This window comes from Kickxella alabastrina (genome assembly GCF_025024165.1).
Source record: "Kickxella alabastrina strain RSA 675 chromosome Unknown BX661scaffold_29, whole genome shotgun sequence".
NCBI lineage: Eukaryota > Fungi > Kickxellomycota > Kickxellomycetes > Kickxellales > Kickxellaceae > Kickxella > Kickxella alabastrina.
In genome coordinates, this window is record NW_026251500.1 from 1 (window position 1) to 130,608 (window position 130,608).

Below are 130,608 nucleotides of genomic sequence, written 5' to 3' on the forward strand. Positions count from 1 at the left end.
TACAACAATAGTCATTAGTTCAGCTATCTTTTCTTAGTTAAGATATATATATTCTATTCAAGACATTAATCAATTGTTTAACACACATGGCTTACCAGCACCATACTCCAATAGTGCGCCTAGGCGCTGGTGCCAGAGACAAAAATCGCCAAAACATGCCACAAGCTCTCTAGCTGCATGACCTTCGCCAGCACAGCCAGTGCCACAGTTGCATCCTGCAATGTGCACAGACACCAGAGCGAGCGCAGAATCAGTTGGTCGGTGTATGCATACTTGGTTGTCACCAGCCTGCAACACGGCCAATGCACCAACCCAGGATTTGCTGTCAGATGTGCCTTGCCAAGGCTTCACGACACAAACTCATGCAGAAACCCAATGCCCCATGGGGGCATGCCCTGGTCATCCTTGCAGACACACGCGGGGATGACATCGACAGTGCCCAGCTCCAGCAGCTGCACCATCTGTGGATTTGCCATCTCCATTGCATTTTCTTCTGCTGCTGCCAGCCGATATGCTGTGAGAAAAGTACACAGCCGCACGAGACTCTCCACCGGCATGCGCAAAATCTCAAGCTCAGGCACTGACTGGCGTGCGACACTGAGCAATGCAGACAGAAATACCAGGTCGATTATCCGCCGGTGGTACTCGGTACGCAGCGCAAACTGCTTTACCATGGCTGCACATACCAACACAATCACAGAGTCTGACTGCTGCCTCTGCTTGCTGCTGCCTCAAGCTGAGCTGTTGGCTGACTGCATAAGTGTTTCGCTGAGCACCTCAAGCAGCCTGCCGCCAGCTTCCTGCTGCATGTGCCGTCAGCCCAAACTACCTTGCCATCCCACTGCAGTGTCATTAGCAGCACATGCAGCAACACAACTGTCCTCAACCAGTCCCCCCTCTGCTGCTGAATTGCCCTGATCCTGCACAACTATCAGCTGCAGCACCTCTCACCGCATAGCCGTATCGAGCAGCAGCTCAGACACAGTATCCAGCAGCTTAAAGTTTTCTGAATTCAGCGCCAATTATCCCAAGGAATTAACCATTTCGGGCATCTGAATGTCCAATTCTGCCTCATTGTCCGCACTCCCTTTTGGGATTATTGGTCCTGGAATATCAGGCGTGTCGCTGTTGCTGTCTTTGGCTGTGTGCAGCAGAAATCTAACTCATACTGTGATTGGTCTAAAAGATGCGAAAGTACCCGGTATGTGCCGAGTGCTGCTCCGACGCCAATTGCAAAGTGGTACCAGCTATCGTCTATGCTAGCAAAAGAATATTGAAAGGGTGTAAAAAAGAACAGTAATTTGTTAATTACGAAATGTGAATTGGAAAGGAAAGGAAAGGAAAAATAAAGAAAGAATAACGTTAAATTGAAATCATTTGGCAAAATAGCAAAAATCGAAAATTATGGATGAAATCAACCATGTTCAAGTAAAATTGGCCAATGTGCGAGTTTAAAAGTATGTTGTTTACAGTTAAAGTGATCGGCGAAAGGTGATCGGTGGGTTGGTGAATCTGTAAATAAAAGAGGGACAGACAAGAGTTTTAATCTCTATTAAACGTGAAGAAAAAATGAATAAAATGTAAATATTTTATCTTTTGCAGTTAATTTTTTGGGTCGTAAAAAGATTTATTAAAAACAAAAAAACCTAAAGTGCTAGCTTCTTGAATGACCCAGCATTGATCTCGTCCTCAGCTGGTCGCTTAAGCTGGCCATTATCCTCTCCGAGGAGCTCAATCGCCTTGGGGTGCATATACTCGGGAGCAGCGTCCCAGTTAATCTGTCGAACAAATGTGCTGTCTGACCAGAGCCGATGGCTTATAACCTTGTTTCCTGGTTCAAACAGGAACCGGCGCATTGCACAAATGAGATTTTTGAGCCTAGCGCTAACACCATCAACACTGAACCCTTTCAGCAAGACAGCATCCTCTTGGATCAAACCCCACCTTGTGATGGCGAGGGATGGAGAGTCCAGGAATTTGAAGCCCTGAACGTCATCCCTCTTAGTGCCGGCTGAGCGCACTGCATCCATAACGACATAGAAAACACTCTCCATGTCATCAAGGATTCCCCGGATGGGGCTGCTGCTGAGCATGGGAATACCCATGAAAAGCGGCGTCCCTGTAAATGGGTCCTTGGCCACCTCCACTTGTCCCACTGTTGTTGCATTGAACCCCCACTGTTCGGCAACCTCAATATGTTTAAGTTGAGTTGGGTCAGTGTCCCTGGCAGCATCCTCAGCAGTGCCCCAGCCAATGACCTTGGCACAGCCCCAGTCAATGACATACACCTTGTCGTTTTTGACGCACACATTCCCTGCCGAGATATCCCTGTGCAGGACACCAGTGTCATTTGCCTGGGCAAGACACAGGGTCAGCTGCTTGACAAAGCCAGGAACCAGCTCAGCCTTCTGATTGTCAGTCTTGGCTTTCAAGTACTCGGCCATTGACTGGCCGCAGTACTCCATGAGCACAAACTCCAGCCGGTATCCATTGAGGTTGCTGATGAGCAGGCCCTTCGAAAAGATCTCAGGAATACCTTCGACTGGTCTCTTGTTGAGGATGGCGTATGCGGCACCCTCGGGCAAACGATTGACTGGGGTCCAGGAAAGCTTCAGCACAGCATCACGACCTTTGCAAGTCCCCCTGAATAAATGGACATGGCGCCCAACCATGTATGAATAATGCGCTATTGTCTCCTCGATACAAAACAGAGCAGTGCCATCCTTGACATCCTTGACATCATTGACATCCTGGAAAACCGAGTATAAGACTTCGAGCTTCGAATCGCCCTTTCTTTCTACATTGACTTTCTGCGAAAAAAAGAAAGAGTCGGATTCCTCCGAGACATCACAGAAATGCCCGAAAATGTCCGACTCAAGCGTCAGCAGAAACCAGAACTGCATGAGGCATGACTGAATTTCTTCAGCTATTTCAGGTGACCAACTATCCGTATTAAAGCATAGCTGGCCAAGCTCGATGATGTACAGTTTGTCACGATAATATGCGTGAAGCGTCAGGATGTGCCCATGGAGGTAAAAGACAGGTGCAAACGTGCGGGTTGCCTGCTTATCATTGAGCACATGGCCGTAATCTGCGAGCTGGCCGCGAGTATCCTCTGGTGCTTCGTCGGGATGGACGTCTATCTTGGCCTCGAGTATAGCATGAACGGCATAAATGTCACGTGTCTTGTATTTGTGGTAAAACGCGATGTCTGGCTTGTGCGGAGTACCTCGTATAGCATCACTCTGATGGTCCATCGTTATAAGCCTCCAGTCTGGGATTGGGGTTCTACCTGGCGTAATACGTCCATTTGCGACACCAACCGCAGCCTTCATTCCAAAAATAAGCTCTCTTAGATAACCGACCAAAAGAGCTTCAGATTTCAAGTCCTTTAGCTCATCTGTGCTATTGCGGAAAATATCGACATGTTCGCCTTTGGCCTTCGTGATCCCGGTGACCTTTTTAGACCTAACCACTGGCGACCCCCTGGCTATGTCGAGGAAAAGATCAGGCCAATCCTTGATGAACCGTTCATACCGCTCCTTTACACCCAGAGATTCAACAAAGGCATTGAACAGATAGTTTTGTTTTATGTTGCCGCCGAGGCATTTCAGCAGCCGCTGACGGCGCTTATCGCGTACTTCGGAGGGTTCCGATTCCCCGGGTGGCAGTTCCTCCTTTTTTTGATTTTTCGAGGGCGTTTGGATAGTGCCCCCTGTCTTGCTGTTCTAATAAAAAATAAAACAAAATGTTTTAAATTAGCGTCCGAATTAGTTTTATATGGACGCAGAATAAACAACAACAAACAATTCATCAATATCATAACAATCCGTTTATATTAAAGTACTTACGCCTATTTGATTCGGCGGAGTCTTATTCGGAGGAGCTAGCTCAGACATCATTGAGAGAGAGTGAGAGAGAGAGAGAGAGAGAGAGAGAGAGAGAGAGTGAGTGTGTGTGTGTGTGTGTGTGTGTGATAAGCACTAAGGTATGGTAAAAGTAATAAAAAGTGAAGAAAAAACAAATTGAACGAAATGGTGCGAATTGGAAAAAAGCAAATATTAAAAGTAAAAGCAAAGGTGGAAAGTTGCAAAGGTGAAAATTTGTTGCGATGGATTGCGCCAAAAACAAAAAACAATTTTTTTAATATAAACAAAAAACCTTGAGCTTTTCATGCTTGCATTTGGTTGGCTGAAATATGGAAACAAGAAATAATTATATTTACGGATTAATTTCCAATCGACATTGTTCTTTTTCCTTGCGCATTGATTTTGAGCTTATATTGTTTCTTTTGGGAGCATGGTGGCCCTGCCATTCACTGCTGTAAAAATATACTTCCCTGACGTGTACATTGAACCAGAGATGCGTTTATGCTCCATCGCCTGGCTGTCGGACCAATTGAGACACAGAGCCACATGTTTCATGCGTCCACGACGGGAGCATAAAATTCTGAACACAAGAGAGCTTTCACTTGGATCTTTAAGACTCATTCATGAGATCACTTGGCTGAAATGGTTAACAAACTCCAGGTGTATCTGGCACCGATAGATGGCATATTGGAGAAACTCGAGATACATGTGGACCCCCATTACCAGGGCAAGAAGCTGGACCTGGGTATGAGTCGTAGTTGGCAAGAGCTGACAGAGTACAGGTGCTGGTCAAGAAAATTCAAGGGAATCACGCAAAAACAAGCAATGGTGTTTGTAAATGAGATTGTACATAATCAGCAGGGCTGGTACAAGAGACGGTGCGAGCTTGCACGTCTAATGGGAAATGAGGCTATCCATGGCGCCTAAGAAATGCCGATTGCTGATAATAACTCCAATCTCGACAAACATCCTGAATACCAAATTCATGACAAGACGAATATGATGGCCTGCCAAAGTGGCCGCAGACGATAGCAATGAGGACGGCAGATATGCACACTAGCTATATGGCCATGATTGATGCTTTAGTTGACAGATCGAGTGCTTGGGTTTAATTTTACTAACACCTCGGCAGAAACTTCCACCGCCAGAAAATTAGACACAGGCCTGGGTAACCAGAGGCATGTAGCCAGGTTCTAAAATGGGGCCATGATGGATAAGGTGGCGCTGTTGGGCACAGATTTCCTTAATAGGCAATGCCCATCAGTTACCCTTTTCTTTGTGAGTAGAAAGACTCACAGCTATAAAAAGGGCAAAACAACAATATTTACGAGTTCTCTTCTCTTTACCTAGTTCTGATTGAATATATATTTAGTATACTTATGAAATACACCCATTAACAGGTCACACCTAACTGTGAAAACCTCTCTACGCTTTTTACCCATATACTGAGTGGATATGCCTCCACTTTGCCATCAAAACAGGGGATGTACCCTGCGAGCTTGGCAAATCCAGAGTACATTGAAGGCATGAGTTGAGCTTGTGCAGCTGCAGCAGATAGGAGGCCAGTAGCAACTGGGAGTTCAGAGGTTAACATGGTGCAGATACAGAACAAAATATAAGGAATGAATAATATAGTAGAATAAAATATAATAAAATAACTTCCAAAGTAGGCTGAGGCCACTTGCAAAGAGAAAACGCAGGAAGTAGAAAATATTAGCAAAAAGTATGCCAAAAAATGTGTGTGGAGGTGCTACCAAGTGTTATGTTAAAAATATATGTATTAAACAAAATGAACTAAAAGAAAGCTAAGGGATGAACAGCCTCCACTGTTCATATTCATTAGTATTTATATGTGCGTATGAATTCCCACATATCCAAGTAGGAAATTAACTAGCAATTGATTCATTAATCAATTGCTAGAGACAAGCCGCAATTTCTTGTATCACATAATGAGCCTTAGGTATATAGTTGTCTGTTTGCATACTTTAAAACATAATAATGTTAAAATGGTTGAAAAGTATTCCTTTTAAAAATTCTTGTCCATTCTACAAAAGACTTGGCAAAGAATTTTATGATAATGAATTGTTGGAAAGAACAAAAGTGAAGAGAATAAATTAAACGAAAAACAACTATGTTGTCTGGACAATTCTTTTTTTTCATTACTTTTATTCTCTCTATTATATTTGTGCACACCATTTATTTTTTCAAACATTTATATTTATATCATTATGCCACTTAATCCGTTAATAATTACCCGAGTTTTTTCTTTTGCAATTCTATTGTTAACAGCTGGAAGCATCACATTGTTTTTTCTCTATGAGGACTACTACGGTCAGAAGCTGGTCAACAAACACAACCTGCAGTATGTTGTGCGAATGATAGCCATGTGTGCCAACATTGTCAATATGGGCCTGGCTATGCGCAAGCCACAAAAAGACCAAAACAGGCGTCTGCGCAGCTGTGGACTGCGCATGCTGGTTACTGCCATGGTATCATGCATGGTGCTCCTGGATCCAATGATGAGCGTAGTGTTGGATGCAGCAGAGCTGTTGGCCGAGCATGCCAGAGGCACATTCATAACGACTATGATTGGAACTCTGGTATATATTATGGTCTACTCATACTCTTACATAGTGTGGAGTGGCAAGTATTATGCAATGGCGCCAAAGAAGGCTGAGGAGGTGCCACTGCAAGTCTTGTAAAACAAGCAACGAAGCATTGGAGTGGGCATAAAAGCAAACAGGAGCTAAATTGATTGGGCAAGTCACTAATTCCTTGATCACCGATATAATGCACTATGATGACGACGACAACAAGGGCAATGAAGACAGTCAGACATACATTAAAAAATCAAATGTAGTATATATAGCAGACGGCTAGCATAGTGATTGAATCCAGACCAAGCAGCACAAAGCCATTTTTATTCTTTTTATTCTTTTTATTCTTTTTATTCTTTTTATTCTTTTTATAAATCCCATTTGATGCTGAAGCCACAACTGTCAACCCGTTAATGTCGATGCAGCTCTCCATTCTCGAAATCGTGCAAGCGTGTAATTGCATTGCCAGCGTTGAATCGCTGCTCCAGTCTGAGGACTACTACCGTTTTGAAATCGGCGGCAAACTTGTTGGCCTCGTCAGCGCCGACGACATTGCAACCCTACAAATTGCCTGCTCAGAGTCCGAGCTGCCGGTATTTGAATTTGATACTCGGGCGAAAGCACTCACATTTAGCCAGTGGTGCGGCGACCGCCAAAGTCGTTCGGACGCGGTGGCCGTGCTGCTTTCCCAAATGCGCACAACCGGTGCCTGGGCATCGCTGGCAAAGTGGCGTAACGAGCTCTACCCAGTCTACGGTGATTCTGACGACAGCGAGGGCATAGCGGTGATGATTGAGCGCGCGGCGTCATACAATTTTGGGATCCGCACCTTTGGCGTGCATATTAATGGAATCACCAAGAGCGAGTCGGGGGAAGTGAAGATGTGGGTGGCTCGGCGAGCCATGACCAAACAGACTTGGCCTGGGTACTTGGACCAGATTGTGGCTGGCGGGATTGGCAATGGCATGGGTGTGTGGGAGTCGGTCATCAAGGAGTGCGCCGAGGAGGGTGGAATTCCTGAGAATATTGCACAAACTGCCACACAAGGGGGCATGATCCAGTACTTTACGCGGTCGGAGCTGGGGCTGCAGCCCGAGACTGAGTTTGTGTTTGATTTGGTATTGCCCGAAGGCTTTGTGCCGCATCCCACAGACGGCGAGGTCGACGAGTTTTACCTGTGGACTCTCGATGAGGTTGTCGAGAAGCTTTGCTTGGATCTGTTCAAACCCAACTGCGCTGTCTGCATTGTTGACTTTTTGATTCGCCACGGGCGACTGACGCCGGAGAACGAACCCGACTACATTGAGATAGTCGAGAACATACACTGCCCGCTGCCGTTTCCGGCGCCCAAGTACCCGCTGAAGAGATGATTGTGGTTGTTTGCAAAAGCCTGCTGGCAGCAAGTTGCATCTAGATTTGTTAACCATTTAAATAAATAATCAACCTCGGCGAATTAAGACGGGGCGCTTATTACTCTCCACATTCTCGCGATAGGCAAGTAATGGCGGAGACTAAAATCTTTTTAAAAAATAAAACCAGTTTCTCCAGGTGCGCAGTACCAGCATTTTTATACACCTGGGCTGCAGCTTGTGGTCTGCGCTGTTATCTTTTCAGACAGGCAGAATTGTGCAAACAGAATAGCAGCATTGCGACCATTCGACATGTTAATTTTTTTTGCGCTTCTGAGGCTCGAGAAAGCAGCCTCCACTTATGTACAAAAATCACCCGTAATATAAAAGTTAAGCTATAACCTGCAATTTTAAATGGCTGACTCCGCAGAAGCAACCTTGAAATAATATAGAATAAATAAATCTACACATTATTGGCAAGGAAACAGTGTGGAGACAAAAAAAGAGAATAATGCGGAGATGCGGATGGAATGTGTTTTCACATAAAATTCAAACTAAAATTTTACTTCTCGTTTCAGTTACATTCTCCAAATAAGAAATTAAAAATATGAGCGCAGGAAGTGTCCATATGAAGAAAACGTATGGAATTCGACATTCCTTGCCTCCCCCTTCAGCTTTCAGCAGCACTACCATTTTATCACTCGCATTGAGCGCAGCAGTCATGCAAAAGGAATAATAACCTAAAGATCAATTTCGCCTTCGTTGGCCATTCCAATATTTATTTTCTATTATTTGTTTGTTGCAAAGTTTATTTGTATTCATCTATTCTCATATACTAAAAATCATTAATTACAATAAAAAATAAGACAATGACTGATTTACTTCTGCCGTCAACCGCAGACAATCCAAGCAATGCCGACGCAATTATTTTCGACGGCGGCACCAGTCTCGGCCCGCGGCTTGAGTTCAGCATCAATCTGGACATGATCAAGGAGCGCCAGGCGACAACAGAAGCACTTACTTTGGGTCAGACCGGTTCAGGTAACTCGATGTCGCCGACGCGAGAATTGCAGCAGCGATCGCAGCTGCCCCGGCGCCGAACGCTGCGTCATCTGATCAGCACACACGTACGCAAAGCCAGCGACAATAGTGCAGCGGCCACCTCCTCTGCCCGCCACCTCGACGGCGACCGCAAGCCAAATATTTTAGCTGGCAAAACTGCAGCAGCCTACAAAGCGGACAGCCAGCATCACCAGGACGACACTTATGTGGATCGTGCGCTACCCAGTTTTCAACTGCCAATGTGGAATCTGCCGTCGCCAATTGATTCGTTTGGCCCTGATCTCGACTGGTCGGCTGTCAGCGCGACCGCTGATGCCAGCGTGTTGCCCGTCATGCATCGTGTGGATAAACCGGACACCATTGAGGAGAACACGGTCGAAATTACAGACATCCCTGTGAGTAATGAAGTCGCACTTGATGAGATTTCACCCGAGATCAAGGACCCTGCTATCGAGAAAGCAGCAGAGTTTATGTCAACACCTGCACTCGCATCGTCGCCGCGACAGCAGCCTGCCTCTGCTATTAAATATGTTCCCACGCACATTGTCGATTGCGAGATCCAGCAGCAGACGGCGCCACAAGGTCTGCGGCGGCTGAAATCGCTAAAGTCGCTGATCAAAAAGCGCAACCCGTCGTCGGACATTCCCAATCAATCAGCAGGTGATGCAAAGGGCCCCTTTGGTACGCAGGAGTACCGTCCTGTCACCCGAAAGCCAATCAGCCGCAGGTGGTCTATCGGACACCAGTTTTATTCCGGCTTAGAGCCCAGCACTGGAAATGCCCCGGCCAACGCTTCGACTGTTAGCGTGGCCACCCCAGCCGCCGAGAATCCAGTTGGTAAACCACCCCGCCGTGGCCGCAGCTTAATGTTCAAGCCGCTGGTGAATGTTGTGGCAGTCGGCGCGCTCATCGATACAATAGGCAAGACCAAGCCTGCAGCAGGCGGAAGCAGTATTAACAACAGCGACAATTCAAAGACTACCCCTGAAGCTCGTCCAGACGGTAGCAATGCTTTGCCGGCGCATCAAGGCCCACATCGGCGCATTTTGGGGAGCCTGCGCCGCGCGGCTGCCAATACAGGAAACGCGTCAAACGCAAAAGCGCGTACGTCGAGCAAACAAGGATACCGGCCAATTATTAAACCGGAAGCCATTGAAGACTGTGTAGACGTTGATGAAGGCGAGCACGCGCAGCCAAAATCGCATGGAATTTACCCCATTGAGTACACGCAGCTTAACGACAATATCGGCGACAAGAACAGCGGCACAGCAGTTAAGCGCTCCGATGCCTTGCGACACGTCAAGCGCCGTGCTGGTACTCTGAATCTCGGCCAGCGCAATCCTATTCGGGTGGACAAACTGAAGCATGCACCATCGGCCGACAAGGCACCCGGAACAACAGCTAAAATGGCACCAACCGCGTCATCACTTACTGTCGACTACATGTCAGCGTCAACAGCGGTGCCTGGATACGTGCCCATTGCTGTGTCTCTGCGCAGCTCGCGCTCGCGCCAGTTTATGCTCAACACGCCGCTGGGCGAGTTTGAAGTGCAGCGAACACTGGGGCAAGGCAGCTACGGGAAAGTTAAGCTAATGCGGTCCGCGCTGACCCATGAGCAGTTTGCGGTCAAGATTATTAAGCGGTACCCGGCACACAAGCACCGGCGCGGTCACCATGAGTACCGCAAGGCAAAAACTTTGGACCGCCGCGTAGTGCGTGAGGCCAACTTGGCAGCAATCCTCGGGCAGTTGCACCCACATATTGTCCCGCTGCATGATTTTCGCGTCACCGACACGCACTTTTACCTGTTCTACGCCTATGTTAACGGGGTCACCTTGGCCGAACGCGTTGGGTGCTCTGGTCTTGGCGAAGCTGAGGCGCGCGCAGTGTTCAAGCCAGTCGTAGAGACAATCGCGTTTTGCCACCAGTACTCTGTCATTCACCGCGACATCAAGCTGGAAAACGTACTGATAGACTATGCCGACGAGACTGAAAACGCTTGGCCGCTGCTGCGCTCACGCAATAACAGCAGCCAGGCCCTCTCAAGCCAGCGGTCTCTGGTTCCTGGAAGCACGCACATGGCCGAGACTGCTGCCGGTGGCAATGGCGATCACAACGCAACCTCAGGTGAGCGCAGCGGTAGCCGTTGCCGCTTGAACAGCTCCAAGCCTGCCGAGACATGCGACCAGGCGCAGGATTACCGCACGGCATCGGTATTTGACGGACGCGTTAAGATTATCGATTTTGGGCTGGCCAATTTTTTTGACGGCACCTCTCTAATGGAGACATTCTGCGGCAGCCTTCCATACACCGCCCCTGAGATTTTGCGCGGCGACGCCTACGTCGGACCCGAAATCGACGTGTGGTCGCTGGGTGTCCTACTTTACGTCATGCTCACGGGCCAGTTTCCATTTGAGGACCCGGCGCAGGCCAAGAACTTTGACAAAATTATGGCCGGCGACTTTTCGCTCAAGCCGAGCATGAGCCGTGAACTTCAGGACCTTCTTCTGCGCATGCTCGAGCCCAATGCCAAGCGCCGCATTACAATGAAAGCCATATTGCACCATCCATGGCTGCAGACTGACCGTGTGCCTGTGCCTGGTACGTGCTGTGCGCATCACCAATTCCCAATTGTTGATGCCATACATGACCGCCGCACATTGCTTCTGCCGGGCCCAGCAGTTAGCCCGCTGGTTGCGCGCGAGGTCGCCACGTGCTTGGACCGCAGTCTCGATGACGTGACGCACATTCTTGAGGCCGCCATGGCTAGTGGCCGCCCGCAGTCAAACGGCCAAGTTGCTGTGTCCGCATCTGCATCCGCATCTGCCTTTGCCTTTGCCTTTGCCTCTGCATCTGCACCTGGATCTGGATCTGGATCTGCCACTGCTACCGGCTTAGCGCAAGTGCAGCAGTGGCCCAGCGCTCTGCAAGACTTCTACGCAAGCAGCAGCATGGTGCAGGTGCCCAACTCGCCCGTGGTGTCGGTTTACGCATTGGTGCTGCAGCAAATTGGCATGCGGCGGTACTACCTTGAGCTGCCTGCCACGGACGAATGCACAATGAAAGGAATGAGCAGCAGCAGCACAAACAACAAAATCACAGGCAGAGCGTCAACGATGTCTAGCTCCTCGCAGCTTACTGGCGGCGGCGGCGGTCTTAGAGACCTGGTAGCTGATGCCTACAGTGTGTCGGTCGATCCTCTGCTATTGGCCTCAGAGAAGCCGCGCACGCTTGTCAACCGCCTGACATCGCAGATTGAGCATCTTGTTTCGATGACCAGCAACCTCATGGGCTCAGGAAACACGCCGCTGCCAGTGCAGTCACAGCCGCTGCCATCAGCCATCAAGATCAAGTCAGCACGCGCGCTAATGGCCCACGAAATCACCCAGTCTGTCATTGCGCCTCCAATGTACGTGCAGGCACTAAGCGCCGGCAAGTCAATGCCCTCGCTGCAGTCTGATGCGCGCGATCAAAAATCCATTTTTGGCGGATCGCTCAAGCGCATGCGCAGCCGCCATCGGAATTCCATCCAGGACGATCATCTGCGCATCCGCTGCATCGGCGCTTTAGAGCACTCGGACTCGCGCATTATGCTGCCTAACGAGCTGGCCGCCGATTCGGCTGAGCACGTGCTTGGGCTGCTGTCGACGCTGCTCAAGCTGCATGAAATTGTGCACACTTTTGTCGAAACCCGCCGTATGCCTGTGCGCCACGCTTTTGACTCGAGCACATTTTCTCTGAAGACTATGGCTGCCATGATGGCATCGGCGTACCCGCCCCAGCAGCAGCTGCAGCAGAATCAACAACAGCAGCAGCAACAGCCGTTAACTCCTAAATTGCAGGCCCCAAAGCGACTGCAGCAGTGGAAGAGACACAATGTGGACGTAAATAACGCGAGTGGGGATCTTGACACGTCTGGCGGTGCGCACAATGCTCCGGACGCGCTGCACCCGAGCTCAGAAATGGCGGACGGGCTGCAAGTATATGAAAGTTCTACACGGCGTCCATTTGGAAACGGGGGCAACGGCAGCGGTGGCGGTGGCGGCGGCGGGCAGTTCAAGTCGTTGCTGCACAGCATCTTTTCAAAGTCAGAGTATCAGTCCGCACTTCCAAACAACAACAACAACAGCAGCAACAACGACAACAAGAACAAGAACAGTAATGCTGTTATTTTGCCTCGCCCACATCGCCGGCTGACGCAGCTGTCCAGCCAGCTGCGCGAAAAAGTGCACAGACGGTCGACAGCTAAGCAGGAACCTCAGCCGTCTCTCTCTGCGGCTGGAGCTCACAAGCGCAGTATGCTTGCTGCCAGCATTGTTCACCCGCCGCATATCCAGCAGCAGCAGCAGCAGCAGTCTGCGGCACCGCAGCCCATAGAGGAGACCGCTTTGCCGCCTAAATTATTTAGTGACATGGAACCACCCGAGGTTATCACCACGATTCCAGTCAAGCATGCGACTGCTATCATCTTTGCTCAGTACTCACCATCGCTGAATCGCTGGCGCGAGACCGAAGTTGTCGAATATTATAGCTGCTCGGTGCGCATTGAGCTTGTTCGTGTCATGTCATCTAATTTGCGGCAGCAGCGGTATCGGTATGCCTTATTAGTCGAGCGTATGACTGGGCATAAGGGCAAGTTTGTCCTTTTTAATATTTTCCTGCAGCGTATGGTTGCCGCTCTGCCGACCATGGCGCCCGAGTCGTTCAATCCGCGGCCAGCAACCGACCCAATGGTCACAGTACTCTAAGTTTTAATTTTAAGTTACTTTCATACTGCATCTACAAGTACAAATCAACGGATTAAGTTTGAGTATCACTTAATAAACTAATATTATTTGTCATAATATTTTTGCTACTCTGCTTCGCTCAGTGTGTTTCAAAAAAACGAACCAGGTATTTCATGTCCCAACAATATCAACAATTGTTATTAATATATGGCGGCCAGCAGCCGTGAGCGCGCGCCCGATGCTGCCATATGGGCGGCATAGCTCCAGGTCAAATGAATGGCACCACGCCCATACCCAGTGTGTGAATACCACTGCTCATACATTGTGTGGTCGCGCGAGGTGTGCAAATACACGCGCGCCATATACAAATCTCCGGCATTCAGCAGGTAGCGCACCAAATCGTGGAATTCAGTCATATCATTGCCAATATTATCGCCTGGCTTCAAACCAAGCAGCTTTCTGGATAGCCCGTTGGTTTTTCTGTGCCTGCTGCTGGTCCATTTAATCAAATCAAGCAGCTCATTGGTGACAAGCAGCTGTCCGGCTCGTGCATATGTTGTGGCCAGACGATAATGGTACTCGGCCATGGCCGACGTGATCAGTGACCAAGGGTTGCCCTTCGACACGCCCACGCCATTGTACACGTCCTCGGGGTATCTGCCAGCAGCAACGCCAATAGCAACAGTGGCGCCGTTGATATCTGTGGTGAGAGCTTGGTTAATACTGTACATTGGCCCAAACGCGCGCAGCAAGCGGAGTACAGTCGCTATCATCTGCTGCGACTCCACAGTAAACACTCCGTCAGCCAGCCCGGCATGAAGCGATGCCAGCAATACCTGCGAGTCTAGATTGCTGCGCTTGCTTGCCAGGCCTCCGGACCACGGGACCGTAGTCAGCACATGACTACGGTGCTTGTCCCAGAACTGTGGCAGCTTGAAACCAATCATCTCCGCCTGCTGTTCATACCAAATAGCAGCGCCCTCATCGTTTAAAAGTCTAGCCAGCTGCGCGCCCTCGATCAGAGCTCGGCGCTGAGCCATCAGAGTATAGAAATGCATGCCGCGAGTCTCCTCCCAAATATCACAGTGCTGGTTCTGCGCCCACACTTTGGCCACAAATTCCAAGTCGGTCTTAATTGGTGATCTCTTGTACATTCGCTTATCATACAGGTGCGCGACATCGCGACCGTGACTGATCAAGTACCAAGCATAGCGCACCAGCGTATACGCTCTAATCGCCGGCCCATCGGTCTGCCCATTACACCAGTTGCGCGTAAACTGCGTACCGTTCATATGGAATTTTGCCTCGGCCAGTCCATACTTCAACCCGGGAATGCTCTGTAAATGTCGAGTGAACGCGACATAATCATTCAATGTATTTATCAGCGTGTCAGCGTACGTTGGGTCAAGGCTGTGGTTGTGGTCGTGGTCGATCCACGAGATAATTTCGTTCATGACAAGCGCCGAGTCGCGCGTCCATGAGTAGTAGTAGTCGGGGTTTGAGCGCGACGGCGATGCACAAACTGCGCCGGCCATAGCTGAAGTATCATGAGCAAATGGTGCAATGTTGGCGAGGATGCACTGTTTGGAGAATTCGTCGTGTTGCTGGATCCAGCTGGCCAGCTCACTGCTGGCGTTATCGCCAATGATGAAGCTGCTATTGTTAAGTTTATTTTTGTGATGGAGATGGTAGGGTAATATGGGTTGCTGATATCCGCTGCGTGCATTGATAAACTGCAGCGCTTGGACAAATGGTGCTAGTGACCTTGTGGCAGCCAAGTATGTACCCAATACTATGGACAGAAAGTGCATATTGAAATAATATTAAAAATGTGTGTATACTGAAATACAAAGGATAATATGCCGGAAAAAATTGTAGATATGAAAGCTATCTCATAATGGAACTACCAAACTGCACCAAATAAATGTAAACACCAACTATTACAATTACAAAAACAACAAAATAAAATACTTGAGAATGGTGCAATCAAAATGCGTGAGAGCAAAAAAAAAAGTCACATGAAGCTGCACACATGCATGCGATTACATGCGTGATTTGCTTCAGCGCGATTGGTGACTAGCAAGCGCCTGCGCATAGCGACGACGCACAGCGTGGTACTCATCCATCAGAAGCATACGCTGCGAGTTGACCAGCACCGCCGACCGGGTCTGCGCGTAATTTGGCGCCGCATTGTGGCAATGACAATGGCATCCGTAGGATTCGTCGGATCCAAACGCAGCAACGCAGTCTTCTGGCGGGGCGCCTGGTGTAAATAATTGAAGCTCAGCCAGTTGCTGCAGGATTCTGGGCGCACCAGGAAGAGGCTGATACTGATTCTGGTTCTGGTTCTGGTGTTGGTGCTGCTGCTGCTGGCAGTAATAGTCGGGCGCAAATGCAGAAGAGACAAAGGGGCTGGTCCAGTTGCTTGAGCCACTAAAACCATTGTTCGTATTATTGTATGCCATTGCCGCCGCCGCCGCCGTCGTCGATGTTGTCGCGTTAGAGACGCCACCGAATATCGAGGGCTGTTGATACTGATAGTGCTGGTGCTGCTTGCTCGAGACAGTCAGCAGCTGGACGATCTCATGGAGATCAGCTGCTGAGATTCCCATTGTGCCACTCAGCAGACCACCCGACGCAGTAGATGCAGACGCAGCTGCTGATGCTGCAGATACAGATGCAGGCGTGGCCATCAACACGGATGAGCGCTGGCCAGGTCCGCTGCCAGTGCCTACAGATCCATAGTTATTATCGCCAAAGCCGACCGATCCGGCTGGTGCTGCTGCTGCCGCCGCCGCTGCCGCCATTGCGGCTCCTGTTGACTGTCTGCTGCCTCCAGACGCTGGCGTCGAGGACTGAGGAGAATACTGGCTCTGCGTGTGGTAGTGGTAATGATAGTGGTAGTGGTTCTGCTGCGGCTGCAGCTGCTGGTGTTGATGCTGATGCTGATGCTGATGATTTTGGTGATATCCAAAATCTGAATCAAGCGGCACTGCTGCTGGTGCTGCCGACGAGCCAGTGACAGCAGAGGTGGGTCGGGTGCGCATATGCTGGTTATAACCGTGCTGATGCTGCTGAGGCATCATCACGCCAAATCCAGACGCTGCCAGCGACGGAAGCATAGCTACGGTGCTCAATCGATTGCGCAAAATGGCAAACGCCGAGCTCTGCGGAAGCATCATCAGCAGCCCATACAACGAGCGCACAAGCATCGGATGCTGCGCGGGATCCAACAACTGCAGTCTAAGGAAGGTAAAAACCGGCGACTCAATGAGCTGTACCAGCTTATCGAGCTGCACCAAAAAGCTGACCGTCAAGTCCTGCGCCAGCTGGCCAAAGGCATTGATCAGCTCGGCGCCAATCTCGTAGTGCTGCGACAAAAGGCAGAGTGTCAAGCAGGCTGCTGGGTTGTGGCTCCACGTGCGGAACAGCGCGACAAAAAGCCCGTGGCTGTGCTGGTTGTCCTCGATGTCCTGCTGAATCCGCTGGATGGCTGAAGAAAGAACGTGTCGGGCGCGCCGATTCTTTTGCGCAGCCTCCATTTGTTGTCTTTGCTGCTGCTGCTGCTGCTGGCTGCGCTGGCTGCGCTGGGTGGGCAGCTGGCGTGATCCCCTGTCGGCTCGCAAGCGCTGCTTGTCTCCATCGCTAGCACTGCTGCGAATCGCACCACGCAGTGCCGGCTGAGCTGATGCTGATGCTGATGCTGAAGCGCTGTTGCTGATGTTGCTGCTGCCGCTGGTGCCCCGTGGTTGCGTGCTGGCAACACCTGACGGAAGGTTGGCGCTCCCAGAACCAGTACCGACTGATGACCGGCCTGGCTTGGCAGCATCCTTGAACGCAGTCGCTGTGGTCGCTGTGGTTGCTGTGGGCGCTGTGGGCGCTGTCGCCGCTGTAATTGCTGGTATCAGGCCGCCAGCAAAGCTCGCGCCACGCCTGCGCACGCCACTCGCACCAGCAACGCTGCTGGACGCAGGGCGGCCCCTCGCTGTGCTAGACGCAGGCGCACTCTGGGTTGGCATTTCGCAGGACATCGGGCGCGAATCCGGGGCGCTCAGCGCGTCGCGCACCGACTGCAGCTTTGGCGCGCGCACATATGCTGCCAAGGTGACGCTGTAGCGGCGCAAAATCAGCCTTAGCTTCTCGGTTTCGGGCGCCGTGACGAGGATCCAGCTGAGATGCTGCACCATGACGCTGATGAATTCCAGATCAATGTGGGACTCTGCCGATTCAATATCGTTGGCAATGGCTTCCGGCGACGCGGGCTCGACAAATTCGTAGTCAGAGTCGCTATAGTCGCTAAGCGAGCAGACGCTGTTTCTCCCGCCGTACTGGTGGCCGTCATTTGGTCTGGCGGCGCCCTCGTCAATGGTGCTGAGCTGCGGCTGGCGGTCGGCGCGGGAAACGCCGGTTACTGCATTGGCCACGGATTCCCCTAATCCTTCGACGTCGCCATTGTCATCGGCGCCGGCACCAATATCCTCGTTCAGTATGCCGTATCCTCTTTCGCTGGTCGCGTCGTCGGCAGCCGCATCAATGGCGGCCGTGGCTGTCGTAGGCATATCATGTTTGTCGAGGGTGGGTGGCTCTTGCAAATCGATGCTGAACCGGGGCAGCACCAGCAAGCGGGCAAACAAGCAGAATACGAGCTGCGGGTCCAGCACCACGCACAACTGCCTAACCATCAGCGCGGCCCTAGTCTCCAGCAGCACGCGGTCCGTGGCAAACATCTGTAGCAGACTGCCAAGGAACCGCGACAAATACGGCATCGAGTGAGGATCCACGTTGTAAGTGGTGCTAGTAATGGGAAGATTCAAAGGCGACAACTGCTGCTCCTGTTGCTGCTGCAGGGAATAGAGCGATATCTGGGCAAACAGCTCAAGATCCAGCTTGACCACCTGCTCGCTGCTGTCGCTGAGCATCTTAAGCAGCACAGGAAAGCTCATATCCTCGGGCGTCAAAATGCGCCACGGCGCCTTACGGTGCAGCAGCAGGAGCCACTGCATGCCGGCAACCTTGGTCGGCTCATGCACGTTCTTTGCAAACAGCTCCATGACTGCCGTAGCAGCCTCGTCATAGTTGAACGGCTCATCGATAACCGACACTGTCTGCGCCTGCCCAGCCCTGGTCGCCATTCCCGGCAGCCCACACTCACAGTCGCTGCTGCTGCTATTGCTGCTGCTGTTGCCGTCGTCGTTATCACTCTCGCCCTCGCTGGCACTGGCCAGAGCGTTTGGCAGCACCTCAGCTGTCTGCACTCCAACAGCGGGCGAGTCGGCCAGAGTGTTGAGCTGCAAAGGCGTGTCTGCAGCGCCATTCCCATGCACTGGCGGTGGCGGTGGCGGCGGCGGCGGCGGCGGCGGCGACTGAGGCCGTGACAGCACAGCTGTTGCTGAATGCACGGCCGTCGGCGTAGGCGGCTGCTGATAGCTCTGCTGATGGTGGTTCTGCTGCTGCTGCTGCTTCGGCAGGCCTGCTGGTGTGCGCAATTGCATGTCAGCGGGCTGCAGCGCCGGCGTCGTGGCCGCAGATGGAGCCGCTGTAGAGGCCTGCAGCAGCGATCCCGCACGAGAGCGCACTGCCAGCAATGGGCCAACGCTGGCTGACACAACCGAGTACGTCGACAGGCTGGGCGATTGCGGCCGCGTCGAGCTGCCGACCGCCGCTGTGGCAGTCGATGTCACGGGCGGCAGAGGCATGGGCCGACCCGCCTGTCGCTTCGGGCCGCTGCCGCTGTCGCTGTCCCATTGGCTGGGCTCCTTCCACAGCGCCTGTGCCTGTGTCTGCGCGTGGGTGCGAATGGTAGCCTGCGCCCGCGCCCGAGCCTGGGTCTGGCGCTGCACGGGATCGGGGCCGTCGCTGACCAGCTCGTACAGCTGCAGATTGACGTCCTCGGCGGTGCGCCTGTGGGCCGCCATCGGGTGCGACACCGATGGCAGTACGGCGTTGACCAGGCGCGGCACAAACTGCACGATGACGCGCGGGCACAGCCACGTGAACTGCAGGATCCACCCCAGCGCCATGCCCTGGATCTCCTGGTCGTTTGACTCGAGGTGCGGAATCAGAATGCCGACGCACCGCGCAAACTCGATGACCACCGCCGCGCCCGCCACCAGCGCGCCGCCAGCGCGCTCGGCGCGGATCTTCTTGCGCCGCGCCGCCATGCGCAGCTCCTCGCCGACGCCGTGCCCGCCCGCCGCCAGCAGCGCCGACGTCATCAGCGGCGCGCCGCCCAGGCTGCTGCCGCTGCGCACGTGCAGCCGGCTGCCGCCACGTGACTGCGGCCGGCTGGCCGCGTGGCTGTGGAAGAACGGCGCCAGCGCAGACGGCGGCTGCGCGGCCCCGCGCGGCCCGGCCGAGCTGCTGCCTGCCGCCGATGGCGCGCGCGACGGACGGCGCGACGCCGTGCGCGGGTGGAAGCCGGCCGGCTGATCGGCGGCAAAGCGGCCCTCGACGTGCACGTCGCTCTGCATGGTGCTGGACCGCACGCGCGCGCGGCTCAGCGGCTGCTCGCCCCACCGCAGCGAGCCGTCGTCGTCGTCGCCGTCGTCGGCGCCGTCGCCGTCGCCCGCCTGGCTGCTGTCGGCGGCGGCGCCCTGCAGCTCGACGCACTCGCGGATCTCGCTCAGCAGCTCGCCCAGGAGGCTCTGCGTGCGGCTGCGCACGTCGTCGCTCGGGTCGCTGAGGAAGCGCAGCAGCCCGTCGAGGAACTCGGGCAGGTGTACAATCAGGTCCAGCCCCGGCACCGAGTCCAGCACGCGCACCCACTCGATCAGGTACAGCCGCGTTGACGGCTTGTACGTGTGCATGCGCTCCGCCAGCAGCGGCATGAACTTGTCCAGCGAGAACGCCAGCCGCGCCCCCCCCTTGCGCTGGGCAGCGTTGCTCGTGCTGCTCAGGCTGCTGCCGGTGCGCGCGTGGCCGCGCCCGAGGCCGAGGCCGTGGCCCACTGCCTTTGCGTCCTCGATGCGGTCGCGAGGCCCGGCCACGCCCGCAGCGCCGTCGAGCGCATCGCCGCCGCCGCCGCCGCCGCCGTCGCTGCACCCGTCCTCGTACCAGTCCACGCACGTGGCCGCCTGCTCTGCGACAATGTCCTTGATCAGCCGATCCAGGTAATCTGCGCCGTCTTTCACGGTCTTGACCGAATCGGCCGTTACGCGCGCCAGCCCATCAAAGATGTCGTTGAACCACCTCAGGATGTGGCCCCTGCTGACCTTGGCCACGTTGTACAGCGACTCGCAGGCAAAGTACCGCACTTTGCTCTCTCCGTCCGACAGCGCTGACACCATCGGCGGCACCATGTGAGGCAGGAACGGCCGGATGTTGATGTGTGTTAAAGCCACTGCCGTTGCCGCCAACGCGACAAGCCCGCCGATGCGCGACGCCTCCTTTTCCGACGTGGCGTAGTCTGTGGATAGCTCAGCGATCAGCGCGTATATCTTCTGCTCGTCGTCCTGGTCCAGCGCATCGAGCACCAGCCGCTCGATCTTCTGCGTGGCCACACGCTGTTTGTCGTACAGTTTGTCTGCCAGCGCCTTGGCCAGCGCTGCGGGAATCACCGAGGGCCTGTCGGGCATTGTTTTTATGCTTTTGTGGAATTTAGGTGTCGAATTAATACAGGCCAAGTCTTTATGAATGCGTAGTTGAAATGGAAGAGTTTAATTGAATTGAACCTCGATAAAGAAGCAGTGCGCAAATCAAACAATTACAAATGTTCAAAGTGTAGTCTGCACATGAATGAAAATTAGATATTATTTTGGAACGGATTAAATAAAAGAGATTAGAAAACACCGAACGCGTACCAAACAACACCGCACCACACCACCCCTTGTGGAAGTGTAGTGCGCAGTGTACACATATACACACATATATACATGCATGCATCCTCACGTATATGTTATGCGCGCTTGAGTCAAATTGCCTGGGATTTGATCAACTAATCACATGCCTTTTGGTCTGCCAACCCCAACCCCGAACAATAACAAGTTTGGGTTGTCGACGCAATAATCACGCCGTTGTTGAAGTTGGGTTGTTGCTGCGTGCTTTTTGATATGCGCACCTTCCACAAAACACAGCCAATGCGTTGATGGAAAATCCAAAAGGAAATATATGAATCGCCAGCGCTTAGCGCCACACAACCAGTTGCTCATTCACTCATATGCATTCGGAATTGTTTGCTTAAGATATGTGCATTATCCAGCGGGTCTGATCCAACATACAATCAACCAATACATTATATAGGTAGGTAGGTAAGTAGGTAGGAACAAGCCACGAGCCGCTCACTCCATAAAACAAAAACACATACACAAACACAATTCTGCGACCCATCCTGGATATACAAATATGAATCAATGGCAAGGTAAATGAAAGAAGCAATGAGGCTTAGCACCATTATGCATCCATTCGAGACAAAACAGAATAATACAATAGAAGACAGGACGAGACGAGACAACAGTGATACAATAAAAACTAGACATTACCGCTGTTGTTGTACATTTGTCTTTTGTACTTGTATCTGTATTCGTAGGTAATCATATTGTATTTTTTATTTCCACTAATATCTTAACTTTTCTATATGACCATTCAGATATTTGCTGATGGTGTTGACACTTAAATTCCGGTTTTTCTTTGCAATTGTTTGCATAAAAACCAAATCAACCTTACAATTCCCAGCGCCATGATATCGTCTTCCGCCATTACTTATATTTTGCTTCATACAGTCCCTCACCATTGCCTTGTGCTATTCTAACCAGTGAATTAAAATACTTTAGTACATTTCCCATTTACTTTATCACCTTTAATAGCCTATTTTGTTACTCTAATGCTGATGATTTTCCATTACATTTCATCGTCGCCTCCATACACACACGCACACCTTCTCTCTGCAATCATTCAAAATTATTATTTTATTATCAACCAAATATCCAACAGCATCTAAAAAACATAAACCCCGGCAGTATGTCTCACCCGATCTTTTTCTCAACTACCACCCACTCACCAAGAGCCCCCCTAACAGCAAGCTTGAGCATAAGCAACCTGTCATCCGCACCAGCAGCGTCCACCCAGCCACTTTCCCTTACACTGACCCGCAGCCAATACGCAACCGAATGCGGCGGCGTTCTCATTGACCCCGGCACAAATGAGGTCTGCCTGCTCTTCTACCCAGACACCTCTGAATGGCGCCTGCCCATGGGCCGGCCCAATACAATGGCCACAGAAAACTGCACAAGCAATTACGCGATATACACGCCACCGGAGCAGTCCGTCGCTGGCTGCGAGCCACTGCCACATGCAGCGCAGAGGCTGATATCAGCTATCACCGGGTACAGGTGCTCTCACCTGCACCCTACCGTCTTGGCACATGCGGCTATCCCTTGTGCCTATATGGGCCCGCAGATGGTTGAGCCACTAACTTTGCAGATTGAGCAGCGCATCCAGGCTATTCATGTTTGCCCATCTATGAGTATGAGCTCTCGCGTGCTGTCGGGTCGTCAGAGTTTTACAGCAATTCCCGGGCGAGTGTCTGGTTCAGCTGCCATTCCAAACTTGGTTGAATCAGCGGCCAGCTCTGATGGATTTCACGGCCGCTGCATTATTTCGCCACTGCCGCCGCAGCCACTGCGTCTGCAGGCGAGCGAATTTACTGAAAATACAACCATTCCGGTGGAAGACACTCCAATGGCCTCCGCCAAAGTAAATTTAGATTCCGGACACTATTTGCGCCAAGGCTCCTGCCAGTACGTCATGTCGTACTACTACATGGCCTGGATAACCCAAAGTCGTTTTGAGCCAAAGCAATCTGCACTGCCCGTGGGCCTCGCGATCGACATGCCCAATGGTAACTTAGATTCAACCAACACAAGTCTGTCGAGCATAGTCCACAACCAGTGCGAGGTTGCATGGTTCAAGATAGACACCGCCGCCCAGATGCTTTCACATAACTCGGACAGAATTGCGCTGCAGGAGGCTATCCACCGGATTTCTCGCTTTGGTGATCCCAAGCTGCCGTTCTCGTACTCAGCTGCCGTAATTCTTGCCAACACTGTGCAGCAACAGCAGCAGCTGCTCCTAGGCCCAAAATCACGCAAAAACAGTACACCAAAGTCTGCCGGCTTCTGCCCTCACTGCAATGCAACTGCAAGAAGTCCGACGACAATGCCTGTTGTGGCGCTGCCTCTAAAATTTCCATTGCCAGCACCAGTGCCAGTGCCAACAAGCTTGATAAAACCAGCTCAACCAGGTATTACCAGTCCGATTGACTCTGAGTCTGTGTCACTTGCATCATCATCTTCATCATTGTTGTCGTCAGCTGAATTATCATTGTCGGAAAATGCCACCAACATAAATAATGCCATTGGAATCCCCACAGCACGCAACATAGATATTATTCGCAGAGCAACATTATCACTGGGCAGGCGCGGCGGCATGCTTGTAAAGGCCGTAAAACGTGGTAAATCGACAATATTGAAGCCTGGCAGCGATACTGAGGTCATTTTATTGCCCGGCGTTGCTGCAACTACACTAACACCTCAGAGCGGCAAATCCAAGGGCAAGTCTAGTGTTCCGCGCTTTTTCTCTATTTTTAACAAATATCTCGGCTCTAGCGCCTGAAAAATATTAAAAATTATATTTGAATATTTAAATGAATAATACAAATCCATATTTAATAGTGGCGACATGTGGCATAAATTCCAGATTTTGCCATTTGTGCAGCACCAACTGCCATTTGTTGTAATTTAGTTTTTTTTCACAAAAAAAGTATTTGACTGGACATTTATTATAAAAAGGGAGTAGTTGTAGCACTCTACTTACTTTTTTCTTTTAAAATTTCTTTTGGACTACTCCTTTTAACGCCATTTTGATTATTTTGCAATAATTTTATTTTTTGTTAAAAATTCTTTTTATAAATAATCCTTTTCAAAATTCTAATGATAATACATTTGCATGACAGACAACTAATAATTCCTTTAAACCTATGTACTTGTACAATGTGCAATTTAAATATAATTGTTTTGTGAGCTGCGGCACACTGCCGCAAGTAAGTATTTAAACTAAACATTTTCCAGTTTTTTTTCTGTTTCCTTTCCAAGATTAAATATATATATTTTTTCTGTTTATTGAATCATCTTATTTATATCTCTTAATTTATATTATTTACAGCCTTTTTTAACCAGTTTTTAAATAAAAACATGTCTGACTACGAAGAAAAAGCCCTTCTCAAGGAGTTCGAAGAGCTTGAAAGCAAACTAAAACTAAAGCTTTCCCAGCCAATCCTGAGGGAAACCAAGTTGACCTATGCAATCCGCTTAGCCCTAATAAAAGGCCACCTTTACCACCAGTGCAAATTTACCGACAAAAACCCCGAGGTGCAAATTTTAAAACAATACATGCGGGAGTACGAGGCCAAAATAAAACATATTGAAAAGGCAAAAAACACATGGCAGAGTGTCGTTGATCTTTACAATATGAAGAGTGCAGAGCTTTGCTATAACTATAAGCGCGGCAAGGTTGAAGATAAGGAAGTGGTTACGGACGCGGAGGATGATTTGACGCGGATGTGGGACTGGCTTGAAAAACATAATACTGACTGGCAAACGGCTAAAACAGAGTATGACGAGGTCAGGGAAAAGCTCAAGACGCTTATTGATGAGTACAGAGATGCATATGAGCTTGCCAGAACAGATTATTTGGAGTGTTATAGTTGATTAAATCACCAATATGTGCACTCTTTTAGCGTGTCATACAAAAAACTCCAAAAGTATATTTATTATTTTCCAATCTTTAAATTTTCATTTGAATAATAATTTCAACATCAAATGTATTTATCAATTTTTTTATCTTTTCTTATTAAAGGAGAAAACTATATATGCAATTACATGGCAGCTATCATTTGTAATTTTCTTATATAAAAAAAGTAAGCTCTAGTTATTCAATTTTGGTGTTCTTAATATATATTACTTTCTCCTTATGAGTGATTGGTTATATGTTGCATTTTAACAAATAAAAAGGAATGATATAAACTATGGAGCAGTAACGCATTAAATAATTTTTAATTTGACTATCCATACACGGGCTCATATTATAAACAGCTGCAACACCTTACTTTCAAATTGGGCTTACTGTTTGCCTTTGCTGATGATTTACTTTTTTCAAGTCTTACTTTTCTCGACTAGTGAGATGAGTATGGTCGAGTATTTTTGTTTTTCTTGCTACAAAAACCTCTTTATAAAAATAATTATTAAGTTTACATCCTATACTAATTGTCAGAATAGATGAATCTAATAAATTATTATTAAATCAAAAATAAGGGAAACATCCTATTGAGCCTTCCATATTGCCATTTTATAGGCAGCTACAATGCCTAAATACTATCCCAGCCGCTACTGCATTAATGCCTGCTTGGCATTGACACAGCTTGCAAAGCTCTTGGCTCAGCTCAGCTTATATGGTGAGAACGGCCTCAAATCTGTTTTCATAATTTTATTTTTATACATTGTAGTTCTTTTCACGATATATTCCTTTTTCAGATTTTCTTTTTAAACTTTTTTCTGCAGTTTTTTTGCTTGATTGGAGCTGTCTTTTCATGTATCACACAAAATATATAAACCGCCGGCTTATGCCTTACGGCTTTAGATTGTTTAATTTAAACTTTATTATTTCTTTATTTTTTAAAACCGAATATTTTCATTTTCATTTTAAAAGTGTATCCTATCACTTCATTTTCTAATTACTCTAACTTTCTCTAACAGCCATAACTTATTTTTCAAGCAACCATAGCCAACTACAATAAGCAAGTCTTACTCAAGAAGCTAAATGAACTTAATATAAAGCTAAAGGCAAAGACAGAACAGCTGCTCTTGAGGGATACAAAAATAATCCATGCAATACGCTCAGCTTTAGTAAAGGGCCACCTCTACTACTAGTGCAAATTTACCAAGGAGAATCCTGAAATGTATATTTTAAAATAGTTCTTGCAAAATCGCAAAGTCATAATAAAGCGCCTCGAAAAAGCAAAAAATATCTAGAAGAGTGTCGTCTATATATACAATATGAAGAGTGCAGAGCTTTGCTATAACTATAAGCGCGGCAAGGTTGAAGATAAGGAAGTAGTTACGGGCGCGAAGGATGATTTTACCCGGATGTGGGACATGTATGACAAGTTTTCTGGCAAGTATAAAAATTCCAGGGATGAGTAGGATGAGCTAAGGGAAAACCTCAAAACGCTTATTGATAAGTGCAGAGATGTGTATCAAAGCGCCAGAACAGAGTATTTGGATTGTTATAGTTAGGTAGTAAACTGGAACTGGCTTTGTAAACTGCATGTATATGCTTGCTTAAAGTTGCTCAACATTTAAATTATTCATTTATAGTTGCCAAAAACACATATCAAAATGTGTGCCTTTCTTTTACGTATTACAAACACAATTAAAAGTACCTTATTTGATATACATACATACATATATTTATTTACATTTGTTGGAATATTAACTTTACTATCAAAACCATTTTTATTCCCATTCTCCAAAAATGTATAGCTATATTAAAAAGGCATTGCTTTGAACAGTGTTTCACTCTCGCGCAGAAGCAGCAACATTTGCGCCAGCATTGCTGTCATTGTGGTGCTGATTGTTACCAACAGTCAATAATGCGGATGGATCAGACTTGCCAACATTTTCCATACCCTGTCCTTTATGTTCGTGGCCATCATTGTCGCCATCAAAAATAACGCCGCCATCCCCAAAGTAGGCGACATCATCTTCTGACCATCGCTCTGGGTTACCCACGCGCGAGTGGCGGTAGCCATAAAAGGCATAGACAACAACACCGATTGCCAGCCAAATCAAAAGCCGATAGAGAGTCGGCCCGTCTGACAAAACAAGAATCACCAGCGCAATGACAGCACCTGGAATTGGGATTAAGAACGGTCCGCCAGGAACTTTGAATCCGCGCTCAGCATCGGGGTGGGTAAAGCGCATGATTATAACGCCAATGTTGACAAGTATAAATGCCAGCAAGGTGCCGACCGAAGTCATGTCAGCCAAAATGTCGACAGGCAGTACGCCACTGAGCACAGCGCAGACCAAACCAGCAATTAGCGTCGGAATAAACGGAGTCTTGAAACGGCGATGCAGACGCCCAAATATCTTGGGGAACATGCCGTCGCGTGCCATAGTGTATAGGATTCGAGGCTGTGCCATCATCCCGATCAAAATGACTGATGTGAGGCCGCAGATAGCGCCAATTTCAATGAGGATGCGCAGCCACTTGGTGTTATCGTGAAACTGAAGTGCGTAAGTCAACGGCGACGCAATGCCCTTGAGTTCAGAGTACGAGATGATGCCGACCATGACTGCTGCCACGCCAATATACAGCACAGTGCAGATCCCCAAGGACGCACAAATTCCCCACGGCAAGTCCTTCTGCGGATCCTTGGCCTCTTGCGCGGCTGTAGACACAGCATCAAATCCAATGTAGGCAAAGAACACGCGTTGAGCGCCCTTAAAAATGCCAATGACGCCGTACGAGTTGCCCTCGCGAGGCGGAACAAACGGATGGTAGTTGTCGGGGTCAACAAACTTGCAAGCGCCAAAAATAAACAGCAGGACAACCAGTATCTTTATACACACGATAACCTTGTTGATCCACGAGGCCTGCTTGATTCCCATTAGCAAAAAGGCAGTGACCATTAGAGACACAAACATTGCAGGAATATTGATATACGACCCGTGATTGACCTTAAATGCAAGCTCCTTGCTGTCCCATATGACTGGTGCCTGGGTTGTAGTTGCTGAGAATTTGACATTGAAGGCGTCGTGAAAGAAGCTCACTATATAGGCGCTCCACCCGACAGCCACAGTGGCTGAGCCGACCAGGTACTCGAGAATAAGGTCCCAGCCGATAATCCAGCTCATGAGCTCGCCCATTGTGGCGTACGTGTACGTGTATGCAGATCCCGAAATGGGCACCATCGAGGCGAGCTCTGCGTACGAAAAAGCAGAAAGGGCAGAAATGACGCCGGCTATTATAAAGCTGACAATAACTGCCGGGCCAGCATTTTCTGCTGCCGCCACGCCGGTCAACACAAATATTCCCGTGCCGATGATGGCACCGATACCCACGGCGATCAGATCGAGGCGAGAAAGCACCCGGTTCATCTGCGTTTTTCTGCCCTCGCTCAGAATCACCTCGAGCGGCTTGCGTGCAACCAAGCGATTCAAGATGCGCCTCCACTTGGACCTGGCGCCACCTTCAGCAGCGTGGTCGTTATTGTTGGTCATGATTAGAAAATAAAGTAAAACGGTTAACAGCGCTAGAGTCGTATGAGAAACAAAGTATGACAAGGATATATGTTGTTAATTATTATAAAAAATGTTTTATTAAATAAACTCGTACGAAAGTAAAAAAGGGTTTAAACGAAAGCAATAGGAGAACCTCATTTTTATATGTTTCAGCAACACGTCGCATTAATCATAGCTTAGCAAAAAATGTTTGCTACGCCGCTTGTTGATTGTCAAAGCAAAACGATTTGAGATTGGCTTGTTTTACATTTTAACTGTTCTGTCAAAAACCCTTTTCGCACAATGAGTGGCCTTGCTACTGAGTTAAACTTATTTATTGCATTGTTTTGATAGCAGCAGCACAAGAAAACACAGGTACAAATCACAGCGTGGAGATGGGGATGGAATAGAAGGATCCAGTTTTGTAAAGAAACAGGACCAAATAAAAAGAAAAAAAGAGGGAGGGAGAGCGCTGGTACGATAAAAATTATTTAATCGTGCCAGAATGTAAAATAAAGGCTGAATAGTAGAGGCTTGAATCTAAAATAAAAAATAAAAAAGGATATCACACAAACGAACACAGCAGCATTCTCACTTGTTCGTCGATTGTGACCCAGGGCAACAATGTGTTAAACAACGCTCACTGTTTTGGACAAAATAAAACGATTGATTTTTGTGGGCGGTTATTAGATAGCTAGCTATAATTGATTTATCTTTTATCTTTTATTTATATTGAAATAGATGGTACAATGAAAAAACAACTAGAATTCCTACAGTCAGCTGTCGTTACCATCAGCCGGTATGTGTTATCTTTTATTTTGGTTAATATTCCTTCATCCGAATGGCGCTTAATGTCCGTAAATTTATACCTACAATTCACAAAAACTGCATTCGATTAGCAGCTATATCAGCTGGATATATCATTGTTTCACGTGTTTGATTGTGTTGCCTTCCAAAGAATAACTCTTGGTTTTTGAAGTCACGTCAAGTATGCTTTATCCCTTTTTTTAAAAATAAGCAGTAACGAGGGAAAAGCTTTTTTGCCATCATCTTCATTGACAACTGCGCACATGTTTTCCCCTCTACTCATCTGACATGCGCAACATCATTGACAGCGTATCTCCTCATTTTAAATGATTTAGCATGTAACCGTTAATTTTTAAATTTTTAGAGTAATCTATAACTCTTGCAAATTAAAAAACAAAGCAAATGCAATAGAAAAATCATAAAATTATCAATAAAAAATAGTTAGAAAATAGTCACGGCTGTATGAACCTTTGCATCACATGCTCAACCTGGCTAATAGCACTCTGTGTAGACTCCTTTAGCTGGTTCAGTTCGTGTTGCTGTGCGTCAATCTTTGTCATTTGGCCTCTGAGTATGTTCATAACATAGTGGCAGGCATTTTCAGGGTTGCTCTCATATGTCGAGTTATCGACAGCAGCAGAAGGATGCGCAGCAACGTGCTCAGATGCAGAGTCAGAGGAAGTAATGGCGGGAGTGGTAATAGAAACCGCGGCGTCATTTAATTGCTGGTGCTGTACAGCCCTGGTTGATGCAGCGGGAGGGTTTGCCATAGTGTGGTGCATTATTGGTGGTGGTGACGGCCGCACAGCGCCAGCAAGTGGTAGAGAGAGTGCTACTTGCTGCTGAGTTTGTTGTTGCTGAAGGTTCTGGTGGTGCTGAATTTGGTGTTGCTGCTGCTGGTATTGCTGCTGAATTTGCGCGTATGATTGTGGCCGTTGGTGTGCTTGCTGCTGCTGAGAATGGTGATGGGGCTGAAGGTGTGGATGCGATAGACGCTGATTGGGACCAAATGCATTGTTCAGTGACCCAAGAGCTGGCGATTGCAGTGGCCGAGTCAGTGCTTGCAGCTGCGGATATGACGTGCGGCGAGTAGGCGATAATCTTCCCGATCCCACAGATATACCCAAGCCATACATCCCATGGGCAACCGGCGCCGTTTGAGGAGGCTCGGCAACCATAGGAAACCGCCCAAGTTGTCCCCCAGATGCGCCGCTGCCAGAGTACATTGGCTGATGAGCAACAGTCAGCGGCCGCACCCCTGCTATGGCGCGCGACTGTGCCTGGGCAATACTGCTGGCAATACTCAAATTTGGCTCAGACATCCGGTGGTATGCAAATGGCGGCCGGCCAACCCTGGTAACAGCGCCGCCAAACGGATGCGCATGCTCACCCTTGGTTCCCAGGTTAAATGATGTGCTGGCGGATGTAGCTGGCAGCGGCGCTGGCGGCGACATTGTGGACGGCGAGGACACATCCATGAACTGCGCGTCTCCCTCAACAATGCTGGCGACCTCTTTAAAAAAATCAAAGGTCCAGCGAGCCGCGCCCTTCTCCTTGTTGTGAATTACAACGTCCTTATAGTCGCTGAGCACTTTGCCCCATCGATCCTAGAGCAATTGAATAAGGTAATAGAAGATAATACCAATGCGAGCGCTTGTCATTAGCAAATGGCAATTCCAATCAAGCAATTAAAACAATGGAATTATCAATTGTGAAATGTGTGCTTGAACGCCACGCCACTCTCCTTCTCCTGATTAGCTTTCTTTTGGACTGGCTTGAAAAAATAGGGGGTAAGGAGGCTTGTAAAATAAAAAAAGAGATGTCGTATGAACAATCAGCGATTAATATGAGCAGCAATAAGCGAGGCTGTCTCATCGGGGGCAAGCAGCTGTGTAAACATAAGGATACTGCGCCTCTGATCTAATAATCCCAAGGCAAGCACAATGCAATTGCAATCCAAGCAAAAATGATACATGTTGATATGTGTCCCAAAAATACGTAAACAGTCAGGAAATAATATAATTGAATGACGTCGCTTTTCTGAATAAACAAAAACCTCATTAAGTGCACAGCTTGCAATATCAATACCAAGGCAAAGCAAAACAATATTGCAAGAGTGCGTATATAGATATGCAGTTTAGTTAATAAGACAGACGGACGGACAGACAGATATGCTAAAGTACAAAATAAGGTATACTCTAGCACAGACACAGAGAGACACACAGACAGTTGGCATTAGGCGCTACCAAACTGCTGAAAAACATAACAGACAAAAAAAGAAAACCTAAGGTATGCTCCCTCTTACCTGTGACGCCTTCTTGGATCTTCCCGGAAACTGGCTCGAGTGCTCCTTGTGAATGCGGTGCCAGACGCTGCTCCGCTCCTGGTTGGTTTTGCAGCTTTTGAGCGAGTCGTAGTGCCGCCCAATAGCGCGCACAAGCGACAGTGTTTCGTCGCGGCTCCAGTTGCGAGCCACCTTGATTGCGTCGCTGGGACTATCGCCGCCCGCACCATTGACATTATAATCATTGTCAAAAGATGCGCCCTGTGTTTTGGTTTCCAGCCCGCCGTGACTAGTCATTGAGCTGCTCATGGCGCTGTCCGAGTGGCCCAGGGCAGCAGGCCTGCCGCCGCCAATACCGCCGATAATGCTACAGCTGAGGGCCTCTTGTGGCGAGCTTGCAGTCGACAGCACTGGCGACTCTGACAAATGACTATCAAGCGACATATTCTGGCTACCGCCAGTGTAAAAATGCCGATGGGCCTGTGGCTGAGAATGCGGTTGGACAATATGTAATGGTGGGAGTGTCGATGACGGTGGCATAACTCGCTGCTGGCTGAACCTGCGCTGGCCACTGCCACCGCCGGTCTTCTGTTGGCTATGGTGATGATTGGGTGGGCTGTGCAAATGCCTCAGCGACGGAATCGACGTAGCGCCACCGCCCAACCCCACCGGGGACGCCGATTGCACTGGCAACCCAGGACCAAATGTAAATTCATTGAGGCTGCGTATGGGAGGCAAAAGCGGACCGCTGGTGCTGGCCGAGGAATTGGGCTCTAGCACTCTGGTCGGTTTGGGCCGAGAGGCAACAATATTATTACTACCAACATCATCATCGTCATTGCGTGGATGCTTGGCTGTCGATTGGGAATTGTCAACAACTGGCAAATCCAGAGACCGCTTCCGATACTCCATATACATTAGAATAATAATATGCTAGTACCTGCACTGTTACTCGCTGTGTAGGTGTTTGGATGGATGGATGGATTCTGTGGATTTGTGGAGTAGTGTGCTGTACGCAAAATGTTTCAAAGATAATTAAAAAAGAGTAACGTAAGAGAGGTGGGAACTTGGTTAAAATAACAGTGACAAGTAGAGTACAAAATGCTGAAAAGGGGTGGAGGGTATAATATAAAAAACAATGATGCGGTTAACTACGAAAACGAAAACGACAGACAACGATAAACAACGATAAATAACGATAGCGTAAGAAAAATAAAAAGGGACACTGATAATGTAAGAAAAGAGGGTTTTTTGTTTATAAAATAATGCAAGAAAGTCTCGGTTATTAACGCAGAAGTAGTATAAATGCGACGCGCAGATAAATAATAAAAATAATAAAGTTTAAAGAGAAAAAAGGTACAAAAATAAAAGGGGGAATAGAAGAGGGGCTTGCCAAGCAATATAAATATAAAACGGAAAATAACGGTATCCAAGTTGGCGTTCCAACAGACCTGTTTTTTAAAAGAAATAATAAGAATAGGAAATAATAAAACAGCCTTACTTGTTACCCTTGTTAATTTTCAAATAAAAAAGATGGGCAAAAATAAAATAAAAAACAATCTGCAGAGCATGAAGGAAAGAAGGATGAAGGGGGTGGTTGGTTGTACAAAAATGGCAGGGCGCAGCTGTAGGCCGGTTTCTTCGATGAGGAGAGAGAAAGAGACAAAAATGGCCAGCATGTTTAGAATCGTCGACATGGAAATAAGAAAGGTGTACACAAAGGTGGTTGCTTACCCGCATTATGTGCACCCCCCTTTCTCTCCGTGCCTTTCCTCTGCTGCTCTGCGTCCCTTTCTGCTGGAAGGATTCTCCAGAGTAGAAATGGCTGAGGAAAAGAGGAGCTTTTTCTGTTTACTCCAAAAAGGGGAATGCGGGAAAGGGGGGGGTTTGCTTTTTTATTTCTCGAGCAGGCACCAACTTAGCAGCAAAAAAGAAATGAGGCTCGTTTTCTTCAAAGTGCTAACGGGTTAACTGGCACATTTTAATAAGAAAATTAATCGTACTCCACACGACAGACAAGGCAAACAATTATACCACACAAAAGCGCACACTTCAATGTGCAGGAACATTGTTCTGTGCATGGATGACCAGCAATAAGGATGGCTAAGGCTTTTTCGGAGAAAAAAATAAAGAAAGGCAAACAAGTGCAGTGCTGTCGGCAAAGCTGGCATAAAGGAAATCAAGACGGTGGGAATAAAAATAAAACGAAAATGAAAGCAGCTTACAGCGTTGCCACATTGGAGAAGAGTCAGAAACACACCCAGACCACACGAAGAAAAGCCAATAATTGGCGTGGCTTTTTTCTTTTTTTTCTTGCTTACCCAAGCACTGGCGAACCTGGCCGAGAACGATCTTTTTCGAAAAGAACATCTTCGACGCAAGTCTGACGCTCCCAGCCAAAAAGTTAAATTGCTTTTTTCTGTTGTTTATAAAATTTTGTCTACTATCCCCAGACCTGTTGTCTTCGTGCATGATGCGCTTGGTTGGAGCGCATAAAAAGTGCGTGATTTTTTGTTATATTTTTCTGTCTACTTGGACATGCAATTTGATTTACATGGACACGAGGACACAAGTCGAGTAGATCGCAAAGTGAGCGGCAAATGGAATGCGCACTTTTTTCTTATTGTCTGCCGACGATGATGCTTTTTTATTTTTGTTGTTTTCTCAAACATAATCACCAAGTGGGGCCAACCCAGTTCGAAAAAGATTGGTTTCTTTTGATTGCTTGTGGTCAATTCGTAGGCACATAGATAAATTATTTTGTTCGTTTTGGGATTTACCAGTCATGGGAGCTCGAAAAAGCAGGTGTGAGAGTAATAAGAAAAAAATTTTTAAGATGCTTGTTTCTTGTTTCAAATCCCCTTTTGCGCGACATGATCAATAGTTCAGTAAAAGCAAGCAATTCGATTTTAAGGTGTTGGAAAATAATCCCCTCATGCAACTGCAGCTCATAAACAACTATGATTGCCCTTGTCATCGACGGTAAGCGCCTCCAGTGTGTTTGTATTGGTTGATGGCAATCAACTAATTAATCAGTCTTGGATATTCCAGCCAAATATACAATTATCAATAAGGCACAAAGTGACCAAACAAAGTAATATACCTTTTTCCAGCGCCATAGCATTTATATATTCAATACACTTTCATACATAGTATTTCATCTCCACATTCACGGAATATCTCTTCCAGAATTCAATAGTTTTGAAAAAGCCACCGTGCATCTAAACACCTCTGGTCCATTTTTTGGGAAATGCGTTATTTTTTGTTTATTCTCATGTTTGGACTGCATTACTATATCATTTCCGGAGAATGCCATTTTGTGAAGCCAGGTGTGCTGGAAATATTTCCGTTTAAAGAAAGGACAAAAAACCCTCATGCTGCTATGGAAAAAAAGTATCCAAAATGTGCGTTGGGATTTATTAGGTAAAAGAAGGATGGGCGCTTCGGACAGAGAGGAAGCCCGTCTCATTAGGTGTAGAAAATCATTTTACCCGATTAGATAGCGGAGATATTAGCAATCAACGTATTGAGAAAAAGGAATATATATCATGACTGCTTTTTTTACCCTATCATTAATTAATTCGGGACAACTGCACTCCAGGTTCAGGCTCTTTGTAATATTGTTTGTTGAGTTTTTGCATATGGTACTTTTGTGATAATTGCTAGAAAATATGAGTCGAATAAAGCTTTATTAAAACAAAAACTAGGGAAACCTTGTATTGAGCCTTCCTATTCTGCTATTTTATAAGGCAGCTATAATGACTGAATTCTATCTCGGGCCGCTACTGCATCAATGCCCGCTCGGGATTGACTTAGTTCTCGAGTCCTCAGCTCAGCCGAGTTTATGTAGTGAGAACCACCACAGCCCCTGGCTGCATTGCATTGCATTTATTTATCTATTTAATGTTTTTTTTGGCTTAGAAGCCAGCTCTACACCAAAGAAAAGAATGAGACTATACGTATCCTGCAAATAGGCATCCTTCCCATCCAGATTGCATAGCAACCCGACAAATCCTTAGAGACCAGTGCCAGTATACTACTATGGCTGCCGATATTAATCATTACGCTGCTTCCTTTCAAGAGAAGAAGCAGGGGAAGGTGGATTCTTGCGCACACGCTTAGGGTTGGCCTTTGGCTTGGACGAAGTGTCAGGCGTCGCTGTAGTTGCACACGGGTTCAGCCGACCCTGACGATGCCTTTTTGCGTGAAACACAGTTTTTGAAAATCCCCCGCTTAAAAATCTGGGATTTCGCTATAAATGTCTGGAAATTCCAAAGTCCATTTACACCAATATAATGCATAATTTCTTGGAACATTATTTGCACATCCAAACAAAAAACTTAAATGCATAGGCGGTTGAGTGGAACAGCACAGCACATCACTAGCACAGCTGCAGCTGAATCTACACCCCACCTTAAAATGCCTATTTATTCCACGGAATATGCAGGCCAACGTCATTACTGAAATGGAACATTATGCACGTGGTAATATAAAAATGTATACAGACATGCCTCGAACAATAGGCTAAAATATTGCCGGAGGTATGCCATTTTTTGTTTCTTTCCTTAATCACAATGCATGCAGGCAGTAATTTAGCAACTAGTGCATGAAAAGATCCGTCCACAGAGTACTATTTCTCAAAGCGCGAGAAGACCGCACAAACATGATATCCCTTGCACCGTTTAAATAGTTCAATTTTCTGTTTGTTTTGTCATCCTTACACATCGAGTATTTAATTATTTAAAATTAGATATGCATTGCTGTGATTTGTGCTTGTATATGTATATGTGTATGTATACTTTGGCAACCAGAAATTGCATTTAAGCAAAAAAATACACAAACTTGGTCAGTCAAGAGAGAGAATAGATTCATTGTGCAAAATATAGAAAGGTAAAAGACAAAATCTAGAGTTAATGATCAAGACTAATCGTCTACTGCGCCGCCTTGCCCACCATGGACTCTATTGCAGCACAAACTTGGTCAGTCACATGTCAAGGATAATTTAGCCATAATGGCAGCGGCGCCCCAAATTGACGTTTAATTGAAAAATGATTTTTGCGCCAATACAAATTGCATTATCTTACAACTGCCTCTTTTTACACTTTCTTTTACAAAGCCACTTTGCATTTTACTGATTTACTTTATATTTTTATTGCAAATGGCAGATTTTAGCACTACAAGTAGCAGCGATTACGAGGATCATGTCAGCTTGCGCGACAATAAAGACGACAATAGGTTTGCAACCAAGAACCCCGCGCTACCAATAAGCGAGCAAAGCGACATTGTTGGCAAACACACGCTGCCAGAGGACGAAAATGACAATGGCACTGTTGCCCTCAAGGGCCCGCTGGTAGCAGATGAGGAGGGCGTCATTCTCAGCAAGCGCGTGCGGCCAGATGACGAAGGCGGCAACGATTCTTCCACCAGCACAACCAAACTAAACAAGCACGATCGAGATGAAAAAGGCGCTGAAGGCGATAGCGGCGCCCAGCTGAGCAACGCTGAGCAAGTGGCTTTGCACTACAACACACGGCGGCAACTGGGAACTGAGGACCGCCTGCGCACAAAGATCACTGGCCTGCGTCTGTTCAACAACTGGGTAAAATCAGTTCTCATTACTGAGCACACCTTTGCCAGATGCAAGGTACTGGATCTGGGCTGTGGCAAGGGCGGCGACCTGCTAAAGTGGTCTATTGCCAATGTTGGCGAGTATGTGGGTATGGATATCGCCGAGGTTTCGGTTGCGCAGGCGCGGGAGAGGTACATGGCTATGAGTTATGCCAAGTTTCCTGCGCGATTCTATGCACAGGACTGCTACGGGGTAAGTTTGTATTATTATTTATTGTTTGGCTGTGTTTGGAATTAGATATGCTTGAGGACTGGGATTTACAGGTCTTTTTTATTATTTATTATTTGCTAACTTGTATTGTTATCATTGTTTTTGTTTATTTGATTTTCGTAGGAGCCGCTTGAAAAAACAATCGAGCCGGCGGATTACAAGGCTGATGTGATTAGCGCCCAATTCTGTCTGCACTATGCATTTGAGACCGAAACCAAGGCACACCAGATGATGAGCAATGTCTCCTCACATCTGGCCAAAGGTGGCACATTTGTTTGCACAATTCCGAACGCCAACTGGCTTGTGTAAGTTTTTTATTTTGACATAACAAATCACACACATGTATGCCTTGAAGTTTTTTAACAACGACAACGCACTAATTTGCCTTTTTGTTATTCATATACCTTGGTTTTGAAACTTAAATGTTGCTCTTTATTAAAATATAAAAGTAGGAAGCAGCTGCGCGCTTCAGAGTCAACATCTTTTGGTAACGACGTCTATACGGTCAAGTTTGCCACAAGTGACCCCCCTACGCTCTATGGCTGCGCCTACAAATTTACCCTCGATGAGGCTGTCGAGGAATGCACTGAATACCTGGTCAACTTGCCCTCATTTATTGAGCTCGCCAAGTCATATGGGCTTGAACTAATGTACGTCCAGCGGTTCCATGAGCTCTTTAACGCTAAAATAGACGACCCCAAGTTTCTCGGGCTGTTTAGGAAAATGCGCGTGATCGATGATATAAGACAGGAAATATCGGATGATGAGTGGGAGGCGGTAAACATTTATATGGCGGTGGCTTTTAGAAAAAAATAAATAAATATTTTTTCGAAAATATTCCTTCTCCATTTTGACAAAGAGTACTCGGCGTGTTTTTGAAACGTTACCTTTAGGTGTTAGTTATGTTTTCTGAAATAAAGCTAAGCTTAAGTGAAGTTTTTGTATGAATTTGAAAAATGTCTATATTGAATAAAAAGATAAAAAAAAGGGCCACTACATACCTGGGATGCCAAATCCACCAAGACCACCAAGACCACTAAGACCACCAAGACCTTCAGGTAGGCCAGGGAAGCCACCAGTAGCAGGGCGCTGTTGAGGTTGAGTCTGAGCCTGGGCGGCAGGGGGTTGGGCCACCTGTTGGGCAGCTGGTCTAGCAACTGGCTGGGCAGCAGTCTGGGGAACTGCCGGTCTTGCAGCAGGCTGGGCAGCGGCCTGGGGAACTGCCGGTCTTGCAGCAGGCTGGGCAGCGGCCTGGGGAACTGCCGGTCTTGCAGCAGGCTGGGCAGCGGCCTGGGGAACTGCCGGTCTTGCAGCAGGCTGGGCAGCGGCCTGGGGAACTGCCGGTCTTGCAGCAGGCTGGGCAGCGGCCTGGGGAACTGCTGGTCTTGCAGCAGGCTGGGCAGCGGCCTGGGGAACTGCTGGTCTTGCAGCAGGCTGGGCAGCGGCTTGGGGAACTGCTGGTCTTGCAGCAGGCTGGGCAGCGGCCTGGGGAACTGCCGGCCTTGCAGCAGGCTGGGCAGCGGGCTGAGCAACTGCTGGTTTTGCAACAGGTTGGGCAGCAGCTTGAGGTGCTTGTTGGGCAACCGGTCTTGCAGCAGGTTGAGCCGCCTGTTGGGGAGCAGGCTGGGCCGCCTGTTGGGGAGCAGGCTGGGCCGCCTGTTGGGGTTTCTCCTCTGAGAAACCCAGGAACTTTGTAAACGGACCAATGATAGGCAGTGGGGTAATGAGACGATCAAGCCAGCTGAAAACACTCTCGCCAAAACCCGGAAGAGCAATTCCATTATCCGGCGTGGGAGCCGACATGCCAACAGCTACGAATGCAATGAGGGCGGTGAAGAATACGAGACTTGAGCGAAAATTCATCGTAATATTAAAGATTTTGCGCGCGCGTTAGAGAGAAAAAATGATTAGATTGTGACTGGGCGTAATGAAGGAGTAGACTGCAGATGAACGAATAAGTTCGATGAAGTTAGTGCGGGTTAGGAAGATAAAGAGAGAATAAAACGTAAAAGGGTGATTTTGTTAAAGAATATGAGGCAGCTTATAAAAAACCAAGGGGATCCTTTCAAGTTTTTTGTTACAAGAGAAATGTAAACAAATAAGATTGCAGGCAGGGAAACGACGGATTGAAGGTGAGGAAAGGTAAAGTGCGGCAATAATAAAATAAGATAAAGGAAAGAAAAGAAAGAGTAGCACAGAATATAAAACAAAGGTTTGTATATAGTCGAGCAATGAAAACAACCAAAAATTTAATATTGCTGAACAGAGGTTCAAAGTTGATTGTGGACATTAAATAGGTATTCCATGTCAACAAAACAACAGTCAATGGTTCTAAATAAAGTGGCACAATTACAATAAAAACAAGCGTTGTAATGAGAATTGAAAAATAGAACCTGGTCAAAATATAGTTTGATATACGATCCCTACTATTTTTGTTTTTTTGCTCTAAACATTACACCCAAAGTACAAAAAAATGATACACAGTCCAGTAACACTTCCAATAAAGGAGTATTTGTCTTGTTCTACAAATCAATTAATTTTTTTTAGCAAATATCGGATTTTCAGCTCATTGTTATCTTCTGCAAGTTAATATAAATGACAAACCAATATTATGATTTCCATATAGTCTGGTGTGGCGCTGCCCTCAAAATATTTCAAATCGCATATCCTATTATTTTGGTGTAAACAAATTGCACGCAAAGCAAATTAAAAATAACACCAACCTTATTGATTTAAGCAGGAGTAGTGGTCCCTCTCCCCAACCATTTGTATTAAACGTAATAAACCAGACTGATTTGTTACATGGTCAATACTCCAGAGTCTATTGCTCATTTGCATTCAAAGTCATAAAAATAAGAGCATTTTTTATAAATATAATTACAAATCTATCAACAATGTTTCTATGCTAAGATGTTGGCACTCCCCATGCTCCCTAACAATAACATGTATTTGGTTTTGTGCAAAGCAAAAAAATCAGTTAAGAAAACATTTTTCAATACATTGTCGGACCGTTTTCAATACAATGTGGATGCACACAGTTGCACAAAACGTTGCTCAATGTATTATTGGCGTTGTTCAAGTCAATGATTTCTGTAAACAAAGCCTCATCCCTATATTGGCAAAAAAATAAACAGGTTAGTGAATTCATTTGACAAGGACGCCAACTATATCTGGATTACAATAGTTGTCACGCCACACCATAGTGTATTGTATTAATTAGTTGTGCATGAATGTTTACACACAACATTGATATATCACTGCAACAATTGACTGGTAAATATTTATAAAAAAAGTTAAGTGTCTATTGAGCCAAAAATTAGATTGGGTGTAAAACATTTTATTAAAACATCAAAAATGACAACCACATTGAAAATTAAACGATGAAATAGCTACTGTGCATACTACTTGGAAGCCTGAATGCCCAACGCTCCAGCAAGGCCGCCAATCAGCGGGAAGCTGGGTAAAATGCGACCAATATATCCTAAAAAGGACTCACCCGCATTGGGAAGTGGAATCGCTGGACCTTCTGCGCGCTTCATAACCGGTGCGCCGAATGCGACAGCAAAGAGCGTAAACATCAGGACGATAAGCAAGGAGAACTTCATTATTGATATTTGTAAGTGTTGGCTGTAAAAAATGTAAAGGTGGATGATAAAGAATGTCGTGTATTAAGGTGCGTTAAAAGGAGGGTAGAGCGGAGTGGGATGCGGAATAAAGAATGGTGAAGGTGAGGAGAAAACAAAACTGGCCGATTTCAAAGTGCTGCTCGAGATAGAGATCTTAAATAAACCAAATAAAAGTTGGTCAATATTTTCAAAAAAAATTATATTTAGTTGCACAGAAAATACGACCTGACATCATTGTCAATTCAGCTACACCACATAGCAAAAGCTTGCTTGTGAGCAGCGAATATGAGGGAGTTAAAGCTATTTGAAAGAAAATTAAAAAATATAACAACATTTCAATTGTTTTGTGTTAACAATCGAAAATAAAATACATATTGTCGATTTCCAATTCAGTTTTATGTCCTAAATCAGACATCAAAAAACTGACCCCTCGCAGAAAAATGGATTAGCATCCCGCGTGTCGAAAAGGCACTGTCATTGTTTAGATGACAACCGGATGCACATAATTCTGGTTATACAGATTACGGAGCTATAATCCAAAGATGTGCTGCTACAAGCCAAAATAGCCACTGCAATTTTTCTCCGAACGATGTGGCTGCAAACAATATTTTTTGCGCAAATTTTTCTTTAATCACTGAAAGCGGCAAAGAGACAGTGTAAATGGTTTTTAGCTGTCAAACCATTGAGGCGCACTCGAATTAACATTTTAATTTAGTTTATCAAGTCAACTTACACGCTAAATTAAATTACAACGAGTTAGACATCTTTTTGTTCATAGTCTCGCACATGTCCTCGACTTCTGGAAAGCACGTTGGTCTGGCGGGGCCAATTCCAAGCGACTGGCCTTTCGAGTCGACAGGCCGCTCGCGATGGCGAGATGAATTGCTGCCGTTTCTGTTGCTGTATTGTGCTATGTGAAATTGGAAAATTAATAATATAACTCGATTGGTGAGGATCGCTAATCAAATATGATTCGATCAATATCTTTAATATGAAGATACTTTTGAGCCATCCGACTTTTCCAACGTTTGTTTACATTTTGCGTTAGGCACCAAATAGTGTCTCTTTTATGTCAAAGGTAAATTTGTACTTTCTTTCAATTTTATAATTTAATAGCTTTACCAAAAATCGAGATAACAAATGAAAAGCACCTGGTTTAGACAACCAGATTGGCAGTAACTGTGCGCTCATAGGGAGTCAGCGCGTTGATGGTGGTGTTGACAGGCGACGGGTCAAGCACCCTAATTAAATCGCGGTTAAAGTAGTCCAGCTCCTCAGCGGCCAGTGTGAACGAGATTGATGTCGCTGTTCCAGCCTTGATCTCGACCTTGTCGAATTTGCGCAGATGGAACAGCTCCAGCTCATAACCAGTGCAGAAGCTCTGGGTGGTGTAGAGCATAATGGGATTGTGTTGATCAAAGGTACCTTGTGTTGTGTATGGTCATGTGCACAGTGATGGGCTTGCCAGGACGCAGCTCAGTCGAGTCGACAGTGAGTTTGGAGTAGACCATCTGGGAGTATCCTAGACCGAAGTTGAAGGGTTATTTCAGGGCATACTCAGCACTCTGGCTCTGCCATATGGTGTCCCTGGCCTGGTACTCATGCCGCAGGTAAGTAAAGGGCAAACAGCCATAGGGGCTGGGCTGGCCATAGAGCACCTGTGCAATGGGCAGACCACCGTGGATGCCAGGCAGATGGCTCATCATAGCAGCAGAGGCAATGTTGGAAACTTCCTTGAGCAGGTGTGGCCGGCCAACAACAAGCAGTGCAACAATTAAATTGTCAACAACAGTGGCAAGGCACTTGAACAGTGCAACCTGGAATGTGTCCAGGGCCAGATCACCAACCATGTCGCTGGTATGCTCGCCCAAGTGTCCATGCTCACCAAGGCCAATTACAATCTTGTTGCTCTTGTGAGCCAGTGTGACAAGAGCCTCAAAGCTGCATTCGTCATCAGCACTTGTGGCAGTATCCATAGTGAAACCAGGGTGGCAGGTAGGTGCATGGCCCAACAGTTGCTGTATGATCTGCATGATTGAGTGACCAAGGCCCTCATAGACGACATCCTGGGTGGCCTCAGCATGAGTCGAGCCACTGCAGTGCACATTCTAGCTACTGGCAAGCAGAGCAGTTGAGTTGAGGTGGGGCCGACAAAAAGGATGTGGTCCTTAGTGGCCAGTGGCAGCATGTGGTGCATGTTCTTCAACAGAGTGACTGACTCATGCATGGCACTGTGTGCAGTTTCAATGTCCTGCATAAAACCAATGCTGCTGGTCAGTGAGGGGTCAGCAAACGGCCTGTTGAAAGGCCCAATATTCTTTTTCATCTGCAGAATGTGAGCAACAGGCTTGGTGATGTGGTCCTCAGGAATGGCGCCCATGCACATGAGCTGTGCAGTAGTGGCAAATAACGACGGCTCAGCAGCAATGTCAATGGACATGCTATTAAATGCCAAGAAGATAGCATCAGTAGTGTTACGTTAAAAATATATATATTGAACAAAATGAACTAAAAGAAAGCTAAGGGATGAACAGCCTCCACTGTTCATATTCATTGGTATTTATGTGTGCGTGTGAATTCCCGCATATCCAAGTAGAGAATTAACTAACGATTGATTCATTAATCAATAGCCGGAGACAAGCCACAATTCCTTGTATCACAGATGGGTTGTTTCCGACAGGAGGCCAATTGTAAACAGGATTAGGACTGGGGCCAGGGCCAGGTCCAGGATTAGGTCCTGGATTGGGTCTGGGACTCAGCGTCAAACCATAACCGGGGTTAGGTCCAGGGCCAGGATTCAAACTGTAGATAGTGTTTGGATTGGGACTAGGACCAGGATTTAAGCTATAAACAGGGTTGTGATTGGGGTCAGGGCAAGGATTCAAATCGTAAACGGGGTTGGGATTGGGATTGGGCGCATGAGCAAGGCCATTCGATCTGTAGCCAGAATTGGAGCCAGAACCAGAGTTTGTCTTTGATTTTGATTTTTTTTGCGACTTCTTTTTCGGGTGTTTGATTTCACCATCACCGTTATCAATGCGATACTCCACAGCACCATTGTCATTGCTGTCGCTACTGCTGCTATCATAGTCGCTGTCGGTTGCATTGCCCTTGTCAATGTTGTCGGCAAAGCGCCTAATGCCCTTGACGCCAACGAATAATCCGCTTGGGTGTAAAGAGTTATCTGTGGTAGTCAGCGATGTGACCTGTGACTGGAGAGGCTGGAATGCGTCGACCTGAGTAATAAAGAGTAGTGTGATTAGCCAGGGTGTCAGGCTGTGGTAGCTGCTGTGGCTTAACGGTTCCGCTTTTGGTCATTGGTATTATAGTTTTATATATTGTGTAATGCGGATGACAATATCAGTAACAAGATATGAGAAATGTTATATAAGTGAATAGTGGAAAAATGAAATTATAACTTCTATTTTGGGGACCAGCTCTGTTGCAGACTTAGGCATGCCACCGACTTGTTATAGTCGTTGTGCTTTCTTTTTTGTTTCCCGTCGGCAGTGCCTTGTCGATCAAAATAAAACCGATGCTAAGCGAAATGGCAAACGGATTGGATTATTGTCTTATTCGAGTATATAATATAAATAGCATGAATACAAGTCAATTAAAACTACATTATATTGAACTAAAATCCAATATTGTATGTTCGTGGCAACATCTAGCTGCAAATATTAGAAATAAAATTAGAGATTCAGTATTCACAAAAACATTATGAAATGAAAAACAGCAACATTAAATAATAAAAATAAAACTTGGATCGGACTTGTCTCCGCCTCTCAATAAAAAACCTCACTCGACATAAAACATCTCGCTAACACCAGCGCAAAACCCTCCCCGCACACAAAAAGATAAATAGCGAATATTAATATTCAAATTTCAGGCTAACCAAGGCATTTGTAGATGCAACGGTAATATTTCCAGCAGCCATATCTCCAAAATATCCGTTCTTTCTTGCAATCGTGTTCCTCTTCATCCTGATCAAATCAGCAGATCCTTCCACATTCACGCGGCCATTGGACGTACGCGCATCGAACCAGCCGCGCAAGCCAACAGCAACCACCGACACAGCACTGTTTATCGACCGAACGACTACATCTTTCATGGCGCTTCCGTCGATCCGCACGTCCACAGAGCCATTGCTGGTGATGACTGAAACAGGGCCCCCTGCGCTACTAATGCTGCCCCTTATGGCGCCATTGGAGCTGCGCACGCTAACCGAGTGCCCCGCCGAAACCGCGCTGAGCGCAACACTGGCATTTGTCGTGTTTAGCGTAATGTGCCCGTCTGTGTAGAGATCTGTAGCACGCAGCACGCCGTTAGTGGTCGATGCCGAGATACTGGCTGCCTGGATGCCGTCAAGCGCTAGCGCGGCATTGCTGGATGTGAAAGTGGCTGGGCCAGTAATTGCTATACGCGTGGCATTGATGCGCCCGTTGGTCGATGAAACATTGACTATACCCTGCGTACCCAAGTTATGCAGCTGCACGGTACCGTCGCGCATAAGCACAAAAAGATCGCCTAAGTTTAGGACGCCAGCATCCAAGGCGCGCAGCGTGCCAGGGCCCGTAGCAATGTTCAGAGACGGAAATAAGGGGCCACTGGCAGGAATACTGATATTAAGGGTCGTCCGGATGCAGTCGCGCGGCCATTCCCACTTTGGCTGCTCTGCATGAACTGCCAACAAACCCTTATCTTTGAACACAAAAATGCGATCGCGCGCATCGCCCCTGTTGGTCTCTACAATAGCACGCACCGTCACGTTGCTGCCCTCCTCGCCGCGCACAATGTGAACGGCCGAGTAAGAGATGCCCTCTACACTCTCAATGCGCAGGGGCGCAGTAACAGGGAAAGAGTAGTGGTGGTCAGTGTGGACCTCCAGAGACCCTGTCTCGCACTGCCACTCGCGCATGGGCGGAAAGGCATGGCGCGAGACAAATAAGACAGCGCCCAGGAATACAAGCACTATGAATATGCCCACAATAAAGCAGATGCAGCTGAAGAGCCAGCCACAGCACCGCAGGCAGCATCCCGGGCGCTGTTGCACCCGGCGGACGAGCAGTTGCCCGTGTTGGTTGCGCTGCCTGCCCTGCGTTACACGCGGGAGCAGCGCTTGCGACTCTTCGCCGTTGGCCAGTTGGATTACTGTGTACCCAGGAAAACTGGCCGGGTGGTAGTACTCGTCGGGGCTGATGGATGCAATCCTGCTGGCTTGTTGTGCTGGCTGTTGGGGCGTAGCCACTGCGTATGGCGGCGGTTGTGAAGTGCGAGCGTTGTCATGATCGCTGCCACTGCTGCTGCCAAAGGAAAAAGCCTCGGCAGACTCTTGTAGTTGCTGCTGCTGCTGTGAACTCTGAGGTGGATCCTGGCGTTGCTGTTGACCCTTTAGATACTGCATAGTGTCTTTAATAAATATTGATGTTAAGAAGTTTAGACAAGTGTTATTGAATTCAAAAAAAAAAAAAAAGTATTCTGGTGGCAGCCAAACAAGAAGAGAAAAAATATGCATACTGCAACGCCAAGCCAGCTTTCCGAATAAAAATATATTGCCGGGTGCCTGTTTGAGCGAGAGAAAAAAATACTACACATGTGACGCCACCTCACTAAATGGCACAAGGAATTGTTACAGTGTGAACGTTTAATTATAATCGCAAAGGCTGATCTGATCAACATCAATTTTGTATGTGCCTGCGCCTATGTAGGCTAGTTGATGTTTTTGTCTTGCTGCTGACTTACAGATTGCAGTATTTGCTGAACTGGCGGCATAATCTTGTGATCCGCCATTTTTTTGTGTTGGCAGTGAGGCACCAGCTCACTTCATGGATTCAATCAGTAGGTTGATTTAACAGTTACCTGGTATAAAAAAAGAGATTGTACTTGGTTCCTGATGCAAAATGTAAACAAACGGCGGAAAAGTCAAATGGCTTGTAAAGTTTCACACCATATTAGAGATTGGTCGAATCATATTATATTAGCCCATTATTAATTGCGATCATCAGCAAAGTGTAAACAAATAAACAAGCTTGCTTTAATGAGCCAATACTCCGTTTTATTTCCCTTCTTTGACAGCATTCCTTCGTTTGTTTTATTATAACAATTCCTCACCAATCGAGTAATATTATTCATTTTCCAATTTCGCATGGTACAATAGAGTAACAGTGGCAGCAGCAATTCACCTCGCCATCGCGAGCGGCCTATCAACTCGAGAGGTCATTCGCTTGGAATTGGTCCCGCCGGACCAGCGCGCTTTCCAGAAGTCGAGGACGTGTGTGAGACTATGAACAAAAAGATCACTTTCTGCCAGAGAACGTATTTGGGTCCATCAGATTTCATGGAGAGACTGTATTACTTATTGATTGCAGATGAACCTTCAACCAATGGCAAGACTGCTAAAGGGGATGATTATGAGCTATGACCAATGCGCTTTCTACATGTGCATTTCATTGTTCAACTACGATGCATACGGCTACAAGGAACCGGACCAGGGTGTTTGCAATGAATACTTACACAGTATGCTACACGTGTGCAAAGAGTTTTATCCCAGGATTTGTCAACAGATCAAGCGACCAGGAGACACCAGTAATGGCAAGTTATGGATGCCATTTAATGCTTTGAATCGTCTTAAAGGGGCCAACGGTAGACTTGATAAAGCTGCGAGGCAGCACTTACTTGACTCGTACGACGATCTTGGGCAAATTTCGTTATTGTTGACTGGTTGTAGTAAAAAACGAATGGAGAAAGATGGTGTTTTGGAGCGGCAGTCGTAGCCGAGTGCGCAGAACACGCGTGAGGTTGATGGCCTTATCTATCTGATCAACGTTTTGGCCACTGCGCAGTTTCCAGGCAACAGCGTTTGCGTCAGCTTGTTTGGGTCGCGCGTCTACGGAATGTATTCGGATAGCGGCGACCTGGTCATTTCGATAATCGCCGAGTTGGATACTACAGACCACGAGGCGTCTTTCAACTGCTTTTTTTGCATCTTTGGCAAATATGGTCGAGAGACACGCCAACTTTTTATCTGCACCCGCGTCCCTATAATCAAGTTCACATACACGATCCCTGGCGGCATCAAACTCAAAGGTGATATTTCACTTAACAACAATATTGGAGTGGCCAAGACTGATATGATCGCGCAGTACATCAGGATGGATCCGCGCGTCCGCCGGGTGCTCTTGGTTCTCAAGAAGTGGGGCGCGAGGCGAGAAATCCCCAATTACAGCGTCATGAACTCGTACGGCCTGATGATGGTGGGCATTACGTTCCTTATAAATCAGGGGGTTGTGCCACCGCTGCAGATGCTGTCGACCACTGAGGTGACTGATGAGACCTGGCGGAACCTTGGCGCAATACACTCGAGTAGCTCCTTGGTCAACTCTCTCTACCAGTGTGGCAGCCCGGGTGTAGCTGAAAACTTAAATTTTCAGACTGCCAATGGTGTCAGATGCCTGGAAACCGACACTATTCTGCCTGACTGCCCTATTGACGGCATGCGCACGTACTTTTACTCAGACATTAAAGCGGCGCAATCGTGGCAGAGCAAGAATACGGACTCGGTGCCGCTGCTGATATACAAGATGTTCCAATACTACGGCTGCAAATTCAACCCGATGGCCAACGTCATATCGCCACGCCTGGGCTCAGCTGAGATCCCAAGGGCGTATTTGCCTCAACTCAAAGCTCCCAGCCCTAATATATATTTATCCCAGCGGCAAAAATGGCGCAAGGACCTGCGTCTCCTAGTCATCGAGGACCCGTTTGAGTTGACTTTGAACTGCGGCCGCAATGCAGGCCCCGAATGGGTCGAGTGTTTTCTCTGGGAGATGTGGTGGGCAGCATGGATAATGCTGCCTAAGAAGAAAGGTAACACGCACAGCAGCATTACACATATGATGCTGCCTCCACCTTTAATGGTATGCTCAACAGCTGAGGTGTGGGTACCTGTGCTCTGTATACTGAAGAATCAGGTTTGTGCTGGGCTTGATAATGAAAATTTGTATTTATTGGATAATCCTGAGCCAGAAACGCTTATTAACATGGAAGTCACGGATATTAAAAAGGTAGCGACTGGCCGATCGCTAATTACTGCCTAGTTTTGCTGAACAAAATTTCAAATATACTAGAATAATTAATTGATCGTTTAATTTGCTGTGTGTGCTGTATCCTTGGTTGTCAATTGTGAATTGTCTGATATTTAGATCATTCGTTGAGCAAACAAGTCATATGCGACGTAATTCCGTAACTGTTATCGGAATCAGAATCGTGTAATGCAATGTCAAATGAGCATATTGGTCCACAACACATCACCTAAAGCAAAAGTTAAAACCTTGAACAGGCTCAATCCTTGATTGATCCTTTCCCAAACCGATTAGCTCACTATCTTATTTCAGATTACTGCACAATGCAAAAAAGTCAATTCCTGAAACGGGGGGGTTTTAAATGAAGCCTTTTGCTCTCTTTTGTTCTCTTGCAATTCTTTGCATTTTAGTTACCTTTAATTTATATTATTTTTTCCACTTGTATTGCACAATCAATTACTTACAAATTCAAAATGAAAAATCGCTATAAGCACTCAGCGCGCAACCAGGCGAAACCTATCGATTCAAAAGGTCATTTGCGCGGATTTGGACCTGCCGGACTAACGCGCTTTCCCGAAATTGAGGACGTGTGCGAGGCTATGGAGGGCAAAAGAGCATACTGTCAACAAACTTTTGCTACGACCGTGCGATTTGCGCAGTTAGTAGACGCTACCCTCGGAAAAATGGGCATGGCATACAAATTGGGCAACGCGAGCACAGGGAAGGCCATGGATTACCAAACCTGTGCGCACATTATTTACGGCGCCATGCTCAAGAAACGTGGGGGCCTAGAGCCAAATTTGGGCAAAATTTCGGAATTAGAAGCCATAACAGCCTTTATGTTTGATATGGTAAACAGGTTCAAAGTGTATTATCCTGACACTATAACGGTTACCAGTTTATCAGGGCACCTGGACGGACACCTTTTGTACATGGCATCTGGCTCGTACAACACAATTAAACGCTTAACTTTAAAGCATGTCACTGACAACGGACCGCGCCTACTCGATCCATTGAGCGACATTGCGCAAACCCCCTTGCTATTGACCAATGCCGAGCTCCAGCGAGTAGAGAAGGACATTGATGAGTTGGAGAAACAGTCGCAGCCCAGCGCACAGAATACGCGCGAGGTCGAGAATGTTATAAACATCATCAACAACCTGGCTATTAAAAAATTCCCAACAAATAGGGTGCGCGTCAGCCTGTTTGGATCGCGCGTCTATGGTATGTGCTCCAATAACAGTGACCTGGATATTTCGGTGACAGCCGAGCTGGACACTACAGACTACGATACCGCTTTGGCCCGCTTTCTTAGCCAAGTCGCAATAATGATCGAGTATGTCCGTGGCTTCTCTCGTGTCGTAAAGATCACGCGTACACGTGTGCCCATTATCAAATTCACGTACATGACTCCCAGCGGTACCAGGCTTAACGGCGACATCTCGATCAACAACAATATTGGAGTGGCCAAGACTGATATGATCGCGCAGTACATCAGGATGGATCCGCGCGTCCGCCGGGTGCTCTTGGTTCTCAAGAAGTGGGGCGCGAGGCGAGAAATCCCCAATTACAACGTCATGAACTCGTACGGCCTGATGATGATGGGCATTACGTTCCTTATAAATCAGGGGGTTGTGCCACCGCTGCAGATGCTGTCGACCACTGAGGTGACTGATGAGACCTGGCGGAACCTTGGCGCAATACACTCGAGTAGCTCCTTGGTCAACTCTCTCTACCAGTGTGGCAGCCCGGGTGTAGCTGAAAACTTGAATTTTCAGACTGCCAATGGTGTCAGATGCCTGGAAACCGACACTATTCTGCCTGACTGCCCTATTGACGGCATGCGCACGTACTTTTACTCAGACATTAAAGCGGCGCAATCGTGGCAGAGCAAGAATACGGACTCGGTGCCGCTGCTGATATACAAGATGTTCCAATACTACGGCTGCAAATTCAACCCGATGGCCAACGTCATATCGCCACGCCTGGGCTCAGCTGAGATCCCAAGGGCGTATTTGCCTCAACTCAAAGCTCCCAGCCCTAATATATATTTATCCCAGCGGCAAAAATGGCGCAAGGACCTGCGTCTCCTAGTCATCGAGGACCCGTTTGAGTTGACTTTGAACTGCGGCCGCAATGCAGGCCCCGAATGGGTCGAGTGTTTTCTCTGGGAGATGCGGCGGGCGGCTTGGGCGATGCTTCCTAAGGAGAAAGCTAAACATTATGGCAGCATTAGGCGGATGATGCTGCCTCCTTCAAGGGATATTTACGAGACGGCTGAGATGTGGGCGTTGACTTTCCGCATTCTGAAGGACGAGTTACACATTTACCTTAAGGCACGTAATGCAAAGGCGATCAAAGAGTTGTATGGGGATCCAGTAATCGACTTGGAGGTTATGGAGAACGCGCAGATGGATGCCGATAGTGCGCCAGCGAATAGATGTGCCACACTTAATAGGTATTGGTTTGCAATGTAAATGAGCTTGTTACATACTTGTAAGCAATTTGCTACTTGCACCTGCCTTAATGTGCTCAATTGCATTTTTTTTGGGATGGAAAATGGCGAGAACATAAAACAATGAATAAATTTTTTTGTCCAACACCAATTCCAGGTTACGACATTAAATGGTTTAATGTCGCGAAAATGAAAACCTGCATCATCGCGGGTCAAACAATGATTCCCTAGACAATGAATTGTCTTGCTCAACATATCAGGGCATCTTGTCAAATTCATTTCTGCAAAAGATATTATGTATTTTGGAAAGAGAAAATAACATAAAAAAGAGAAAAACGCTGGTTCAATTTAACACGACATGTGCTCTGCTGTTTTTTGCAAATATCTAGCAGCACCAGGATACAACTTGAGCAAAGCATCGACATCCTCAGCGCTGGACAAAGTCAAAGGACGATTGATATTGTTGCTAGTGTTGCTGCGCTGTTGACCGACAATTATATTTGACTGACGCTGATTCATAACCTCACGCATGCGCTGCGGATACAGGTCGCAGTCGTCGGTGTAAACGGGAGAGCGCTCGAGAAGGTTCTGAATTTGTCCGGACGAAGATGCACGAGCGTGGCAAGTTGAGTCTATTGCAATTGATGGCATATTTGTAAATATTAATAAAATAGGGATAGAAGTGGAAAACGGAAAATGGATAAAAGTCGAACGGATGACAAAAGGACAGAATTTCAGAACAGGAAAAAAGTGCCTATATATAAATATCAAACATTTGCTGTTAGCAAAGGCAAAAGAGGGTTGCTGGAAGGAGAAAATAATAAGGGTGATACAGAAACTATAGGTCATTCGCTTGTTTAGTTATTCCGAGTTCAGTAGTGAATATTCCTAACCAGCTGACCCACCACATCTCACCCTCCTCTCTCCCTATTTTATTAATGCGCACAGCTCTTCTGAGAGCCTTTGTGAAAAAAGAATACATTGGTGGCCAATAGACTCGAATTGGAGAAATTATGCAATGCACTCAGCCATGCATATATGACTAGAATAATGGACGCCCAAAGTAGCCCGGCTCTATGAAGAAGAAAAACACTTGATGCATTCCACACAAACCAAGTGGAGCCCCACCCCAATCCAAGCCTTTCTATTTTAAAAATTGCGTACTTTTCTAAGTGTATTTAAAATATGCCCAAAATAGTAGTAGTCATGGCTTTTTCTTTTTCGGATTGCATTTTTCATTATTTTGTCTGGTGATGCTTTCGTCACTGCCAAATATGTCGATTGTGTTGCAGGAAAGAAATCATTATTAATTGGGTGAAAGATATAATTTCTTTTTACAAAAGAGAGGGCGGGGAGGGATGGCACATGTCGGTCGACGTCATAGATTTAAAAAGTACACATTTTTTGTCTTCTCCGCATTGTCTTGCTAAAAAGCATATTCATTATTGTTGCGCTGTTGTAATTGCCGATAGGAAATATAATCCACAAAATGTTTTTAAGCTAATGTATTTTTTGCCATTTCCCCTTCTCCGCGCAACGGCCGTATGGACACGGCCCGCATAAGCCACTTTTATTTTCCTTTTATCTCCCTTATCTTCGAAATGTTTCTAACCAAAACATATATGTAATTTTTGGTTAGCCAATTGGTGTTGAAGCTATTTTCACTTTGTTTTTAATGAGATGTGCCACGAGTCATTGCCACATGCCATGTAAAACATTTTATTATATTATCCCCAATTAATATTACTCGAGCAGAGTGGAAATTTTGGAAAAATGTTAGGCAAATAATACTGAAATGTATTTATTTTGCATTCTGCAAAAAGAAAAACCACACTCCTAATTTATTGGCCAAAATTCTTCAAATTCGTTTTCATTTTATTTTATTTGGCCAAATAAACGCCCACTTTTATTCATTTTATTGACTTTTTGCTCACAAAAAAATTAATTGGCTAAAAGAGGTGTTCAATAATGGCGCACAAATGGAATATTTTTGCCATTCTACTGTGCGCACTTGCTGTGAACGGTCAGACATCAGCAAAAACAAGCGGCCCTCGTAACTTGATATTTATGATTTCAGACGGCTTTGGTGTGGCATCCGAAGCGCTCGCGCGTTCATACACCCAGCAAACCACTGGCTACCCTTCAAACTGGGGCAGCGCGCTAGACAGCATTCTCGTCGGACTAACGCGCACTCGTTCAAACGACACTCTTGTGACAGACTCAGCAGCAGGAGCCACGGCATTTTCCTGCGCACAGAAGAGCTTCAACGGCGGTATCGGCATAAGTGCAGATGGAAGGCCCTGCGGAACCGTGCTGGAAGCCGCCAAGCGCAAAGGGTACGTTACTGGGCTAGTAACCACGGCGAGGATCAGCCACGCAACGCCCGCGGCATTCGCTGCTCATGCAGCTGATCGCAACATGGAGGACTTGATTGCCCAGCAGATGGTCGGCATTGGATTAAACTCTTCTGCAAACGGCAGAGGCAGCGTGGACTTGATGTTTGGCGGTGGGCAGTGTTATTTTTTGCCCAAGAGTAACAAAGCCGGATGCCGGTCAGATGATGTCGACCTATGGCAGACAGCGCAATCCCAGGGGTTCACGACCTTGAATAACCGGCAGCAGTTTGATAGCCTCGCTTTCGATGCGCCGCTGCCCGTATTGGCGCTGTTTGCGCCGAGCCATATGGCCTATGAAATAGATCGTAATCCGGCGGAGCAGCCATCGCTCAGCGAAATGACAGCCAAGGCGCTTTCCCTCCTGCGCTCGGCATCAGCCAATGTGCCAGCAGACCATCCAGGGTTTATGGTGATGATTGAAGGTGCGCGCATCGACATGGCCGGCCACGACAACGATCCAGCAACGCATCTCCATGACATTTTAGAGTACTGGAAGACTATAAACGTCGTGCGCAACTTTATCTCCCTCAACCCGTCCACGCTCCTGGTCAGCACCTCCGACCATGAAACTGGCGGTTTGACATTGGGCATTGAGCCTGAGTACGCATGGTACCCGTCGGTGCTCAAACCAGTTCAGCGCTCAGCAGAGGTAATTTGCAAGGAGCTGCACCGCATGACAAGCAGAGCCCAGTTAGACCGGCATATTGCAGGGGTGGTTATGCCGCAGTACCTGGGCATCACCGATGGCTCGGCTGCTGAAGTTTCAACTGTCTCAGAGGCCATTCAAAGCGGATTCAAGGCGTGTAAGCGGGCGGTCGGCCATGTAGTCTCGGCCCGTGCGCGCATTGGGTGGACCACAAGCGGACATACAGGTGCTGATGTTGGGCTTTACGCATATGGCAACGGCAGCGAGGCAATGAGGGGGAGCATGGATAATACGCAGGTCGGAGGATTTCTGGCCTCGTACTTGGGCGTTGACCTGGACAGTGCCACGAAGGAATTGACAAATCTGTCTACATTTCAAAAGGACTTTGAAAAGAAGCGACGGCATAAGCATGAGCACCCGTGAAAACGGCAACCCGGTGCAAGTCATTTTTATAATTTTTATTGTTGGCCTATTATTTCAATAATAAAGGTAGACCAACTAGAAGGGTTCTAAAAAAGGGTTTTTGATGTATAATGATTATGACTTTTGCAGGTTTATTTACTTGCAGTAATAGGTTTATAAATAATAGTAAACAGAGAAAAATAATTTAATCAAAAAAGACTTGCCATGCTTAATTCGCTGGGTTTTGTTTGCCTTTACACTGAAATACAATGAGTTTCCTCCACCTGCTTGCTGGACTGCAGCTGTCTGCCAGCATTGGACACGGATGCTAGCGAGCTCGACGATGCTAAAAATATAGGCCTAACAGGCAACACCCCATTATCCAACTCTCTTTTAGAGTAGTTGCCTTTGCTATTACGTGCCTTTTTGTACACAATAAACTTCCCAAGCGATGCCAGCTTGTGCGCAATACCGCGGCAAATATTAGCCAGATACAGCGTGCTTCCAGCAGATACAGGCGCACAGGACTCGGAGCGTGGCCTTACATAAATACAGTCCCAGCACTGGATATCATAGTCCTGAAACGATTTTTTGCTGTTGAGAATTTTAAAAGACTTTTTGTGCGCGGAGCGAGGATTTTGGAATGCCATCTCCCAGTCACTAAAGGGGATTTCGACTTCAGCGATTCTCTCGCGGAGATGCGAGATGGTACAGTTGGGCGGCAGTTCGTGGACGAAAAACGATTTCAGCATGTCACTGCGTTGTTCACATTTGACCAAAATGTTAGTTTCAAAGGGGTTTCCATGTGTAGTTTGTGGCATGATATGTTAAATAAAATATATATGTATTTAGATGAATATGTGAACAATAGAGATGTAGGAGAATGGCCGTTATAATTAAATATTTGAAAAGAAGAAAAATGAATAATTTATTTCACACCAAAAAAATTGCTTCGTGCCACACACATTTATGCTGCAAGTTTTTTTCTTTCCAGCTGGCACTTTCAAAGCATAATGGTTGATTTTCTTTAAAAAAGATTTTGTCTTTGTTTCTTTCAAATAGCTCAATTTTATTTTTTTATATGAAAAAGACAATATAAAACTTCCAATGCTTTGACATAAAGACCTCGCGGCACATGACGGGAGGATTTTATTTATTTATTTTTCTCTTACTTTATTTGTTGCTATTATGTGCACATACATTGCCGTCTGGCATTTTATTTATGTCAAAAGAAAAAAATAGACTAGTTTTTGGTACTAATCCATTCAAAGTATGCATTGAAAAAATAATCACTTTAGTCACGGAATATCTGAAACATCGAGCCTTTATCTTCGGATGACGTTCTCGAGCCACTGTCGCGCCCAGAAGGCCGCTCCACAGATGCCGGCACATGCGGCATGTACTGCGCACCCAGCTGCATCTGCAGCTCATTCATCTGGCTATCCAAGTCAGAAAACTCTCCTATGTTTTCAGTACACGGCTCATCGCCATCATCCTCGTCTTCATCCTCATCGTCCTCGTCGTCTTCCTCTTCCTCAGCATAGTCACAAGCAACATCGTGCTCCGCATTGTTGCTGTTCCCAGCCATCTCGCTGGGAAATCTCGGTGTAATTCTGCCCAAATCCCTGGCTGCCATCGACAGCCTCTTCCGCATGGGCGTCTGTGAAACCTCGCTCCTGCGCTCCTCATCGCCAGAGTCAAACTGGTCATTGGGCATGGACGATGTAGGCCACCCGATGGTCGACACGCCGGTGAACCCAGACACGGCCGAAAACTCAGCACCGCTGATAGAGTATCCTGTCGCCGTGCGCGTATATCCGGGTGTATGCTGCGAGTACCGCATGGCCGCTGAAGCCGAGTGTGGAATTGAATGTGTGGCTCCACGAGTACCAGGTGCCCGAGCGCTGCGAATCGGAGTAGAATAGAGCGGTCCCAGGCGGTCAGTAGATCCCGCAACAGCATCATCAAATGTCTGACTGGGCATATCCGCAGGGGCCGAATGCACGCCACGGCTGTCGTCAAAAAACCGCCCAAGGGATATGACGGACGGCGACTCGGGCCTAGTGTTGCTGTTTATGCCATTGCCAATAGATTCAGGATCGCGGAATATTTGAATCCTCTTCTTGTTAGCCGGCGTCCTGGCCTCAGCATCGGCCACTGCCTCCTCATCAGACTCGTCGAGATGGCCCATACGCTGCATCATCGGCTGAAGCAATATTGACTGTTTTCCCCTCGAGGCCAACGGCGTCGAATATCCGCGCGAGGCTAGCGGTGTCGGATGCAAGCGAGCAGCCAGTGGAGTCGGCCGCGCCCTCGTCATCTGCAGCTCCTGGCGGCGAGCAGCCCTTATAGAGTTGAGCACAACAGTCGGCGCATCATTCTCATCCACGTCTGGTCGACCCAGGCCTGATGCAAAGCGAAAAGATCTCGCAGATGTCGGAATCACAGGCAACTGCCGGCCGATGCTCTCGGGCACAACATGCGGGGTCACCGGACCCATGGTGAACTGATAATCGTCGTCAGTGATCGCAGCGGATCGCTTGCTGCCGCCGGCCAAGGGGGTCTTGCACGGCGTGTTCACATCACGAAGACTCTCAGAGTCTGAGTCTGAGTCCAGGTCATCATTCCATATCCCGAGCATCTCCTTTTGTGCTACCTTTGTGTTTATCGTAGGCGAGCTCACGCCCAAGCTCTTGCGCTTACTGCGTCTGATTCCGCTATCCACGGTGTTCTCTAGGATTGGCGCCGGCTCTGGCCTCTCGTGCTGCAGCTGCCATTGGTGGTAATCAAAGGCATAGCGCGGGAGCCTGGAGCGCGCCTCCTCGACGCACTGCGGCACGCCGTCGCCCGATGGAAACAAGATGCCATCGCTCATGACCATCCGCTCCAAAGGCTTGCTCTTGCCCGGCGGCCGGCTCGCCACCGAGCTGGTCTCTACAGTCGCGGCGATCGCAGTCGAAGCGTCAAACGAGTTCAATAACCCAGAGGAGCTGGTCAACGCCTTGCCATCGACCTGGCGCTGTCCTAGGACCCCAGAGATATTCGAACTCGGATTCAAAGTCGAAATAGACGCAGCAACAGCAGCAGCTGGGGTTTCACCGTGAGCATCACTGTCGCCATCGCCAACTTTGGGTTCATCGCTGAAAACTGTAAACTTTTCAACAACTGGCCTTCCCGCAGCTGCAGGTGTACGCCGCTGCTCTAGCGTTTGGCCGCGCCAGCTACTGGCTTCCAGCATATTCTCCTTGCGCCGACCCTCGTCAGACCCAATATCCAGCCAAGGCGTGGCTACAAGGGCTCCTCTCTCACCGCGCCTCTGACCCACAGCAGCGGAAGCAGGAGCGGAAGGAGGAGCGGAAGCAGTTGTGGGTTCATCTGTGTCTGCAAATACACTGATGCGTGCATTGGGCCGTGACACGATAGAGGAACCTGCCGCGGCTGAGTTTCCAGACAGTCCGCGCTGCGACGGCGGCAGAGTATTTGCAGCGGCTGAATTCACTGATCTCCCGGATCGTTTGGCACCAAGCATGGTTCTTCCAAATGTATCTTGGTTCTCATCCCGCGTCGTTGTCCGATGACTGCCACCCATCTGTTCAGCAACCTGACCACCGCCACCACCACCATTAGAAACAGGGCCATTAGCAGCAGCAGCCATATCTACGGCCCTGATAGTCCGTGCCATAACGCGCCTCTGAAAATCCACATACTTGCGCTCTAGACGGGCTAGCGGTTGAGCCTTCCTCGCCACGCCCAACTGATAAACCTCATCTGCCTTTCTTGTCTTCTCTCGGCCCTCCAAAAGCTTAGCATACTCCTCGTAGAGCACGGCCAGCGAATCGCCAATATTATTAGACAACAGAAATTGGAAAACAGCCTCTTGCCCTTCGTTAATCAAGCCCGTATACCAGATCCACATTTTAACATAGCGAGCGTCGTTGCGGTACCTCTCGTCGTCACGAAACAGTCGCAGGGGCTTTTCCACCAACTTGATGACCTCCTGATGCCCAGTAGCCTGCGGGAACACTTCAAACAGCCACTGGATATAGCGAAAATAAACATCCAGCGGATCATCTGTCTCTGCTGGATCCATCATAGCAATCTCATTCTGAAACTGGGAGTTCTGGGCTTGCAAGTGATTCGACATCCGAATATCCCTCGATGTTGTAGTTGGATTGTCGTCCATTGATTTCGCCGATAAGGGTCGTGTTGGCTGTAGGCTCTGGCGGGCTATGCTCGATAAGGAATCTGGATTGTTACTGGTGCTGGTGGTGGTGGATGGTTTGGTCGATAATGCGGGGACTCCTCCGCCGTAGAGAAGAGCTAAGGCGCTGGCTGAGCGACCACGTGGGAGCGGTTGAATGTTTTCTTTCTGGTGTTCGAAGGACGAAAAGTCTATTATCCTGCCCGCTGGCTCGTCTGTAGATGATATGCGGGGATCGTCCTCGCCGTGTAATGGTATTTCAAAGTCAGTTGCTCCTGTGGCAGACATAAATATAAGAAAAATGAAATTGAGAGTAAAAAATGAATAAAGTAAAAATAAAGGTTGAATTTGACGGAAATAAATGAAATAAAATGCCAAAATTAATAGTACAGACTGCGGGAGAAAAGTGGTGATAAGTAGAATGGAAAATATAAATATGAAAAAAGGGGGTCAAAATCGAGAGTTTAGCTGCTCCAAATTTTATTGTAAATTTAAACGTAAACAAAAAATTCGATTGTTCGTGCAGTGATTATGTGATCACCAGAATGTAGCGAATAGTAATCAAGCGACTGATAAAAGTATGACGCAGCACAGTGTAAAAAATAAATAGTATTTGGCTGCAATCACCTGATTTTCATGCCAAACGAAAAAATAAAAGTAGAAACGAGATCAATCTAGGCACAAATATAAAGAAAAAGCATTTATTTTATTTTGCATTTTTCACAAGTAAACAAATTTCAAATACACTTTATTATTTTTTTTATTTAATGGCGAAAAAGACGAGGAGCAAAAAGACAAAGGTCGTGCGCGATCCAAGCGCGTACGCGACAACCAGCATTCCGTCAAGAGCAAGTCGCGCAGATCCGGAGCCAGAAGCAGTAATAGGACCCGCAGAAGCAGAAGCAGAAACAGAAACAGAAGCAGAAGCAGAAGCAGGACCCACAGTCACCAGCCCTTATGCCACCGACACTACTGATCTCACAGACGACATCGCCCCCTGGGTATCTCTCGATCACGCGCAGCACCAAGCAGCCGCGCGTCTGCATTACGAGCAAACTCTCAAAGCACGACAGCCGCCAAACCCGCCCACAGTGGTACTGAGCCAACGCAGCGAGCAACTTGTCCTGGACCACCTACGCACCGGTCACCTCCATATGCCGGCTCCCGAGCGGGACCCACCATCGTTGGGCGTAAAAGAGTGGACCCAGTCAGTCAATATAGTTATGGAGACACTCAAACTGTATGGGTTTGCGGATCAGGATGTGCGCGTAGCGCTAAGGGAGGTGATTAAAAGCAAGGGCGATGTGTTGGAAGTGGTTAGGGGCAATGGCGATGTGTTGGAAACACTAGAATGGCTGTGCATCCATGTGCCGGCGGATCGGCTGCCCAAGAGTATGCGTGATAAGGCAGAGCTCGGCCATTACAAGGGCAACCCAGAGTACGAGAGCCAGCCCGTGGAAAAAGAAGAAAAAGAGGCTGATCTGATTTCAGCTCCGATTCCAGCTTCGCTTCCTGTTATGATTCCAGAGCCAGTTCCAGAACCAGTATCTCGTGGGCGCATTGATATAGCTTCAGAAGCCGATGACCCATCCGACGACATGCTCTCGCGTCTGCTAATAAAGCTCGGGCTGGACGCATACGGCTCGTCTGCCGAAGCCGACAGCGACGACGACGACGATCCAGCGATCCCACATGCCAGGCGCTCGATCCGCATGCGCGCGCTTCAGGAATGGATCGACTATCTGCAGGTCAACAACCATGGCGACCGGTACCGGCACAAGCTACGGGCGCTCAGCGGGCTTCTGGCCAAGGAGCGGGTGGCTGTGCGTGAAATCGAGGACGACCTGGTGTTTGACCCGCCACAGGCGCAGAGGGAGTACGAGCGCCAGTGGCCAGAATACTACGACACTCTGCTTGATGACATTCGTTGGTTCCGCGAATCCGAAGAGGCCAAGCTGATTAAGGGGGACGAGGCTGCAAAGCCTGTGGAGCCTGTGGAGAAGCAGTGCCAGGTTGATCGGCGGGCGAAGAAGGACCAGAGGTCAAATCAGAAGGCTGTGGACGTGTTTGCCTTGGACGCTGACACGGACGACGACGCGGGCGGCTGCGTGTTTGGGGTGGGCTTCGGCACCGACGACGACGAGCAGCCGCTCGACAACGCCGAGCCCGAAAAAGAGACTGAAGCCGAACAAACCGCACAAGTCATCGACACTTCCTCGGGCACCGGGTGGACAGGCGCGGCAATCAAGGATCTTCTCAGCGAAGCCGTGCGGCATGAGGACCCACAAGCGCAGATCAAATATGCACCGGCATCGGCGTCAGGCAATGGCTACACGTGCACGCTGACAATCGACTGGTCCTCGGCCAGCCGCGCCACGCAGCAGCTCAAGGCCTTACGCCGCAGCACCCCCCAGCACTTGCAGCAGCAGCCAATGCGTCTACACGGTGCCACGCAGCACTTGTGGCCGCTGCCCTCGCAGCTCCAGGGCAGAACACGGCGCGACGCCGAGAACCTCGTCAGCCTCGTGTGGCTGTACTCGCAGGCGGCGCTGCACCTGGCGCCGCGCCTGCCGCCGCCGCTCGCCCGCCTGTGGCGCCAGTGGGAGGCCCAGGCTGAGGACGCGCGCCGTGCCGCTAGCGCACAGCAGCGCGCCGCGCGCATCGCTCTTTTGCGCTCACTGCGCGCGCTGCAAGACGAAGCTGCCGAGTCGGGCCGCACAGAGCCAGCGCCCGGCCGCACAGAGCCAGCGCCGAGCCTCGGCATCAACAGCAGCAGAAGCAGAAGCGGCGGCGTTGGTGGTGGCAGCCGGCAGCAGGCGCGCAATCTGCGGGCGCGCAAGTGGTCGGCATCGACTATCGCGCAGCGGCTCAGCAGCGATGCCAAGTGGGCGGGGCGGTTCGCCGAAGCGCAGCAGCAGCTGCCAGCGCGGCAGTTTCGCGCGCACATCGACGCGGCCCTGGCCGGCCACCAGGTGACCATTGTGCGCGGCGAGACCGGCAGTGGCAAGTCCAGCCAGGTGCCGCAGTTCGCGCTGGCGCAGCTGCTTGCCCAGGCGGCATACGTGGGCGGGCGCGTTCTGTGCACGCAGCCGCGGCGCATCTCGACGACAGCCATTGCCACGCGCGTGTCGCAGGAGCTCGGCGACACTGTGCCGGGCAGCTCGGACGCCCTGGTCGGGTACCAGATCCGCTTTGATGCGCGCGCCCACGATGCCAACGCCCTGGTGTTCTGCACCACAGGCGTCCTGCTGCGCATGCTTGCGGACGACCCCGAGCTGAAGGACGTTGCCTGCATTATCTGCGACGAGGTGCAGGAGCGCACGCTGGAGCTGGACTACCTGCTGATCGCCATGCGCCAGCTGATCAAGCGCCGCAGCGGCGACCTGCGGCTGGTGCTGATGAGCGCGACGATCGACACCGGCGTTTTTTCTCGGTACTTTGGCGGCTGCCCGGTTGTTGACATTCCTGGCCGCACGTTTCCTGTGCAGAGCGTTTTTCTGGAGAACGTCGTGCAGATGTCTGGGTACGCGCTGGAGCCGGGCAGCCGCTACGAGACGGCGGATGCTGGGCTGGATGTGGCTGGCTTTGATCTGGATCGGGCGGGGCTGGATCTGGCGGATCCGGAGCTGGATCTGGATCCGCAGCCAGGCGCCGATCCAATGGACCCTGCGTTTGTCTCGCCGCGCGCCTGGGCCGTGGTCAGCCGCATGCGCATCGGCACTGTCAACCTCGATCTCGTCTGCCACGTGCTAGCTGGCATCTGCGGCACCGGCGACGCGCACTCGCACTCGGCGTGGGCGCGGTTCAGCCGCTCCGCCGTCCCGCACGGCGCCGTGCTGGTCTTTCTACCAGGCATCCGCGAGATCCGCGCGCTCTGCGGGATGCTCGGCAGCGGCGGCAGCCGGCCGCTGCGCGCGTCGGTCATCCCGCTGCACTCGGCGTTTGCCGGCGACCGGCCGGCCGGATCGCCGATGACCTACACGGAGCTGGCATTTGCGCCGGCGGACGCCGGGCGACGCAAGATCATCCTGGCGACCAACGTCGCCGAGACCGGCATCACCATCCCGGACGTCACCGTGGTGGTCGACTGCGGGCTGGCCAACCAGGCCGTGTGGGACCGTGCGCGCCACGTAACGCGCTTGGCCACGCTGCCGATCAGCCGCGCCAACGTCAAGCAGCGGCGCGGGCGCGCCGGCCGCGTGCAGCCCGGGCTGGCCATCTGCTTGTTCACCGCCAAGCAGCACCAGGCCATGCGCGCCTTCGAGCCGCCCGAGATGCAGCGGCTGCCGCTGGCCAACCTGTGCCTGCTGGCCAAAGCGCACGGCGTCGACGACGTTGCGCTTTTCCTGCAGGGGGCGCTGGAGCCGCCGCCTGCGGCTGCGGTGCAGCTGGCTGTGCGCGAGCTGCAGCGTGGCGGCGCCCTGGACGAGATGCAGCGCCTGACGCCGATCGGCCACCACCTGTGCTTTCTGCCGCTGGACCTGCCGGTGGCCAAGCTATTGGTAGCCGGCGCGCTGCTGCACTGCCTCGACCCGGCCCTAACCCTTGCCGCCTCTCTGTCGCTCGCCACGCCATTGCTCGCCACGCCGTATGCGCCGGAGCTACGTGCGGCTGCGGCTGCCGCCCACAAGAAGTACCGCCGCTACGGCCGCTTTCTGCAGTGCGTGCGCGACGAGCAGCAGGCGTCTGACCTTCTGGCAGTGCTGGCAGTGTACGAGGACTGGCGCCGGCTTGCATCCTCCATGCCAGGAGGCGGCGCACCGCGGACAAGGGAGCTTGTGGCTTTCTGTAAGGCCAATTGGCTGAGCCGCGAGGCGCTTGAGCAGATTGAGGATTTCCGCGAGCAGTACCTAAGGCTGCTCTGTGATCGCGGCCTTGTCTCCATTCCTGCGGTAGCTGGAGCAGGGCGCGCTGGGCCTGGTGGTGGCGGTGGCGGTGGCAGTGGCAGCGGCAGTGGCAGGTCGCTGGCCCGCTTGATTCGCCCGCAGGTGCCCACGGCCTCGGCTGTTGGCTCGGAAAGCGGCAGGTCCCGGTTCCGCCCGGGCTTTGTCCAGGTCCCGCCAGCGTTCAACGTGGGCAGCGGCAGTGTTAATGTTATTTACGCTGCAATCGTCACTGCGCTCGACCACGTTCTGCTGCCATCCGTACATGACCCCTGTGCGTTTGTCATTGGCCAGGCATCCATTGCCGAGCGACCAGCAGCAGCTGCAGCAGGGCCAGCATGCATTGGTCACGAGCGGGTGTCCGCCAGACCCATCGCACTCTCCGCACAGTCGCACCTGCACTCAGAGCTGCGGCTATCCTCCAGCCATGCACTCATTGCTGCGTCGCTTTCTGGCACATCCACCGCCACTTACGCCAACACCTTGACTAAAGTCAACCTCTCTACGGTGGCGGTGTTCGCCCGGTCATTGGAGTACTGGCCCGGTGCCTGTTTGTTGATTGTGGATCAGTGGATTGAGGCCAAGTGTGCCGCCCGTACGGCTGTCGTACTGATGATGATCAGGAACGCTATGCGCAGCGTGATGGAATTCAAGGTGCGCTTTCCGTTGGTGCAGATGCCAGACCATTTGAATCGGTGGCAGCAGGCTATTGTGGAAGTGTTGAAGAATGAGAATGTTTGATGCCAGAACTGCTAAATTTAACAAAAAGCGGCTTTTTTAATAAACTGAGAATAGCGATTTATTGTTGTTGTTATTGCCATTGCTATTGACAATGTTATTTGATATTGCGTATTGTGTTCCAAAGTAACAATCTCAAGTTATAAGCCAATCCCTAATTTTGGTTTACTTTTAGAATCCTGATAAAGCACAAATAATGTTTTATATTGAGAGATATATATAATCAGGTTGTGGCTTATAATTTTCATTAAACGAGTTGCCTTTTTTTTATAATTTTTTTATAATTTTTTATTAATATTTTCATTTGTGTATTGTATATACAACAATGCCAGTCAAACTATTGTTTTATTTTTGCTAAATTACAAAAAATAATATTTTATATGAAAAAATTTTGATATTTAAGTATCGTCCGCACATTCATCACACTGTATTTTTTTTTAGTTTTTTGTACTGCAAACACTTTATTTAAATTATTTTATCTCCAATGCGCTTGCTCTCTCCCAGCTTGCTTCCCAGCGCCGCTGCATTGGCCCTGCTTATGGCTGCACATGCCAAACAAGTCTACGAGTATTGGGATATTGGCTACCTAATCACCAACCGTGGAATACCCAACTTGGAATCCAAGAAGGCCATCGGAGTAAACAACCATTTCCCGCTGCCCGTTGTTCGCGCTGACAAGGGCGACACTCTTATTCTCAACGTCCACAACTCGCTTGACGTGGGCACCTCCCTGCACGCACACGGTCTCTTCCAGCGCGGCACCAACTACTACGATGGCGTGCCCATGACCACCGCATGCCCGATTGCACCTGGAACCAACTTTACGTATTACATTCCGCTGGACCAGGCAGGGACATACTGGATCCACGGACACTCTAAGGAACAGAACTTTGATGGCCTACGCACTCCCCTGATCATCAATGAGCCCGAGGATCCGCACAACAAAATCGATGAGGAGTTTTTGTTTACCTTCGAGGATTGGTGGCCGATCACCTTTGAGCAAAGCATGGATATTATCGCAGCGCCCCACGGTCTTGAATATATATTCGGGAAGCTGCCTGGGGCGCTGATCAACGGCTATGATGGGGCACTGGCGAGACCGCTGGCGTTTCAACCGGGAAAAACATACCGCATCCGCTTAGTCAATATGGCCAGCATGCCGGAGGCCGAGTTCGTCATTGACGACCATGACCTGCAGATAATTGAAGTGGATGGCGTCAGAACCAAGCCCAAAACCGTGAAAGTAGTCCGCCTAGCTCCCGGACAACGCCTCTCTGTGTTAGTCAAGGCCAAGCCATCATCCAACCTCAACTACAACTACCACATCACCATAATGGGCGACTACTTGCCGTCTATCCCCGGAATTTTCCCGATAACTCACACCTCCCCAATCATCTACAACAATAAGAGCACAGAGTTTGCGCCCACAGCCATGCCGCTGGCCTCTGAGCCATTCGATGATATTAACATTGAATCACTCGAGTATCTCCCCGCACTTATTGCTGACCGCTCCCTCTTCCTCAACCTAACCTCTGGCTTTACCGAAAATGAATACAGCCACCGCGAATCCATCAACTTCAAAGTGTACCGCGACCCAATTGTCCCCACCATGTTCACCGCCCTGACAACTCCGGATTCCATGGCGATTAACCCAATAACCTACGGCCCGCAAACCTCCGCCCATGTTCTTAAATACGACGAGGTTATTGAAGTTCTCCTATGGAGTCCCACAGAGCGTCCGCACCCAATCCACCTTCACGGCCATGTATTCCAGGTGATCGAGCGCGGATCAGTCAAGGACAAAACCGGTGCAGCACGCAAAATCGTACCACAACACATTGCAGGTTACTCTCCGCTAATGAGGGATACTGTAATGGTTGATGTGGGTAATTATGTGGTTATTAGATTTAGGGCGGATAACCCGGGTGTGTGGAATTTGCACTGCCATTTTGATTGGCATATGGGCCAGGGAATGAATATGCTGTTTGTGGAAGCGCCCAAACAGATGAAAGAGATTTTGAAGGTCCCCGAGCAGATAGCCGAACAATGCAGGAGGCAGGGGATCCCTGTAGAGGGCAATGTTGTTGGCCGAACTACTTATAATTATGATGGCGCTCCGGACTTGCCGCACCTGCATCTAACCTCCCCATTTGTCTAAAAACAAATCTTGCTTTTTTTGTTTTTTGAGAAGATAATTTACACATAGCTGTCAACTCAAGATAAGCGAAAGCTATAATAATAATAATAATAATAATAATAATAATAATAATAAAATTGTTTATTAACATGCGTGCTCATTTATGCCAATCTGCGTAAACGTCTTACTTAAAAGGGGATTCTGCACAAGCACCACTTCATTATAATATAGAAACACGCGACATGTGGAGCTTTCTTTATTTCTTTTTTTTGCTATCCCTCAAACGATGCGAGTAAGTAAATAGAAAAATAGAAAAATAGAAAACAAAACACGAGGCTGCTCTTTATTTCCACTTTTTACTCTATCAACATGCATTAAATAAAATGACCCCGTCAAAAAATTTTAAAAATAATAATAATAGAAATTTGGACTTGTAAAATAAAAAGAGATTTTGTTCTGTTTTATTCTTTTAAAATTATCATGCGTCTTTTTTTGCATTTGTCGTTCCCCTTGCCAAATTTTGCTTTTAAAAGTGGAAAATTGGAAAGTAAATAAATTGAACACCCAAAAAATAATTACACTGCTTTTTTACTTTTGCTTTATTCTCTTAAATATTTTCTATTTTGTATTTCATTCTCAAACTAGCCCGTTTTTTCTCTATATATACTTATATTATACAATGCGTCTTAGCTTTAGAATTGGTTTTTACTTTACCGCACTGGCTGCCACAGCTAGCTCTGCATTTGCAGACGACGACACTATCAAGGACTATGTACCCTGCGACACCCAGGACAATATAGCCTGCGTCGATGACTTCCACTACATGATATGCGATCATGGTTACTGGAGGGCCTCCCGCGAAGTCCCTGAAGACACTTTCTGCCTCAACGGCATCATCGTAAATGGTGATGCTGTTCCTCGCTCATTGATTACCTTCCTTTCAAATGACAGTGTGTATTCACAGGTAATTCCTAGCGATGGTGAAATAATCAGCACTACTCCTGTTGGTGAGGAGACCATCGTTGGGAGTGAAAATAGCTCTACAATAGCATCTGATGATGGTGGCTCAAACCCTACAAGTTCGTCTGAAGATAGTAGTGTAAATAATGAAAACTCTGATTATTCAAGCTCATCCGAAACCTGTGATTCTTCAGAAGTCCAGATTGAAACCATCACTACTGAGAGTTGTGACGATGATAGCTCTGATGACACGTCAAGCTCTTGCGAGAGCTCAAATGCCACAACAGATGGCACTGATGGCACTAATGCCACGTCAAGCTCTTGCGAGAGCTCAGATGGCACTGATGGCACTGATGGCGCTTCGTCTACTGATGGCACTGATGGCACTGATGGTGCCTCGTCTACTGATGGCACTGATGGCACTGGTGGCACTGATGGCGCCTCGTCTACTGATGGCACTGATGGGACTGGTGGCACTGATGGCGCCTCGTCTACTGATGGCACTGATGGCACTGGTGGCACTGATGGCGCCTCGTCTACTGATGGCACTGATGGGACTGGTGGCACTGATGGCGCCTCGTCTACTGATGGCACTGATGGCACTGGTGGCACTGATGGCGCCTCGTCTACTGATGGCACTGATGGCACTGATGGCGCCTCGTCTACTGATGGCACTGATGGCACTGATGGCACTGATGGCGCCTCGTCTACTGATGGCACTGATGGCACTGATGGCGCCTCGTCTACTGATGACACTGATGGCACTGATGGCGCCTCGTCTACTAAACCTGCTGCAAGCAGTGACTCTTCTGTCTCTGGAGACAACTCTATAATTTCCAGTGACACAAATGACAGCGTGGCATTGACAGGAATTGAGAATGCCACCAGCAATAATTCCGAAACTAGCATTGAGAGTAAGCCCGCCGATATTTACCAAGGCCTTAACGAAAAGAGTACCACTAATTCGGCCAACAGTCTGCTTAGCACCTGGGGCAATGAATACAGCGTGTGCGCGTCTCTTTTGTCTGCTGTTGTTCTTTCTATTTTTATTTCTTCCGCTTAGTTAGCCAGTTTATCAGCACTATGCAACTTTTATTACATTCAACTGACATCAACTTTAACGTATATTTTAGTTTAACCTCATGTGAGCACATGAATAAAATAACATTAAACCACATACATATTTAACTGGATAACATATTGCCGCCCACATAGTGCAACCATATAGTAATGATGCAATAGTGCTGTTTTGGCGAAGGGATTGATTCACAAACTATTGAATTGCTTAAAGTGTATGTATACGTATTTCCTTGTTAACTAAATTTTGCATTTAAACTGAGCAATTTGCTTTACTTTTAAAATAACAATAGGAGCACAATTGTTGGATTTGGACTAGAAAATGTAAAGCTGGCAGCAGCACAACATACGAATAAAAATAATAATAAAATGCTGTCGTTTGCCGATTTTTTGGGTTGAAAGGGGGGTTTGCTTCTTTTTTGGCACCATTATTGCTTTTTCTTTTAAAATCTAAATTTGTTGTCAAAGCTCTAAACAAAAGAAGTAAAGATGTGTATTGTAGAAAGACTAAAACTGCTCTTTGCTTCTCTCCATTTTTATTTTTATAAAAGAAGGTAGAAACTTAGCGCCCAATTATCCACGCATAGTATTTGAAATACCCACATATAATAGTTTGCTATTAAAAGCCCATTAAGCAGTCAGCAGGAAAACTAGGCTTGTAAGAACCATCCTTTTTATTTGCACATTATTTACTTTTGCTTATATTTGTGAGCTGCATTTACATGAATTTATTTTTTGGAACGGCATTTAATATTTAATTTTCCAAACTTCTCGCCTCTAAATATCAATAAAACTTCATAATGTACTATTATCGTCGTAACTCTGTTTTTGTTGCCGCTATTTTTGCAGTTAGCATGCTGAGTACAGCCACTGTTACTGCTCAAATTAAAAATAGTACGTGTCCCAATTTGGAAGGAAATTTTGTTTGTGGCAGTCTCTCGGAGCTTTACATTTGCAACCATGGTGTCTATGAAAAACTGTCAAACTGCCCAGCTGGCATGTTCTGCCAAGACGGCTCATGCAATGCTCTAACCAGTGTAGACGTAAAAGCAGACCCAGCGCAGTCGGCTGGTGTTACTCCTCAAAGAAGCAGCGCTATGACAACGGTAGACTCATCTTCTGCACCCGCATCCGCATCCAGTTCCAGCTCCAGCTCTAGCTATTACAAAGGCAATGCCGTTCAATCCGCCAGCTTATCAGAGTTATCTGACCTTGGTTCTGATATTGAACCAACTTCTTTGTCAGCAGGCAAGGCTAGCAGCAGCATATTGGTATCTCACTCATCGTCAAGCAGGACGAGTGCAAAGGAAACTCTCAACATCTCGACTATTGATTCTAACAAGCCTGATGGGCTTCACAAAGACTCATCGGCTGCCGCTATTAATCAAAATAGCATGACATTTGCCACCGTAGTGTCTTCCATTATTGCTGCTGTCCTTTTTTCAATTCTCTAATAAAAAACAGTTATGATTGTTATTATAAGCGTATTTGAATTGTTTAAAAAAATGTGCCAAAGTGAAAATTTTTAACATTCACAGTTTGGGCCACAACGACTGCTGCTTCAGTTTTGCTACTTCATGCTCCTTCAACACTCGGCGGAGAATCTTCCCCGATGCAGTTTTCGGAATAACATCAATGACCTCAACGCCGCCGCGCAGCGTCTTATAGTCAACAACACGAGAGGCCAGCCACACCTTAACCTCGTCGGCAATACCCAGGTGCATGAGCCCAGGTCTAATAACCACAAATGCTTTGGGAACTTCAGTCTCCTGCGCGTGGTCAAACACGGGTATGACTGCGGCATCCAGCACCGCCGGATGGGCCACCAAAATACCTTCAATTTCCGCCGGTGCAATCTGAAAGGCCTTGTACTTTATGAGCTCCTTCTTGCGATCGGATATGAAATAGCATCCGCGCGAATTGACATACCCGATGTCGCCAGAGTGGATGAACCCATCCTTGTCAATGGTCTGTGCGGTGGCTTGTGGGTCATTGAGATAACCAAGCATAATGTTTGGCCCTCGCGTGCAAATCTCGCCAGCCTCGCCGACACCCAATTCATTACCCTGGTCGTCAATAATTTTGCACTGCATCGATGGTAGCAGGTACCCGACAGACCCCACAGGCACACCGTCGGTGGGCCCACGGTGAGTGACCGGAGACGCCTCACTCATACCGTATGCTTGCATCACATGGCATCCAAGTTGTCTTTGTATCTCGCTCTGCGTCTCGTTGGTCAAGGGAGCCGCGCCGCTGAGGATGTACACGAGGCTAGATAGGTCGTAGTTGTTAACTATTGGATTCTTTGCCAGCTGGATAATTATTGGCGGGACCAGGTGCGCGCTGGCAGCCTTGTGCTTGGCCACCAGCTGACAAAACAGCTCAAGGCCGTACTTGGGCATTACCACCTGGTGGTGGCCCTTAGCCACAGAATACAAGAGCATGATAACAAGCCCATAGATATGGAAGCACGGGAGACAAGATATCAAAGCGCGGTTCTTGATTGTGATGTTGGCCAGGCACACTCTGGAATCGTACTCTTCAACAATTGTGTTTTGCAACATATTGGCAATAACATTGCTGTGCGAAAGCACCACACCCTTGGAAAGCCCAGTTGTTCCTGAGCTCAAAACAATAAAAGCAGGCGTCTCCTGTGCTTCCTTCTGCGTGGTTATGCGCATTTGTTCGTATGGTTGGTCGCTCAGAATAACTGTAAAGTTATCCTCAGGCCCTCCGTCTAAAGTCAGAATTCGCTCCCTCGGTACAACCACGCCACTCACAAGCAATGACCCTTGGACCAGCGCAACATTAGCCACCACCGTAATGATAGCCTGTGGCTTGCATATGCCCATCACATGGGCCACTTCGCTCTCAATGTATTCTGGATTAGCCGTCGTGCACACCAGACCGGCCATCTGCGCCCCGAGCACTATAGACGCGTAGTATACTGTGTTTGGCAGCAAAACAAGAATTATGTCGCCGCGTTGGAGTTTCAGGTTATTGATTAGGCCTGAGGCAAAGCGACTTGCTGTCTGACGGAGCTCCGCAAAGGTCAGCGATACAGAGCCTTCCGATATCGCCACCAACTCGGGGTTGCGTCCAAAAAGCGAGTACTTGTCGGCGTACTCAAAGACAAACGAGGGCAGATCCTGGGCAGGCAACTCTGCTATTGCGGGATAGGGCGAGTGGAAAACCATATTTTAAATTGTTGTTTCGGCTGAGTAAGCGTTTAGCTGAAAGAAAAATTAAAAAAAAACAAATAAGCAAACAAAAAAACGAATGTGATGTTAATCAAGCTTTTAAAAGAAAATAAAAAAAACCAATGCTGGCTTAACAAATCCGCCCTCATGTTGCTTATGGATGATCCACAAATGAACACTGGCGGCGCCTCATTCAACTGCGCTGGAGTTTGCAATTTATACATGAAAGCAGCGCTGATTTGTAAAAAGTATTTGTTTTTAATTTTATTTATAGGACATTTAGGTATACTATCACTGAAAATCAAAAACCACATTGTCACATGCAATGTGGCTTTCTGCCCGAAAGCACAACTAAAAAACGAGCGAATCCTGCTAAATAATATTTTTTATTGCTCGTCATCAAGTGACAATTCAAGAGCGGCTTTATTATATAAAAAGTTAACAAATAGTACAAGTATTTAAAAATTATGCTGAAAAAAATAACTTTCAAAGAACAGCTTTACGTCGGACAAGTGCGGATACCGGCTGCTCTTTGTCTCAATTAAAGACTCCAGATAAAGTTGCAGGTCGCAGTTAGTGTACATCACTTGCAATGTCGGCAAGCTGGTCAGCAAGTAAGTGTGGACATGCTTGTTGAGCTCAGGCGACTGCTCAAAACCAGTGACTGTTAGGCCCAGCACCTGCAGCTTGGATTCAAGCGGTCTTGATTCAACACGCATTAACCACATTTTCTCACCAAGCATGATTTCTTCCGGATCCACGGCATTATAATTCAGCGCAACTGCAAGTTCGAGAAGGTTAGGCAGAGAGTCTATCAAGTCGAGAATTGTGACTGCACATACTGCACCGTTGATGGTCAATTTTGTAAGGCTAGTCCAATTAGTCCAGTTAGACTTGCTGGCACCCAGCGGCACGACCAAACAGTCAAAATGAAGATGAGCATCCTCGAGTGAGGCCGATTTGCTGAGAAGGTTGCTTATAATTCCGTAAATATCGGGGTCGTCTGCGTCACCAATATCGGCCAAAGAAATTGAAAGATGCCGCATCTGGCCCAGCTTCAATCCAAGGCTTGTACGCATATTTGAAATATCACCACTGATTTTGAATGATTTGACGTTTTCCAAGTCAGCAGCCAGCAGCTCGCAGTTTAGTGGACACCCGAGTATATGTAGAGTGTCAAGGACAGGAAGGCCAGGCATGTTCTGGACCGCTTTGGTCAGTGCCACGCTGTTATCATCCATTGTGTCACCCAAAGCAGAACCACCAACTGCGCTGTAAGCTAAATACAGCGTTTTAAGGCTGGAAAATACTGCCTGCTCGCCGTTCAAATCAACAAGGCTTTTCAATGAGAAGTCCATTGGCACATTATGCAGTGAGAGAAACCGAAGCAAAGACACACTGAAGCGAAGAAGTGGCAGCTGATTGGCTAACAACCCAAGCCGTATGTCCAGGTGAGTGAGATTGTCGCAGGATCCAGAAAGGCCTTGGCGCAGATGCGTGGAGCACACAAATACACATAACTGGCGTGCGAGTAAACCAAATATTGTACTGGCAAAGTCCGAGCTGAGGGACTCATAGAGATCAAGTCGCAGCTCAGAAATGCGGGGCATTTGTCTGGCAATAATTTCCCCGAAATTCAACTCAGTGGGCTCATCGTAAGCCATCTCGCTGAACTCGTAACTGACTGGTTCAAAATGACTGCGCAAATTTGCAATATTAAGGCTGCGCACATCAGGCCACTCCAGGTGGCCAAAGTCAAGAGCAGACAGAGTATCGTTTATAAAGCGCCGAGGCGGGACGTAGAAATGGGAACTGATGTGGATGGCCCGAATACTGTGACAGTTTCCACGGCTAACCACGCATTCCACATTGGTTTTAAACCCTATTTGCCTGCGAGAGTTACCGTGGTCAGCTTCGGCGTTGTTCTCGCGACCTGGCTTAATATCGACCTCGCTAAACTCCAGAAATACGTCTTGGAAGATCAGACTTTGCAGCTCTCTGGTCCACTGGCTGCATACACCCAAAAGTCGCAACTGGGCCGCCCATTCCACTAAATTTGTTGCCCGAGGACTAACGAGCTTGTCAAAAATGCATTTGCGAACGAGCGAATTAATCAAATTTACGTTGCGCATTATTGCCAAAAAAGAATAAATAAATAATACTTTGTGGAGATTGAGAAGAAAAAAGATTTTCTTAAAAGTGTGGAATTTCACAGCAATACGTCACATCAGCTATGGTAATGGTAATGGTAATCAAGAAATCACTAATGTATGATAAAAAATCAAGACCAGGGCGCACGCTCCAGCACATGGTCCGGATCAGCATCCAACTGGACGACAGCAACCAGACCTTTATGCACGTGTGGATTAATGACAACGTTTACTGGGGCGGGCTCGATGCGCCTCAAGAGATCCCTGTCCCAGAACGCCAGGTCTTCTGCCTTGAGATTGAGCACAACGGTCTTTGTCTCACCGACAGCCAGATCAACCTTGGTGAAGTCGCGCAGACGATAATGCTCGGGTGCGTATCCAAGGCGGTACTGCTGGCGCGTGAACAAGAGCACAGACTCCTTCTGCGGATAAGGTCCCTTATTGGTGATAGTGACGGATGCTGTGATCGGCGAGCCCACAGTAAGCGAGCTGCTGGACAGCGTGACGTTTGAGTAAGTGACGTTGGAATAGCCGAGTCCGTAGCCAAACTCCCACTGCGGGTTGTATGCCGAGTATGACGCCTGCCAGATGGTAGAGCTCGCCTGCGCCTCGGTGGCTGGATAAGTGATGGGCAAGCGGCCTGACGGATTGACCTTTCCATAGAGCACCTCGGCAATGGGCAAGCCACCGTAAGCGCCCGGCAGATAGGCATTGACTATAGCGTCAGCAATCTTGGGAACGTTGGCCAGGCCGCGAGGACGCCCCTCAATCAACACCACAACAACCGGCTTCTTGGTAGCGGCCGCAACGGTATACACGAGATTGAGCTGCTGCCAGGGTAAAGCCAGGCTATCGATATTGCCCTGCTCTTCGGCGTACGTGTTTTCGCCTAGCCCGATGACAATCTTGTCAGCACTCTGAGCTGCAGACATGATCGCATCAACGTCAATAGTGCCAGTGCCGCCGATATCAATACCTGGCAGATACTGCGGCGCAGCGCCGGTCACGGCTTTGATTCCCTGGAGCACTGTGTCCCCAAATCCTTGATACACTGCATCTCCTTCCTTGTCTGAAGGCCCCTGCCAGTGAACATTCCATCCGCCGCTCATGTACCGCGTAGAGTTGAGTGTCGGCCCGAGGAACAACACGCGCTCGCTCAGCTTTAGCGGCAACACACCGTTGGTGTTCTTGAGCAGGGTAATAGACTCGCGTACAGTGTTACGCGCAGCCTCGATATCCTGCGCAGATCCAACAGTGGAGGCAAGCTGGGGGTCGGCATACGGTGATTCAAACAGCCCAAGGTCCTTCTTGAGCTGCAAGATGCGCGCAACAGACTCGTCCAGCCGGCGTTCTGAGACAGCGCCACTCTTGACCAACTCCACAGTCACCTTGATAAAGGACTCGTCATCGGCAACCATGCTCATGTCAATAGAGGTGCGCTGCAAAGCTGTCTGAGTGGCCTGCTTGACGTCCTTGGCCGTGTGGTACATGGTCGCCTGGGTGTTAATCTCTGCCCAATCGGTGACCAACATGCCCTTAAACTTTAGCTGCTCGCGCAACAGCGTCTGGAGATAATATTTAGACAGAACAACAGACTCGCTGTTGACTGCGCCGTAGCTCTCCATGGCCGTAGCTGATCCCGCATCTATGGCAGCCTTAAACGGCGGGACGTAGTACTCGAGCAGCTCGTGGGTTGCAATATGGCGGTTCGCCCGGTCGCTGCCGTCAAAGGGATAGCCGTAGCCAATAAAATGCTTGAGGCACGCTGCCACTCGCGACCGATCACGCTTATAGTCGCCCTGGTGGCCGCCGATAGATGACTTGGCCATCAGTGACGAAAGGAACGGGTCCTCGCCAAAGTTTTCGTACACGCGAGACCACAGCTTGTTGACGGAAAGATCCATTATAGGAGCAAACGCCCAGTGCACGCCTGCCGCGCGAGTGTCCTTGGCCGCAATACGGCCGGCGTCGTAAGCATGCTGCGGATTGAATGTTGCCGCTGTAGCAATACCCGCCGGGAAAATTGTGCCACCCTTGATGTAGTTAGCACCGCGCACCGAATCAAGCCCCCAGATGACGGGGATGCGCGAGCCACGCCTCAGTGCAATCGCCTGGACAGCGTCGGTTATCTCTGCAAACCTCTTTGCCGAGTACCAGTTGTACTTGCCACCGTGGTTGGCAGGGGTCTCGAGGAATGAGCCAACCTTCATGGTGTCAATCCAGTACTCGACTGCCGTAGTGTTTAGCTTGCCGTTACAATCGATGATCTGCCCGACCTGTATCTGTGTCATTTGTCCGACTTTTTCTTCAACTGTCATACCGTTGACCATGAGCATGATGTCTTGATCAATGAGGTTGGGACCAACCACCGGACCGGTGTAGTTGTTGTACGCGTAGGATGCGACTGGAGTCCATGTTGTGTCGTCAAACACTTGTGTGCCATCCCATGTGCACACTGGATCGGCAGTGGCAGCTGTAACAGCAGGAGGTTTTTGAGTGGTGCTGTCGGAAACAGTGGCCGAATACTCGGCGGGGGAAATGGCAAGAGCGCCTGATTCCATTGTATTGAACGATATTGCGAGCAAATATTGAGTGAAATAAAGCAACGAGTTGTAGCGCATTATTAAAAAACAAATTAAATATTAATAGGTGTTACAAATGGAAGCAAGAGTAAAAATATACAGCAAAAACAATATATAGCAGATTAGTTGGTTTGGGTTTTTGAACTTGACTTTACGTTCGGACAATTAGATGAGGGAGAAGCAGCGAGCTATTTAAACAATTTGCATAACTTGTGCACAATAGCAATTCAAAACTGAAGCTCATATTGACATCACCTTGTGAATAATCAAAAACTGGCACAATATTTGAAATGTAAACAATTTCCAGACTGAAAATTGGGGGTTTTGATTTCAATTTTGCCACAGCAGTAAATTCAAATACAAAATATTTTGTTTTATATATATATTTTTGCCCACATCCACAAACAAATCATACAAAAAATAAAATCAACAAAGAAAATGACGGTAATTGTTCCGAGCAGTAAACCAAGATGTTTACACGATTCTATTACTTGAAAATATTTAATCCGAAAAAAACACTGCTTTTTTTGTAAAACGTTTGCTGAAAAAAAGTTGTTGACACCAAATGATCTGTCGATTGAATTTATCAAAACAATGAAATTATACTCATGCCAACATAAAGCTAGTGTCAGCATTGGCATCCAAAGTAATCTCGGTCTTAATGTTCTGCTGGACGTGTGGATTGATGGATAAGTTGACCGGTGAGGACACAATCTTTTTCTCCAGCCCAGTGCTCCAGAACGCCAAGTCCTCGGCGCGCAACTCAAATGTTACGTTTTTTGTCTCCCCAACAGCCAAACTGGCCTTGGTGAAGTGGCGCATGCGGTAGTGCTCGGGCGCCATGTCAAAGCGGTAGGGCTGGTTTGTAAATAAGAACACCGGCTCCTTCTGCGGATAAGGGCCATGGTTGGTGATGCTAACTGAGATAGTAATTGGCTTGTCAAGCGTGAGCGTCGAGCACGAGACCGTGACATTGGTGCACTCCACATGTGAGTAGCTAAGTCCGTAGCCAAATTCCCACTGCGGCTTGTAGTCAGTATAAGACGGCTGCCAAATTGTGGTTGGCGCCTGAGCTTCAGTGGTCGGGTACGTATAAGGCAGACGGACCGACGGATTAACCTTTCCGTAGAGTATCTCAGCAATGGGCAGACCGCCGCAAGTGCCTGGAAAATATGCCTGCACAATGACATGTGCAATATCCACTACCCGCTCCAAAAGTCGCGGACGCCCCTCGACCAAAACAACGACAATTGGTTTTTGTGTGGTGGCGGCAATCATGCAGCCAAGCTCGAGCTGGTTCTGTGGTAACTTCGTGCTGTCAATATTGCCATCAATCTCAGCGTATGTGCCCTCGCCCAGCCCAATGACAATCTTATCGGCCTTCTTGGCGGCGGCGATGACAGCAGAAATGTTAATGAGCTTGCTACCCTTGATGTCCACGCCCTCAAAGTACTGCGGTTCCTGGTCAGTGACCTTTTGAACGCCTTTGAGAATGGTATCACCAAAACCCTGGTACACTTCATTGCCCTCCTTGTCTGAAGGTCCCTGCCAATGAAATTTTCATTCGCTACCCATGTACCGCGTAGAGTTGAGTGTTGGCCAGACAAAAATGACATGATCCGTGTGCCGGAGTGGCAGTACGCCGCGCTTTTTTTTGAGCAAAGTGACTAACTCGCGCACGGAATTGCGCGCAGCCTCAATGTCTTGCGCAGAGCTAACGGTTGCCTGAAGATTTGGATCGGCAAAGGGGCTTTCAAACAACCCAAGGTCCTTCTTGAGCTGCAATATGCGCGCAACAGACTCGTCAATACGGCACTCGGGGATGACACCGCTGACAACAAGATTTTATGTAGTTTGGCTGAATGATTGATTGTCAGTGACCATGCTCATATTGATAGAGGTGCCGTTCAGGGTTGCCCAGGTGGCCTGCTTGACGTCCTTGGCCGTGTGGTAGGTAGTAGCCTGGCCGTTAATTTCTTCCCAATCGGTCACGAGCATGCCCTCAAAGCCAATGTGCTCGCAAAGCAGCTTCTGCAAATATAATTGGGACATGACAACGGGCTCGCCGTTAATGACGCCGTAGCTTTCCATAGCAGTGGCTACGCCATCATTCACCGCAGCCTTAAATGGCGGAACAAAATACTCGAGCAGCTCATGCACGGCAATATGGCGGTTAGCCCGGTTGCTGCCATCAAAGAGGTAGCCGTAGCCAATAAAATGTTTTATACAAGCCGCCACCCACGACCACAGCTTGTTGACTGGTATATCCCTGACAGGAGCAAACGCCCAGTGCACGCCCGCCGCGCGAGTGTCCTTGGCTGAAATTTGGCTGGCGTCGTACGCGCGCTTCGGATTAAATGTTGCTGCCATGGCAATACCTGCCGGGAATATGACAGCGCCCTTGACGTAGTTAGCACTGCGCACTGAATCAAGCCCCCAGATGACGGGAATGCGCGATCTGTGTTCAATTGCAATTTTTTGCACGGCATCAGTAATTTGACCAAATACATTGGGCGAGTACCAATTATATTTGCCGCTGTGGTTGGCAGGAGTCTTAAGGAATGAGCCAACGTTCCACTCATGGATCCAGTATTTGACCGCTGTTGTGTTGAGCTCGCCGTTGCAATCTATTAACTGCCCAACTTGTATCTGCGTCATTTGTCCACTTTTTTGCTTCAGAGTCAACTTACCAACAAGCGCTGTAATATCGGAGTCAATGGCGCCCGGGCGCGGAATGTCGCGGGGCATCTCACTGTATTGGTAGCTTGGAACAGGATCCCAGGTTTCTGGATCATTGACCTGGACGCCGTCCCAGATGCACTTCGAGCTGTGGCCGACGTTAGTGTAAGTTAGATCAATGGTGTATGGCGAGGTGTAAGCTGGTTTGTCAGTATAAGGTGTGGTACAGGTCAACTTGTCTGTATAGGGCGTGCCGTAGGCTGATTTGACTGTATACGAGGTTGCATAGACCGATGTCGCTGGATATGGCATAGTGTAAACGGGTGTCGTTGGATAGGGTGTAGTGTAGACTAATGTATCTGCTGCGTAAGGTGTGGTGTAGGCCGTTGTCTTAGAATAAGGGGTGTATAACCAAAAGTCTGAAAATATGGAGTAGTGTATTCTGGCTCGGCAATGTATGGCGTAGTATAGACCGCTTTCTCGGAATAAGGTGTGGTGTAAACCGACTCAACCGCGTATGGAGTGGTGTATACTGGCGTCTCCAAAACAGGCGCAGTGTAGACTGGTCTAAAAATATATGGGGTTGTATGCGGTAATTCAACGCCATAAGGCGTAGGGTAAACAGGGCTTGGCCATGGTGGTAGAATATATGTGGGTCCAGGCTTTGCAAAGGCGGGATTCTCAGTGATGACCAGTTGGCCGGGTGCGTAGATATTAGGGTCGTATGGGGGAATTTGGGGTTGAGAGTCAAGGATCATTTCCTCGAGCGGAATAATTTTCTGCTTTGGGTATTCAATTTTTCTGCTACGGTGATGCTCGTGCTCATGTCGGCGGGCATGAGCCGCAATACTGTAATGCAGACAGAGCGTCAGCAGGGAAAGCGACAATGGCCAAGCTTGTTTCATGGTAATAGTGGTGGCAAAAATTCAAGAGTAAATTATAATATTGATTAAGTAAAAAAATGGCAATAAAGAATAATGTAATTTCAAGTTAACTTGATGTTCTAATGTACAATTTTTTGCGAGCAGTCCTGGGGGTCTATAGTATTTATATTATTTAGATGCTTTGAACTGACATGGGAATACTTTTCAATTATTAGAAACTTTTTATTAAAAATTTGGTTTTGTTGAATATTATTTCAAAACAATTCTAGAAAAAAAGCAATGGGGAGAGTCTATATGTTTATATCGAATGAATAAATAAAATTTTAGAAAAAACCGAACGCGTACCAAACAATACCCCTTGTGAGGACTAATTATAGACCTATGAGCCTGGATGAGTAATTTAAAAAGTATCTCGCCCCAGTATATGTTTATATCAACATTAATGCTGTGTGTATATGTGTACGAGCATGTGGGGAGAGATGGAAATGGGAGATTTTTTGGTTTGGTTTAAATATGCCTGAAACACTGTTGATTATTTATTTTACATTTATCTCCGCAAAAATTACTAAAATACAACCGATTCTTTGAACATCTCCGCATATTCGCTTTGCCTAAACGAAAATGTGTTAATTGTGTCAGAATAAAAAACATGAATTTATTCAAAACGCCTTGATTATAATGTTGCGGAGAGGAGGAAAAAGGCAGGGGGGGTTAGAGAAAAAATATTAAAATAACAGAGATGGAATGGAATGAGGCTGGCGACACGCACTCAGGATTCAATTCCTTTTCAAAAAGGATTATATTCAGATACCATCAGATCCAGGATACTTTGTGCCAAATCCAAAACTGTAAAATAATCTCGATGGCATTAAAAAGTGGCTTTTTACAGCCCGAGTACAATATGAACAGATATATGGATACAAGGGATACTGCACGCCACTGATGTCATCTAAAAAATAAAAACTATTAACAATAAGAGCAAGTTTTAATTAATTATAAAGCAAACCCAACGATTTTTGTACAGATAAAGTGTTGACATTTTTATAAAACATGAGAACCAGTTCCTAACTATTTTCTTTGACTTTTAACCCAGATGGCTATACAAAAAACTTTATTCAATATTTATATTCACTTAAAATATTTTTTATTCTAGCACAAATCACCTGGTGCTTTGATAAATATCTATATAATAAGTTCAATAATGTGGCGTATGTTTTCTATGGCGCATATGGCGCATTGATATTAACATTGGACTCATGCATATGTATGTGCAATGTGTAACTAAAAAATTGCGTTTCAACGAGAATAACGCGCAGAGTAACTAACTGGTAACTAATTGAGAATAATATGTATTCAATTATCAAAGAACCTCGTAAAATCATTGTGTATTTTTGGGATAATATTGGAATAGTTGCTATAAATAATAATATTTTTTACACTAATGAATTATCGTCGCAAATCTATAGTCTCTTATTATCAGGAAGAAACATTACCAACAACAAACCAGCGCTCGTTGCACGAATTCATTGAAAGCCAAAGTACGTTGCACAACCGATACATATACACGCACTCGGAATACTCCAGCGGCCTCAGCTCGCTAACCACTAGCGACAATGATGTCCGCCGCAAACTACCACTAGCTACCACTTCCAAACCAACCATCCTTCCCATTCTACAGTTTTTTTCCTCGCTACTAATAATCTCACTCAGCTCGGGACTATGTACTATCCATGGGCTTTTTGAAACAAAGTACGAGATACTGTTTGCACAAGACACAGAGACCGGCTGGCCCGAAAAATCGCGATCCGCAGTTCTCATTGGAGCTCTTCAAATCGCCTCATTCCTACTCCTGCGCAACACTGGAACATCATTCAGACTCACCAGATTCCTCACCACAGCGCCTTCTATTTTTATCGGCGCATTAACAACAGCTATTGGACTATTGTTGTCCTCGTACGCTAATTCCGTATGGCAATTGTGCTTGGGCCAAGGAGTCGTGGTTGGGCTGGGTGCAGCTGTGAGTTCCAGTGCGGCTATAGATGCATTGGATGCTACGTTGATGTACGTATTTGTAGACAACCGGTTCAGCGCTTCGGGGTTGTTTGTTGCTGCGACAGGTGTGGGCGGCGCTGTGCTATCCATGGGTATACACGGCGCGCTGGTAGACTCTTCGAGCTTGGCATTACGATGGCTTGCACTGGTTGTTTTCATTGGCCAATGTCTTGCAGCACTGCCAATGGTGTTCCACATAAATAGCACAAATACCAGCAACAGTGGTATATTTGAGCGAGAAAGCAGTGATCAAGATGATGTACTGAATAAGATGATGCCGAAATGCAATAATACGACCAGCAACATAAACAACGACGACAACAACGACGACAACGACGACAGTAACTCCAAGCGCCCAACGAGTACTCCTGTGAGACAGTCGCGACTGCAAACATGGGCAGCTACAGCGCGGTCAGCCTTGGGCTCGCAGGGCTTTCTCATGCTCATAAGCGTCGACCTTTTGCACCACATGAGCTACCCAGTCACCCTGATATTCCTTCCCGGCTACGCAGCACAAATGCACTCCCACATAGTTGGAAGCCCGACGCACCTGGCCACTATACTCTGGTGCTCAGTGCTCAGCGCCCTGTTAATCCCACACTACCACCTCTCCCCTCTGCTTCACGGCATCTCGCGGCTGGGCCTGAGTCTCTCACTTTGGTGTCTTTGGCTGCCTGCCAGCGGAGCCACCAACTCTGCCCTTCTCTACGCCTTTTGTGCTGTCCATGGGTTGTTTCTTGGCAGCGTTGGCGTGCACTTGATGGATGATCTGCTGGCCACGGGTGGTTTGATTGAGGCGTGGATTAGGGCTGGCGTTTGCTCCTTGGGTGCTGTGGTCGGGGTCCTAGTGGCCGGATGGCTGTTTATCGGAGTCGGGTCGGCTGGGCAGTACATGCCGGCTATTACTTTTGCTGCGGCTGCCAGCTTTTTGGCAGCGGCTGTGCAGTTGATTGGTGGATGGTGGATGCAAAGAAGCACATAATGAGTAAATAATAAGCCATAGCAGTTAATTTATTGTTTTTGGCCGTCTTATTTTGTCACGCGACTTTTTAAAAAACGGTTGTGATTCACCACCATTTTATTATTGTACCAGTCCTGTTGGTCCAATTTTTTTATTTTTACATATTGATCACGATCCATTTTTTCTCAAGCTTGACGAAGAAAAAAATTTTGAAAAAGGGGGCTGCCCAACAACAGTGTCACAAAATCTTCCGTTTTTTCTCTTTGTTTTTCGTTTTTTTTATTATATCTGGCTTTATTATTAGCTTTATTAAATTCAAGTGAACAGAATAAATGGCCACAATTCAATTGGCACAGAAGGGTACACCGCTTCCATATAGTAAGTATAAAATAGAAAAACCTTTCAATTCCAAAGCTTTTTGTCAAATGCACCCAAAATTTAAAAGAGTTTTATGAAATTCGGACACTCAAAAACTAATTTTAATTTCAAATCGTAATTGTTTTTTATTCTAGTTGCTGGCGCGCTCGCCGAGTTTGCCAACGAGTCATCTCCGGGATCGTTCACCGTCAGCTGGCACGAGGGCGCATCGCTCAAGGGCAAAGACAAGGCAGCCAACGCCGTGCTTGTTCAGAACGGACAAGAGACCATCGGCGAGCCCAGCGTAGTCCAGGCGATCCTCAGCAGGCTTCCATCCACTGCTGACCAGCAGGAGTGGATCCAGTTTGCGCAGGAAAAGCTCAGCGTGTCGAACTACAAGGACTTTGAGGCGGCGCTCGCGCACCTGGACCACCACCTGGTGATGCGCTCGTTTGTGTCCGGCTATGCCCCGACGCAGGCCGACCTGGCTATCTGGGGTGCGCTGCGTGCTTCGGCGATTTTCCAGCGCAACCTCAAGACCAAGCCTGAGATCCTCGGCGACCATCTCATCAGGTGGTACGCCCAAGTCAACACGCACCCGGCGGTGACCAGGCTGGCGGAGCTGCACCAGCAGGCCAACAAGCAGGCGACCACGACTGCCAAGGCCGCTGACCAGGGATCGTTTGACCTGGGTCTGCAGAACGTCGAGTACGGCCGCGTTGTTACGCGGTTCCCCCCAGAGCCCAGCGGTTTCCTGCATATTGGCCACGCCAAGGCTGTGCTGCTCAACGAGCACGTTGCCAGGTCCAACGGCGGCAAGCTGATTGTGCGGTTCGACGACACGAATCCGTCCAAGGAGAAGGTCGAGTTCGAGGACAGCATCGTCGAGGATCTGCGCCTCTTGGGCGTCGAGGCGGACCTGGTTTCGCATACCAGTGATTTCTTTGACAAGATCTACGACTATGCTCTGCAGATGATTCGCAGCGGCCACGCCTACGTCGACAACACCGACCAGGAGACCATGCGCGAGGAGCGCGGTGCCGGCATTGCGTCCAAGTGCCGCGACCTCAGCGTCGAAGAGAATCTCGAGCGGTTCGAGCTGATGCGGCAGGCGACGGAGTATGGCCAGACATGCTGCCTGCGCGCCAAGATGAGCGTTGACAACCCGAACAAGGCGATGCGCGATCCCGTGATCTACCGCTGCAACCTGACGCCGCACCACCGCACGGGCACACAGTGGAAGATCTACCCGACGTACGACTTCTGCTGCCCCATCGTGGACTCGATCGAGGGCGTCACCCACGCTCTGCGGTCGATGGAGTACCGCGACCGCAACCCGCAGTACGAGTGGTTCTTCCCGGCGCTTAACCTGCGGCCAGTGCAGATCATGGACTTTTCGCGGATGAACTTTGTCTACACGCTCCTGTCCAAGCGCAAGCTGCAATGGTTTGTTGACCAGGGGCTTGTCTCCGGCTGGGACGACCCGAGGTTCCCCACGGTGCGCGGTATTCGCCGCCGCGGAATGACTATCGAGGCTCTGCGGCAGTATGTGCTGATGCAAGGTGCGTCGCAGAAGAATATGCTTTTGGAGTGGGATAAGATCTGGTCGCTCAACAAGCGCATCATTGACCCGGTGACTCCGCGCCACACGGCGCTGCTGAAGAAGGACCTGGTGCCTGCTTCCCTCAGCAACGGCCCTGCGGAGCCGATCGTCAAGGAGATGGCCAAGCACAAGAAGAACCCCGAGCTGGGCACCAAGCAGACGGTGTTTTCGTCCCAGCTGTTCATCAACCAGGAGGACGCCGCGGCATGCGAGGTTGGCGAGGAGCTGACGCTGATGGACTGGGGCAACGCCATTGTCGAGTCCATCGACCGCACGGGCTCAACCGTGACCAACCTTGTTCTACGCTTGCACCTGGAGGGCGATGTCAAGGCCACCAAGAAGAAGATCACCTGGCTGGCACAGTCCCCCTCTGTGCACCCTGTTGAGGCGATGCTTGTGGACTACGACTATTTGATCACTAAGAAGAAGCTTGAGGAGGATGACAGCGTCGAATCAGTGCTGACGCCCAAGACCGAGTACGCGGATTCCGCGATTGTTGACGCAAATGTTGCGCTGTTGCCGCAGGGGGCGATTCTGCAGATTGAGCGCGTTGGGTACTTTATTGTGGACAAGGTTGCGAAGGAGAGCGAGTTGCAGCTGGTCACTTTGGTTAAGATTCCTGATGGCAGGGCGTCGAGCATTGCGAGCAAGCATAAGGAAGGCGAGGCTGGTACTGCTGCAGTTAAGGCCGAGGGTGCTGCTGTTGCTGCTGTGAAGGGCGCGAAGGGTAGCCCTTGGGATAAGGGCAACAAGAAGAAGGCTGAGGCTGAGGTTAAGCCTGAGGCCCAGCAAGAGCAGCAGCAGGCTGTTGTGGTTAATGATGCGTCGCTTGGGTTGCCGAAGCCGAAGGATACCGTGGATATGTACGAGACTGGGAGAATCTACGGTGACGTTGAGATTGATCAGCCCAAGAATATCACCAGTATGTATGAGACTAAACGGATCTACTGAAGTGGAAAAATATATATTAAGCAGATTATAAAAATCAATTGATCAACACCGTTCATTTTATTCTTTCAATACCTTTTATTTTATTTTTTCTTGAGTAAAATAAAAAAGATGAGGCTTTTTTGGTTTGTCGTGCGATAGTAAGTTTATCTGTCTTTAATTTTTTGTCTATTTTTTTATTTTTTTTAGAGAGAACAAGAAGCAATGGCAGGTCAATTCAGAGTGTTCGCGGCGCTGTCTAACAAAAGACACACGGCGGTATGGACATGCGGCAGGCAGCTCCGATGCTACAACACCACCAATACTGACAATAATGGCAATAATGGCAATAATGACAATAATGACAATAATGGCACGGCCACTACGTTCGCCGAACTTGGCATAGACGCTCGTCTGATCCAAAGCGCATCCACACATTACAATATCCACACGCCGACACCAATGCAAACAAGCATAATCCAATCGATCCTCCAACCCAGCACCAGCGGAAGCAGCAACCTCCATCACACGCTTCTTCGGCACGAAACAGGATCGGGAAAAACCTTTGGTATGCTCCTTGCGACACTCACCCTGGCTCTCCAAGCGCAAACCCAACCATATGCAAACGAAACCAGCCAGCGACAGCAACAGCAACAGCAACAGCAACAGCAGCAGCAGCAGCAGCACCAACAGCAGCAGCACCAACAGCAGCAGCACCAACAGCAGCAGCACCAACAGCAGCAGCACCAACAGCAGCGCACTTTGTTTCTCGTGCCCAACCGCGAACTTGCCCTGCAGATCGAGCACTGGGCACACACGCTACTCTCTCCTTTCCCCACGCTTTCACACAAGAAGCTAATCCAGAGTTTTGTCAGCGGCACGCCCTACGAGCAAGATCAAATTGGCATTTTGCGCCGCCACGGCATACCCAGAATCACCCTGGGCACGCCCCGGCGACTCCTTGAGCTCCTCAGCCAGCCCTCTAGGGGGGAACACACGGGGCTGTTGTTTGGTGGATTGGCTAGGGTGGTTGTTGATGAGATTGACGCGGTGTTGAAGTTGCCTGGGAAACACGCCTCGGAGAAGCAAATCAAATTAAGGCGGGAGAAACCTAGACCGGGCCAGATGCTGGTCGAGAGGATTGTCGGCGTAGCGCCCAATGAGCAAAAGGACGCAGGTGATGCTCGGGCTGGGGCTGAGGCTGGAAAAGAGGCTGAGGAGCGGGGCGCTCGGCAGACGCGGATGCGGAAACAGAACGCCAGGGGATGGCAGAAGAAATCAGACGTGCACCTGCTCTCGCCCACCCGCCCCACTGCTGGCGGCGCCAATGTTAATTTTGGGCTCGGTGCCCGTGACCGCGTGGCCGAGTCGCCGCCCGCCGTCCAGCTCATCATGGCGTCAGCCACGGCCAACAAGGAGCTGCGGTCCTTCCTGCGCATGCGCAACTGGACATCGCCAGCGCACCCGCTGCACACCATCGACATCCAGCAAGGAATCACGCTGCCGCCCTCCACAACACACCACTGCCTGGTAATCGAGAACCAACACTCCATCCGAAACCTCCACCCAACCAACCCCAGCGCCAGCGCCGACTCCGCAGCCGGCCCAGACAGCTTCAGGCGGCAGCAGAGAAGCCGGGACACGGAGGACGAGAACCCGTGGGAGTCGGATGTTTCCAGACGGTCGGCGCAGGCGCAAACGCACGTGATGGACCTGATGGCCGAGGTGGCAGCCAACGTCATCCGCGCAGTGCAGCCCTCAGGGCCGACGCTGATATTTGTGCGGTCCGACGCCAACTCGGCGCAGTTCGCCGAGATCCTGCATACGTTCGGGGTGCCGGCACAGCAGCCGGAGGACATGGTGACGCACCACCAGCAGCAGCAGCAGCAGGCGCAAAAGAAGACGCCCGCTGCCGACGACGCCGCAAGGAAGGAGGCGGAGCCCAGGCTGGTGTACTTGGCGACGGAGGAAGCTGCGCGCGGCTTGGACATCCCTGGCACGGCGCTGGTGCTGATCCTGGACATTCCCAAATCATCCGCTAGTTACGCCCACCTGGCCGGCCGCACGGGCAGATTCGGACGGCCGGGCACTGTGGTGTCGGTCGTGCCCGTGGGCAGGCTTGGCTGGTACGAGAGCAAAATGCGCGGCATCTTCCACTCGCTCAGCATCACGCCGGCCAAGGCCGACTTTGTAGAATAGACAAATTTGATCGTATTAACTTAATCCATTGATTTCAAGGCTTTCTTTTGCGCGCGCATAGAATGTAGTTGGCTTGCACGCCGATGTTCCGCAGCAGTCCCCAGTCGGCCGGCACCACGTGGCAGGAGTTCGACAGCGGCTCCAAAACCAGCCCGCTCACATCGACAGTCTCGGCGCCCACCGCCTCCAGCATTTCCCTGAGCTCCTCCGGCTTCAGAAACTTGGCGTGGTCATGGGTGCCGCGCGGCACGGTGCCGAGGATATACTCGGGGACCACCACGTCAATGAGCATTGCCGCCGCGGTGCGGCTCATCGTCGACACGAAGACGAGCCCGCCAGGCCGCGCCAACTGCACCAGGCTGCGGACAAACGCCAGGGCATCGGCCACATGCTCGATGACCTCCAATGAAACCACGCAGTCGAACTGCCGGCCCTCGGCCACCAGCTGCTCGGCAGTCATCCGGCGATACTCCAGCTGATCCGGCAGGGCCAGGGCGGCATCCTCCAGGGCGTGCATCCGCGCCACCTGCACGTTCTCCAGCGCCGCATCAACCCCCAGCGTACGCAAGCCCATGCGCGCCAAGCTCTCTGCCGCCAATCCTCCGCCACACCCCACATCCACTGCACTGGCCCCCTTGACTGTCGGTGTTTTGAAGTCGCTGAGGCGCTTGTGGATGTATTGCATTCGAGCGGTGTTCATTGTGTGCAGGTGCTTGAAGGGCCCTTGGGTGTCCCACCAGGCTGTGCTGATTTGCCGGAATTTATCGACCTCGGATGCAGTTACTGACGGCGAACTGTGTGTGTCTAGATCTTTGCCGCTCGAAAATGCATCATTGGAGCTGGAGCTGGTACTGGAGCTGGAGCTGGTGCCGGTGATGGTGCCAGTGCTGCTGCTAATGGTGCGTTTTTGAGCTGACAAAGTGCGGAAGACATGAGTGGCGCGGTGACGCGCAATTGAAGACGACCCTAGCCTGAGCATTGTAATTGGAAATTCAAATAAATATAATTCAAAACCTAAAACCCATAGAACCAAAAGGAATTATCAATGTCGTTGAAAAAGAAAAGAAAAAAGTGAAACGAGATAAACAATTCTTTCTAAAAATCCAAATACCCGCGATTAAATTAAATGATTGGTTCGGCTTAAACAGATTCATAATTAAAAAACTCAAATTTGTTGTTTTACCATCCACATAAGGTGGGTGGGGGGTGTCACGTGTCTATAACATTTACTTTTATTCTGATGTTCCTATATCGGCACAAATTCGGTGAGTGGCCCCAACCCTTGCTTTCAAGCGCTGTGGTAGGACCGCCAATTGGTCGGAATGCTGCGCCCAAGTGCAACAAGACTGCATGCTTTTTTATCATTTTTCTCGTATCATCGCAGCCACTACTACCAAACAGCTCGACCCCCCCCTCCCCCCACAGGGTAAAAAAAACCAGTGGCTACGAAATGGATGGAGAGGAACTTGATCTCAAAAATAATAATGCGAAATTATTATTGGGGCAGTTTTTTTTGACCATCGTGCTATTTATTTCCCACGCATATTCAACATCATGTATGCGGCTGGCTTTGCATGATGTAATTCGCATTGTCACGCTTGTTGCCGCAGGGATTCCAGCAGCAACAAGCGTGACGGCAAATATTAAAGCAAAAAGATTGTATTGAGAAAAAGAAAAAATTACGCGTAAAATCTTAAATGAAAGAAAAAGTGTATGTAGGTTTGTGAACGTTTAAGGGGAGAAAGGCTTGAATGAAAGAAAAAAGGAATGTGGTGTGGTGAGATATTATAGAACAAAGCCGTTGGTAGTCACTGCAAATCCTAAGGCACCGGCAAGACCAAGACCAACAGCTGCAGCAGTGGCAGCCGTGGCCGTAGCCGTAGCAGAACTAGACTTGCTTTTCTTAGTGACGGCCTCAGCCTCAATCTCAGTCGCAACCTCAGCCTTGGTAGTCTCAATGCTTGCATTGGCCAAATACTTCTCCGAACACTTTGTCAGAGCAGCCATAACCCCCTGGGCATTCACAACCACGGCGTTCAGTTCGCCTAACTGCCGCCTTGCCACCTCCCTCTCGCTCTCCATCGCTGCCACCGGCCCTCCTTTTGCCAAAGGCCGCTCGCCCAAAATAAACTGCAACATGTCCATAGCCTGAGGTGCCTCGGGAGCTGGTCCACGATGTCTAAAAACCCACTCTCTCGATAAGCCCGAAACACCGCTATTCACCCTCTGCTGCTGTTGATGATGATGATGCTGTTTGGCACCATGCAATAGAAGCAACTGCTGCTGCTCAGGGTTGTTGCGTTTTTGGTTTTGTGTGCGAAGATGTGCTGCATGAGAGAGTATGCTGGCTGAACGAGTGCTGTTGGCGAGATGACGCTGTGTATATGTAGTGGCAGTGCGGGATGTGGTTTTGAAAAGTAGACTCATATTGGTATTGAATTAGTTAGTGTGTGCAAAAATGGAATTTGAAAGAATTAAAAAATAAAAGGAAAATAAAAAATAAAAAACAAAGAAACTTGAAAATAAAAAATAAAAAATAAATTGGCCAGAGCTTTTTGAACCTGTTTATATACAAACCCAAGAAAAAATGTTACCACTATCAGGGAGAAGGGAAGGGGCACGAGGACTGAATCATTTTATTTTTTGTATATGCTCTGCAAGGACTCTTCTTACTCTGCCCAACAACTTTTTTGTTTTCCTTTTAGTAAGCGCATAAAAAAAGCGCAGTCAAAATAAAAAAAACCACTTCCCACCAATAATGCAAAAATGCAGAAAGGGTCCACGAATTCTCTCTTTCTCACTTTCTCACTTTTCTCCTTCCCCCCCCCCCCCCCAAAAAAAAAAAAACAAGAGTGTGATAGGAGAAAATATAAAAAAAAAACAAGAGTGTGATAGGAGAAAATATAAAAAAAACGCCAAGCAAAAAAATAATCTCCGAGAGAATTGTAAAGCGAAAATAAAGTATCTGGAAAGGCCAATCCAAAGTGGCACGTGGAATACCACGCATACAATCACTTACATATCACTTGCTCGCTGAGCGAATAAAAAAGATGCAAGTGACAATTGGCCATGTCTATTTTTGGGGCTATTTCCGCTCCCAGTATCATAAAAAATGGAAGTTATATTACTTTACCTGAAGAAAAAAACTTACACTAACTTGTGCGACCACAATTTTTTTTTTGTAGAGAGACCATTTAAATATCAGCCCCAATCAACCGATCATATATAATTAATTAGACAAATGCTAGATCTACACCCAAATGCTACATACGCACTATGGCTGTCTTCATGTTGATTTCTGCTCATTATACGGGGTTACATTTGCATTTAACAAATCAATGTGTTGAGTAGTCTGATTGTAATAAAACTTATTCGTACTAACTAATTTTATTAAAAATACACTATAAGGGAGCTTCCAGAGCTCCACTTATCTATTCGAAACTATCGCCCGTGAAAATAGAAATCGCAATCATAAACAATCGCAATTTCCCAATTGCGAGTGTCCCGTGACATTGCAATAATTGATGTCACACTGATGATATGAAAGTGGATGTCGAGGTTGAGAATCGTAAAACGAGTTTCCATCAACATGCTAATTGACAGGGCATAGATGGTACCATGCAGGATCAAATAAGGGGACATAATAATAATACCCTCTGATATGCCCCCCCCATTTAATAATGCACACGTATGAATGTGTACATCCAAATATCATAATATTGATACGCCAAGTTACTAGTCTGTCTGTAGAAGAACCAGTTCTCACCAACGGAGTGCACAATCGGTGAAGTGCACAATAAAGGCAACGAGACATATATATAAGACGAGATCAGCCTCAGTTATCCTTTTGGTTGCATTGGTAATAAAAACCTCTATAAACTGACATCCCACTGTTGTGATTTAAGGGGAGTACTAGTTGTCTAGTGCTGAAGGTGCTTTGAGTTGAGCGGAGCACTAGTCACCTAGTGTTAAAAGTGTGTTTAGGCTTTGTTATAGTTTTTATTACCAAGGGAATCGAATGTAGAACTAGGGCCGGCCTCGTCCTATATATGTGTCTCGTCACCTTTGTTGTGCACATTGCCAATTTTGGACTCTGTTGGCGAAAACTGGATCTTCTGCGATCAGACCGGTATCTTGACAAGTCAATGTTGTGGTTTTCGTGTGTGTGCACTCACGCGTGTGCATTGCAAAATGGGGAGCATGTCTAGACATCATTATTATGCCTCACTAATTTACGCCTGCATAATCCAATTAGTACCCTATCAATCGGCATGCAGATAGAAACTTGCTTCATGATTCTCAACCTCGAAATCCAGCTTCCATATCTTCAGGCTGCGCAACACCTATATTCTCGCTGTTTTTCTATTAAATACAAGTTTCTGTGCTATTCACGCTTAAAGATATATTTATTGCTTACATTGGCACCCGTTGCTGCACTTTGCTTGACGCTCATATTGTTGTACTTAATTTTATTTTATTCGTCGCTCATTGCTTACTTATTATATTTCAAATGCCAAAACCAGCCCTCCTCAGCCGCTCCTCGCAGCTATTTACACTCGTATCCAGCTCATACAATGTAAACCTTTCTTAGAGCTGTGTGCCTGGTAGCTTGTCCTGACGCCTGCAACTCAATTGTTGTTTCTCCAAATACCAGTATACTTGTTTTTTTTGGCTCTTTTAGCCCTTTTTGTTTTGGTAGCTGAACACACAAATAACAAGAAAGACTATTGTACAAAGGAACAAAGAAACATACCAATGATATTGCTTTGCTTTTTTGCGCGCTTAATTCCCAAAAGAAAAAATTGAATGAGTATCTTTTTAATTGATTTTTATTTTTAATAAAGCAGACACACGCATGCCAAGTTTGCTTTATTTGTTTCTGTCTTGCAATTTATTTTAGTCCAGCCGCTGCCAATTGTTTTTATGTGCAATGTGAGCATTTGCTTTTTACTCACTTTTCTCTTCCATTTTTTGCAATTTATCATTTTAACAATTACTATTTAAAATATTGTACTTTTACAACACGTTCAACCGCTTTAAACAACAATATTATTGCTATCAATATTATTTCTTTTGCTATGCCTTGCTTTAGCCAGCTTCCATTTGTCATTCTCAACCGCATTCTATATGTAGCCATTAACACTGGCAGACACGATATCGACGTGTGGGCAGACAGATTGCCGCTGCTGGGCGTCTGCCGCAGGTGGAGAGAAGTGGCCACTAGCTTGGTCTATTGTAATGCCATACTTGATGGGTCTAAAAAACACAGTTTTGGTTTTGTTAAGCACTCGCATGACACCACTGTCGAAGACAAGCTCGTTAATACCAACATTGGGCTGGTCAAGGCTACTGGAAACACGCACCTGGTAAAAACTGTGACCATCGAGATTGATCATTTTGAATATTATCGTTCCCTGCTCGCCGAAGCAAATTCAATATTCTCATTCGAAACGAGTGACTGGAGCAGAGTCAGCATACTCAACATCAGCGGCTACCTGGACAACGACGATAGCGACATTGGCAGCGAATCTCAGTCTGATATTATGGACAATGCAAATGAATTTACTCGGCAAATGGCAAAGTATATGCCAGGTGTGGATAGGCTGGACAATATGACGTATCATAATAATGTACCCCCCATATTTGATATAACTGGTTTATTGTCACAAATGTATTCGCGCAATTTAAAGTATTTGCACAGCTATGAACCATTTACGCTTGCCGAGTCAGTAGAGCCAGCCAAGTTTACTCAGCTCACAACGCTCAATATCAATATGAACCATATGGGCTACATCCCACACGTGTGCTGTCAGAAGCTGCAGATGCTGGTGCTAAGCAATGTCACTAGCGCGTTTTCTTGGAGCAAGCTGGTAAATACGAAGCAGGCGGAAACCATTGTGTTTCCCAGCCTGCGCAAATTGAATCTTGAATTGGATGAAAGTTCTGATGTGCGAAGCATTTGGAGTTCGAATGAATTGCAGTTCCCAGCTCTCCGGGAGTTGAGCGTCACAGTCCCGACATTTGGCATGCTAAAAGAATTTATGGATTTCAAGGTGTTAAAGTGCCCACACGTTACACAGCTTCACATTGACATCAGTGAATTTAACAAGGATTCGGGCGATGATTTCAATACCCTCCTGATACAGCGCAGCAAAAATCTGGCAGCCAGTATAAAGCAGCATATTCCCAATGTGACCGAGTTAAATATAGGTTGTTATGCTTGTAATAGCAAGATCCCATTTTACGATGAGTTGGTTAGCCTTTACATTGACCAGCTTGTTTTCGTCAACATTTCTTTCCCAATAACATTCACTGCAACGCAGTTTTCCGGCGAGCTCACGCACTTGTCGCTGAATCTCGAGTTGAATACTTTGCAGAGCCTTCCAAATGTGCTTTTTGAAACACTGGAATACTTGGACTTGATCAATGTACATCCCACATTTGCATGGGAGAAAATACTAAAGAACGATTCGAAAGCTGAGAATATATGCTTTAAGCGCTTGGAATCCTTGAAAATCAAATACAGTGAGAGTATTGAAAACGAGGAAGGTAGTGAAAACGAGTACGTTGCTTTGGAATGCCAGCAATTTATAAGCAGCCAGAAGGAGCAGCAGAAAAAACAGGGTACACTCAATGCTTTGTGCCCCAGACTGAAGAATATGTGGATTAATAATGCTACGGTCCCCAGATTCAAAAAAATAATGAGATGCGGCTCTGGCCAGTGGCCTTGTGTCAGGAGTGTAGACATATGGTTCCAGAAATACGACATTTCCAATGTTTTGGATATCATTGACAGCGATGAATATATGCAAGCTACATCCGCGTTTGCCGAATACATGGTCAAGGCAATGCCCAACGTCAATAACTTGACCATGCAGTTCTTCGGTTGCAGCTACAGGCATTTAAAGCAATTTTGCAGCGTTGTTTCCAATGGCTACGCTTACCAACTAATAAGCTACGATTGCAGTATTCCAGTTGTGTGGACAGCCAATGCGTTTTCGCCCAAGCTTAGGCACCTGAGTGTCAATTTGGACATAAATGGAAAACAGGCCCTGCCAAAAATCAACGCAACAAATATTGAGTCAATTAAATTGACAGGAGACATTAGCGGCGTTTCGTGGAAGAGCTTTGCAAGCAATAATGGGAATTCGACGAGTATTACTTTCAGCAGCTTGAAAAAATTGGATGTGCTCCACTTCGACATGGAAGATGAACCCGCGCTAGCAGACAAAAATAATTCCGAAACAAGCAGCAAAGAATATTTTGCGCTGTGCATGCCCAAACTAAATGAGATTACTCTTCACGAAATTGGTAACAACTTTGGGCTTTTGAACGCTTCTATCGAGTTCAGGCACTTAAAGAATGCATATATTTGTGGATCGCACAGCATGCTTAATCTATTGGCTAATGCAAGCAAGGCACGTATTGACAGATGCACGGTTGATATAAGTCTAGATCCTGATGCCAACTTGGACGCGTTCTACAAGGCAACAAACGCATTTTTTGGAAGCTCAATCAAAATAAGCCACGCAGAGCTGAGACTCTCTATACATATGGACACAGACGTGTGTTTGCAAAAATGGGATTCGCGGCGCATTGAATGGACTAACCTTCGTATGTTTACAGTATACAATTCGTTTAAGCTTGGTGCAATTGTGGATATGCTGGCCAGAATGCCCAAACTGACCAAGCTGGAGGCGATTGCTATTCTGCTTGACAAGGCCTTTGAGCCCAGGCTTGACCAGGTTGAACCAATATCTACCAACATCAACGAGTTATACTTGCATGCCTCAATCGATGATGATTGCAAAGAAGCAAATTTTGACAGCTTCAAATATTTGATATTGGCTACTCCATCGCTAAAGAAATTCAACCTTTCGGTGGATGAGGGCTTTGATCACATGTCGTTTGTCGAGGAGTACAAGGACTTGCATCCACACGTGGCAAACATTGCTTGGGAGCAATTGTAGAAATATATTAGTTAACAAGTGAGTTTATAAGGTAGTTTATTGAGTTTAAGTTTGCATAGCAAAAATAAAATGTGATGTGTTTGCTAATCTTGCAATATATATATAATACATTAAGAAACATCGGCACCACAATCGAGTGCATGGATATTTAGTCGACTTGAATATTTAATGGTGAGCAATAATATAACCTATACAATATTGTTTTTGGAAACATTATTCTTATTTAGAAAGTTTAAAATAGTGAACATAATGACCAACAATAGGTCCATTTAAAGTAAATTCTATTTTTGAACTTATTTTTATTCGTATTTTTAAATAAATGGCTAAAAACAACTTTTTCATTAGATACATTTTTTAATTTGGAATGTAATCTATGTGGTGCCCAACACACATTTCAAGCCACTATCTTCCCTTTTCAAGAATCAAGATCGCCCTCATGGCCACTATACACATTTCTGTTATTGCTGGCTGACATCAAGGAATACCATGATGTTTACAGCGCTGCCTCCTTTTCAGTTTAGTAAGTAATTTTTAAGACTTGAATATATCGATTTAGACCCACATTTTTATAGAGCACGACAGATGCTAGCAAAGTTTGTAAAAGACTATGAATCAAGGTTTCCTCATTTAAGTAATGTTGACATAGGCTATGGATATGACGCGGCAAATGCAATTACGGATCAACTATATATGAAAGGACTGTTTTGCTTAATGGGCTCTAATGAATAATATATTACTTATTTTTTGATTTGATATAATATATTCAATAATAAACATAAAGGAATGTGCATTTCTCAACATTCTGATTAGTGTGTTTGTCGCACATATTTGAACGTTATTGATAATTATTAAACCAATTCCAACTGAAAATTTTTCAACGGTTCTCAATCTTTTTTCATCTACACGTTAGAAAAAAGACATTATAACTACACCGCAACTGTTGCATTGGCACTATTTGCAGCCCTGGCAACATCCACAGAGTTATGGCGAGAGCACCCAGGGTGAGCATCAGGGCGCAAAAAGCCTCTTTTTTTTTCTCTCCCAATCGACGTCCACTCCCCGCCATACTCATGACCCGGATACACAATAGTATTGTCCGGAACCGCACATAATCTAGTTCTCAAACTTTCCAGCATATCCGGCAACGACCCGCCCTTCAGATCAACGCGACCACAACTGCCAGGGAACAAAGTATCGCCACTAAACAGGCGGCACCCGTTGACCAACACGCACTGGCTTCCAGGCGTATGACCCGGAGTGTGCATGAAATGCAGGTCCGTTCGGTCCCCAAGACGGAAGGAAAACCCGTTGGGCGTCGGTGTAAAATGACGCGGCTGCAGCTGCGGGTTGGACTCGATAATATCGGGGATATCCAGCGGGTGAACAAGAAGGGGCAGATGGGGCATACGACGTTTGAGTTCGGCAACGCCAGATACACGAATACGCAGCGACGCAAAGGGCGGCGGCGGCATTCCGCCAGTATGGTCAAAATGGCTGTGGGTCACGGCGGCAGCAGCCAACAAAAGCTTTTCGCGCTCAATGACTGCCAAAATACCATCGACGTCCCAGCAAGCGTCGACAACGACGCATTTGCGCGACTCCTCGTCGGCGATCAGATAAATGAAGTTCTGCATGCCCTGGGCAAACCGGAAAATACCCGCTCTAATCGGGTGCAGTCCGCGCGGCTTCAAGGCAAAGTCTCGGCCAGCCAGCATCTGAACGACCCGCAGGCCCATTGACTCGTTCTGTGCCAAAATACGCGCCCGCTCACAACTTACGCGCACGTGAATATCGTGTGGCTCCAGAGCAGCTGCTTTTCGGTAGCCTGCGTGGGCCTCGCGCACGCGGCCAAGGGCAAGTAGCGCCTCGCCGCGGCGAAAGTGGCCCTTGGCCCACGTTGGACGCAGCGAAATGGAGAGCGAGGCGTCGGTTGCGGCCGCCAGATACTTGCCCAGCGCGTAGGCGGCGGCCGAGCGGTTGCTGTAGAGCAGCGCCGTGATATCAGTTTTCTCATCGCCTGCAGCCATAAACCATGGATCAGGCACGTGGTCGAGGCCGCCGTTGGACCGCCGCTCTGGTGCCGCAGTGGCCAGCGGCGAGAAAGCCGGGTTATTGATTTGCTCGAGAAGCGCGCTGGAAAACTCGTACTTGCCGCTGGGCGTCTGCACCAGGCCCGCAGGCAGTGGCTCGTTGACAATGACGGTGGCAGTGGCGGATGCAGAAGCAGCAACGGCATTGGCTTCAATGTCGCTGTTGAAAACCTTGATTGGCGGAGGCGCATGCTGCTGCTGTCCACGACGGCTGCTAGACCACCAACCGCCAGTGGACCGCGAAAAGGACAGCCAGGTTTTGCGGCCAGCCATTGGCTCGTTCCTGTCCGAGTCCTCCACGTCGCCGTTGTTCGCATTCGAAGTTATGCCGGCCTCCGCCCTGGGCTCAACAGCCACCTCCGTCCTGGTCTCGTACTTGAACTCGGCCTTGGTCGGCCTTTTGCCAATGCCTGAGATCCTCGAAATATTTTCCCTCGACCACTCCAGAGGCTCCCTTTCGGCAAAAGATACAGAGCATCGCCATCCCAGCTTTTCCAGCTCTTTGACCACCGACGGCCTCGCCAGCAAATCCCGGGTCATCGTGCCCTCTTGCGGGTTGAGCAGAAGCAGCGCCCACGAGTAAAGGTCAAACGCCTCCTGATGCCTGCCGCCCTCAAAGGTCTCGTTTGCCAGCGAGCCAAACTTATACACTGGATGCCGCGCCCTGCGCGCCTGCTCCACGACGGGCACCGATTTGGGCGTCTGCGGTGACAAAACAACCGGAGTAGGCATGTGAAACGCAGGCAACTGCATTGTGGCCTCGGGTGCAACAAACGAGTGGCCATCGATGTTTGTGTCCGCATGAGTGATGCGGTCGCTCTCGGCGGTCTCCGGGTCGGGCGATGCCGGCTCAGTCCATTCCGGGCTGAAATCATCCGGTGATGTGGGCGAGTCTTGGCGCTTGGGCTGGTCCCAGCATGCCTTATATTCGTCGGGCATCATGCTGGTCTCCCAGGGCGTGTCGCCGTACCCTTTGGCGGGCGAGTCCGTGTGCAGATCCTGCGACATAGCTTCCTTGTCCAACTCGTGTTCAAACCGCTCTGTTTTGATCTCGATTTTAATCTCGCCATCATTCTGTCCGTGCTTGTGTTCGTGTTCGCGTTCGTGTTCGTGTTTGTGTTCGTCGTCCGAGCTGTGCATGAGATCCTCGCCACTACTATCTTCAGCAGTCAAATTGGACATGGCCGTGCAAAACGAGCAGCTATCTGACTGAGACTCTGGCCTCCCCACTGCCGAAAGTCTAAAGTTTGCAAGATCTTCTGCCAACTGCGTAAGATTAGCCCCCAAAGCCGTCGTGATTTCTCCCTCCACGACTCTCACCGACCGTATTGAGGCTGCCAAGAGACTCCGCGAAGCTTCTTCATTTTCTTTTTCCAAGAACTCGGCTGTACCCATTATTTGTTGAAATTCGGAGCGTGTCGGCGGTACCGAGCCTGGATGCACTACAAAGACCCGTTGGGAGACAAATCCAGAGTCAATACCCGATAGAAGCAGGTGGTTGCTGGATACCTGGGATGCTGAGTGACTGGGGCTGGGGCTGGGTATGGCTGATGATGTCTCGGATATGCGGAGGTATTCGGGCTGTACAAAGTTTGGCTGGCTTTTCCTGACCTTGACTGTGTTGGCCAATGGCGTGCGATGGCAGTTGATGGCTGAGTAAGATTTTCGCTCGCAGAGAACTAGAGATACAAAAAATGGTATTTTTTATAAAGAGCAAAGCAGTTATCAAAAAATTAGTAAGAACCGAGTTTTGGAACCAAAATGCAAAAAAAAGCAGTATTTGTCCGTTGGCGTCAGCGTTGGTGTCAATAGCAATATCAATGCCGATGCTGATGCCAATACCACCCCAAATGAATGGTGCCAAAGAAGTAGAAAGAAGAAGAAGAAAATGACACGGTAACAATTATTTTGTTTTTCGGGCTTGTGTCAAAAAAAGGCTTGTTGTGCGGCAAGAAAACCAAGCTGAAACGACAAAGACCTTCCGTATCCAAGCGGGAAGAAAAATGAAAAAAAATGAAAAGCACAATAATAAAATTCGCAATCACAAAACAAGCACGCATACACACAAAGCGTCAACATCAAGCGTGGGGTGGAGCAAGCATTAATTCACACCGATTTCAGTATTTACCTTTTTCTGCAACTCGTCCGCTTTTCTTCGCAGTACGTGACACGCCATCCTGGGAGCCTCCATCAGTAACCGACGAGTCACCGTAGACAGCCACCACCGACGGTGACGTAGCCGCCCGAGGCTGTAAGCGAATTCGCATGGCCGGCAGCGGCGGCTCACAAACCTCTCCGCCCATCTCTGTCTGCCCGTGGCAGGGGCACATCCGAGGCATCCCCATTGGCTCAGAAATATCCAGCGCCGGCCCCGCCTGCGTATGCACAAACTGGGCATTTCCCGTGAACGACGGCATCAGCGAGTGCAACGGCGACAGATGCCCACGGCTACTGTTCCAACTGCTATTACTCACCACCCCGTAGCTGTTAAAGTGGCGGTGCGAGCAGCAGCAGCAGTATGGGAGGCTGTCAACGGCCGTTTGGATTGACCGCAGTCCGCCCTCCTGCCGACCCATGTCGTAGCTCAGCAGAAGCGCCTGCTTGGGCGCAGACACGGGCTCGGGGCATCGGATGCCTGATGGAAAGTGGCCGGTTGGGTGCGCAGTCGCTGGCATTGGCGGCAGGTTATGCGGCGCTGTCGGCGCAATGCGCTTGTTGATGACTGACGTTATGGACGGCGAAAAGGCAAACTTCGTATCCTCGCCGGAGCCGTCATCCAGCCTGCCGCCGACGCCGCTGCTTCGGCCCAAATCCGTGCCGGATCCAGAGCACCCCAATGACCCGGGGTCCTGCCCCGCGGGCCCATCGCCTGTGCCGACGCGAATAGTGTCATAGCGCACCCTCAGGTGGAACAACGACGACGGCCTCAGGTTGCGTGGCAGCCTGTAGTCTGGATCCCCCTTTGCATCCACAAACACGTCACTGGAGTCGCTGAGAAAACTGCCAACGCTATTGTTTGTAATCCCCTTCGACCCATACACGCCCTTGGACGCCATCGGCAGTCTGCGCTTCAAATCCCTCAGCCGCTTGCGGATCTTCAGCCCGGTGTCTAAAAACGGCCTGCTGTTTTTATGCGCCATGCTCGGCCGTCCGATTCCGCCGCTCATTCGCGGCATGAATTCTGTTTCTATTGAGCAGATGGAGTCGGCCAAGGACATGTTGTTGGTTGATGAGCTGTGTTGGCGCTGATGCATGCTGCGTAGTTGTCCGCTGCTGGCTACGGACATTAGCCCCATATTGCTTATGCGCCGACGGCGCCGGCGCCGTCGTTGGGATATTTTGTCTACTGCGCTGCTGCTGACTGAATAGGAGGGGTTCATTAATTGCGTGATATTAAAGGAAAAAAGGTATAAAAGAATAAAGACGACGAATTAAAACAGTAACAAAAATATTAAATGTGAAACTAAAAAAGGAAAATGGTATGTTTGTAATGCACAAAAAAGGGATTTATTTTTTGGGACGGTATGGAGTTTGAAAAAATGTGTGGGTATTTTTTATTTTTATTTGACCATTGTCCTTTTTTTCTTGTTTTCTGCTGTTTGCAATTGTGTTTATTTTTTATTTATTTACAATCATCGCTTACTCCTTTGTAATAACAACAAAAATTATGTGATCTGCGAGCGACAACAATGGTCTTTTTGGGATCAACCATCCTCTTTATCTTACTTTTAAAATTGGCTTGAAAGAAAGTGAACATGCATCCATGTTGCATATATTTCTGGTCTCCGACAAGAAAAAAACAATTTTTTCATTCGTTCGTAAATCAACGCCTTCTTTTGTGCGTAAAAAAATTGCAATTGCCACTTTAAAAACAAAAAATATGAGCTATTTCTTTTTCTTTCTTTTTGGGGGCAGTGGCAGTGGCAGTGGCAGTGGCAGTGGCGGTTTTGGTTTTGGTTTTGGTTTCGGTTTCGGTTTCGGTTCATTTTTTTTGATTGCTCGGATAATACAAATTATGAAATGATCGGGCTCCACATTTTATTTCTCAATGGTGTTCGGTTCAGCTGATATCAGTCCACACCATGTCATGCCATGAAACTAAAGTGAAATTCAAAATATCCAGACTGCAAAATTTATCCTATTCGGATGTTGAATTTAATTGGAATACATCCCCCGCGTCCCCCGTGTGGCGTTTCAATTTTCAGTTTATATGTACAGACTACTAAATAATAATCGTGGTCGTAATCAAGTGATGCCCCCCTTTTTTATTTATAAAAATTGCATGTTTTCTTAATACTGGCTAGAGTAATAAGGTGGTATGATTCCGGAATTTCCGCGGGCATGCCACTCACAATCGGACCATTTATTTTTCTGCCCAATCAACCTAAACAAACAAAAGTAAAAAAAAAACGTATGTTTTATTCTTTCCCAAAATCAATTGTACAATGTTTAAAATTTTTTATATAAAGGCCGCAAAGTAATTTATCCATCTCCCAAAAGCTAAAAGTAAAACCCTTTTTTTGTATAGCTTCCAACTTTTTGTCATTCATCTTCTCATCTTTTATCTTCTCATCTTTTTTTGTATTTTTATATTATTGTATTTTCAACTCTTCATCTTCAATGCTCGTTTCGTCAATTTCTCAAGACATTGCCAAACATAGTACCCAAATATGGCATTTTGCAGCGGCTTGCAGTGCCGCACTAACATACAAATGCCGCCATGCCAGTGTTCTCGCCAGCCACAGATTCCACGCAAACACCCACTTACTCATCCAGCCACAAACCCCGCAAAACAACAGACCATTGATACAACAAGGATACCCAATCCATGTTGTCAAGGGTGAGTCGACACTCATCGATCCCCTACAGTACATACTCAAGGACTCAATTTCCAACACCAGCTATGCGGATAACAGGGATGCGCATATAATTAACGAGCTGCAGGGTGCCCTTCAGTCAGCCACTAGGGTTGCGGAATCTCTCGTACACGCGTTTGGTTCGGATCTGGTTACGAGAGGCGTCAAGTGGGAGGGGAAGGCAGCTCGACTGGGAAGGGTGGTTTCTGATACGCGGAGCTCGGCATCTGGCGGTGGACGCACTATAGAGCTTGAAGTTACCCCGGCACAGCTACATAAGCTGTTGATGATGCGCGCACCCGCATCATCATTAATACCAAACAACACTGATGCAATGACCTTGGCCAGCAACAACAGCAAAGGCAAATATATTGATGGACTTTACAAATCCAATGACAATGGATGCGGTTATACCCCAATATCCACCGAATCGATTTTGGACAAGAACGATGTTATACGCAAATGGTCACTGGCAACTGTAGCAGCCGTGGCTTTTTTGGGCGTGTCTACGTTTCTTGGCTTGGACAATGACTCGCACCACTTTAATAAAATGACGTCGATTGATGTGAGCAACATCCTGTGTTGCTCTTGAAAAAGCATTAATTGTATATGTTCAAATTTGAATTAATTTAATAATTTATTATATATACGAGTACTTTTCGCAAAACAAGAAACAAGTTATGTCTAAAGCTGCCAGGCTGTTTTTTTTAACCTGTTTCCCTGGCTGGATTTAATCTGCTTTAATTTTCAGATTATTGATTGGAATTGTACTTGCAATTGCACTTGCTGTTTTATTTTTTTGGTGGTTGGAAATAATAGTTGAAATAAAAAAAGGCAACGTCCTTCAACTTCAATTATTGTGTAATTTTGAAAATTACAACTGAGTTTGCTGCCAATCATAAACACATGAAGCAGAAGAAAAAACACCATGTCATCGGCCAGAAAGGCCAAATTGCGCTTTAGTGATCGGCATATCCCCTTTATTCTTTTTTTTATATTTTTCACACATCATGCACACAATGCTTTTTTTATAAATGTTGTGCTCAAGTGAAAAAGCTCACCAACTATATTTTCACTCGACACAATAGTTGGCTATGACTACCCATTGTGCCTTGTCGATTTTTTTTAAATAAATTTCACAGATTTAGGTTTTTTAAAATTACATTATTCAATATATACCAAAAAAAACAGCGTGGTAATGTTGCTTATTCAACATAGTTATTTATAGATCTGTTTCAACAACGGATAAAAAAATAGTTTTTTTTTGGAAGAGGGGCTCGTCACTGGTTCCTTTCCCCTTGCTTCTTTTGTCCTGTTGTGCACAAGTTTATTGAGTTTGCATCATCGTCCAATCATGAGATTGAAACCAGATCTTTTCTTTAAGTATCTACAACATGCGTTCAGTTGCATCAAGCAATGCAACTGCAGACATTGTATTTATTTTGTGGGAGGAGTGTTTGATATGAGCTTTGTGTATTGTGAGCAATATTAGTGTACAGCAGCCAGTTATGTGCGCAGCTTAATAATGAGTGCGCAATAGTTATTTACACATGAATTTAAACAAAACGATTAGTGGTATATTTCGTCCAAAAAAATGTGCATTTGAATTATGCACTTTACATAGAGATGAATAATACAAGACTTCCCTAAGCCAAATGACAATCCTTCTCTTTCTCATTATTTTTTTGTTCAGGATTTGCATAGAGATTTTCATCAGGGTTTGTTTCGAAGAAAAAAGTAAAAAAAAAGTGTGAATACAGTTTTATAGTTGATATTTGTGTATAGCCAAACAGATCGAGATTCCGACTAAAGTGTAATAGAAATTAGAAAAGGTGCCATTTCTATTGTAATAGGCACTCTCTTGTTTATTTCTTGTCAAGATATATATTTACTTCTTTAGAAGCCAATTTTGAGTTGCAATATTATTCGCTGGGCATGCTGAGATAGACAAGTGAGCAGAGTTGAAGAAAAAAATCAAGAACATTTTTTACATAGGTGAAAAGATGGCAGATTTTTTTTGTGCATATACTCTGTTCCTAACAAAACATAAAATGAGGGTAAACGTATCTCGCGACTGCTTTTATTCTTCTTTATACCATCTCAATCCCAAAAAAATTTACGTTTGCCAACTGAATATTTCCATTCTTCACATTTTCTTTTTACCTTCTACAAGCGTAGCCACTGCACCTGTCTTTTATTGAATCTTTTTATATTCTTCTCGCACTCCACTATTGAATAGTAAAGAGCTAAAATTACAAGATGACTTTGCTGATTGGCAGTCTCTCGGACTGCATCAGCGCTATTTATACAGCCACGGTATTCTACTGGGCGCTGCCCTCTGGCCATTGTCTACATAACATACCGCCTCCATTCCGCGCTCACACCCCCTCCCAACCAAGACGGTGGCGTTCCCTACATTCCAGTGCATAAATCTCTGCGCTGGATGCTACAGAGCACCATTGACCGCTACACAATCATGCAGAACCTGCAGAAGCCGTACTTTGAGGACCCCGGTGTTGCCAAGATCTGGATGTTTGGCGTTTGGAAGTACAGCATCAACAACGCCGAGTTTGCGCGCACATTTTTCACACAGTCGGATATTTTTGAAAAAGTCAATGTTCGCAAGATGATTCCGCACAGTCTTGGCCCGCGTGTCCCCGGCAGATCGCTGGTCTTTGAGAATGGAAGCGCTTACCGCGGTCACCGCGCAGTTGTCAGTCCCGCTTTCCGCCATCTGTGGCCCGCACATCTGTTCAAAAAGCCCATGGATGACATGATCCACGTGTTTGAGACCGATTGCAGCAAGCCGGTCGAAGTGCTGCATATTTTTTACAGAACCACTGTTGATGTTTTGGGCCACATTGTCATGGGCTACGATTTTGAGGCACTGCGCAATCCCGGCAACAAGTACACTTCCATGTATGATAACCTGGTTGCTGCTGTTGTGCATCCCATTTACAACATGCTCCCGTGGCTGGATCTCTTCCCCGTGGGAAACCGCACCCAGCAGTGGAAGAACCTCGAGCGCTTTAATGCTTTCCTCGAAAATACCATTGAAGAGAGACTCGCTGAGGTGGAGAAAATGGCACTGCTTACTTCTGACGAGCGCAACAACGCCAGTTTGCTCACGCTGCTGCTAGAGTCGTACATTCAATCAACATCTGGCAAGATGCTTGATGATCGCGGCAAGCCCGTCACACCATTGACCAAGGAGGAACTGCGCGACAATATCGGTCTGTTCTACGTTGCTGGCTACGACACCACGGCTAATGCACTTTCATTTGCAATGATGGAGTTGGCCCGCTACCCAGAAATCCAGAAAAAGGCGCGCGATTAGGTTCTTGAAATCATTGGTGACACTCGTGACGTCTACCCGACCGACGAGCAAATCAAGCAACTCATGTACCTGAATAGTGTTCTTAAGGAAGCCATGAGGAAAAACTCCATTGTCACAGATATCAGACACTGCCTCTCTGAGCCTGTCCAACTGGGCCCCTACACTCTGTCCAAAGGCGCCACTATGTCCATTGATTCCTGGTCGATGCACTATAACCCGGCAAACTTCCCCGAACCCAAAAAGTTTATCCCTGAGCGGTTTGCTGAAGATAAAGGTGCTGATGTCAAGGCGGTTGCGCCTTATACTTCTACGACGTTTAGCAATGGTTCCCGTCAGTGTTCGGGCATGAAGTTTGCGTTGATTAAGCAGCGCATTGCTATGGCTCTTCTTTTTTTGCGCTTTGAGTGGACGCTGCCCGCAGACAGTCCGTTCTGGCACTCTACGCCCTCCACGGCCGGCGGACTCATCTCGCCGGTGGGCCTGAAGCTTGAAGTCAAACCCCGTCATTAAATTATATTAATTTTTTATTTAAAAAATCGGTATTATAAGTGTTTAATGCTTTCTAAATTTATTTGTTATTGTTTATCTTCAGTTATCGATTTACAGAATTATTATGCGTTGGTGCCCATCATAATTTTTTAAATACAAAATAAACAGGTACATGTGATTGAATTAAAACCATATGCATGTTCGGACATGTGTATTTTTTATAAATGATGTTAAAATTTTAATATAAACAAATAGAAATGGATGTATACAAATACAAAAAAAAACACGAAAAAATTATAAAACAATAGCTGCAGCGGCAACCACAGAACTTATAACCAAGCTGGTCCACAATTTATTTTCACCAACCAAACGCCCATTAGAACCATTAGTATTAGTAACTGTATCCGTATCCTCTCCAAGCGTAAACGTGAAAAACGCCTCACTGCGACTCAACTCCACACTAACAAACGATTCTCTCCACAAAGTATAATCAATACAATCCTCGACATTGCCTCCTTGGGGGCATGCCACGGGGGTAAATACGGTTGTGGTTTCTTGGTAAACATCTGCAGTGTTTACGCATTGGTTTAAACGACAGCTTGTGCCGAGAGTGCAGTTGGATTGGAATACCCAGTGAGATTGGCTGCAGGAGAGAAGGTGGGTGGGGGAGCCGCAGGTTGGGGTGTCTGTGGAGGGATCGCAGGATGTACCGAGGGTGGCCGTGCCATGGACGAAGCTGGAAAGGGTGGTGGTGAGAATAGCGACAAGGATCAAAAACAATTTCATTTTGTAATGTTCAAATTGTAATAAAAATGATGTGTAAATGGAGGTGAAAATTGAAATATAGTTAAGAGAAGAGAAGAGGAGGGAAAATCAATGTTGGACAATATAAATAGTCTGTCAGTTAATGCTCATTTTATAATAATGCGAATAATAATCTTTTTTGTTTTACCCTTGGCAACAACTAGGAAATATAAAATGGAACCACTCGCTTTTTTACTTTTAAAATGGAACTTATCTTTATTTTATTTTTTACAAAGAAGTAAAAAAAATTACAATTATACAATCAATTTTCTTTTTACTTTATACAAAATGCCACCCTCCCTTTTCATTGAACTTTATGCCAAGTGCTTTACCATTACAAACCCTGTTCCTACGCATACTCTCATTCATTCATTCTTAATTAATTAATTTTTACTCGATATTATTAATATTTATTAATCAATTCGCGCTCCTTCACAATCATCCCACGAATCTCTGCTACCTGCCTTTTCAACAGATCCAAATCCACCATCACCGGTGGCGGCATCAACAGTGAAGTCTCTCTCACCTTGCGTCCAACCTGAACTCCCACCGCCCTAGCGCCCTCAATCCCCCTCTGCACCTCCTCAACCATCCTCCGTATTTCCCCAGCCCTACGCTCTGCCTCCCCAGCCCTGCGTGACTTTTCCTCAACCACCCGGATGAGCTGCGATCTCCGCTCTGTCAATTTACGCAAATCTTTCGCGCGTCCATCACGATCCTCCTGGAGTTTTTTCACCAAAAAAGCGTGTTCCTCCTGATACGTCACAGACATATCCTCCAGCGAAGAAGAAGGCGGTGGGGATAGTGAAGATGATAGAGTCGAAGTGCTGGATGAAGTAAGCTGTTCTAGTTCATTGCACAGAACTGCTACTTGGGAATTCAACTGATCGAGTGTCCGTGTGAGTTGTCGGCGTCTAGCGTCCAGTTTATGTGACTCTGCGCGTTGTCTCTCTAACCGCGTCCGCGCCGCGCCCAGCTCGCCAGTACCACCAGCATTGCCCGCAACAGCAGTATCAGTAGGGGAAATGCCTTCTATGCCCCGGTTCATCTTGCGTATATCCAAATCAGCAGCAGAAAGCCGCTTACCCAAGTCTCTCAACTCTGCGCGCACCCCCTCAACATTCTTCCTCCCCCCAAGGAGGCCCCCAGCAGCAGCAGCAGCAGCAGTAAGATCACCAGTGTTTCCAGAATTATTTCCGCCAAAAAAATCACTTGGCCTAATGTACAGCTCCGCACTGCGCATGCCCAATATGGTCAGACACACTGTATAGGAGTTTCCAGGAACCAATCCGCGAATAATTATCGGCGCATGCAGTGCTGAGATCTGATGTTGCGGCCATCGCTGCCCATTGACGCGCAGCACAATGTCGTGTCGCGGCACCTGCACGCGCACAAAATCATAATACGCATCGGCCCCAGGCTGCTGGTTCTGCTGCTGAGGTGGTCGTAATGACGAAGAAGAAGCAGTGCACGGCGCCAATACCGGCGGAACACTCACCACAGCCGTATGCGCAGTCACCTCATGAGCCAACAACAGATGAGCCAAACAAGGCGTCAGCAGCACCGACACCTGCGCCTCGCAACCACCGGCCACTCCCATCGACGTAAGACTCAGCGCAAATGATCTCTCCAAATCCACCGCACTGCGCGCCACAGCCAATGGCGTATCCACATTTAGGATACGCGCTCTAGGCTGATCTGGCGCCAAAAACGCTGCTCTGCGCCGAAGTTGCTCAGTAACTGCCTCAAGAACATTATCCGCCGTCGCAGTAACCAGGGAGGAACCCGATGATGGCACCATGAGCTGCGCCGCGGCGGCCAGCGACTGCGGGTACTCGGGCACTGTGAAGCGCCCAAAGATCAACGGCAGTACGGCCGCTGAAGGGTCGCAGCCACTAACACTGCAGATGCTGGCGTCAACCGCCCGCACGAGCCCCAATGCCCTCAGCTCGTCAAAATATTGGGACAAGGAAAGATGCACTGCGCCCTGCTGCTGCTGCACAAAAAAAGGCTGAGGCTGAGGCTGAGGCTGAGGCTGCCTTGGCCTCGCTGTTGTCCCTGCGGCTGCTGGCGTCGGCTTCGGCTTGGGCACAAATGACGAAGGGCCGAGTCCGTGCGTTGGGCGGCAAGGGCAGTGGGCTACGCTGCAGGTCATCCAGAAATCAACCATCTTGCTTGCCCGCTTCGAAGACGACGACGACACTGAAGGCAGCGGCGCAGCAGCAGCAGCCACTGCAGAGGGGCCGAGCAGTCCTATGGTCAGCAGCGAGTCGCGCAGCGACGGGAGGCCGTTAGCCGGCTCGACAAGAATCGGATCCACATGCTGGGCATTCTGCTTAGACCGCGACCGCCCACGCCTGGACCCGGACGCCTCTGCCAACGAGTGGAGATCGGCTGTGGGGACAGCAGCGGCGGTAGTGGGCCAGATCTCCATAGACAAAAGGCACTTCTCGCAGAACCCGCTGAGGCAAAGAAAGCACACACGGTGCGCGTACGCCGCCGCCACTGCCGAAGCCGCTTGATTAGACTGCGTCTGGTTTGATCGCGCTTGGCTCGCCGACGTCCCCGCGTAATTACGCACCAACCGCACACCGGCCACGTTCCTTCTGCGTCTTCCCAGCACAGCCATGCCGTCCTTCCTGCGCTCATGCACGACAGTCCGATACCACACGCGCATCGCCAGCACGCGCATCGCCGCCTCCCTCGCCACCATCAGAACGAAAACCCCAAGCACGTGGAAGGCCAACCACTTGGTCATCCGGCCGCCCCGCAGATACCGATCACCGGCCGAGGGCCACAGCGTAGCGAGCGTGCGGCGGCAGGCATAGTCCAAAAGCGAGAACAGTGCAAAGGCTCGCACAAAGGAGACGCCGGGGATGCGCACGCGCTGCGCCGCACAGATGAATGCTGCGATGGTCGCAAGTGCCAGAATCAAATTAACGCGGATGTTATCAGTGGCTGGGGAGCCCTTGGTGGCTGCCTGGCGCCAGGCGTGCAGCCGCCGGGTGCGCTGCCGCCGCCGGTCCTCGAGCGACCTGCCCTGCGCCGCCGCCGCCGCCACGGCATCGGCAAACGGCGAGTGCGCAGGCAACCCCGCCCGCCCGCTGCCACCACCGGCCACCGACGCCACTGCAGCCACGCGGCAGACATCCTCGGCGCACCAATACGGTGCAGCGTCCGCACACGTGGCGACCAAATCCAACGCATCGCAACTGCCGGTCGCCTCGCCACCACCGGCGGGCGGCAGCACAACGCGAGACAGCGCCAAATGCGCAACGCCAAAGTACGCGACGTACGCGACAGTCGGCCGCACGCCCACTCTCAGGCATTTCCTCAGCACAACGAGTGATCCGCAGGCAACCACTGCCCACTGCAGAGCGTGCCCACAGGCAAAGCCCGAAAGTCCGTAAACCGCCGCGCACTGCATGCGCCATCCCATATCATCCACGCCCAGCCGCAGCGATTCCCACCGGAGCGCAAGCCACTGCGTGAAGTGCGCCTGCGAGCTGCCACTCCAGGTGCTGCCCCAGGGCGCGTCAAATGGAAGCACGATGCTCGGCAGCGGCGGCGGCGAGTGCCAGGCAGACTGCGTCAGCAGTGTGAGCAAGTGTGGGATGGCTTTGCTGGTCACCAGCCAGTCGGTCGCTGCCAGCAGCGCCCACCCAAGCAGTAGGCAGAGCAGCGGGTGCGCACGCATAAACTGCACTGTGCGCCCGGGCGGACTGCTGCTTGCTTCATGGTGAGCCTGCGGGCTCACTTCGGACATTGAGTCCTGTGCGTCCACGCCCTCACCCTCCTCATCCTCCTCTTCTTCCTCTGCTGCTGCTGCTGTGGCTGCTGCGGCTGCTGTGCTGGCCCGCTCCTCGTGCTTGGTCTCAAACACCTCGATCAGCTCCGCAATAAAACCCAACACCTGCGTCCACGCGCCTACGGTGCTCTTTGCCGCAGAGTGCTTCGGTTGCGGCGCTAGACCTGGGATCGGATTAGAGAGAGAAGAGGCAGCAGAAGCTGCTGCTGCTGGTGGTGGTGGTGTTGTTGTAAGGTCGGGTGACTGCGACATCATCCGAATGTGCGGCCACCGTATCTTCCACCCAGCCTCCTTGGCCGAGTCCATCGCTAGCTTCTCGGCCATGCTCATGCCGTGCCCAGAGTCGCTGCTGCTGCTGATCGTATCTTTGGGTTGGCTACCGGGCACTCGCTGTTTGGGAATTCCACGCGAATCCTCCATTGAGTTTATTGTCTGGGAAAAAAGTATGAAAACTATTAGAAATGACAAATAGAAATATATGAAAATAGTCGGGAAAATAATTACAAAAAATTACAAAACAAAACAAGAAAAAACAAGAAAAAAATCTCACCCAAATAAAAAAACCGCATCATCAACAAGAACCAATAGCACGTAAGATTTTTTTTCTTGGCACCATACATCAATGAGTGTCATTATTAAAAAAACGTGACATTGACCGTAAAATTATATATTTAACGAAAATGAAATAAAAATGGAAAAACGAAAAAAACGAAAAAAAAAACCTACATGATGACACAGCACGAATTAGTCTTCTTTGCTGTCTTATAAAAAGCCTTTGAGCTATTCGACAGTTCAGTTGACCGATCCACCAGGTTATCCAGCTTAGTTCCCCTCTCTAAAATCCCTTCAATAGTCTTATGCAGTACAGCCTTAGTCTCCTCCAACTCCATCTGCACCTTCATAATATTATCCGCCTGCCTCGGCTCCTGATACTTCACCAGCATTTCGCCCAACAACGGAAACGCCAATTTATCCGAGGCTCCCGCAATTCTATCCGCATTATACGTCTGCGTGAACTCATCCAGAATCTTGCCAGCTAACGTAAGTGCCACTCGATCAGGGTACTCCTTGTCCGTAATCACTGTGGCACAGACACCAGAGCTACCGCGTACTGCATATACTATGCGGTCGCCTTGCTCAGAGTTTGAAACTGCCTGTCTTTGTCCTACGGATGTGCGCTCGGCAACTGTTGTTGAGAAGAAATTCATAAACTCTGCCACACTATACAGCCAAAATCAAATGGAAATTAGTCGACACTTTGAACATTAAGTTGTATTCTGGAAAAAAATCACACTATACATACATACTACCCAGCTGCCAAATTCGTATAATGCCTTCTTTCTTTTTTGTTCAAAGTCTGCCTACTCTGTCTCTATTGAACACTACTTACCTGCTGCGCTGGAAAAATGAAAACTCTGAGAGGTCGCTTTCGGAGCACAAAATTAAACTTGGTCTCTTGTTCTGCTCATCTGTCTGTGGGTCAGACGCCCTAATCACTGCCAGATGGTAAATCTTCATTACAAATTTGAAAAATTAAAAAAAATATGATATCTGTAAAAATAACAAAGGAAAAATATAAATCACTATGCAGTTGAATTTGAATTTGAAACCAACTAAAATTTAATAAAGCAAAAAAAGTATTAAAAAAACGAAGAACGAAAGAACGAAAGAACGAAACAAAAGAATGAAAAAATGAAAAATGCATAATGCATAATGCATAAAATAGCCCGAGCATGTGATGGATCTCTTTTTTCTTCATTGTGAGCGCCAAAAAGAAAATAAATCGCTTGTAGCAACAGCAGCAGAGACCAGATAAATACTACTTGATATTATCCAACCGCATTAAACATTTAGGCAAAGTGTGCAAAGAAGTGTTAAACCGGCTGCAGAATCCGAATCTAAGCTGTAACCTTGGCTCGCTAAAATAATATACAATGTTGATATTTGCGGACGACAATAATTCACATCGCCAGAGATAGTAAAAAAGCAGTACACATGAAATATTCATAAGCATTTTACCAGCGGATTAAGGAGTGCGAAAAAAAAGTGCTATCAGGCAGATGGAGGTGGAATAATCGTGACATGGCTGCAGTGTTGAACTTTTGCATTATTCACAATGCCCTGCTTACAGGCAAGTATCCTCCCCGTCTCTTGCACAAAAAGGCATCATCAGGGTCGGCTGAACCCGTGTGCGACTACAGCGACGCCTGACACTTCGTCCAAGCCAAAGGCCAACCCTAAGCGTGTGCGCAAGAATCCACCTTCCCCTGCTTCTTCTCTTGAAAGGAAGCAGCGTAATGATTAATATCGGCAGCCATAGTAGTATACTGGCACTGGTCTCTAAGGATTTGTCGGGTTGCTATGCAATCTGGATGGGAAGGATGCCTATTTGCAGGATACGTATAGTCTCATTCTTTTCCTTGGCGTGGACACTCAATCGTTTTTGATAGACGCATATAAAAATCAATTCAAAACCACCAGGCACACGCATATTAATATTATTTTAAGGAAAAGGGGGGAGATATAATACCAACTAGTATGCTCGTGGGTAATATCTCGTGCTTTTTCAATTTTAATAATAAATGGCTATATTAATTCTTGAATTGGTTTAATAGATGTCTATACCCGAGTGGCCTTGTAAAAACTGGCATACATATTCACGCGATCAATTGGCACTATGATGTTTGGCTGCCTTATTGACAGCGCCTCAACAGCAAATCCATTGGCCTCAAACGTTTTAATATACCATGGAACTCTCGCTGCGCTGCGCCATAAGACAAACCCGCCCTTGGCAATGACACGAGCCAGCGCCCCAACCTCTGCGTCAGCGTCCTCTGCTGAAAACCAGTCCATATGGTCCATGATCACGGCTTTTGTCAACTCGCCATCGCGCATGCCTGCTAGTACATCGATTATAGTCGCCGTGTGCAGTTGAAATGTCAGGCATCCACTTTTAGCTGTGCTTTGCAAACGCTCAAACCCGGATTTGGTCAGGTAGTCCGGGCAGCAAGTTGGTGAGTACTGGCGGGCAAACAAAAGACGGTAAAAATAGTTGTCTGTGGTAAATGACGTGGCTGCGGCTACAGGGTCCAGAGTGTCGCGCACATACTGCGACATGGAACCTTCACTGCGCAGCATGTTCCACTGGTTGATGGGCACACCCATAAACTGCCACATTGCAACGGGGTTGTCCAACAGCCGAACGACTAAATTGCTAAATATCCGGTGACGGATTTTTTGCTTCCATAGCTTGGCCTGCTCATCAATTGACCTGCTCGCAATTAACTTTTGCGTGACACGATGCACGCCCAGCAATTTCAAAGCCGCCCGCAAGCTGTGCAGCGCCATGCCAGAGTACCCGGTGGTGTACAGATTGCAATGTGCCATGTCGCCCAACACTGCCCTGGCAAGGGCCGGCTGCGTGGGTGCAAACGCGCTGACGTTATTTCGCCAATACTGGTATGCGGCCGACGACATATCGGCGGACAAAACAGAGTCCAAAATATTTCTGAAATCAGGCTCGCGTCCCAAGCCAAACATGCGCCAAAACTGCTCATAGCCAAGGTTGCGCAGAGCTGCGAGTTTAAGTTCAAGCAGGTGGTTCTGGCAGGGGTTCATGTCGACGCAGTGAATTTGAGCCCCGCTCTGGTGTGCGGCATAGGCCAGGGCATTGTCTCCTGCGGATGTGATGGCCAGGACGCGGTCGTTGCTGCTCAGATCCAGCACCTCGAGATCGCGTCTTGGGTCCTCCCAGGTGAAGCCGTAGATGTAAGTGCTAAACTGCGCGTGCTCGGGCTTGGTTGGCTGGTAGGGTAGTCGCCTCCAGCCGCGCTGTTCTTCTGGACCACTTGCATCCTCCACATCCGGCAATGCGATTGTCGAGCTCTCGGGCGTAATTTCATCAAACATTGACTGCACAGACTGATCAGTACTTTTTGGCAGTCTGTTCGACAAATCGCGCGACCGGCCGAGCCATACATAGTAAGGTATCTGAACAAGATAAGGAACGACAAAGTGGTTGCGGCCATTGAACACCTTGTGGGTGTGCAGCTTGTGTTCCAAGTAGTTGCGCCGGCATGGATGCAAGTGCACATGGTCGAACTCAAACCAATGCTGCCAGAACACGCGCGTAAACCAGTTGCACTGATATCCCAGCACACCAGCCGCACTGGTCCGTTGCCCAGGAATAGCGCCAGACACGTAGAAATCGGCGACTCCGACAAATCCGGCTTGCGGCCTGAGTAATTTCTCAATGCGGTCGACCACCGAGTGGTAGGCATCCATCATGGACAATGAATACGACATGGTCACCAAGTCAACCTGACCCATTGCGCCAGAGCGCTCGAGTCCGGGAAGAACAAAACTAGTGGCGTCCTGACAAACCACCGTAACATTGTCCCAACCCTTGGCCTTGAATCTCCGCTCGGCAACCTCGCACAGTGGCTGGCACAGATCCACCAAATATATGCGCTCAAATCTGGCCACGCCAAAGTATTCGTCCATCTGCTCAATATTCCACCCGGTGCCGCCGCCAATATCAACCCAAATTGGCAGTTTGGCATCCTGTCGCTTGAGCTCAGCCGCGCAAAGTTTCAGCATGGTCTTTCTGCCGCGCAACAGCCCACCCCGCGTGGCGTCATACACCGAAGCTTGTCCCGTGTAAAAGGCATTGAGCCGGTCCTGCTGGCTGTTGTGCTGACCCAGTGGCTTGAAAAAGCAGTTGTACGCAAATGTAAGCGCGACACTAAGGCTTTTGGAATTGAGGATGCCAAAAATGATAATTGTAGAAATAATAACGAGGCTGTAAACGCTTGGTTGGCTGGATTTATGGATGATATCTGAGGCACCCGTAGAGCTGATGGCATTAAGGGTTGAATCTGCCGCAGCATACTGTGACTTTGCACAACCAACAAACAAAAGGGTTGCGAGGCTACATATAATGAGCAACGTACGGGCACTGTTGATGCAGCGCCTTATTGTTAACATGATAATAAATATAGTTAATGTTTACAAAGTATTGCACTAAAAAATAGCAACGAATGAGGATAAAAATAATATTTTAATAATGAATAAAAAGAAAGAAAGATAAAATATTGTACTCAAAGTCATATATAAAAATAATTGAAAGTGAGTCAAAGAAAAACGCCAGCTACTCAAAGTAGAACAATATAATATGGACAGTAGTCGACGGAAATTTCGCAAATATGGCGACAAGTGTGGCTTTCTTAGCGCATTTTTATATGGAATTTTCTGCGTTTTTACTCTCCTCGTAGCACTACAGTTACCACATTTTTGCGCGTGGGAAAGACTAAGTGACATCGATGTGGGCAAGGCTGGAAATATGTAGCCGGTACAGGCTTGATAAAAAATAAATGCTTTTTTAATTGAATGCACTTGCGGTGGCTGGATATGCGTTCTGAATTCAGACAAAATCCCATGGGAAATAAGTTGCTTGGATCCAGTCAGATCAGTACTAATAGACAATACATGTCGCTAGTTCTAAATGGATATGTTAAAAAAACAAAGCTAATAATTTTTTATAAAAAAAACATAACAGCCACTTGTGTATATATATGTCTGTGCTTGGGTTTTTTTAAAACACTGATGACAAAATATATTTCCAGTTTTTATATGCCCCCCCCTCCCCGACTTTATCGATACCACTTGGTAATTTACGAATAATTGTAAAAAAATTGACTAGAAAAATTACAATTACTGCTATTTTGGATTTAATTTTTCTGCTGCAGCTAATATCTAGTAAAATGTAAATTTCTCGGGAAACTTTTCGCCCCGAGCCAGTAAAAAAATATATACTATTGTAAAAACATAATTTAAAATGCCCTAGCACAATAGACGTAAAGTAAAGTGGCGCAGAATAATAAATTTTGCAAGAGCTCGACATTATATGCTTTGATGTCCAACAGTATAAGCCATGTTTTGCTCAAAACGTATATTATGCATATAGCAAAACGGAAATGTAATATGGTACCAAATTGGCCAATTGTGTGTGTGCTAATTATACATTGTAAATTTCACGATCAACTAATTTAACCTATGCTTGTATCTGTTACAAATACATAGAAAACGTAACTTTATTTTTCATGAGAACATAGAAAGGTGTCTTCCATTTTGTTCATTTTATATGTTCTCATACGTAGCTAAAACAAAAACAAAAAATAATTGATTCCTTTGTAGTCAATACTTGAAACAACATAGGTTTTGACCAAGCCAATGTGACTTAATCAAACCCTGGCTGAAATAAACACAATTGTTGATTTATTATATTAGTATTTAAAAGGTAATTTATTGATGAATTGAACCATCTGCAAAAATATTGTCCACATCTTTTTTATACTTTTCGAAGCAGCTTTTGACAATGTCTTCCATTTTTTCGGCAATGTGAAGAAACCTCTTGTCCAATGGGTCCGGTTTGACTTTTAGTGTTGCGGCTATGTTAGCAAACACGCTATCATTGAACAGGAATTCTGTCGTGTACGCGTACTGAATGGATGGTTTGATTGAAGCCGCGGGTTGAGTGGCTCGCACTTTTTGGGTGTGTGTCAGTCCAATGGAGGCCGCTGGATCTGGATTAAGTGGGATTACGGTCGTAAAAATGGCAGGATCGGAACTGGCAGAAATATTAACGCGGATATTGCAGCTGTATGGACCACCCGAAAACAGCTGTTGAACAGAGCCTGTAATTGCATTCTGACTACTCCAACCCGTTTTGTGCGTATTGTTATAATGCATGGCCATCCGATCTATACTGGCAGACGCATAACTACAATGCTCACACCAATACGCCATCTCAATGACTTTAATTCTCGTAATCGGCGCATCCACTCGCAACACCCGCTCCTTGAACCATATTCGAAACTCGTCGTCAGCCATGGCACCCGATTCGTTTGACAGTAAATAACGACATGCCCCCCTCACGGCTTCCAAGCTGTTATGGACTTTGCTTACATGGCTATTTTTCTTTTGACAGCTACTAATGTGAGAATGTATGCCACCTGGAGACACAGCATAACAGCAAGTCAAACACACAATCACACCACTGGCTCGATCGACGTACAGGTTCAAAAATTTAAGTGCAGACTCTGATGGAGGTGGCTATAAACAAATAAATAAGTAAAGATGATGTTAGCCAAAAAATTATTTGTATATTTTTGTATATTTTTAAATATTGTAATATAACTTACCATCTGAGCCTGGCCGAGAGTGCCAACTGAGTCAAGCATTTTGCACATTGGAACATGGTTTATTATCATATGTTTGTGTCCAGTCACGTATCCACACAAGCACTCGAGTTTGTCGTCCTTCCAATGTAGTTTGTGTTTGCTGCCGTTTGCTGCTGTAACCATGACTGGATTGTGTTTCCTTGAATGGTGCCTGTATAATCCTTTTGTGGAAAATGTTTGAGTACATGTGGTACACTTGTAGCTATCGGCAGTGTGTTTTATTTTGGTAAGAGGCATATTCGGTTATTATATAAAATATTAAATTTGTATTCAAGAATAAAGAGAAAAAAAAAGGAAAAGTGCAAAAAGTGCGAAAAGTGAAAAGTGAAAAATAAAAAGTAAAAATATCTCCAATCTTACATTCGATTTAAAAATATGAACATTTTTTCCAAGAAAACAATACTTTTGGGATTAAATGTTAATGAATTTTCTATAATGTTGGAAAATTCAATATAATTAACTTTAGATCTATTTTTCTTTCACTCTCACTCTCCCTCTCCCTCTCCCTCACTCTCTTTTTCTTTCTCTACAAACATTATTTTCAAATCCAGAACAAATAACATGCTTTCTGACCCATTGGTAAAAATAGAATTTCGTGCTGACAAGAACAGTCAATATTTATTTTAAATTCAAAAGCAGCAATAGAAACCACAACCGCACTTATAACCATGTTGATCTGGAATTTGTTTCTACCAGTCATATCACTATGTAAACCTATTGGTTGATGGCGATCAATTGATTAACCAGTCTTGGCTGTTTAGCAACACAAACAATAAGTCACACAGTGACCAAAGCAATATGCTTTCTACTCTTCACCTTTCACAGTGCATAGCACTTATTTATTAAATATACTTTATATCATTATAGTTTATCTACAAGTTCATAGAACGTTCCTATATTCCAACAAAACCATTGGTATTTGTGTGCATATACACTCAGCAAAAATAAAAATAGACATACATTTGCTCAACTCAACTTGAAATTAGCAAGCGACTCTCTCCACAAAGTATAACCAATAAAATATTCGACAACGCCATCGTGGGGGCACGCCACAGGAGTAAATATGTTTGTGGTTTCTTGGTAAAAAAAATCTGCGGAGTTTACGCATTGGTTTTGACGAAATTTCTTGCCGAGGGTGTAGCTGGATTGGAACAACCAGTGGGCTTGGCTGCAGGATACCGGGTGAGTGAGTAAGCGCCGCGTGTTAGAAATATTAAACTATTAAATAACTAGAGATTTGGGCAACGAAATGAGGCCATTGCTGTATTTAAAAGACTATGGCTTTCAAAGCTTTGCATTATGTTTGCTGATTGGATATGCTTTGCAAATACTTTATTTTTTGCATGTATCGATCAAAACAGATTAACATAAGCAAGTTTCGAAATATCAGCCTGTGTAAACATGACTATATACTGTAAATGAAATTGCAACACTATTACAGCTACACGCATTTAGAATAAAACAATACAATATCTATTCAAAACAACACTGTACGCATTGAATTACCATTATATTTGATTGTCAGTTTACGTGTTTCAAAAATTAAAATACCTTGAACAATATTATTTTGAATTCCAGCCACATCATGAACATCAGATCTCGATAGCTTTTGAACTTATCGCGAAATATAAACTACGACATATGCCGTAATTATTATTGAAATAGCAACGAAACGAATATAAAAATTAATATTGGTTTTAAAATAAAACTAAAATTGGGTCATAGCCAAAGAAAATACTATATTTTCAGATCCATGCGGACTTTTTATGAATGCAAACTGTTGTTTACATTGTGCTGCTATGCCGTATTGCTTACCTTGATGGACACGTACACAAAATAAAAGTAGCACTACTCCCTTGGAGTATAAGCAATAAAAGAGGGGGGAGAGGAGAGAAAAGAATATATAAATTTATTGTAGATTTTTGAATTGAATCTTTTCAGACAATGAATTCAGATTTGTTTGTTCTCCGTGTCATTTTTAGTTGATCATGAGAAAAATATAAACAATGGCTACGACAATAGACTTTTAGGCTTGGCAATAGGGAAAATACAATTGGGATGATGAGTGGCGGGAGAGATAACCACATAAAAAATAAAAATAGGGACTAGCCTTGTTTTTTGTCAGCATTCAGAGTTTTAAAATCTTTACAATATATAGATGGTTAGTCGCACCACTCCAATACAAAGTTTTCGACTTCGCGGCCCCTATCTCATATATTCCATTTTCCTTAAATTTTATATGCTTTTTTTACCCGAAGACGCTAAAAACATGAGCGGCCAACAAAAGAGCACAACAACGGGGCCCAATTATGCTGTTGTCAACATTCACACCCCCCTCGACTTTAACCCTTCTCTTCCAACGCTCCTCACAGCAAAACCACCAATAAAATACAACACCGCCCACAAAGGAGCAGCCGCAGCAGCCAACGACACAACCTCAACTCTCGCATCCACAGAATCTTCAAAACACATGTATCGAAACACTCTGCGCATCCAACATTACACCAATAAACACCACCATCAGTCACTCCACTCGGACAGCTTTAGCACACCACCGGCAGCCAAGATGAGCGAGTTCGAGACCGACCATCATTTATCATCCATCAGCAGAGAGGCGACAATCCGGGGAATGGCGGGCGCGTGGTTAAATGTCCTTGATGCGGGCGAGGACACATGGAGAAGAATATCAGTGCCGCCTGGAATCACCGTTGGACAGGCGCGGGATATTTGCATGCTGCGGTTCAACATATGGCAGCGCATTCTCAAAGACCAGTCACAACCCACGCCGATACCACCTAGTGCCATCAGCAGCAGCACCAGTACAGGAGCAGTATCCTCCTCGCGCACTAGCTGCACAAGCAGCACTGCGCGAAAACAACCCCACCACTACGAGCTTTACTGGCCGGCGGGCTCGCAATGGCTGGACGCAGATTTTCTCCTCTCCACATATGGAATTAAACCAGGCGACACTGTTATTCTGCAGGACCGCGACCAAGCGCAGGAATCGTCCGCAATAGTAGAAACACTGTTGAATATCAACAAAGCCCAGCAGCGCGCACAGTCCACGGGCGCCGAGGGACAGATATATTATTTGCATGCCAAGGGAATTGCCACATCGTGGCAGCTCTGCTGGCTGGTGCTGCGGAACCAGGAGCTGCACTGCTATGCAAGTAACCGTGCAGGCACCGGTCCGTTGTCGGAGAAATCTTTGGTGGTGGTTGATTTGAGCTGTGGGTTTCGGCTCGTCAACCACAGAATTGTCGGTGGCAGCAGTAGCATGGCGGATACAACGGGAGATTCGGCAAGTATGTACTCGGACAGTTCCAGCATCAAGGCTACCCTTAGTCTTGCTGCCACGGCCACTGGTAAATTGCAGTTGCAGCAAATGAGTGGCAGTAGCAGTGTCGCGCCGCTGATTATTCGCAGCAATACATCCGACAGCACCCACGTATTCTGCGCGCTAACGCCCACCGACCACGACCATTGGCGCCATGCGTTGCATATGGCCCAAGGGCCCGGCAGTCAGAAAAGTGACCACAGCAGCGCTGGCATGCTTCCCAAGCCCCGATCGTCGACCATCGCCAAGCAACCGCAGCACCGGCAGTACCGATCATCTGTGCAAATGACATCCACACCAAGTCCAGGCCCCCTCTTCATTGCCAATGCATTCCGCCGGCACAAAGGGCACAGTCCTGTGGGTTTCTTCTGCAGATGTGTGCTTATTTCTGGGTTCCTCTATGGGTTCCGTACAATAATATCTGACACAGATATCCTCACACATGTGGCAACGGCGGACTTTACTGTTCCTCTCAACCCGATCACCGTTTGCGTATCGCGTGAGACCAGCGGCAACAGCCACTTGATCCGAGTATCTGATGCATATATGGGCACTGAAATCATGCTGCTTGATGTCGGCGGGCCAGACAAAGCCCATTTGTGGATCGATGCGCTTGCAAATATTGCCGGAATACATATTGCCGGCGACAACACGATGCGCTGCAATAAGCGCAGCCAGGCGATGCGGCAGTCGAAATCACACGGGTCGATCATTTCGCGCATGGAGTGGCCAATGCCGCCGACTACTGTGCCACGCATAGTGCCTCGGGGGATCAAGAGTTCACCTGCTGCTCCTGCCGTTGCTGAGGATACGAGTGACGGCGCACGGCAGCAGCACCGGCATCGGCACCAGCACCAGTACCAGTATGAGCAGGAGCAGAAGCAACGTGAGAAGCAGAAGGAAGTGCTTGTGGGACTGCATATGCCAGAGTTTGGCAGAAACCCATCGTTGAACCTTGTTGATTTACGGTTTGGCGAGTCTTCTGCCTCTGCTGGCAGCATGGATATTGATGCGGTGCGCAGTGCTGCTAATGCCAATTCCTCTAGTAATACCAGTAGTGGCGAGAACCGTCCGGATCGTGTGCCGATATTGCAGGCTTGCTTGGCGTGGTTTAAACGCCCCGGAGCATCATTTGTCAAGTAGGTTGACTGGTTAATATAATTCAAGCAACAACCGCAAAATCAATTGATTATTACTTTTTGAGTTTGGGTGGGAAAGTATCGGAAAACTGAATTTTTTGGAAAAGCAAATCTGAATATGAAACTCGAGCCACAACCAAGGTGAGTCACAAATGAGTGGAAATGGTGGGCTGGTAATTTAAATCAAACGGGTCCTTTCCGACAATTACGATAATCGATTGGGTGATACCAAGCGATAGTGTATTTTTTTGGACCAGGATTAGGTCTCTAATCCTGGCCGTAAACGCGCCAACAAAAGTGAAAAATTTTCTCTGCAGCCACGCGTTCGTGTCTATAGAATTTTTTTTTCCTTTCTTGCCGTTGTGACTCTTTTAAATTGCTGGCTGTTTTGTTCGATATCGTCCTACACTCTTCTCTTCAAACCCAACAACATTATTTGTACTAATCATTATCAAGCCGCGCTCGATTTTCTCAAATCATACCTCCACCTGTACAAACATTAATCTTATAAAAACCCCCCTCCGCCATTTTCCCTGTCAAATTTTTCTCTTCTTTTTTCTCTGCATTTATAAACACGCGCATCTACTATTTTTCTGTAACATAATCCCACTTCTCCTTCTTACCACAATTTATCTTCCCTTACTAACCCAATAATGTCTTCCGGCGCAAAGAAACTCTGGGGTGGTCGCTTCTCGGGCGCCACCGATCCGCTCATGGAGGCGTTCAACGAGTCGATCCACTTTGACCGGCGCATGTTCGCAGCCGACATTCAAGGCTCGCGTGCCTACGCCAAGGCACTTCACAAGCAAGGCATCCTGACGCTCACCGAGCAGTCCCAGCTGGACAAGGGCCTTGCCACGGTTCTCTCCGAATGGCAAGCCGGCACTTTTGAGCTCAAGCCCGGAGACGAGGACATCCACACAGCCAACGAGCGCCGTCTGGGCGAGATCATCGGGTCTGTATCCGGCAAGCTGCACACTGGGCGGTCGCGCAACGACCAGGTGGCCACAGATATGCGGCTGTGGCTGCGTGACGAAGTCAAGCAGATGGTCAACTTCCTGCGCGAGCTCGTTGGCGTGCTGGTGAGCCGTGCGCAGACCGATGTTGACGTGTTGATGCCTGGGTACACGCATTTGCAGCGCGCGCAGCCGATCCGCTGGTCGCACTTCCTCTTGAGCTACGCGTTCTCGTTCCAGCAGGACACGCAGCGGCTGGAGGAGTCCTTGCCGCGCATCTGCCAGCTGCCGCTGGGTTCGGGTGCCCTCGCCGGCAACCCGTTCCAGGTCGATCGCCAGTGGCTGGCTAAGGAGCTCGGGTTCTCGTCCGTCACGCCTAACTCGCTCTACGGAACGTCTGACCGCGACTTTGTCGCCGAGTTCCTTTTCCACTGCTCCCTGATTATGGTGCACATTAGCCGACTTGCCGAGGACCTTATTATCTACTCAACTGCAGAGTTCGGTTTTGTGCAGCTCGCAGACGCGTACAGCACGGGCAGCAGCCTGATGCCGCAGAAGAAGAACCCCGATAGCTTAGAGCTTTTGCGTGGAAAGAGCGGCCGGGTTTTTGGCGATATGGCCGGGTTCATGATGACTTACAAGGGTCTGCCGAGCACGTACAACAAGGACATGCAAGAGGACAAGGAGCCCATGTTTGACGCCGTCGATACGCTGACTGGATCACTGCAGATCACTGCCGCCGTCATTGCCACGCTGAGAGTAAGTATTGCTTGTTTTTTATCTGTTATGTTTTGCGATCCCAATGTGCTTGTGTTGTGTGGTTATATATATATGATGATTTTATTGATTAGTCTTTATGATTCGCCTTGACTACCATCTGGGTGACATGGATACAACTGCCATAGATAACTGAACCTTCCTCTACACACAAACACAACATTGAATTTGAACTACTACTTGATGGTTCCTGTTGGGCAAGAAAAACATTTTCAACTAATTTTATTTTTACACTTGACCCTGCGAATTATTTGTGCAAAAACTTAGATCAACGCTGACAAGATGAAGAACAGCCTGACCGGTGACATGCTGGCCACTGACCTCGCCGAGTACCTCGTGCGCAAGGGCGTCCCCTTCCGTGAGACGCATCATATTTCGGGCGCTGCCGTCAAGATGGCTGAGGACCGCGGATGCCAGATCAGCGACCTTTCAGTGGCGGATCTCCAGACCCTGCATACGTCGTTCTCCAACGATGTTCTGCTTGTGTGGAACTACGAGAAGAGCGTGGACAACCGCAGCTCGATTGGTGGCACCAGCCGTGTTACCGTGCTGGCCCAGATCGAGCAGCTGAAGTTGTGGCTGAACTAGAATGTTTATTTTGTTTGTTTGTTTGTTTGGATGTGCAATAATTTATGCGTTGAATACAAATAATTAATCCTATTTTTCCTATTTTTCCTATTTTTGCCTCGTTAAAATAAAATCATTTCTACTTTTCAATATCCTTTGGTGAAAAACCAAAAAAATATTAAACTCTATTTTTCATTCTTAACTATATTTTAGTATTTGTCGATTTAAGAGGAATGGAGCCAAACAAGAGCAAAAGCAACGACCCGCAGTCGCGACAGGCGCTAGAAATATACCGCAGCTGGCTCAACGAAAACAGCAGCAGCAGCAGCAGCAGCAGCAGCGGAAGCGGCAGTAAAAGCGACAGCAGAAGTGAGAGTAGTGAGAGCAGCACCAACGGCAACAATGTCGATAAAATCGGCAGCAGCAGCAGTGGAAGCAGCATCAGCGATCTGACCGAAACCAATAAAAAAGAACAAGCGTCACCTAAACCAGCGCCCAGGCCAGCACCGCCATTAGCGACTTTGCCGCGTCCAGCCAAAACCCGCACACACCCGCTTCCCCAAGAGAAACCTAAGCCGCCGCCAGCGCCAGTTCCAAAGCCATCGCCGCCGCCGTCTGTGTCGCCATGGCTCAAGCACATCCACAAGCCAAACTCATCCCCATCCCAACAATCGCCAACGTCGAAATCGAAATCAAAATCAAAATCACCAACGTCGAGTTTTCTGCGCAAACCACGCAACTTCGTCCACCAAATACCGTACTTCCGCAGCTCAGCCAAAAGCAACCAGACCCAGCTAAGCAACAGTCTTCCCCGCCGTCCGTCGCTGACAACACAACGTAATATCAGCGACGACCACAGTATGGATACCCTCTACAGCGAATCATGGATTGCTCAGCCCAAGATTCCGAAAGCCGGCAGTATGGATGAGAAGCCTTCCTTCCATGATGTTTCACTCAAGGAACCGTCTCTGGCGCCATCATCGCAGCAGGCGGCGTCTGTCAGGAAACAGTCGCACTCGTGGGAGTATAATACACGGGATAGCCTCACTGGATGGATGATTGTGTTCTGGGCTTTTCTCGCAATGTTCATCTCGCTGTCAACGCTGTTCAGCTACCCAGTGTACGAATCGTACTACGAGGCAACTAACCGAAACTCGCTCACAGAAGCCATAAATGGCAACCCACTACTTCTCGCGGATTTGCACAGACCGCAGGGCGAATTCCCTGCTTCTGCCTGGCGGTTCAGCCACCGCGCAACAACCTACGGCGTCCTCATCGGCACACTGCTCATTGGGTTTGCCCTCCTAGGCGCGCTTCCCGCAGGAATCCTAACAGACAACTTGGGCGCGCGGGCAAGCTGCTTTTTTGGCACCTTTCTTCTCACTGTGGCACTCTTCGCCGCGTCTTTCGTCGACCAACTACCGATCCTCTGCCTCCTACAAGGCTGTCTCGGCGGGCTCGGCGTTGGGCTCCTTTTTACACCTGCGTATACCATCCCAATGCAGTGGTTTGACCGGTACCGCGCGTGGTCCACTGGCTGTGCACTGTGCGGTGCCGCCATTGGCACCCTGGCTTTGGCTGCAACCTACCATTCGCTCCTATGGAACCACGGGCTAGCCACGAGCCTGCGCGTCCAGGCGCTCCTCACACTCATACTTGGTGCGCTCGCGTCCTGGGGGTTACGCCCGCGAGTACATGTGCCGCGGGCACCACCCTTGGGACTCCATGCCCGCGACGCGCGCCTGCCGGCTCTGATGTTGCTCATGTTATTTGCCTCTGCCGCGCGCTGCATTCAGCTGCTCTGCCTACCCTCCTTTGCGCGCACCACCACCGGTGGCAGTGATGTAGACGGCACCAATGTGCTCTATGCGCTTTCCGCTGCATCTCTCGCCGGTGTGCTTCTCGGTGCCCTTCTCTGCGACAAATGCCCCGCCACATGGCCGATGCTCGGCCTCTCTGAACTCATCACTGCTGTGCTCACTCTCTGCATCTGGGTGCCGGCCAAATCACTCGCTCCCATGTTTGTCTATGCTGTGCTCGCTGGTGTTTCCTCCGGGTCGCTCGCTACCGCACTGCCCATTGTCTGCGACCGCTTGTTTGGCCAGAGCAGACTGCCCACAATCCTTGGTTTTGTGCTTGCCGCCGGATGCCCTGCGGTTTTGGCTATAACCCCTGCTGCTATAAAGTTTTCCACGCTGCTGAGTGATGGGAAAAGCACTGCTTGGCTCACCGCCATCTCCGGCATCTTCTCGCTGCTTGCTGCTGCAGCGGGCTTTCTGCTACCTTTTTTGCAGAAACGATACAACAAAACCAATTATTAAAGTTTAAAAATAAAAAGTTTAGCACGAGTTTATTTTATTTAAATTATAGCAAAAAGAAATATTGCGACTTCAACCATGAGCCTAAAATATAAATATTTAATTACAAAAATAATTGGCAAAAGATATTTTGGAGGACCTGGGTATCGATCCCAGTGCCTCTCGCATGCTAAGCGAGCGCTCTCCCATTTGAGCTAGACCCCCATCTCTCTTCCACTTCTTGTTTTTATTACAAAATTCCACGTGACAATCTGAAATTTTGCACTACTAAAAATGGATACCCCAGTTCTCGCGTCCAGTGCCCCCGACGGCACCGGCACCACGGCCCCCGCCGCTCCGACCACCGCCCCGACCGCTGCCCCGCCATCCCACGACCCTGCGCCCGCAACTGACCCCCTGCCAGCTCACCCCTCCCGCCTGAGAGATCGCGGGAGAGCCGGCACCACCCAACGCTCCTACGCCCAGGTGCTCCGCCCAGACATTGGCTCCGCCAACAGCTCTGCCAGCGGCACCACCATGCCCAGAGGCGCACCAGCTCGCAAGACCCAGCGCGAGCTCGAGCTTGAACTCTACCCGGCGCTGACTGTGCCCACCCTGTCGCTCCACATCCCCAATGGACGCCCCAAACAGATGATAGCAGCTGTTAGTCGCCATGTCTTCGAGAGCATGGACCTGCCTGGAAACCTGGATCCCCGGGACCCGCGCAACCCCATCAGCTCCTTTGCGTTCGAAAAACATGCAATTAACGTGGTGTTTAAAACATTAGACAACGTGGCAAGTATAATACCATTCCCTCTCATGTGGGAGGGAATGGAGTATAAATGGCACTCTAAACACGGCAGCATCTCTGTCCTCGCCCTCCTCGGCGCACCCACCACGGCCACGCCCTCAAAGCTGAAGGGAGCCCTGAAGGAATTTGGCATTTTCACCCATGTTGACTCACTATTGTGCGCAGGCTATGCAACTGGAAACTGGATTGGATTCTTCCACCCCAAGGCCGGTGCTAAGCCGCACCCAAAGACAATCCGCCTCAACTATACCACCCAGGACATCAGAATAGTGGACTTCTCAGACACAATCGAGTGTGCACACTGCGGACATGTTGACGTCTCGCCATGCAGCTGCACACAAGCCACCGGCCATTGTGTCAAGAGGGCGGCTGCAGAGCCCAAGGCCAACGCGCAGCACCCCGCCCAATCAACCACCACCGCCGACGCTAGCACCATGGAAGCAGATATCCCCAGCCCTATTGTCAGCGGCCAGCAGGCCACACAGCCACTCTCCACCGCAGCACCATGTGCTCATGAGCAGAGTGTGCAGCGCACGGCCCCCACCCCAAACAACAGCGATGAGATTGTGATTGACATGTCTGACGAGTACGACAGCGACTCTGCCATGTCACAATCTGCAAGCACCAATACCCCCAGCCACCACACTGCCGCCTCACGCAACCATGTTGCTGCCACCAGCGCCGCAGTGAAGAGCCGCAAAGCATGCCCAACAGAGCCCCTGGCGCTCTCTGGCACCCAGCACCACTACACTACCCAAAGCGCAGCCCAGGCTGCCACTCCCACCCCCCTGACGGCAGCAGCACCAGAGGACGCCAATATGATGGACGTCAATGAGGTGCCAGCCACACATTATTAATGTGTGCTGCTGCAAACCCCCACCGCAATACAGCGACTCCCCCAGCGCCCCAAGTTGATCATGCCCGAGCTGACAACGAAGACGAAGGAAGAGCCGCCACCCGAGAACCACCAGCCGCCCCAGTGCCCGGCGACGCCCCAAACCTAGCCACACCCCCCGCCCGCGCCTCTGTCCGGAACAGACCGCGCAACACTGCAGAAACACCCACAGCAGCAGCAACCCTCCCACTCCCAGCCCTCAACCTGCTCTCGCAAAACCTGCGGGGCA

At 47.9% G+C, this 130,608-nt stretch overlaps 48 protein-coding genes and 1 non-coding gene across 49 annotated transcripts; 22 read left to right on the top strand and 27 right to left on the bottom strand.

The window, feature by feature from the left end:
- Positions 1–297: 297 nt before the first annotated feature.
- On the bottom strand, positions 298–533 carry BX661DRAFT_188089 (uncharacterized protein). The gene has a single exon (XM_051537355.1). The coding sequence runs from the start codon at positions 485–487 to the stop codon at positions 326–328; it is 162 nt and encodes a 53-aa protein (XP_051389043.1). The 5' UTR covers positions 488–533; the 3' UTR covers positions 298–325.
- Positions 534–1,646: 1,113 nt separating this feature from the next.
- Positions 1,647–3,899, bottom strand: BX661DRAFT_173249 (uncharacterized protein; the record flags this gene model as incomplete). The annotated part of the gene is made up of 2 exons (XM_051533852.1): positions 1,647–3,728; positions 3,852–3,899. The coding sequence occupies 2 exons, from the start codon at positions 3,897–3,899 to the stop codon at positions 1,647–1,649; spliced, it is 2,130 nt and encodes a 709-aa protein (XP_051389044.1).
- A 2,146-nt stretch (positions 3,900–6,045) lies between these two features.
- On the top strand, positions 6,046–6,836 carry BX661DRAFT_188132 (uncharacterized protein). The gene has a single exon (XM_051537356.1). It carries the CDS (start codon positions 6,098–6,100, stop codon positions 6,569–6,571), a length of 474 nt encoding a protein of 157 aa, XP_051389045.1. The 5' UTR covers positions 6,046–6,097; the 3' UTR covers positions 6,572–6,836.
- Positions 6,788–7,944, top strand: BX661DRAFT_188133 (NUDIX hydrolase domain-like protein). Its single transcript, XM_051537357.1, has one exon. The coding sequence runs from the start codon at positions 6,880–6,882 to the stop codon at positions 7,834–7,836; it is 957 nt and encodes a 318-aa protein (XP_051389046.1). The 5' UTR covers positions 6,788–6,879; the 3' UTR covers positions 7,837–7,944.
- A 2,450-nt stretch (positions 7,945–10,394) lies between these two features.
- On the top strand, positions 10,395–11,453 carry BX661DRAFT_146336 (kinase-like domain-containing protein; the record flags this gene model as incomplete). Its single annotated transcript, XM_051533158.1, has 2 exons — positions 10,395–10,841; positions 11,073–11,453. Coding segments are annotated over 2 exons (828 nt in total), but the record flags the coding sequence as incomplete, so codon positions are not given.
- A 2,372-nt stretch (positions 11,454–13,825) lies between these two features.
- Positions 13,826–15,154, bottom strand: BX661DRAFT_129052 (Six-hairpin glycosidase-like protein; the record flags this gene model as incomplete). Its single annotated transcript, XM_051532524.1, has 1 exon — positions 13,826–15,154. A coding segment is annotated over one exon (1,329 nt), but the record flags the coding sequence as incomplete, so codon positions are not given.
- Positions 15,155–15,525: 371 nt separating this feature from the next.
- On the bottom strand, positions 15,526–16,465 carry BX661DRAFT_188137 (uncharacterized protein). The gene has a single exon (XM_051537358.1). The coding sequence runs from the start codon at positions 16,409–16,411 to the stop codon at positions 15,665–15,667; it is 747 nt and encodes a 248-aa protein (XP_051389049.1). The 5' UTR covers positions 16,412–16,465; the 3' UTR covers positions 15,526–15,664.
- A 255-nt stretch (positions 16,466–16,720) lies between these two features.
- On the bottom strand, positions 16,721–21,178 carry BX661DRAFT_146299 (vacuolar protein 14 C-terminal Fig4p binding-domain-containing protein; the record flags this gene model as incomplete). The annotated part of the gene is made up of 7 exons (XM_051533154.1): positions 16,721–17,068; positions 17,714–17,821; positions 18,221–18,398; positions 18,477–18,709; positions 19,466–19,774; positions 20,090–20,504; positions 20,646–21,178. Coding segments are annotated over 7 exons (2,124 nt in total), but the record flags the coding sequence as incomplete, so codon positions are not given.
- Positions 21,179–22,183: 1,005 nt separating this feature from the next.
- BX661DRAFT_188142 (uncharacterized protein) lies at positions 22,184–24,227 on the top strand. Its single transcript, XM_051537359.1, has one exon. It carries the CDS (start codon positions 22,560–22,562, stop codon positions 24,210–24,212), a length of 1,653 nt encoding a protein of 550 aa, XP_051389051.1. The 5' UTR covers positions 22,184–22,559; the 3' UTR covers positions 24,213–24,227.
- Positions 24,228–24,704: 477 nt separating this feature from the next.
- BX661DRAFT_188144 (uncharacterized protein) lies at positions 24,705–25,735 on the top strand. The gene has a single exon (XM_051537360.1). It carries the CDS (start codon positions 24,791–24,793, stop codon positions 25,304–25,306), a length of 516 nt encoding a protein of 171 aa, XP_051389052.1. The 5' UTR covers positions 24,705–24,790; the 3' UTR covers positions 25,307–25,735.
- Positions 25,736–27,089: 1,354 nt separating this feature from the next.
- BX661DRAFT_188145 (amino acid permease-domain-containing protein) lies at positions 27,090–28,981 on the bottom strand. Its single transcript, XM_051537361.1, has one exon. The coding sequence runs from the start codon at positions 28,877–28,879 to the stop codon at positions 27,170–27,172; it is 1,710 nt and encodes a 569-aa protein (XP_051389053.1). The 5' UTR covers positions 28,880–28,981; the 3' UTR covers positions 27,090–27,169.
- A 1,021-nt stretch (positions 28,982–30,002) lies between these two features.
- BX661DRAFT_62753 (uncharacterized protein) lies at positions 30,003–33,195 on the bottom strand. Its single transcript, XM_051539329.1, has 2 exons — positions 31,992–33,195; positions 30,003–31,293 (listed from the first exon to the last, which is right to left on the bottom strand). The coding sequence occupies exons 1-2, from the start codon at positions 32,886–32,888 to the stop codon at positions 30,139–30,141; spliced, it is 2,052 nt and encodes a 683-aa protein (XP_051389054.1). The 5' UTR covers positions 32,889–33,195; the 3' UTR covers positions 30,003–30,138.
- Positions 33,196–37,062: 3,867 nt separating this feature from the next.
- BX661DRAFT_188149 (mRNA capping enzyme-domain-containing protein) lies at positions 37,063–39,111 on the top strand. The gene is made up of 3 exons (XM_051537362.1): positions 37,063–37,791; positions 37,933–38,114; positions 38,262–39,111. The coding sequence occupies exons 1-3, from the start codon at positions 37,129–37,131 to the stop codon at positions 38,623–38,625; spliced, it is 1,209 nt and encodes a 402-aa protein (XP_051389055.1). The 5' UTR covers positions 37,063–37,128; the 3' UTR covers positions 38,626–39,111.
- On the bottom strand, positions 38,699–41,633 carry BX661DRAFT_226637 (uncharacterized protein; the record flags this gene model as incomplete). Its single annotated transcript, XM_051538973.1, has 4 exons — positions 41,333–41,633; positions 39,500–39,620; positions 38,811–39,456; positions 38,699–38,734 (listed from the first exon to the last, which is right to left on the bottom strand). Exons 1-4 carry the CDS (start codon positions 41,412–41,414, stop codon positions 38,699–38,701), a joined length of 885 nt encoding a protein of 294 aa, XP_051389056.1. The 5' UTR covers positions 41,415–41,633.
- Positions 41,634–42,591: 958 nt separating this feature from the next.
- BX661DRAFT_200617 (uncharacterized protein) lies at positions 42,592–46,839 on the bottom strand (the record flags this gene model as incomplete). The annotated part of the gene is made up of 7 exons (XM_051538434.1): positions 42,592–42,814; positions 42,861–42,957; positions 43,000–43,510; positions 43,552–43,851; positions 44,143–44,183; positions 44,263–44,656; positions 45,445–46,839. The coding sequence occupies 7 exons, from the start codon at positions 46,837–46,839 to the stop codon at positions 42,592–42,594; spliced, it is 2,961 nt and encodes a 986-aa protein (XP_051389057.1).
- Positions 46,840–48,192: 1,353 nt separating this feature from the next.
- Positions 48,193–49,894, top strand: BX661DRAFT_62815 (uncharacterized protein). Its single transcript, XM_051539331.1, has one exon. The coding sequence runs from the start codon at positions 48,329–48,331 to the stop codon at positions 49,529–49,531; it is 1,203 nt and encodes a 400-aa protein (XP_051389058.1). The 5' UTR covers positions 48,193–48,328; the 3' UTR covers positions 49,532–49,894.
- Positions 49,895–49,905: 11 nt separating this feature from the next.
- Positions 49,906–52,238, top strand: BX661DRAFT_188161 (uncharacterized protein). Its single transcript, XM_051537363.1, has one exon. The coding sequence runs from the start codon at positions 49,990–49,992 to the stop codon at positions 51,991–51,993; it is 2,004 nt and encodes a 667-aa protein (XP_051389059.1). The 5' UTR covers positions 49,906–49,989; the 3' UTR covers positions 51,994–52,238.
- Positions 52,239–53,800: 1,562 nt separating this feature from the next.
- BX661DRAFT_188163 (alkaline-phosphatase-like protein) lies at positions 53,801–55,446 on the top strand. The gene has a single exon (XM_051537364.1). It carries the CDS (start codon positions 53,940–53,942, stop codon positions 55,434–55,436), a length of 1,497 nt encoding a protein of 498 aa, XP_051389060.1. The 5' UTR covers positions 53,801–53,939; the 3' UTR covers positions 55,437–55,446.
- Positions 55,447–55,522: 76 nt separating this feature from the next.
- Positions 55,523–56,325, bottom strand: BX661DRAFT_226642 (uncharacterized protein). The gene has a single exon (XM_051538974.1). It carries the CDS (start codon positions 56,234–56,236, stop codon positions 55,670–55,672), a length of 567 nt encoding a protein of 188 aa, XP_051389061.1. The 5' UTR covers positions 56,237–56,325; the 3' UTR covers positions 55,523–55,669.
- A 283-nt stretch (positions 56,326–56,608) lies between these two features.
- BX661DRAFT_156494 (uncharacterized protein) lies at positions 56,609–59,241 on the bottom strand. Its single transcript, XM_051533274.1, has 2 exons — positions 59,077–59,241; positions 56,609–58,731 (listed from the first exon to the last, which is right to left on the bottom strand). The coding sequence occupies exons 1-2, from the start codon at positions 59,095–59,097 to the stop codon at positions 56,710–56,712; spliced, it is 2,043 nt and encodes a 680-aa protein (XP_051389062.1). The 5' UTR covers positions 59,098–59,241; the 3' UTR covers positions 56,609–56,709.
- On the bottom strand, positions 59,095–59,559 carry BX661DRAFT_146310 (Mad3/BUB1 homology region 1; the record flags this gene model as incomplete). The annotated part of the gene is made up of 1 exon (XM_051533156.1): positions 59,095–59,559. A coding segment is annotated over one exon (465 nt), but the record flags the coding sequence as incomplete, so codon positions are not given.
- Positions 59,560–65,646: 6,087 nt separating this feature from the next.
- Positions 65,647–67,509, top strand: BX661DRAFT_188168 (multicopper oxidase-domain-containing protein). Its single transcript, XM_051537365.1, has one exon. It carries the CDS (start codon positions 65,722–65,724, stop codon positions 67,393–67,395), a length of 1,674 nt encoding a protein of 557 aa, XP_051389064.1. The 5' UTR covers positions 65,647–65,721; the 3' UTR covers positions 67,396–67,509.
- Positions 67,510–68,053: 544 nt separating this feature from the next.
- BX661DRAFT_173266 (uncharacterized protein) lies at positions 68,054–69,397 on the top strand (the record flags this gene model as incomplete). Its single annotated transcript, XM_051533853.1, has 1 exon — positions 68,054–69,397. The coding sequence occupies one exon, from the start codon at positions 68,054–68,056 to the stop codon at positions 69,395–69,397; it is 1,344 nt and encodes a 447-aa protein (XP_051389065.1).
- Positions 69,398–69,976: 579 nt separating this feature from the next.
- On the top strand, positions 69,977–70,887 carry BX661DRAFT_188171 (uncharacterized protein). The gene has a single exon (XM_051537366.1). It carries the CDS (start codon positions 70,212–70,214, stop codon positions 70,863–70,865), a length of 654 nt encoding a protein of 217 aa, XP_051389066.1. The 5' UTR covers positions 69,977–70,211; the 3' UTR covers positions 70,866–70,887.
- On the bottom strand, positions 70,858–72,731 carry BX661DRAFT_188172 (uncharacterized protein). The gene has a single exon (XM_051537367.1). It carries the CDS (start codon positions 72,606–72,608, stop codon positions 70,944–70,946), a length of 1,665 nt encoding a protein of 554 aa, XP_051389067.1. The 5' UTR covers positions 72,609–72,731; the 3' UTR covers positions 70,858–70,943.
- Positions 72,732–73,027: 296 nt separating this feature from the next.
- On the bottom strand, positions 73,028–74,804 carry BX661DRAFT_188173 (uncharacterized protein). Its single transcript, XM_051537368.1, has one exon. The coding sequence runs from the start codon at positions 74,741–74,743 to the stop codon at positions 73,070–73,072; it is 1,674 nt and encodes a 557-aa protein (XP_051389068.1). The 5' UTR covers positions 74,744–74,804; the 3' UTR covers positions 73,028–73,069.
- Positions 74,805–74,843: 39 nt separating this feature from the next.
- Positions 74,844–77,479, bottom strand: BX661DRAFT_188174 (glycoside hydrolase superfamily). Its single transcript, XM_051537369.1, has one exon. It carries the CDS (start codon positions 77,380–77,382, stop codon positions 74,893–74,895), a length of 2,490 nt encoding a protein of 829 aa, XP_051389069.1. The 5' UTR covers positions 77,383–77,479; the 3' UTR covers positions 74,844–74,892.
- A 470-nt stretch (positions 77,480–77,949) lies between these two features.
- BX661DRAFT_173271 (uncharacterized protein) lies at positions 77,950–80,927 on the bottom strand (the record flags this gene model as incomplete). The annotated part of the gene is made up of 4 exons (XM_051533854.1): positions 77,950–78,888; positions 79,225–79,970; positions 80,034–80,372; positions 80,435–80,927. The coding sequence occupies 4 exons, from the start codon at positions 80,925–80,927 to the stop codon at positions 77,950–77,952; spliced, it is 2,517 nt and encodes an 838-aa protein (XP_051389070.1).
- A 3,146-nt stretch (positions 80,928–84,073) lies between these two features.
- Positions 84,074–86,948, top strand: BX661DRAFT_156505 (tRNA synthetases class I, catalytic domain-containing protein). Its single transcript, XM_051533275.1, has 2 exons — positions 84,074–84,297; positions 84,432–86,948. The coding sequence occupies exons 1-2, from the start codon at positions 84,252–84,254 to the stop codon at positions 86,828–86,830; spliced, it is 2,445 nt and encodes an 814-aa protein (XP_051389071.1). The 5' UTR covers positions 84,074–84,251; the 3' UTR covers positions 86,831–86,948.
- An 83-nt stretch (positions 86,949–87,031) lies between these two features.
- Positions 87,032–89,005, top strand: BX661DRAFT_200629 (P-loop containing nucleoside triphosphate hydrolase protein; the record flags this gene model as incomplete). Its single annotated transcript, XM_051538435.1, has 1 exon — positions 87,032–89,005. One exon carries the CDS (start codon positions 87,032–87,034, stop codon positions 89,003–89,005), a length of 1,974 nt encoding a protein of 657 aa, XP_051389072.1.
- A 34-nt stretch (positions 89,006–89,039) lies between these two features.
- Positions 89,040–89,984, bottom strand: BX661DRAFT_146290 (S-adenosyl-L-methionine-dependent methyltransferase; the record flags this gene model as incomplete). Its single annotated transcript, XM_051533153.1, has 1 exon — positions 89,040–89,984. One exon carries the CDS (start codon positions 89,982–89,984, stop codon positions 89,040–89,042), a length of 945 nt encoding a protein of 314 aa, XP_051389073.1.
- Positions 89,985–90,148: 164 nt separating this feature from the next.
- On the top strand, positions 90,149–90,730 carry BX661DRAFT_62894 (uncharacterized protein). The gene has a single exon (XM_051539332.1). The coding sequence runs from the start codon at positions 90,246–90,248 to the stop codon at positions 90,669–90,671; it is 426 nt and encodes a 141-aa protein (XP_051389074.1). The 5' UTR covers positions 90,149–90,245; the 3' UTR covers positions 90,672–90,730.
- Positions 90,646–91,576, bottom strand: BX661DRAFT_188181 (uncharacterized protein). The gene has a single exon (XM_051537370.1). It carries the CDS (start codon positions 91,430–91,432, stop codon positions 90,791–90,793), a length of 642 nt encoding a protein of 213 aa, XP_051389075.1. The 5' UTR covers positions 91,433–91,576; the 3' UTR covers positions 90,646–90,790.
- Positions 91,577–95,692: 4,116 nt separating this feature from the next.
- BX661DRAFT_188184 (uncharacterized protein) lies at positions 95,693–97,182 on the top strand. Its single transcript, XM_051537371.1, has one exon. The coding sequence runs from the start codon at positions 95,707–95,709 to the stop codon at positions 96,973–96,975; it is 1,269 nt and encodes a 422-aa protein (XP_051389076.1). The 5' UTR covers positions 95,693–95,706; the 3' UTR covers positions 96,976–97,182.
- Positions 97,183–97,901: 719 nt separating this feature from the next.
- On the bottom strand, positions 97,902–99,002 carry BX661DRAFT_146285 (beta-lactamase-like protein; the record flags this gene model as incomplete). The annotated part of the gene is made up of 1 exon (XM_051533152.1): positions 97,902–99,002. The coding sequence occupies one exon, from the start codon at positions 99,000–99,002 to the stop codon at positions 97,902–97,904; it is 1,101 nt and encodes a 366-aa protein (XP_051389077.1).
- A 2,143-nt stretch (positions 99,003–101,145) lies between these two features.
- Positions 101,146–102,541, bottom strand: BX661DRAFT_62902 (uncharacterized protein). Its single transcript, XM_051539333.1, has one exon. It carries the CDS (start codon positions 102,443–102,445, stop codon positions 101,183–101,185), a length of 1,263 nt encoding a protein of 420 aa, XP_051389078.1. The 5' UTR covers positions 102,446–102,541; the 3' UTR covers positions 101,146–101,182.
- Positions 102,542–103,471: 930 nt separating this feature from the next.
- Positions 103,472–104,591, top strand: BX661DRAFT_62912 (uncharacterized protein). The gene has a single exon (XM_051539334.1). It carries the CDS (start codon positions 103,686–103,688, stop codon positions 104,511–104,513), a length of 828 nt encoding a protein of 275 aa, XP_051389079.1. The 5' UTR covers positions 103,472–103,685; the 3' UTR covers positions 104,514–104,591.
- A 1,589-nt stretch (positions 104,592–106,180) lies between these two features.
- BX661DRAFT_226656 (cytochrome P450) lies at positions 106,181–107,412 on the top strand (the record flags this gene model as incomplete). The annotated part of the gene is made up of 2 exons (XM_051538975.1): positions 106,181–106,268; positions 106,321–107,412. 2 exons carry the CDS (start codon positions 106,181–106,183, stop codon positions 107,256–107,258), a joined length of 1,026 nt encoding a protein of 341 aa, XP_051389080.1. The 3' UTR covers positions 107,259–107,412.
- Positions 107,142–107,768, top strand: BX661DRAFT_226657 (cytochrome P450; the record flags this gene model as incomplete). The annotated part of the gene is made up of 1 exon (XM_051538976.1): positions 107,142–107,768. The coding sequence occupies exon 1, from the start codon at positions 107,322–107,324 to the stop codon at positions 107,766–107,768; it is 447 nt and encodes a 148-aa protein (XP_051389081.1). The 5' UTR covers positions 107,142–107,321.
- Positions 107,769–107,946: 178 nt separating this feature from the next.
- Positions 107,947–108,943, bottom strand: BX661DRAFT_188189 (uncharacterized protein). The gene has a single exon (XM_051537372.1). The coding sequence runs from the start codon at positions 108,531–108,533 to the stop codon at positions 108,042–108,044; it is 492 nt and encodes a 163-aa protein (XP_051389082.1). The 5' UTR covers positions 108,534–108,943; the 3' UTR covers positions 107,947–108,041.
- BX661DRAFT_188190 (uncharacterized protein) lies at positions 108,944–112,874 on the bottom strand. Its single transcript, XM_051537373.1, has one exon. The coding sequence runs from the start codon at positions 112,777–112,779 to the stop codon at positions 108,955–108,957; it is 3,825 nt and encodes a 1,274-aa protein (XP_051389083.1). The 5' UTR covers positions 112,780–112,874; the 3' UTR covers positions 108,944–108,954.
- Positions 112,875–113,004: 130 nt separating this feature from the next.
- Positions 113,005–114,025, bottom strand: BX661DRAFT_188191 (Longin-like domain-containing protein). The gene is made up of 2 exons (XM_051537374.1): positions 113,750–114,025; positions 113,005–113,580 (listed from the first exon to the last, which is right to left on the bottom strand). Exons 1-2 carry the CDS (start codon positions 113,875–113,877, stop codon positions 113,082–113,084), a joined length of 627 nt encoding a protein of 208 aa, XP_051389084.1. The 5' UTR covers positions 113,878–114,025; the 3' UTR covers positions 113,005–113,081.
- A 953-nt stretch (positions 114,026–114,978) lies between these two features.
- On the bottom strand, positions 114,979–117,406 carry BX661DRAFT_165659 (uncharacterized protein; the record flags this gene model as incomplete). Its single annotated transcript, XM_051533350.1, has 1 exon — positions 114,979–117,406. Exon 1 carries the CDS (start codon positions 117,343–117,345, stop codon positions 114,979–114,981), a length of 2,367 nt encoding a protein of 788 aa, XP_051389085.1. The 5' UTR covers positions 117,346–117,406.
- Positions 117,407–117,829: 423 nt separating this feature from the next.
- Positions 117,830–118,411, bottom strand: BX661DRAFT_62968 (uncharacterized protein). The gene has a single exon (XM_051539335.1). The coding sequence runs from the start codon at positions 118,259–118,261 to the stop codon at positions 117,953–117,955; it is 309 nt and encodes a 102-aa protein (XP_051389086.1). The 5' UTR covers positions 118,262–118,411; the 3' UTR covers positions 117,830–117,952.
- A 933-nt stretch (positions 118,412–119,344) lies between these two features.
- Positions 119,345–119,923, bottom strand: BX661DRAFT_62972 (uncharacterized protein). The gene has a single exon (XM_051539336.1). It carries the CDS (start codon positions 119,835–119,837, stop codon positions 119,439–119,441), a length of 399 nt encoding a protein of 132 aa, XP_051389087.1. The 5' UTR covers positions 119,838–119,923; the 3' UTR covers positions 119,345–119,438.
- A 1,799-nt stretch (positions 119,924–121,722) lies between these two features.
- On the top strand, positions 121,723–124,161 carry BX661DRAFT_188200 (uncharacterized protein). The gene has a single exon (XM_051537375.1). It carries the CDS (start codon positions 121,759–121,761, stop codon positions 124,078–124,080), a length of 2,322 nt encoding a protein of 773 aa, XP_051389088.1. The 5' UTR covers positions 121,723–121,758; the 3' UTR covers positions 124,081–124,161.
- A 279-nt stretch (positions 124,162–124,440) lies between these two features.
- Positions 124,441–126,526, top strand: BX661DRAFT_188201 (argininosuccinate lyase). The gene is made up of 2 exons (XM_051537376.1): positions 124,441–125,791; positions 126,077–126,526. Exons 1-2 carry the CDS (start codon positions 124,730–124,732, stop codon positions 126,395–126,397), a joined length of 1,383 nt encoding a protein of 460 aa, XP_051389089.1. The 5' UTR covers positions 124,441–124,729; the 3' UTR covers positions 126,398–126,526.
- A 233-nt stretch (positions 126,527–126,759) lies between these two features.
- BX661DRAFT_188203 (major facilitator superfamily domain-containing protein) lies at positions 126,760–128,703 on the top strand. The gene has a single exon (XM_051537377.1). It carries the CDS (start codon positions 127,237–127,239, stop codon positions 128,695–128,697), a length of 1,461 nt encoding a protein of 486 aa, XP_051389090.1. The 5' UTR covers positions 126,760–127,236; the 3' UTR covers positions 128,698–128,703.
- Positions 128,704–128,825: 122 nt separating this feature from the next.
- Positions 128,826–128,898, bottom strand: BX661DRAFT_t120. Its single transcript has one exon. It is a non-coding gene; the product is annotated as a tRNA-Ala (tRNA).
- Positions 128,899–130,608: the final 1,710 nt, after the last annotated feature.

Bases quoted from the DNA above. Each gene is read 5' to 3' on its own strand.
- BX661DRAFT_188173 (XM_051537368.1), bottom strand. From the start codon at position 74,743: ATGCGCAACGTAAATTTGATTAATTCGCTCGTTCGCAAATGCATTTTT.
- BX661DRAFT_188142 (XM_051537359.1), top strand. From the start codon at position 22,560: ATGTCTCACCCGATCTTTTTCTCAACTACCACCCACTCACCAAGAGCC.
- BX661DRAFT_188144 (XM_051537360.1), top strand. From the start codon at position 24,791: ATGTCTGACTACGAAGAAAAAGCCCTTCTCAAGGAGTTCGAAGAGCTT.
- BX661DRAFT_188191 (XM_051537374.1), bottom strand. From the start codon at position 113,877: ATGAAGATTTACCATCTGGCAGTGATTAGGGCGTCTGACCCACAGACA. The intron at 113,581-113,749 runs GTAAGTAGTGTT...TTGGCTGTATAG, and splicing joins TCATTTTTCCAGCGCAGCAG to TGTGGCAGAGTTTATGAATT.
- BX661DRAFT_188149 (XM_051537362.1), top strand. From the start codon at position 37,129: ATGGCAGATTTTAGCACTACAAGTAGCAGCGATTACGAGGATCATGTC. The intron at 37,792-37,932 runs GTAAGTTTGTAT...TGATTTTCGTAG, and splicing joins ATGCACAGGACTGCTACGGG to GAGCCGCTTGAAAAAACAAT. The intron at 38,115-38,261 runs GTAAGTTTTTTA...ATATAAAAGTAG, and splicing joins CCGAACGCCAACTGGCTTGT to GAAGCAGCTGCGCGCTTCAG.
- BX661DRAFT_226642 (XM_051538974.1), bottom strand. From the start codon at position 56,236: ATGCCACAAACTACACATGGAAACCCCTTTGAAACTAACATTTTGGTC.
- BX661DRAFT_188133 (XM_051537357.1), top strand. From the start codon at position 6,880: ATGTCGATGCAGCTCTCCATTCTCGAAATCGTGCAAGCGTGTAATTGC.
- BX661DRAFT_188189 (XM_051537372.1), bottom strand. From the start codon at position 108,533: ATGAAATTGTTTTTGATCCTTGTCGCTATTCTCACCACCACCCTTTCC.
- BX661DRAFT_188181 (XM_051537370.1), bottom strand. From the start codon at position 91,432: ATGAGTCTACTTTTCAAAACCACATCCCGCACTGCCACTACATATACA.
- BX661DRAFT_156494 (XM_051533274.1), bottom strand. From the start codon at position 59,097: ATGGCACGGACTATCAGGGCC. The intron at 58,732-59,076 runs GTAGATATGGCT...GCTGTGGGTCAG, and splicing joins TGGCACGGACTATCAGGGCC to AGGCGCGGTGAGAGAGGAGC.
- BX661DRAFT_62753 (XM_051539329.1), bottom strand. From the start codon at position 32,888: ATGTATATGGAGTATCGGAAGCGGTCTCTGGATTTGCCAGTTGTTGAC. The intron at 31,294-31,991 runs GTAAGAGGGAGC...CAATTGCTCTAG, and splicing joins GATCCAAGAAGGCGTCACAG to GATCGATGGGGCAAAGTGCT.
- BX661DRAFT_62972 (XM_051539336.1), bottom strand. From the start codon at position 119,837: ATGCCTCTTACCAAAATAAAACACACTGCCGATAGCTACAAGTGTACC.
- BX661DRAFT_188163 (XM_051537364.1), top strand. From the start codon at position 53,940: ATGGCGCACAAATGGAATATTTTTGCCATTCTACTGTGCGCACTTGCT.
- BX661DRAFT_188089 (XM_051537355.1), bottom strand. From the start codon at position 487: ATGCAATGGAGATGGCAAATCCACAGATGGTGCAGCTGCTGGAGCTGG.
- BX661DRAFT_156505 (XM_051533275.1), top strand. From the start codon at position 84,252: ATGGCCACAATTCAATTGGCACAGAAGGGTACACCGCTTCCATATA. The intron at 84,298-84,431 runs GTAAGTATAAAA...TTTTTATTCTAG, and splicing joins GGGTACACCGCTTCCATATA to TTGCTGGCGCGCTCGCCGAG.
- BX661DRAFT_188200 (XM_051537375.1), top strand. From the start codon at position 121,759: ATGGTTAGTCGCACCACTCCAATACAAAGTTTTCGACTTCGCGGCCCC.
- BX661DRAFT_62894 (XM_051539332.1), top strand. From the start codon at position 90,246: ATGTTCCTATATCGGCACAAATTCGGTGAGTGGCCCCAACCCTTGCTT.
- BX661DRAFT_188184 (XM_051537371.1), top strand. From the start codon at position 95,707: ATGAGATGCGGCTCTGGCCAGTGGCCTTGTGTCAGGAGTGTAGACATA.
- BX661DRAFT_188137 (XM_051537358.1), bottom strand. From the start codon at position 16,411: ATGGCGGCAGCGGCGGCGGCAGCAGCAGCACCAGCCGGATCGGTCGGC.
- BX661DRAFT_188171 (XM_051537366.1), top strand. From the start codon at position 70,212: ATGTACTATTATCGTCGTAACTCTGTTTTTGTTGCCGCTATTTTTGCA.
- BX661DRAFT_62902 (XM_051539333.1), bottom strand. From the start codon at position 102,445: ATGAACCCCTCCTATTCAGTCAGCAGCAGCGCAGTAGACAAAATATCC.
- BX661DRAFT_188161 (XM_051537363.1), top strand. From the start codon at position 49,990: ATGAAAAATCGCTATAAGCACTCAGCGCGCAACCAGGCGAAACCTATC.
- BX661DRAFT_62912 (XM_051539334.1), top strand. From the start codon at position 103,686: ATGCTCGTTTCGTCAATTTCTCAAGACATTGCCAAACATAGTACCCAA.
- BX661DRAFT_188168 (XM_051537365.1), top strand. From the start codon at position 65,722: ATGCGCTTGCTCTCTCCCAGCTTGCTTCCCAGCGCCGCTGCATTGGCC.
- BX661DRAFT_188145 (XM_051537361.1), bottom strand. From the start codon at position 28,879: ATGACCAACAATAACGACCACGCTGCTGAAGGTGGCGCCAGGTCCAAG.
- BX661DRAFT_188190 (XM_051537373.1), bottom strand. From the start codon at position 112,779: ATGGAGGATTCGCGTGGAATTCCCAAACAGCGAGTGCCCGGTAGCCAA.
- BX661DRAFT_62815 (XM_051539331.1), top strand. From the start codon at position 48,329: ATGTATTCGGATAGCGGCGACCTGGTCATTTCGATAATCGCCGAGTTG.
- BX661DRAFT_188172 (XM_051537367.1), bottom strand. From the start codon at position 72,608: ATGGTTTTCCACTCGCCCTATCCCGCAATAGCAGAGTTGCCTGCCCAG.
- BX661DRAFT_62968 (XM_051539335.1), bottom strand. From the start codon at position 118,261: ATGTCGAGCTCTTGCAAAATTTATTATTCTGCGCCACTTTACTTTACG.
- BX661DRAFT_188203 (XM_051537377.1), top strand. From the start codon at position 127,237: ATGGATACCCTCTACAGCGAATCATGGATTGCTCAGCCCAAGATTCCG.
- BX661DRAFT_188132 (XM_051537356.1), top strand. From the start codon at position 6,098: ATGCCACTTAATCCGTTAATAATTACCCGAGTTTTTTCTTTTGCAATT.
- BX661DRAFT_188201 (XM_051537376.1), top strand. From the start codon at position 124,730: ATGTCTTCCGGCGCAAAGAAACTCTGGGGTGGTCGCTTCTCGGGCGCC. The intron at 125,792-126,076 runs GTAAGTATTGCT...GCAAAAACTTAG, and splicing joins CCGTCATTGCCACGCTGAGA to ATCAACGCTGACAAGATGAA.
- BX661DRAFT_188174 (XM_051537369.1), bottom strand. From the start codon at position 77,382: ATGCGCTACAACTCGTTGCTTTATTTCACTCAATATTTGCTCGCAATA.